This window comes from Ambystoma mexicanum, chromosome 2p, assembly GCF_040938575.1.
Source record: "Ambystoma mexicanum isolate Mex_15411 chromosome 2p, UKY_AmexF1_1, whole genome shotgun sequence".
Lineage (NCBI taxonomy): Eukaryota > Metazoa > Chordata > Amphibia > Caudata > Ambystomatidae > Ambystoma > Ambystoma mexicanum.
Genome location: NC_090923.1, coordinates 1089113021 through 1089257199, shown reverse-complemented (window position 1 = coordinate 1089257199; position 144179 = coordinate 1089113021).

The window sequence follows — 144179 nt, the reverse complement described above, 5'->3', positions numbered from 1 at the left end:
TTCCGCATCTGTTCTTTCAACAATCCATTCATCCTCTCAATTAACCCTGAAGCCTCAGGGTGATAGAGGACATGAAAGATTCATTTGATTCCTTTTTCTTGACAATAGTCTAAAACCAATTTTCCCTTAAAGTGGGACCCATTGTCGCTCTGAATTTGTATGGGAACACCATAATACACAGCCGCTTGATCCAACAGTTTAATTGTGTTCAATTGGGTGGCTCTTTTGCTGGTAACACCATCATGTAACCTGAATACGTGTCCATAATGGTATACGCATATTGACATCCCTGGCTAATAGGCTATTTTGATATAATCAATCTGCCATATTTGTCCGGGCAATTTACCTCTTTTCAAAGTGCCATGAAATATATGGGGGATAGATCTATCACATCTCTGATGCCTCTGATGTTGACACATGGGACATTGTAAAATCATTGTCTTCACAATCTCTTGTGGGATGCTAATTCCCCTATGTTGCGCCCACCTGATAGTAGCTTTTTCTCCGAGATGTCCACTCTTCTGGTGGGCCCATTTAGCAATCCCTTCCAAATCATCCTCCTCAGCCCTTTTGTCCATTACCGAAATTTTGGCATGCTCGTTCTGCAATGGAATTGACCCATCGTTCAAAAGAGGTGGTTGCACTATGTGCGTCTACATGATACACAGTTACTGTAGTATGCATAAGCATCTCAGCAATGTCTTGCCATAGTTCCTTGCACCTTACTTCTTTAGCATGAATCTTCCATCCATTCTTTTGCCATGTAGGCAACCATAACACCAATCGATTTTCCACAGACCATGAGTCCGTATAAATGTGACAACACCCAGGAGTCTCTTGTTTCATAGCCTGATAAACAGCATACAGTTCTGCGAATTGACTATTCTTCCCTTTTCCAGAAGTGGTTAACACATTTTTTGATTTGGGATTGTACGCCACTGCTTTCCAGTGTTGCTCAATGCCCACATATTTGACTGAACCATCAGTAAACCAGGCATGCTCCACTTGCTCATTCGATAATTTTTCATAGGGGATTCCCCATTTAATCGGAGATTCGCCAATAGTCATTCCTTTCTATGGCTGCAAATCTAGTAGCGGAACTCCCGTCACCTGCTTGTTTAATTTTGCCACTCCACCCTTTCCCGTCACAATCTTGAATGTACCTTTCCATTTAATGATACTGGCCTCTTGTGCATGCCCTATTCTATGTGTTTTAGGAGCTCAGTACCCACTGCATAACCAGTATTTCCGGTCGGATCAATACAACGTGACCCACCGTCATTTGTTCCATATCCACAAGTGCCCAATAACATGTTATCAATTGTTTCTCAAATGGAGTATATCTGTCCCAGCCTCAGGCAACTTCCGACTCCAAAATCCTAGGGGCACGCGCTTCCTGTCCTGTTTTTGCCACAAACTCCAGTTGGCGTAACATCCTGTACGGACACATTGAGTTCCCCCTCTCCTTTCCTCAAGGGCCATAAATCAAGTACTTTCTGAAATGATGTCTTTGGCTAGTTGCAACGCTCTATCTTGCTCCTCGCCCCACTCGAAATTGAATTGCTTGCGAGTCACTTTGTAAAGGGGCGCAAGAATCTGCGCCAAATGTGGTATATGTTGTCTCCAGAATCCAAACAGCCCAATAAACTGCTGGGCTTGTTCCTTAGTCCTCAAAATAGGAAACTCGAGGCTCTTTTGTTTAGCTTTTGTACCATTTCTCAAAGTCCATTGTGCCATTGTATACCCAGAAAAATCACTGTGTCTGCAGAACCCTGGTTTTAGTGTCATTAATCTCCCACCCCTCCTTCCTTAGTCCTTCCCTGATAAGATCTAGGTGCACTAGGTACATTGTGTTTGCTCCCGAGCTGGTGTGTGCCGCTACCTCAGAGACCCACTTGACCATCTTGGCCCAAATTGTGATTTTGCTGTAAAAAGTAAGTTTGCAGGCTGTGTGCCCGCATCTTCCTGATTGATCATCCCTTCCTGCTTCCAACCCTCCTCCCGCCTCCCCGCCCGCCCATCCTGCCCGATTGGCTCTCGCCCCATGTTGCTTGGGTCTAGTGACCCGCGTGTGTTGTTGGGCTTCCTTTTGCTCCCGAGCTAGTGTGTGCCGCTACCTCCGAGACCCGCTTGACCATCTTGGCCCAAATTGTGATTTTGTTGTAAAAAGTAAGTTTGCAGGCCCCGTGTGCCCACATCTTCCCGATTGATCCTCCCTTCCTACTTCCAACCCTCCTCCCGCTTTCCGGCCTGCCCATCCTCCCCGATTGGCTCTCGGCCCATGATGCTTGGGTCTAGCGACCCGCGTGTGTTGTTGGGCTTCCTTTTGCTCCCAAGCTGGTGTGTGCCACTACCTCCGAGACCCGCTTGACCATCTTGGGCCAAATTGTGATTTTGCTGTAAAAATGAGGTTTGCAGGCCTTGTGTGCCCGCATCTTCCCGATTGATCCTCCCTTCCTGCTTCCAACCTTCCTCCTGCCTCCCGGCCTTCCCATCCTCCCCGATTGCCTCTCGGCCCATGTTGCTTGGGTCTAGTGACCCGCGTGTGGTGTTGGGCTTCCTTTTGCTCCCGAGCTGGTGTGTGCCGCTACCTCCGAGACCCGCTTGACCATCTTGGCCCAAATTGTGATTTTGCTGTAAAAAGTACGTTTGCAGGCCCTGTGTGCCAGCATCTTCCCGATTGATCCTCCCTTCCTACTTCCAACCCTCCTCCCGCTTTCCGGCCCGCCCATCCTCCCCGATTGGCATCTTCCCGATTGATCCTCCCTTCCTGCTTCCAACCCTCTCCCGCCTCTCGCCTCTCGGCCCGTCCACCCTCCCCAATTGGCTCTTGGCCCATGTTGCTTGGGTCTAGCGACCCACGTGTTTTGTTGGGCTTCCTTTTGCTCCCAAGCTGATTTGTGCCGCTTCCACTGAGACCCGCTTGAGCATCTTGGCACAAATTGTGATTCTGCTGTAAAAAGTAAGTTTGCAGGCCCTGTGTGTCTGCATCTTCCTGATTGATCCTCCCTTCCTGCTTCCTCCCGACCCGCCCACCAACCCTAATCAGCTCTCCACCAAGGTCTTTACTCACCCTCCCAGGGCAGCCCTCTGCCCGGCAGCCCCTGAATTTTAGGGCCTGAGGCAAAGGGCGGCTCCTACAGAGGCGGCCCCAGATTGTGTCTGCAGGTGTCAGCAGCGGAAGCCAGTAGCCAGCCGTCAACCAGCAACAACCAATAATGCAAGTATAGCCAAGGTGACTCCAACCTTTCAAAATATCGATTACTTAATCATAAGTCTACGACACACCGAATAACCATTGCAGACCGACCCACGTTAAAATAGTACATGTCATAGACTCCTTGAACTTCCGCCTCTTAGCCTGCCACAATTCTAGACTGTGCGCTGAAAGATTACTGTGTTGGATTCTGCCCCCTTAGCCTCTATCAAATCCAGATGGTGCGCTCAAAGATGTCTGTGTTGTATTCTGCCTCTTAGACTGTGTCACATCTAGATAGTGCGCTCAATGATTAGTGTGTAGTATTCTGCATCTTAAGACTGTGGCACACCTAGATAGTGCATTCAAAGATTACTGCGTTGTATTCTGCCTCTTAAGACTGTGTTGCATCTATATAGTGCCACAAAGATCACTGTGTTGTATTCTGCCTCTTAGGACTGTGTCACATCTAGATAGTGTGCTCAGAAGTCAATGTGTTGTATTCTGCCCCCCCTAGCCTCTATCAAATCTAGATTGTGTGTTCAAAGATTACTGTATTGTATTCTGCCCTTAAGACTGTGCCACACCTAGATAGTGTGCTCAAAGACTACTCTATTGGATTCTACCCCCTTAGCCTCTATCAAATCCAGATAGTGCGCTCAAAGATCACTGTGTTGTTTCTGGCTCCTAAGAGTGTCGCATCTAGATAGTGCGCTCAAAGATTACTGTGTTGTATTCTTCCTCTTAAGACTGTGTTGCATCTAGATAGTGCGCTATACTATTACTGTGTTGTATTCCGCCCACTTAACCTGTCTCAAATCTAGATTGTGTGCTCAAAGACTACTGTGTTGCCTATCCCACATCTTGATAGTTTACCCAAGAGATTACAGTGATTGGTTGCGCCTGGCTCACTGACTTCAAATTGTTGCGCCTAGTTAGGGGAGAGAGACAAAGGCGGTAATGGTTAACGGCCACCGTTAATGGTAACGGTGCCCGTTAACCATTACCGCCTTACTACGAGGTCCCTTAGCGGGTTGGTGCTTTAACGCCTGCTTTTTGCAGGCGTTAAAAACCAACCCGCTAAGGGACCTCGGAGCTAATTACAGCACCGCAAAATTGCGGTGCCGTAATTAGCGCCTTCCCCATTCCCATAGAGCCCTATGGGGCAGAAATGGGAATGGGGAAGGGCAATGGCGGAAGGTGGATTTACCGCCCCTCCAACCTTGGAATGGGGCGGTAAATCCCCTTTCCGCCAAGGCGGTGCCGGTATTTTACCGGCATGAGCCATGGCGCTAATAGCGCCATGGCTCACCGCCTTCCGTGTAATGAGGCCCATAGTTAACATTGTGCTGTATTCTGCCTATTGCGCCTTGGTAACTACTGTGTTGTACTCTGCCAGTCCAAATCGCTTAGAAACTGTTCCTAGCATCTCTTGCATCTAGTTAGTGTGCCCAAAAAATTACTGTGCTGTATTCCGCCTGTTTAAAACGCTTTTAATTGTTCAAACTTGCCTATCTCTCATCTGATCTGTAGAACTAGGGCCCACTTACCACCACTAGCTCTCCACTCCCAGCTTCCCATCTCCAGATGGAGATCCCATCTCACAAGATTCCTCCTCTCGCATCCGTCCCGACTCCTGGATTCCCCCTCCCCTCCTCACTCATACCCCACTGTACCTGGCCTGCATTCTCTAGCACCCACCTTCTCAATCCCCCACTCTATTCCCCCACTGAACTCAACCGTTGAAATCCACAAGCGCATTTCACGGCAGCCTAACACCACTCGCCCACTCTAGTGCCACCACCCTGCTTCCAACTCTAAAATCAGAGGTGCCCTCTGGCGCGCCAACCACCTCCCTCCACAGAAACCTCTTCCTGTACCCTTCCCACCCAAACCCCCAGCACCCCATCCTCCCCCTGACCGCTTTTGAGAACTCCCTAATATCCCACGCCATGACACCTCACCCACTATCAAACTCCCTCTTCTTCTTCCACTCCTCCTGTGCAACCCCCTTCGAACAACCCTCCCTCTCTTTCACCCATCCTCAGCCACAAGACCCTCTGCAAAACTGACTAGACGAGATCACATATGTGAACAAGTTGATGTTAAATTTAAATGGAACTTTGTGATCCCTAGCTGTGATTTTTTGGTGAAGAAGGGACAGAGATCACCCGTTGTGTGTTGATTTTAAAGAATGAATGGCACCAATAGAAATGCTGATTCAAAAGCCATGTCTGGCAGTTATTAGCCTAGAGGTGACTGTGGTGTATTTCTTCTTTTACACACAGGTTCACACGATTTTTCCAGCCCCATGGCACATTAAGAAGGTGGTAAAGTATAACTCCACCCTCTCTGAGGTTCTGGTATGTGGTAGGTACTGATTAGACCTATCCTGATCTAGAGAACCAGAAGACTGTCCTGATGAAAGTGGCCATAGTGAGGTTTACGCCACTGAAATCGGTAGACGGTGACTGCTACACTATAGAGGCATTAATTTGACCTACTGTATGTGAGCAATCTTTTTACTTCACCCCACCCAACGCTCTAATACTAACATCTTCAAAACGTTGAGTGGAGTGCATATTGTCTTCACATCATTTTGTTATACAAATTTGGTTTGTTTGTGTTTTGTGTCTTTTAAATCACAGTGCACTTGGTTACAGGCAATCCCTAGGCCATTAAAGTCGTGAATATCCTAGTGGATGGCTGTACCCAAGACCATTGAGGCACTGTTTGTTTTACTGTCTGGCTATTTGTCTCTTCCAATACACACACATAGTGGAAGAGAGTGGTTGATGGGCATTATTTGAACAAGGCTAGATGTTTTACAATTGATAGAAGAAAGTAGTTTACCTTCTTATCCTATCCTCTGTTTGATAGGCGTTACACCAGCGCTCCCTAGGCTGAGGTGTGGATAGGAGGAAGGGATAGTTAGAATCTCACCCTATCCTTTCTGTCCTTCTCCACAGCCTTGTTTCTTTAGAACAATCCTTGCCCTCAACCACAGTAGTTTCTTTCCGAAAATAGTCTGTTCTATCTCCTGTCTCTCAGAAATTGGACACATTAGGCTATAACTAAATCATACCACAGATGTGTTCTGCCCCATTTTTTGTGTTACAGAGTATCTAGAGTTAGGGCAGTACCCTATCAACTTACTCCTTGCCCCCCCTTTTCAGGTTAGCATCTTTTGAAAGGCATGCAACAAAATCCAGCCCCTCCTACCTGAAGCTGAACACTCTTTTCCTTTTTCCACCGGCACCTGTTGCAGGCAGCCCACCACTTGGGTCTGACTCCCCTCTCCTATACCTGTATCCCAGGTCTCGCTCAGACCTGCATCACATGCCTAAGTCTGTGCGACTTTGTCATACGGACTCTTCGTCCACCTTGGAATAGTCACTTCAGGACAGTCTCTGCCTGCTGAGCTTCCTTTTTTCCTAAATAGGGAACTCATTTACCAAAAAGGGTATTTCACGTCCCTATCGTCAATACCTTACAACACACCTTTCTTCCCTCAAACTGTTGCTTTTCTGAGTCCAAAACTATGCAGTCTCAAATTGCCAGGGTTCCTTGGCATCAATACCAGCACAAACAAACTGCTCACAGCACCAAAATGTTTTGCTTTCGGCGGGACCTCGAATCTACGTCCCCCTAGAGCCTAACAAAATGAGTTATTGTACACAGATAAGAAAGAAATCACACTTACACCAATAGTCATAAGAAAAACAAATGGCTCGTTACAGGCCTTTTATTCACACCTTATACATACACACATAACTAACACATGCCATATAGTTATTTATACATAAACATAAAGAAAAGGCATCACTGTTAGAACAGTTGCAGAAGACACCTCCATCTCGGCTTCCTCAACACTGCTTAGTCCCAGATCTGGTAGGCAGAGAGATCACTTGTGCTAACAGGGTCTGGAGCGGAGCGTCCTCCCTCTCAGCAAGACTGCATCACCCGGGGGTCCAAATTCTAACTGCCTTTCCAAGAGGAATACCTCTTCTCTTTATGGGGAGGCCCCACCCCTCTTGGTTATGACTGCCATCCACAAGTATAAAGAGCACAGAGTGGAAAAATCCAGCTTCAAATGGAAAAACCCTGCTTCCCTTCCTTGCCTTCAGTCCCAGTACCCCTTATCACTGCACCTGCAGAGCACTCCGACTCCCTTTCTGGCTCGTCTTTCAGCAGACAATACACCAACTATTCTCCACAGTTAGTTTATTTGATATCATTATGTCACCTTGCTTCTGCTGCAGAAATGCACTTTTACTGAGCCCACGAAAATGTAGGCTTTCATAGCAGTAATCGAAGTGAATGTCTAAAATGGCTGCCACTGGCGCCATGTTGTTTTTAGCTCTTTCTTGCACATAAGCACTACACCAGCCCATGAGCAACAATTCAAGGTGTTGAGAACAGCCCCAGAGGTGCTGCCTGTGCTAATAAGATTACCATCTCCAATCCTCTAGGCCTTGAGACAGAACATTTAGCTTTCAACCTAGTATTACTTTTGTATCGTCTGTCCTAAACTGGATGGGAACATCGGACAGCACGGCAGTGCAGTACGCATCCTTATTGGATAGGCTTATTAAGGCACTACAACTCCCAGTGGCCATAGCGGTCATTAAATGCACAGTGCACACTAAGCTAACAGATTTTATCTCTTGCAGGAACAAAGCCACAGATGAATTAGCCAAAACGGTTGCACATTCTCCAGATATTTAGAGTTTTGATACTGATAATATTAAAGAAAAGGTAGTCACAACCATGTCAGTAAAAGAATGGTTTAATAAATTATCGATAACCCAACTAATGGAGATTCAAGGGAGTGCACCGCAGGAAGAGCAGGAATTGTGGAAACGGAGGGGACCATTATGGCGACAAGACAGCACTGGAAAGCCGGTGATGCCAGTAGCATTATTGAAGGTCGCTCTTCAACAGGTGAATTGCCCAGCGCACGTAACTAGGGAGTGTCTTGCTGCCACGATTGCGGAAGACTGGTTCATTCGGAATTTGTTGGAACATGTGCACTATTTAATGTAAACTGCATCATGTGTCAAAAGTTTACAGCTGGGCATACGCTGAGGACAATTAGAGGGTTATAACCATGACCGAATGGTCCATTTCAACATTTACATATCGACTATGTCAATATGCTGCAGGTGTGGATATAGGTATCTATTACTGGTGGTGTTTCCCTTCTCTGGGTTGATCGAGACAGGTCTGTGTACACACCCTGATTCCACTTGTTCAGTGAAGTTTTTAGTGAGTGACGTTTTCCCGAGATGGTGGGTGTGTGAAGTGTTAATGTGTTAAAGCAGGCGTTAAAGCACCAACCCGCTAACGGACCTCGTAGTAGGCGGTAATGATTAACGGTCACCGTTACCCATTACCGCCATCCGTGTAATGAGGCCCTTAGTCTATGGATGAGTGAAATCCAAGATGGGATGGGAAGAAGGACTGATAGCCTCTGCAGCTCACCTACTGAATCCAGAATATGTACAAGAGATACATAGTGTCAACAATGGGTGTTTGAAGTCATGGACTAAGCATGCCAAACTGCTGACATGGGTAGAAGATGAATCAGGCCCATGGCTGTAATCCCATTGGCTAATGCGACATTGTGCTTCTGAAGACATGGAAAGAATCATGTGTGAGACAACAAGGACTGCAGAACTACAGTTGCGGCTTTCATGATGGGAGAAGGTACAGCTGTCCTGATGGATCGATATTGGGCTTGTGGATCTAGGGCCTACATGAAGCTGCCCAAGGACTGGTGTGGAATATGCTCCTTGGTGCTCATCCATGTTCCAGTATTAGTGATTCCTCAGAGTGACCTGAACATTGGAGAATTTCCAAAGGCAGATGCCCATTTGAGAAAGAGAAGATCACTTGAGTTTCTAAATCGGACCAGAAGAGAGAAATACTTCTCTGCTAAATCAATAGAAGCATATGATGCCATTCCTTATGAACACAGGTTGTTCAGCAAGACTGCTTCAATATTTATGACTCTCTTCATGTCTGGAATCCAAACGATGGCCAATGCCAAGTAGTTGCAGATTACGAGATGGTAGCTCCTGCAGACAATCAATGACACCTTAAAGGGATTCAATGCTATCAAGGAAGAGCTGAGGGCCCTACGACTAATGACCCTGCAGAACAAATATGTCCTTGACATGATCACAGCAATGGCAGGAGGAGTTTGAGCCAAAATCGGGCTTTCTTGTTGCACATTCATAGCTTCTCATGCTGACGATAATGGGACCTTGACAGAGGCCATAACGTTGTTAACAAACCTGCATAACAAAATGGAAGACGAGACAGAGGACATTACGGATGACAGTTGGTTTGCTTCTATATTTTCGTGATTTCTGCAGTGGTTGGCAAACATATTCAAGATTCTGAGACCAATATTGGTGATGGTAATGTTTGAATTCTGTGTTATCGAGATAATAATTGCCTAATGCAGAAGACAGCAAAGAAAGCAGTAGGAATAAAGATCATGATCCATGTCGAATCTGGATTTGGACCCAAGGAATTGATGGATAAAGATGTCAGTAAATGCACAGAGACCAGCATTGTAGCACCCGAAGAAACACAGTTCCTGCATGAAGAGAATCATAAGAAATACGTGGGACGATGGGTCTATTGTAATCAAATGGACAGTGTAACTACATGATATGGAGTGTAGATGAGCATGTTAATTCAGCTGACACCCTAAGGGGGGTGATGAAGATCTGGACTGTGAAGAAGCACTTCTTCAAGAGAAAATATCAAGATGTGAAAACCATTGAAGAGTTGGTCGAGGACTGAACCAGAGGAGGGTATGTAGAGGAGCAGCTGCATGCCTCTGCAGAAAACCAGCACCACTACCTCTTAGATGTTGAAAGTCTGAGACTGTGCCATGTTTGACATCAGCAGTTGTGCCAATACCGCAGCGAATCTTTGAAAAAAAAGTATCCACTGAGGAAACTCTATCGAATGTATCCCCGAAGAGACGGCAATCTAAGGGAGGAACTCCTTGAAGGAATATGAAAAGGAGCAAAAAGGAGAAGCTAGTTACGTCACAAGTGATAAGCATGACACCCTGAGAAGACTGGCCAAAGAGAATGCATAGACCTTACAGGATCTCATGATGAAGTTAAGAAAGGAGTAAACTTTCATATGCGGAGAGCAGATTGCACATTTGTAAAGTGCTACAGAAAATTAACTGTTGAATAATTGTACAGATGTTGAAACGTAAGTAGACCAAGTCATCATAGAAGCTGGCTATATGTAGTGAATAGACTGCAGGCAAAGCCACCATTGTATAGAAGCTGGACATGTGTGTCATGAATTTTTATTCTCACAGACAAGGATGTTTTGCAAGGCCAAGCTCAAAGCGAATCTTCATGGCAGAAGGCATGGGTGATGAGAGATTTTGGGCTAATTGGGTGGGGAGGTACAGTCAAGTCCACCTCCTTTCACCTGGGTCCGAGCTAAAGTGCTGCTAAGTAAACCGAATGTTCCAGACATGGCACAAGCCTGCCAACCAATTGTAGAGGGCCGTATAACAAAGGGCCTTATAGTTTAAGAACCATTGATAAACCGTGTACTTAATAGTGTTGGAGATGACATGTTTTAGAGGTAGGCATAAGTTGTCCACCTGACAGTATGGCAACCAATCACAATCCTAGTCCTTATAGAAAGTATACTTAGATATTCCCCTTGAACCAATTATAATCGCTTGTAGGTTTTTCTTATTTGCCACGTAGGATGACGTCACCTCTGACGTATTTTTAGTATAAAGTCAATGTTTAGTGAGAAAATTGACGAGAGCTGAGCAAACGTCCGTTGATGTCCGTTGTAACCTCCCTGTTTTAGATAATTGTTAATAAAACAGCAACCTTTGCCATCTTCCTGAGTTGGTTCAATTATTTGGACTCAGAGTTATTCTGTGAACAAATCCATTGCATGCAATTTACTAAAGAACCATGAGTTCAGTGGAATTCGCAGTTTTCATAATAGGCATGGCATGTGAGCAGTCTCCCCTGCCCTAAAACTGTACAGGGCCCAAGCCTGGGCAACAACTATGCATGTAGCTGAACTTTAGGGTCATTGTGCATATGCCCAGCTTAATGTGTCTGATATAACATTCCTGATGGTTCTACTCATGCAACCAAATGGTGCCCCAAAGGCTAGTCTTCGTTGGGAATGTGACCTTAAACCTATTTCGGAGGCTTCAGCAAATAAGCCTTTGAGATATGTGAGACAGGCATGGTATCAAGAAAGCCCCAGGGGGTCATTACGAGGTTGGAAGTAGCCATGCCGCTATTAGCGCCATGGCTACCCCCTTACCGCATACCGGGTCCGGGGTCCCTGTATGGGGAATTACCGGGCTATTCCAACCTTGGAGGACCCGGTATTTCCCCATTCAGGGATCCCATTCCCATTTGAGCCCCCATAGGGCTCAATGGGAATGGGGACCATGCTAACAACGGGGGCATTAATAACGGGTCCGTTGTTAGCATGCTGGTCCTTTAGCGGCTCCCACTAAGGGCGCCTGGTAAAACCAGCCACCCTTAGCGGGACCCGCTAAAGGACGTCGTAATGCAACGGTAAGGGGTTAACGGCTCCGGCACCTTTACCGGCGCCGTTAACCCCTTACCCCCAACCTCGTAATGACCCCCACAGACTCAAAAGTAACAGTTTGAAAACCTTTATTATCAAACTTTGTGGGGTTGGTGTAATGTCTACCTGGCCCAAACTCTAAGGGGATTGTTGCCTCAACTGATGCTTCTAAGGGCCATCGATGTCCGTAAGTACAAAACCAAAGTTCGTCTGTGTCCAAACCTATGTTTGCCCTCACTCTTAAACCAAATTTGATAGGGGGTCTTCTTAAAGGCAAAATGGTGGCTGAAAAGGAAATGTAAACCACAGCTGGTTTCAGGTAGTCTTACTGATAGGTGTAGTTCTGCCAGTTCAAAAATAGTTCAACTCAAAAGGGTTGTCCTCAGACCTTCCACGTTGGGCTCTTGCAGCAAGTCAATGAAGTTCACAATGTCTCTGGGTCTCTTGGGGTTCCCTTCCCCAAGCTGCGATCCTTCCCGTTCCAAACAAAAAGACACAGTTCCTGTTAGGCCTCTCAGGGTTCCCTTCCCCAAGTCTAGGCCTCTCATCACAAAGTTCAACAATGTCTTTTGTGGGCCTCTTAGGGTTCCCTTCCCTAATCCTAGGCCCCTCTAGTTTCAAACAAATGTTCACGTTGTCAGGATGCACCGTTTTAACTCACAGTTCTTTCCATGGGGGAAAGACTTTCAAAAACGCCAGGCTTTGGCTCTTCCCCTTCTTGACCACTCCGACTTCAGACCCCTCTCTTTGTATCTTTCTTCTGGCCTCTTTCCCCCTGTGCCCTTTCCACTCTGGTCTTTCCTCTCTTTCACCCTTCTTTCCTTTTTGCTGTGCGCACCTGCACTCTCTTCTCACTTTACTGTGCCTGTTGCTCACTCCTCGAGCCTTTATCATGCCCCTGGCACACTTTGCTACTCTGTTCCTTTGGTTGTGCACTTCCTTTATCTTTGTCATGCCTCTTGCACTTTCCCTATTCAGCCTTTGGGTCGCTCGTAACCTCTTTTCCTGCTTTGGGGCCACTTGCACCCTCTTTCCGGCTTTCAGGTCACACGCACCCTCTCTTGGCTTTCTCTCGCTTTCTCACTTTGTCTGTTGGGTTGCTCGCACCCTTTCCCCACATATTCTTTAATGTTCACTTTCCTCTTATTTCTCTTTACTTCTGTGCCGTTAGTGCATCTTTCTTTATGCATTTCTTTCTCTTGCTTTCTGCTTTCTTTACATTCTCTCTTTCTTTCTGCTGTCTTTACCTTTGTATTGCTTACAAATCTTGTCTGCTTCCACTCCCGCTGCAGCCACTCGCACGCTGCAGCCACTCGCACGAGTTTCTAGCTTCCCTTTCGCGAAACTCACTAGGAAGCGCTTTGTCTTTGAGCAGTCTCCTCGGGATAAACTGGGTCGAGGTCAGGGTCTCACCCCCTGCCCCTCAGTCACCCTTGGGACCAGCACATGTCCCAAGGAAACAAGCATTTCTCTGACCTTGGCCAGCACATCACACTCTGCCTTACTACGGCTCTCTGGATACATGGATCCCGAGCCACGCTGCATCCCATCAGACATACCAGGCCAGCGTCTCGGCACGCCACTATCCTCCAGACTCTTTGGCTTCTCCCACTGAAGCTTACTGCTCCTTGGCTCTCCAGATCCGTGTAGTAAGTCCAGCTCGCTCATACTCTTGGGCAGAACCACAACCTTTATACTGGTGTAAAGAGTCAAGTGAAGTCAGGTGTGAATAGTCAGAATAAAGTGCCTGACCTTGCCTGACTTTATTAGTGGGACAGTTCAAAGGTGTTGCATGGCCGGCCTCACTTTGTATTCCTATCTTGTTTCTATGGGTAATCCCCATTGCTCCTGATCGCCTCTGCTTCTTCTCAGTACTGACTGGCAATTGGGACGGGGGACGGGGTGTGATTGAAAATACCCCATTAATGCTGAGGGAGAGTGGGTTGGTGTACAATTGGGAAGGGGGAATACCATGGCTCGCCCTTGGGTATCCTCCTCTCAATCCCCGTGAGCCTCCACTCAGGTGATCCTCCCTCGCTTGTCTACCCCCAGAGTCGGTATCCAAAAGCAATGGCCCTTCCCTGGCCACCTGAATGGAAGATCCCGGGGGAGTAGGTGAGAGAATACCATCAAGTTTCTCACACATACAGGACCAGACTATGGAGCGCACCAGGAATTGCAAAATACAGAGAAGCGCTAACAAGTCTTCAGAAAGTCACTGGCTCAGGTTATCTCCCTAGGTTTTGGTTTATTCGCAAAGGGTTGGAGGACCTGGACCTGACTGATTTTTGGTCAGTACTGCAGGTTTATTACCCAGCTCCAGGGAACTGGTTAAAATGAAGCACAATGAGGCAAGAAGTAGGAATATGAAAAGGGCATTTGCCGGATTGTCGACGGGATCTCTGTATTTAATGTTGAAGAAGGAAGAGGGTTTTGAACCCTACTTACATTGCGTGGCATCTGGTTATGCCTGAGCCCTATACCCCCAACTGCGTACCAATACCCTGAAGGTGGCTACTTTTATGACAAAATGGTCTATTCCCCCGGACACCCAATCTAAAGTCTGTGGCAACTCAGAGGAATCAATCAGACATCTATTATTTTGCTGGTATACTTGGGCTTGAGGGAATGCTATCTGTTACCACTTCTACGTTCGAGGGGAATTAGACAGACTGCTGCAGTTGTGGCATTCTGTAAAAGTATCATCAATTTGAATGCATTTTATTTTATCTCAAAGTTTCTTCACTTGGTTTGGTTAAGAAGATCAAAGTTTGTAAACTAACCTATGATAAATCTTCCCGGTAACGTCTAATGTGTTTTCCATTCATTTCAATGTGGCTGCATCTTCCATTTTGATTTACATGGCCACTTATGTTAGTTGCGTTCAGCGTCAGCAACCAGTTTATATGTATTGTTGTGCGACTTGCTGTTACAGCATAGCAAAAGTGTATATGTCCTCAATCTAAATGGGTCATAAGCAGGTTATTTGTGTCTATGCAATAGTTTAACCTAAGTGTCTGCGTAGCTTTGTGCAGGGATGCATATGTGCTTCATGTCTAATCATCAATGTTGCAGTTCTGTGTCATGATGCCTACCCCCGGGGACCCAGACCACGTCCAGCAACCCCAGAAGCAGGCATCAAGTTATCCTAAGCAAGCCCAACAACCCCTGCTAGGGGCTATTTGGGTCCAGTCCTGGCGTCTTTGGCGCCAGGCTCATATGGAGAGTCAGTCCTGGCACCATAGGCTTGGAAGGGCCTACTTTACTTAGGGACTATTTTTTACTCGGGCAGGGCTGGGGAGGAATACTTACCTGGGACTACTTTGGAGGCTATTTAAACCACGCCCGAAGAGCAGCACATGCTTCGCGGTATTCTGCATCCAGCCTCGAGTTTGGAGCTCCTAGAAGAAGGGGGGAAAGAAGGAGAAAAGGTTAGAACAAGAGCAATACCTTGAATCCTTACCTGAATTCCCGATCCATCGTGCCTTCGAGCTGGAAGAAAGAAGTTATTTTATGCACGTTGCCTCGCCTGCTGCAGCGCCGTGCTGAACTCACCGGCCTTCGCAGCATCTTCACATTCCACCGCATCCTCCTGCATGTTCCCGCCGCACTCCGGCACCTAAGGAGAAGACAAGAACAGCAAGGTGAGCTAAGGGAATACACAGAGGAATATTAGTTACCCCCCCCATAGACTTACCTGATTTTACCACCGGGGGTACTATTCCTCTTCACGGGTCGGCGCAGCTTCCACTGCATCTTCGCCGAACCCCGGCCCCTAAGGGGAAACAAAAGGACAGCAAGGTGAAACAAAGGGACTAACAAGGGGAAGCCTCCTCACCACAATAGACTTACCTGATTTTACCGCCGGAGGTATTATTCCCCAAGACTTCATACTTTCTCTCAGCGCCTGAATAAGGGAGAAAGCAACAGGTCACATATTGACTTTATTTTATCGAACTGTGTTGGAAAATACAAATCCTTACCAGAATACTACCGGTTGCCACGAGGAACTCTTTATTCGGGTCAAGCTGCAACCTGCAAGGAATCGGACAAGAGTGAAAGTCAGGCATTCGAACTCTTACGAACTTTATACTTATGGCGTCTTGCCGGGAATCTCGGAGTCAATATTGTTCTGGAACTCACCAATTCCTTCCAGCCAGTGAAGCAACTGGTTATCAACGCACCCCTGCGCTCAATGCAGGATGGAGAGCTCATCTTTTCAAACCATCAGGTGAGACTATAAGAGGGGACATCAAAGGCGATCTGTGGGGAGAACAGCGGGGGTGGGGGAATTTACGCTCAACTCCACGGGTGGTTAATTCCCTTTCTCCATTTGCAGAAGAATATTCCTACGGGCCAAGCAAACAAAGCTAGGTGGGCCATTCCAGTCTGTCATCTCGGCCCTACGCGTCACATTGGTGGAGACCGCAGCTGTCCAGTTCCGATCGACGCCTCTGTGGGAGCCAGGTGAGCGTAACATTCTGGTCTCGACGTCACTGGCTCTTACACAATCATAGTCAGTCCAATTGCTACATCGACTGCAAGGTTATCTTCTCTACAACATCATCAGGATAGGGTCTATATGGTCCACTAACACAAATGGGCTAAATGCTAGATATGACTCCCTAACACAGATGGGCTAAATGTGAGATATGGCTCCCTTACACAAATGGGCAAAGTGCGAGATATGGCTCTCTAACAAAGATGGGCTAAATGTGAAATATTTTTCACTAACACAGATGGACTGAATGCGAGATATTGCTCACTAACACAGATGAGCTAAGGGCATGATATGGCTTCCTAACACAGATGGGATAAATATGAGATATTGCTCACTAAAATAGATGGGCTAAGTGCAAGCTATTGCTCCCTAACACAGGTGGGCTAAATGCGAGACATGGCTCACTAGCACTGATGGGCTAATTGTGAGATATGGCTCCCTAACACAGATGGGCTAAATGTGAGATATTGATCACTAACACAGATGGGCCAAGTGTGAGATATGATGGACTGACAGAAATGATCTATGTTCTAGTAGGTAATAAGAGTAGTGCGACTTTACTGGAGTACAGTAAGGCTGTACTCCCTGCCCAGACCACACTTAACTTTTCTGTTGCTGCTGGTTGACTGTGGTGCCTTCTCAGGCGAACACATGCAGATACAGAGTGGATCTGCTTACCCAGGAGCTGCCCTATACCTTAGGGCCCTTGGCCCTTATGGTTGTGTGAGTGAATAACATTTCTCACATCTGCGGTACAGCGGTGATGGGGAGGAGGGAGCCAGCAACGAATTACACCTTTTATTTCTGTGACGTTGAGACGAGGGAAGTACCGGTTTAATGAGGGCCATGTTCTTATCGCTCTATAAAGTGCGTGCGGTTTGTTGTGCTGTAGAGGTATGGTTGTGTTTAGTTCTAAGTTTGAGAGGTGTATGCAAAAGGGTGAGTTTTTAGTAGGGTTACTGAGTGGCAGTACCATTCCTATCCCCGCTGTTCTGACTAAATGCAGCCCATATCCCTTCCCCTGTTGTACATTTTAGTGTGTAGCAATTACCACCCCCACAGGTTTCTCCAGGGGTGATGTGTTCCCTATTCCCGCGGTCCGTCTGTGCCAGATATGGTCCACTAACACAAATGGGCTAAATGCGAGATATGACTCCCTTACACAGATGGGCAAAGTGCGAGATATGGCTCTCTAACAAAGATGGGCTAAATGTGAAATATTTTTCACTAACACAGATGGACTGAATGCGAGATATTGCTCACTAACACAGATGAGCTAAGGGCATGATATGGCTTCCTAACACAGATGGGATAAATATGAGATATTGCTCACTAAAATAGATGGGCTAAGTGCAAGCTATTGCTCCCTAACACAGGTGGGCTAAATGCGAGACATGGCTCACTAGCACTGATGGGCTAAGTGTGAGATATGGCTCCCTAACACAGATGGGCTAAATGTGAGATATTGATCACTAACACAGATGGGCTAAGTGTGAGATATAATGGACTGACAGAAATGATCTATGTTCTAGTAGGTAATAAGAGTAGTGCGACTTTACTGGAGTACAGTAAGGCTGTACTCCCTGCCCAGACCACACTTAACTTTTCTGTTGCTGCTGGTTGACTGTGGTGCCTTCTCAGGCGAACACATGCAGATACAGAGTGGATCTGCTTACCCAGGAGCTGCCCTGTACCTTAGGGCCCTTAGCCAAGGGCTGCCTGGGCAGAGGCCGCCCTGGGAGATTATCCTAAAAGGGGGCTCAACCAATCACAGGGCAACGGGCGGGCTGGCCGGTGGGAGGCAGGGGAATGAAGACCAGGAAGCCGGTTCACAGGGGAGCTGCACGAACAGTGTGGAGAGCACCCGAAAATGCAAAAAAGAAAGTAAATATCATAGTGCAACTTAAAAGGGGGTCACTGCTGCAGGTATGGCAAGGATTTACCACTGGGCTGCACGCAGACAGTAAAGTGAGTTTATGGTTTGGATACGGGGGCAAGACCCACGTGGATGATTTCCCTGGCCTTCTCGGGCCAATCACAGAGCCATGGGCCGGCTGGGAGGTGGGTGGGAAGGGGGAGAAACCAAGAAGCTGGTCGAGAGGGGAGCTGAACAAATGGTGCGGAGAGCACTTGAGAATGCAAAATAGAAAGGAAAGATCACAGCTCAACTTAGAAGAGGGTCACTGCTGCAGGCACGGTAAGGACTTACCACTGGGCTGCATGCAGACGGCAAAGTGCGCTCGTAGTTTGGATAAGGGGGCAAAACCCTCATGGTGTTTTTTCCAGGCCTAGTTGGGCCTATCACAGGGCGGTGGGCGGGCTGGGAGGCAGGCAGCAGGGGGGGCAGAAAGCTGGTCAAAGGGGGAGCTTGACAAATGGTGTAGAGGGCACCTGCAAATGCAACATAGTACGTAAAGATGACAGCTCAGCTTAAAAGGGGGCCGCTGCTGCAGGCACGGCCAGACCTATATGTGAAAAAAGGTCAACTGTATATTTATAGAAATATAGAAATGTACAAAGTTGCCTGCTTGTTTGAAAGCAGAAACAGTACATATTCTATTCATACTTAGGCAAAACAATTGGCTGGCTGCATGTTTTAATTAATGAAACAAGCAATAAATATTTATTAGTTATGCAACCAACCCACAGCAGACTTTAGACACCTTCAGTTTTTGCAGTGGCACTTGTGAATTGGGCATCCAGGCCTGCCTTCTTTTTTGTCACTTACAGTTCTGCAGTGATAAATGAAAAGCAAAACAACGAGTACCAGAATACAGTGAAACACTCAACACAGGATGCACTGCTCACACCTGACTGGCATCTCTGCTTCACATCCACCATATATATTTGGAAAGAAGATGACTATAGGCCAGTGTTTGCTTTTTAGCCAATGCCAATTTGCATTTGAATTGCGGCACACACATCTGGAAAAGCTATACTACACATCCCAGAATTCAAATCGCTGTTCAATGAACAGCCAGGGCTGGATGAGAGTTGTCAGCCATGTTACGGGACCACTTCTCAACACATAAAGCTTTGTTGAAACGTAGTTCCCTCTCTCTATATCACTCTACGTAACCAATTCCAAATAAGATCTATATCATTCTTGTCCATCAACTTTCAAGCATGCTACTTGATGATCTGCATTTCCATTTGGAAAATTAAACTGCACTATTGTGTAAGGGAGCAAAATATGTGTTACATTGCTGTATGAATAGTGAAGTGAAACAGCAAAGATAACATTGAGAGATGTAATAACAGGCTTCTGTGAAAGGCTAGGAGTGACTGGGAAAAGTCAGTTGGAAGTCAGTGTACCAGGCATTGCCTCTTTTCTCATGTGACAAAATGAATATGATTCTGTGGGAAAATATTATCTGGCTGGATTTGATGACTGGCCTTTGCCTCTAAAAGGTTGGTAGAGATTGGGAAGAGTCGCTTAATGTTAGGCATGCTTAAATCAGTTTTTAAATTTTCTTGCTCCTATATACCTATTTAGGTTGGGCAATATTGGCAACATGCCCTAAACATTACAACAGACCATTCCCTTATTGGTGTGCATTTTTAAAATTGTAGTGGGGCAATTATTGACTAGAGAACATGTCTTACGGACTTGCCTTCACAATAAGATGGTACTCACGAGTCTTCGGGTTAAACAGTTCAGTTCTGAAGAGGTAAGGAGCGTCCAGAACGTAGAATACAGAAGGAAAGTCGAAAGGAAAGGAAAGCCGAGAACGGCAGAAAGGATGAAGAAGGCAAGCTTGATAAACGGCAGAAAGCAAAAGCTATCTGAGTGTACTCCATCTTGAATGGAAGACTAGACCTGCAATACTAGTTGGTGGTAATGTTGTTGAGCCGGCGCCATCTTGGATTCCACTAAACATGTCGAGGATGATCCATCTTCCACTGTTTCCATAGGCTTCTAGGTGTCCTTCTGACAGTATGCCCTCCCCGTGGGGTGGAAGGACTGGGTTTCCAGGGATGAAACCTATGGAATCTGCGCACCAAGGTAGGGGCATGAACAGCGGATGCTGGTTCCCAGGTTCGATCGGAAGGTCCATATCCCTTCCAATCGACGAGATATTGTAAGGTTGCCCGATGATACCTGGAATCAGCTATGGCTGACACCTCATATTCAGGTCCTTCGGGTGTGTCAATAGGAGGAGGAGTGACCGCTCCTTGTCTGAGGAATCTGTCAGGCACATGAGTCTTCAATTGAGAGACATGGAATACATTATGTATTCGAGACCATGATGGAGGTAATTGAATTCGGTAAGCTACCTTCCCGATGGCCTTGAGAACCTGAAAAGGACCAAAGAATTTGGGGGATAATTTGGAAGGTATCAATCTTTTTGGAAGGAATCAAGATGATAACCACACAAGATCCCCCTGATGATAAATTGGTTCCTGGGATCGTCTCTTGTTCGCTTGAATCTTGGTTCTTTGTTGGGTGTCTTTCAGGATAGTAAGGGCAAGATTATGACCGGCTTGGATGTTGGCCACCAGCTCTTCTACTGCAGGAGAATTTGTTGCCCGGGGTGATGCAGTGGGTATCACTGATGGATGGAACCCATAGGTACAGTAGAAGGGAGACATCTTAATAGCCGAGTGCCGAGAATTGTTGTAAGCAATTTCCTCATAGGGTAGTAGCTCATTCCAGTTATCTTGAGTTGCGGAGCTAAAGCATGTGAGATATTGTTCCAGTGATTGGTTTAATCTTTCGGTCTGTCCATTAGCTTTTGGGTGATAGTCAGAGGTAAGATCCTGTTGTACACCTAATGAATGGCATACATTTTTCCAAAACGCCGAAATGTATTGTGACCCCCTGTCAGAGATAATACTTTTAGGTAACCCTTGCAAACGAAAAATAGTCTGTAGAAAGCAGGATGCCATTTGGGCAGCAGTTGGGAGTTTTACCATGGGAATGAAATGGGCCATTTTTGTCAAGGAATCATTGGTTACCATTATGGTGGTGTTTAGATTAAAAGGAGGTAAATCCACTATAAAATCAGTAGAAAGCCTTTCTCAAGGTTGATTTGGTAATGGAGGTTGAACCAGCTTCCCTACTGGTAACTTTCTCGGTGTCTTTTCCTGAAGACATACAGTACAATACGAAACGTAATCTTTTACATCTCCAGATATCGAAGGCCACCAAAAATGGCGACTGATCAGTTCCTGGGTGTTAGTTATACCTTGATGACCAGCAATTTTGTGGTCATGGCACATGTGCAAGACCTGTTTCCTAAGAGCATTAGTTGGTACATATAGTTCTGTGTTATGGTAATACAATCCTTGTTCTTCCTGGAGTTGATACTTTTGAATATCAATATCGTTGATCTTTGGTACTTGTATTCGGACATCTTGAAGAAAGGTGGAGACCACAAAAATGAAAGTGGCGTGAGGTAATATTTTCTCCGGAATGCAACCTTCTTCAGGTTGGAGACTTCGTGATAAGGCATCAGCCAACTGGTTGTTGGTTCATGGGATGTGTGTGATAACAAAGTTGAAGGACGACTGTTTTGACATTCAAAATTCTGGAGTACCTTCAAATTTCTGTGATCGGTTCTGATGGTGATAGGATATATTGCTCCGATCAAAAGATGCCTCCACTCTTGGCAGGCTTTCTTGATAGCTAATAATTCTTTCTCAAGAACAGTATAGTTTTGTTCTGAAGGAGCTAAGGTCTTTGACATATAGGCAATTGGATGTTCTCTGCCGGTTAAGGAAGTCTGTTTAAGTACTCCCCCTATAGCCGAATGTGAAGCATCAGTTTCAAGAATGAATGGTTTAGTTTGATCCGGTAATCTTAAGATGGGCGCTGTAGAGAAGGCTATCTTAAGTTTGTCAAAGGCTTGTTGTGTGTCTGTAGTCCAGATAAACTTTTTACCTTTTTGTAACAAAGTGGTCAAGGGTTTGAAGACTTTAGAAAGGTTAGGGATATGTTTTCTATAAAAGTTTGAAAATCCCACAAATCTTTGTATCTCCTTTACCCCTTGTGGTGCCTTCCACTGCAAAATGGCTTGTACTTTTCTAGGGTCCATGGAAGCTCCTTCGGCTGAAAGGATGAATCCCAAATAGGGAATACTGTTTTGATGAAAAGAACACTTCTCCAACTTGGCAAACAGATGGTTGTTTTGTAGACGGCGTAGTACTTCGGAGACGTGGTTGATATGTTCTTGCAGATTGTTGGAGAAAATTAGAATGTCGTCTAAATAGACGATCAATGAGTGAAGTAGTAAGTCTGAAAACAAGTGGCCCACGGACCTCTGGAAAACGGAAGGGGCATTTGCTAACCTGAAGGGCATCACGCGATATTCGTAGTACCCAAAGGGTGTGCGAAAGGCGGTTTTCCATTCATCTCCACTTTTAATCCGAATTAAATGATAGGCTTCTCTTAAAGCCAGTTTCATAAAGATGGAAGCACCCCTTACTTCGAGAATGTCTTGGATAAGTGGTAAGGGGTATCGGTCTTTGTAAGTGACTTTGTTTAACCCTATATAATCAATGCAGGGCCTGAGTTCTTTGCAATCCTTTTTGTTATCAAAAACAAGGATGCTCCTGCTGAGCTTTTGGACTCTGTTATCAGCCCATTCCGCAAATTGGTTTGTAGGTATTCCCGTAATGCTTCCTTGTCTGGATTTGACAAAGTATACATTCGTCCAAAAGGGATCTGAGCATCAGGTAACAAATCAATGGCACAGTCATCCCTTCTGTGGGGAGGCAATTCTTTAAATTCTTCGTTAGAGAAGACCTGTTGGTACTTATGATAGCAGTCCAGTAACAGATTTAAGTTTAATACAACAGAGGAAGGACTTTGAGAAGTTACATGTGAATTTGAGGTTTATACTCCTGTGGCACGGTGTGGTAAACATGAGGAAATACAGTATTCCGATCCCAAGAACATTGTTCCAGCCTTCCAATTGATATAGGGATTATGTTTAGTCAACCACGGTTCCCTAGGATCACGGGGTAGTGTGCGGCTTTGATAAGGTCAAACACTACCTCTTCTTCGTGAGTAGATATCTTCATCGTAAGGACTGAAGTGTTTTCTTTTATAGGTCCTAAAGACAAAGGGGTTCTGTCTACTCCTTCATCTGGCACAACCGTGGTCTTAGATAAATGAGGTATCTTGTTTTTATATGCCCAATCGGTGTCCATAAAAAGACCCGCTGCACAACAATCTACCAGAGCCTGTACTTTATCAATTGTAATGTCCTGGAATTGGATGGTTATCGGTAATACCACCATCTGTGGTGAATTAGCTACACAATCTAGGGAACTCTGCAAAATGGACCCGTTCACGGTTCCCTTTATGAATGGGTGGAGGCGTTCCTCGAGCGCTGTGGAGGGACCAGGTTACAGTCTTTTAGTACATGCTTGTCGGATCCACAATACATGCACAATCCCAAAGTACGTCTCTGTCATCATGATGCCTACCCCCGGGGAACCAGACCAGGTCCAGCAACCCTGGAAGCAGGCATCAAGATATTTTGAGCAAGCCCAAAAACCCCTGCTAGGGGCTGTTTGGGTGCGGTCCTGGCACCTATGGTGCCAGGCTTATATGGAGAGTCAGTCCTGGCCCATAGGCGCCAGTCTCATAGAGTAGAATTTACCGGATGCAGACCATGCTGCAAGCTTACCTGATGCAGACCATGCTGCAGAGCTCCAAGCCAAATGAGGCTTGGAAGGGACTATTTTACCTAGGGACTATTTTTTACTCGGCTGGGGCTGGGGAGGAATACTTACCTGGGACTACTTTGGAGGCTATTTAAACCACGCCCGAAGAGCAGCACACGCTTCGTGTTATTCTGCATCCAGCAGCGTAACCTTCACCGTGTCTGCAAGCCTGCATCCAGTCTTCTGCCAAGCCCGCCTCGAGTCTGCAGCCCCTAGAAAAAGGGAGGAACAGAAGGAGAAGAGGTTAGAATAAGAGCAAAACCTTCGATCCTTACCTGAATTCCGGATCCACCGCGCCTTCGAACTGGAAGAAAGAAACATTTTAAGTGCGCCGCCTCGCCTGCTGCAGCGCCGTGCTGAGCTCACCGGCCTTCGCAGCATTCTTACGATCCAATGCATCCTTCTGCATGTTCCCGCCGCACTCTGGCACCTAAGGGGAACACAAGAACAGCAAAGGTGAGCCAAGGTAACAAACAGAGGCAATAGTAACTACCCCCATAGACTTACCTGATTACCGCCGGGGTACTATCCCTCTTCACGGGTCGCGCAGTCTCCATTGCATCCTTGCCGTACCCCGGCCCCTAAGGGGAACAAAAGGACAACAAGGTCAGACGAAGGGACAAACAAGGGAAACTCTTCTCACCACAATAGACTTACCTAATTTTATCGCCGGAGGCATTATTCCTCGAACTTCATATTTTCTCTCCACACCTGAATAAGGGAGCAAGCCACAGGTTACATTCTGGCCTTATTTTATTGAACTGTGTAGGATAAGTCAAATCCTTACCTGAACTTCGTCAGCTACCAGGAGGAACTCTTCGCTGGGGTCAAGCTGCAAACTGCAAGGAATCGGACAAGAGTGAAAGTCAGACATGGGAACTCTTATGAACTACATACTTTTCCGAGTCAATATTGTTCTGGAACTCACCAATTCCTTCGAGCCAGTGAAGCAACTGGTTATCAACACGCCCCTGCGCTCAATGCAGGATGGAGAGCTCATCTTTTCAAACCATCAGGTGAGTCTATAAGAGGGGACATCAAAGGTGATCTGTGGGGAGAACAGCGGGGGTGGGGGGATTTACGCTCAATCCCACGGGTGGTTAATTCCCTTTCTCCATTTACAGAAGAATATTCCTACGGGCCAAGCAAACGAAGCTAGGTGACCAATCCAGTCCGTCATCTCGGCCCTACGCGTCACATTGGTGGAGATCACAACTGTCCAGTTCAGATCGACGCCTCTGTGGGAGCCAGGTGAGCATAACAGTCTCCTATTCCTTTCTTCTGGGGTAAGAGGTCCTTGAGTTATACCTATTTGCATAGGTTCGTCCTCAGTTGTGCGGGACGTCTTCACTGTTTCATTTCTTAAGGTTGGCGGAATTCCTTTTGCCCTTCCCTTTCTCTTTTCTAAGTTTCTTTCTTGAATTCTATAATCCATTTGTAGGACAAGGGTAATCATTTCAGCAAGGTTGTGCGGACGGGGAACTCGAGATAGTTCATCCTTCAAGTCATCATTCACATTTCTTCGGAATATGGTTAGGAGGGCGTCGTCTGATCAGGCCGTCTCGGAAGCCAACTGCTTAAATTGAGTAATGAAGGCCAGTAGTTCCATAGTTCCTTGTTTCAAGTCAAGAATGTTTTCTTGGGCTGTAACCACTAATTCTCTACGTCCAAACATGGCCTGTAGACTATTTGTAAAGCCGGCTAGAGAGTCCAGGAGTTGGTTGTTTGTGGTCACAAGTGGAGTAGCCCAAGCCAGTGCACTCCCCGATAGGTTAGAAATCATAAAGCTAACCTTAGATCAGTCTGTAGGGAAAAAAGCCGGTTTTAGAGTGAATTGCACTGTACAAGAGTCAAAAAATTCTTTAAGTCTTTTAGGGTTGCCTTCATACTTCCCCATAGGTAAAGGTCCTGGAGGTAATTCTGTCCTCGAGTTTACCATTTGTCGGAGCATGGTGTTTTCATTCCGCAGAGTCTGCACTTCAGTATTAAGGTTTTGGACCGCAGCCACCAGTTGTTGGATTTGTTGATCCATGAATTCTTTTGAGGAGTTGCTATCTCTTACGACTTGCCTTCACAATAAGATGGTACTCACGAGTCTTCGGGTTAAACAGTTCAGTTCTGAAGAGGTAAGGAGCGTCCCGGACGTAGAATACAGAAGGAAAGTCGAAAGGGAAGGAAAGCCGAGAACAGCAGAAAGGATGAAGAAGGCAAGCCTGATAAACGTCAGAAAGCAAAAGCTAAAGGGGATAAGTCAGACACGGGAAAGTTTCAGAAAGGGAGGCAACAAGAAATGTAGTCGGGTACCGACAAACGTACAGGGGAAGAATCAGAAGGATCGAGTGAAATAATGCAATAAAGGGAGAATAGAGGGCAATGCTAAATGTAGGAACAGAGTAGCAACACAGTTACCTGTCTGATCTCCAGTGATTAAGTATGAATGCATGGGTTAAACCTGAGTGTCCTCCATCTTGAATGGAAGACTAGACCTGCAATACTAGTTGGTGGTAATGTTGTTGAGCAGGCGCCATCTTGGATTCCACTGAACATGTCGAGGATGATGCATCTTCCACTGTTTCCATAGGCTTTTAGGTGTCCTTCTGACAGCATGTGCAGGCTCTGGCCCCCTGTCTTCCTCAGAAGAAACGAAATTCTAAGATAAAAAAGGACACATTTGATGGATAATTATTTTGCGCCACACAAGTAGGGAACAGACAAGGCATTTTAGTGTGTTTTAAAATAGAATAGATTTGGTGACAGGAAGGCAGGTACACAAGATAGGGACTCACTACACAAGTAGGGCAGAACAACTGTAGGCAGATAAGGTTGCTGACACCCATACAGAGAAATATGATGTGACATGCATGCACCAGGAACTCGGTAGATAGCAAAATAAATGCAAAACAAATGTGTCCTGCAGAGAAAGATAACGTGACAATCAGTTGCCATTTTAAACCTGCAACAGCACATCAGAGAATTAAACACTGCAGCTTTAAGAGAGGACCAAGCTAAGCACTCTATTTGAACAAATACATTTAATTCAGGAAAATGCTGTGGCCATCTAGATGGTAGCTGCCTCAAAATAATGCAAAGGCTCAAGACTATGTAGGGGAGGGTTAAATAGAGGAACAAGATACCATTGTGTGCATCCAACTGTCAAGGTAAATCAAGTTATGATAACACGGTAGACTATTTGAAGCCTTTGGGATGAACTGAACATCCCCGAAAATTTCATAAGTAGTTGGCAGATTAATGCCTCAGCGTTCGGCCAGGCATGACAGAGAAACGCGGATACTGCTAAAAAACAAATAATTAACGCACACATGTTGAAAGCAGAATGATTCATAATAACAGAATTCATAAATGTGTCAAGAACAGGATGGCGTGATTACTGTTGTACAGGTTCTTGAGACTCAGCGACATAATGGTGGAGATAACATTGGCTGTTTTATTTAATTAAGAACAAAGGCGATACGTTTGCCCTCTCCTCCCATCTACAATAAAACATGTCATCATGCCGCCAGTTCACAGAGGGTGTGACCGCATGTTAACAGATAAACACATGTCTTTTTTCACCGCAGAAATAATTTAGAGCCTACCAATAATATTCAAGCGTGATGATGTAGCACATTTTAATGGGATGGTTAATGGGTGGGATCTTAGATAAAGGGTTGTCCAATCATTATTGTTGACATATAAAATGTCATATGTAGCTGAGTAGAGGGAGCCAATGACCAGGAGCGATAGGTTTTCATAACTATGACATCAAAATGGCTATAAAAACTGTTGTTTCCTGTTGAGATGTGGAGAGAAATCTTGAGTGAGAGATTGGCTGTTAATTTTGTTTTTCCCCCAGTTTTACATTGCAATTAAAGCTTGGTTACCTTGCATTTGGCATGCTACAATCCACTCTGTGTTTTCTCTTTATTGGAAAATACCAGTTAGAGGGCTGTTGGGTTTTTGACCTCTGTTTCATCTGGTAGCAGAGTTCGGTTGGGGCTGTGGACTTTGGGGCGCCCCCCCAGCCACCGTCTTTTTGGACAGCAGATCAGGAGAACAGATTTATTTTGGTTGTGTACAACTTGACAAGAGCACAGCAGGGAGAGGCTTTGGAGAGGAATCCTGCCTGGTCTTCCACCAACCGCTGGAAGTAACAGGGGGAGCTGGCAAATGGAGAGGACTTGAGGCCCGCAACCCTCAAAGTTCCACAGAAAGTGAGTATTCTATGTGCATGGTAACAGTTGGGTGGGGAATTTATTGTATGATATTTAAGAAACTGAAGTTGATTAATGTTGATGTTAATGTTAATGTTAATGTTAAAGGATATTTGTACCGCGCACTATCACCACCGGAGTGGTCCCCTGGCGCTCTCGCGGCTCTGAAAGAGGGAGGGAAAGGTGGGTTAGTGGGTGGAGGCTGGAAAAGTGCAAGATTGCAGTGATGTGCTGTTGGCAGCCTCAGCCCGGTGGTTCCGTCGGCTGGGCCTGGGGTGTTTGCGGCCGGTAGTCGTCGTGTGCTGATGTGCGAGTCTATGTGTGTTTATTGTTTTGTTGTTGCAGTGTAGTGAAGTTCATGTGGTTTGTTGTGCTGGAGGTTTGTGGTTGTGTTTGGTTTGGAGTTTGAGAGGTGTATGCAGAGAAGGAAATTGTTAGTGGTATTGGTTAGTTGGTATCTATATCCTGGATTGACCGGTTGGGCTCGTGTAATCTTACACGACGGGGTGCTTGCGCACCCAGTGCCTTAGAAGGTACGTGCCCATTTTGCATTCAGGGCCGCTTGAGCATTTAGCTGTCCCCTCCGTCCGCTCCCTCAATAACTTTGCATGCTCCATACCCCCACCCACATGACCAGTGCACCTGCTAGTGTCCATACTTCCGATTGTGTTGTGATTGGTGGTATCTCGTCTGTTCCACAACCCCGTGGTACCTAGTTGTAGCTGTACGAGCGGTGGGGGATGGTAAGGATTGGCTGGGGTTGTTGCCTCCATCTCCCTGGGTCTCGTAGGTGGACCCCTGTGTCCAGCGTCAGCCCTACTGGTGCTCAGAGTACTTCTGTCGGTTGTAGGGGCTTGTCAATGTCCTTTCCTGTTAGGTCATTTGTCTTATTGTTGTTTCGGTTTTGGTCTTTGGTGTTGAAAAACCAGGTTTTTAGTAGTTTCCTGAATTTAAGGTGATCTTTGGTGTTCCTTATTACTTTTGGGATGTTGTTCCAGGTTTTTGCGGCTAAGTGGTAGAAGGCGGTGCCTCTGAGTTTTTTCTTGATGTAAGGTTTTTGTTCCAGTCGGATTTCGTTGGTTGTCCTGAATGGTCTCATTGGCTTGTAGATTGTTATTTTCTTTTGTAGGAATTCTGCTCCTTGTCCGCAGATTGCCCTGTGCGTTATGCACATTGTTTTGAAGGTGTTACGGTGTTTTGCTGGGAGCCAGTGTAGTGTTTTGAGGGCCAGGGTGATGTGGTCTCTTCTGGATAGTTTGAGGAGTAGTCTGGCTTCTGTGTTTTGGATCCGTTGTAGCTTCTTCAGTAGGTATTCCGGTATACCGAGGTAGAGGCTAATTGCATAGTCGATTCTTGACATGATGAGGCCGACGATAGTGAGTGTTTTGTGTGTGAAGGAGAGGAAAGGTAGTATTTTTTTTGCCGTGTTGAGGAGGAAGAAGCATTTCTTGACTGTTGCATTTATTTGCGGTTCTAAGGTTAGGGTGTTGTCCATCAGGACTCCCAGATTTTTTACTACCTTAGATGGTGATGGTGCAGTTCCCATTTCTGTTGGCCACGGGATGGCGGTTTCTTTCTCTTGGTCTTTGGATATGATCATGATTTCTGTTTTTCTTGGGTTGATTTTCAGGTTGTTGGCATTCATCCAGTTGAAGACTTCTTTTAGACAGTCGGTTAAGTTTGAATGGTCGGCTTGGGTGTCTTCCATCTTGTAGATGATTTGAGTGTCGTCTGCGTAGTTGTAGCATTTGATGTTGTGTTTCTTGAAGATTCTGATAACCGGGGTTTGGTATATGTTGAAGTACAGTGGAGATAGTGAGGATCCTTGAGGTACTCCACAGTCGTTGACTCGTGGGGTGGATTTGAAGGGTTTGATCCAAACGGTTTCAGTTCTGTCTGCTAGGAATGATTTAGTCCAGCGTAGTGCTGTGTCTGTTATGCCTATGTCTTCTAGTCTTTTGGTTAGGGTGTCATGGCTAACTGTGTCGAAGGCTGCGGAGAGGTCGAGCAGAATAAGGGCTGATGTTGTGTTGGAGTCTGCGTTTGTTTTTAGGTCATCCCAGATGGATAGTAGTGCTGTTTCTGTACCTCTTGTGGGTCTGAAGCCGACTTGAGCTCGGTCTAGCAGGTGGTGTTCTTCAAAGTATTCTTGGGTTAGTTTGTATACGTAGGTTTCGAGGAGTTTGGCCGGGTAGGGGATGTTGGAGATTGGTCTGTAGTTGGAGAGATCATCTACGTCCCCGCTTGTGTTTTTCAGAAGTGGTTTGATGTAAGCAGATTTGAAGCTCCTTGGTACGGTTCCTGTTGACAGTGATAGATTTAGAAGGTTTCTGAAGTATTCTGCTGGCGTTCCTTGTGTGAGGATTGATTTGTAAATGTCCGGGGGACAGGGATCCATCGGTGAGCCCGCTTTCTTGCTGTGTTTTACCAGCATTGCGACTGCCTCTGCTGATATTTCCGGGAAGTTATTGAGTTTGTGCTGCGATTCTAAGTTAGGTTCGTTTGGTACCATGTCGCTGCTGGTTGGCCTCTGTTGGATGGTTTGTCGGATGTCATTGATTTTTTTTTTGAAGTGGTCTGCAAGGTTGTTGCATAGTTTCTCGGAGGTGGTTGGGGTGTTGTCACAGCCTGGTGGGTTTCTCATTTCTTTAATGATGCAGAACATTTCTTTTTGTGTGTTGGTGGCATTTGTGATTCTGTCATCATAATGCCTTCTCTTTGCCTTTTGAATTTCCTTCTTGTATGCGCAAATTTGCTTCTGGAACCGTGTTTTTTTGTCTGGGTTGTAATCTTTCCTCCATTCTATTTCCATCTTTTTATTAAGGATAACCCTAGACAAGGTCTTGGAAGACTGTGCAGTAAGGCCCCTAAGGGCCCAACCTTCTTTTGAGGGTAGAGATAAAGAGAAGAGAGATAAGGGTATCCCGGGGCAAAAGAAAGAAACCAGAAGACAGCTGTATTTTATTGTGTTGTATTGTGTTTTAATTGATTCAATTGTTGATTCCCGGCATTGTGTTGTGTTGTGAGACAGGTCCTGTAGACGTGGGCTTTTCTTTGTGTGTTGTGGTAGTAGCAGATAGTATTGTTTGGAAAAAGGGGAACAAGGTTGATGGTGTAAGTATGAACATTTAGATTGTGAACAGATTTTGTTGTTGTGATCCAGAGGTTGGATTTCGATATTGGGGCGTGTCCCTAGACAATGAAAACAGATTTAATAGCTGGTGTATATTTGAAGTGGGAGGAGGTGTGAGTAAGGGAAAAGTGTGAGAGAATTGTGAAGACTATGGCCCTCATTCCAACCCAGGCGTTAAGGGTTTAACAGCGCCATCGGTGCCGTTAACCCTTAACGCCTGATTTCCACCTTAACGCCTGCTTTTAGCAGGCGTTAAGTACCAAAGCGCTAAGCGTCCTTGGCGCTAATTACGGCACCGTAATTTACGGTGCCGTAATTAGCGCCTTCCCCACTCCCATTATGCCCTATGGGGCAAAAATGGGAATGGGGAAGGTTAAATGGGGATTGGGGATTTACCGCCCCACTCACCTTGGAATGGGGCGGTAAATCCGCCATCCACCATGGTGTAAACAGAGTTTACACCATGGTGGTAAAGTAGGGAACTTACCACCTGGGTTGGAATGAGGGCCTATATCTGTTCTAATTATTGGTAAACTGACCACTTTTTGTATTGTTTATTCTGTGAAAGTGCCAAGCTGGGCGCTGCTTAAAAGTTGCCACCATGTTAGATACCCCAATAATTCACCTATGCAAAGTCTTCCCTAGATATAGTACCAACATCATTTACAGGCCGATTCATGTCATTCCTCACAAAAGTGTCGCACGCGGCTGGCGCACAGCGTGCCCGTTCGAATGTCTGCGCCAGGCGCGTGCGATAAAATCAATTTCCGCGCACAGCGTATTCATGGATTCTCGCCTCCAAAAGCAGACGTGGCGCAGAGTGGCGCAGCGACCTTGCAGCAGCGCCAGTTACGCCCCCAAGAACGCCCTCGCTCAAGGAAAAGCCATCAAGATCGCAAAACCATCACAAAGGGCTGCGCCAACCCTGTACCAGTTTACCGGACTGGCAAACAGCAAACACAAAGAGCGGGGAACGCGTATTACGGGTTTCGGGAACACGCGTGCGCGAGAAGTTTCACACGCGATCTGGCCTGGGGGAGCGTGTGCGTGTATTTCAGGGGTGCGCGAGAAATTCCACACGCGAATGGCCTGGGCGCGTGTATTTCGGGGGTGCGCGAGAAGTTCCACACGCGAATGGCCTGGGCGCGTGTATCTCAGGGGTGCGCGAGAAGTTCCACACGCGATTGGCCTGGGCGCGTGTAGTTCAGAGGTGCGCGAGAAGTTCCACACGCGATCGGGCCTGGGGGAGCGTGTGCATGTATTTCAGGGGTGCGCGAGAAGTTCCACATGCGATCGGGCCTGGGAGAGCGTGTGCGTGTATTTCAGAGGTGCGCGAGAAGTTCCACACGCGAATGGCCTGGGCGCGTGTAGTTCAGAGGTGCGCGAGAAGTTCCACATGCGATCGGGCCTGGGGGAGCATGTGCGTGTATTACAGAGGTGCGCGAGATGTTCCACACGCGATTGGCCTCGGCGCGTGTATTTCAGAGGTGCGCAAGAAGTTCCACACGCGATCGGGCCTGGGGGAGCGTGTGCGTGTATTTCAGGGGTGCGCAAGAAGTTCCACACGCGATTGGCCTGGGCGCGTGTATTTCAGAGGTGCGCGAGAAGTTCCACATGCGATCGGGCCTGGGGGAGCGTGTGCGTGTATTTCAGGGGTGCGTGAGAAGTTCCACACGCGATTGGCCTGGGCGCATGTAGTTCAGAGGTACGCGAGAAGTTTCACACGCAATCGGGCCTGGGGGAGCGGGGTACGTGTATTTCAGGGGCTCGCGGGTGGTTTTACACGCGATCGGGCCTGGGGGAGCGGGGTACGTGTATTTCAGGGGTGTGTGAGAAGTTCCACACGCGATTGGGCTGGGTGCGGGTATTCCAGGGTTGCGCGGGAAGTTTTACACGCTCGCCTACAACACGTATTCATGGAATCGAACGTGCCCAATCAGGAAACACGTACGCCAGCAGGAAGTAGGCGTACGTCCACCCGCACAGCATTAAAGTGCACGCAAACAACAAACAAGCTCAGACGCCAGGATGAACATACCGTTCCTAGCAGCAGTGGCTGTGGGATAACGCAGGAGGAGGAGGAGGATAGTCTGGGCCAGAATTTTTACACCCATAACCAGCCTTTTTGGGATGCCTGATGACCATGTGTATGGGAGGTACAGGTTTCCACCTCACATAATACTCGACCTGGTCAGTGAGTGGGAGGATGACCTCACATCAACCACCCTGTGCTCCCAAGCACTCAGCCCCCCGGAGAAGGTCCTCAATGTACTGCACTTCTTGGCCACTAGATCATTTCAGCGGACAAGTGCCATAGTGGGGGGGGGTGTCACAGGCCACGCAGTCACGCTGCCTACACCAGGTCTTAGTCATAATCACTACATGCCCATCAGTCCGCAGGCACATATACCTGCCCAGAACACCTGCAGAAAGGCAGGCTGTCGCCCAGGATTTCTACAGGGTGGCATAATTCCCCAAAGTGCTAGGTGCCATTGATTGCACCCATGTGGCTCTACGTCCCCCCAGGGCAACTGAGCACATCTATAGAAACCGCAAGCACTGGCATTCCATCAACGCCCAGGTAGTATGTGATGCCAAGGGAATCATCACCTCAGTATATGCCAACTATCCAGGCTCCAACCACGACATTTTCATCTACAGAATGTCTACCCTAAACCGGGACATAGAAGCTGGGCGACATGGCAATACATGGCTGCTCGGTGAGTATAAATGCCACTGTGCATGCATGCATGTCAGATACTGAGTAATGTCACAACCCCACTAATGATACCCATCACCACCTCCCCAGGGGACAGTGCCTACCCTCTCAGCACCCACATGATGACGCCAATTCGGAACCCCACCACGCCACCCCAGGTAAGATACAACACAGCCCACATTGCAACCCGGGGCATCGTGGAGCGCACATTCGGAGTGCTCAAGTCACGCTTCCACTCTCTTGACCGTTCTGGCGGGCAGCTGTTATACGCTCCCCCAGTAGTGTGCAGGATCATAGTGGCAGCATGCGTCCTGCACAACGTTGCAACACGCCAGGGCCTGGCCGTAGACATGGTGGTGCCCCCACATCCCCAACCACATGCATGCCCACTGCGCATGGGAGGGGAAAGGGCACGGGGTGAGGCAGCCCGTACGCAGCTGGTGGCTAATTACTTCACATAAAATCACACCCCTGTGGAGTGCACACAGCCCTGGCACATGCCAGCTGACAATCAATGATGATTGTAACTGACAATTATGATGTGTCAATGGACAGTCAACTGTCACAACCATACCAGCCTGAGATTGTACATCTGGAAGTGTTCCATTGTGTGCTTCCCTACCTACACAAACACCACCAATGCTGCGTTCAAAAGACACACTTCTATGCTGCTAAAATCATTACCCCCTTGCAAGACACAACATGACAACAGTGCCATGTCACCCAACCCCTCCCCAGCACCGCCACCCAACACACCATGGCATGACATGCCATGTGAGAGCAAACAAAATCATCCCCCGAAACATGACACGTGTCACAAAGTACAGTGTCCCTAATGGAAACTGGCCACACACAATATGCCCACATAAATGTAGAAACAATAACACACATGACCAAATACTTACCACAATACAATCGACATAGCATAAACATGACAGTACTAAGGCAAAGGATACGTAGTCTTACAACATGAGAATGCCAGCACATCCACCACCTCCAACTGTACAGTGTTGTTGCCACACACATCTGGAAGTCCACTGCTCACAACGTGAGCTCCATCTCCAAAGTGGACGGCCTTGTGAAGACATGAGGAATGAACCTGCAAATTAGGAGGGAGACATGGATGCACAAGCACACATCAATACACCATGCAGTGCACAATACAACAACAATATGCACTAGGAATGTATACACAGCATTGACTACAGACTGCCCACACATGTCGTGGGAGTCCAACATCACTGTGTAAGTCACTGTCACTTGGGCACACCCTTTGCAAGCCCATGGAAACGGGAAGCAGGAGGGGTGTGTGTCTCACGAACCCAAGCATCTAACCCAAACTCAGGACAAGCCTGCATGTGCCCAGCCGGAATACAGTGGATGCCCACGGGAGCCACACAAGGCAACACACTGCAACAAAAAATCAAAAATCAAAAAGGGCCATGTGTGGGCCGGGGGGTGGGAGAGGCCACCCAGGAGGTCCGAGGACAGGGTGCCCACCAACAGCCACCTGCGTGAATGTTGGGAAAAAAAAACACCTCCATGGGCTCATGGCCTGCACGGCTACTAAATTGTGGGAGATTCACTGCTGGATTCGCTCTCCTCAACCTCTGCTGCTGCTGCCACAGGAGGTGGTGGTGCTATGGGAGGCAGCCCACGCAAAGCCCTAGTTTGGTCCTCCATGGCAGCAAGCATGCGGGTGTGGAAGGCCTCGTTCTGGAGGGATATGGTGCGGAGATCCCCATGCAACACCCGACGTGTTGCCCGGACCTCCGCCCGAGTTGCCCGGGCCTCCACCCGAGTTGCCTGCATCTCTGCTGAGAGCGTACGGGTGACGCGCTCCAGCAGCTGTTCCATCCTGGTGACAGTGGAAGCCTCAAGGTCTACAAGAGTCTGCCTGAGGTGCCGGACCTCTCTTCTCAGGGCTTCCCTCTGTCCCTGGGCATCTAGAGAAATTGATTCCCTCAGATTGTCCAGGGCCGCCTGTCTGTCCCTGTTGGACGCCAACATGACCTCCCTGACTGATTGGCAAATGGGGTCTGTTGCCTGCTGTAGTAGCTCCATCTGCCTTTCTGGGGGGACAATGGAAGTGGCCACCCTCTCCATGGCTTGAGCAATCATTTCTGATGATGCTGCCTGTTGGTTGGCCATACCGTAAATGTATTGCTCCCATGCGGTATTGCCCGGTGGCGGACGGCCACCGCGTTGGCGGGCACCACACCTGTCTGGGGCAAGGCGAACTGCGCCTTGCTGTGTCGGCACTGCCTTTCCCCTCTGAACTGCTGGCCCAGGAACAGGATCAGATGTTGCGGAGTGCGGCCCTGCATCCGTAACCACCACAGGCGCACCTACCAACACTGACATCCCCATAGTGGGCTCTACCCCTGGTGCAGGTGGGTCGGACAGAACAGTATCCCTTCCATGAACACATACCTCCAAATCCACATAGGTCTCATCCGAATCAACACCTGAAAAGAGTTCTGGGGAGGTGCAGCCAGGGACACCCCTGGACAGTATGGCCTGCAGCAAGAGAGGGTTCTCCCCCACCACCAAACCAAGTCCCCCACTGGTGCCTGGTCGTGCTTCAGATCCCTCCTGGGCCTGCACCATCTCCTCTCCCTCAACAGCATCAGGTGCGTCATCCTCTGCAAAAACATGAAAGACAAAAAATGGAAACAGGCATTAGCACCATGGCACGCTATTAGGCCAGACAAGCTACAGTACCAGTACTTGATTTACACATGTCCCACATGACTATAACCCTCCCATGCATGCACTGTCCATGAGTTGGAAGGGGAGGAAAATGTCAGACACTGATGACACCAAGATGGGAGAGCAACACATTAGCTGCATGCTGGCTAGCAATGCCATCACACATTGGCCTGTGAGTGGCATGTCCAATACACATACATGACACATGCCATCACACAGATGGCATGTACCATAGGCATGTCATATATGTGACAATAGGGCAGAGTGATGCGCAGTAGAACCAGGTGAATTTCTACAATCAGCCTGTATGAACACAGCTAAATACGGAACAATGTTGTAGCAAGATGCCACTTCAAGGGCAACTGGCGCGATGTAGTGCAAAATGCCTACTGTGGGCAGAAGGGATACTATAATACCCAAATCCCGGGGCGCCGAATGCATTGGATGAAGCACATGGGTGGCCCAAAACACTCAGGCACACACACCCTGACCTGGCACTCAACCAGAACCCCTCCCACAAACAACATACACATGGATCACACACACATGCATGTGCACTCACCGGACAATGCCTCGTAATCTGGCAGTTCTCCCACACCTTGGATCTGCTCCTCTGCGACGTAGGTCCCAGCAACATGCTCATGTAGAGTGAGTTCAATGTCCTCTTGTGGAGACCCACCTCCAGTCACCAGAGTTGCGGCATGACTTGAGGCCAGCTTTTTCTTTGCCCTACGCTTAAGGTCGTTCCAGCGCTTGTAGCACTCAACAGCTGTGCGCCTCATAAACCCAAGGGCACTTATGCTGTCCGCGATGGACTGCCAGTGTGCCTGACGTCGAGCAGGTGTAATCCTACACCCTGAAGTGACCAACATTTCGGCGTCATGTTCGGACACATACTGCACAAGTGCATCCAGTTCGGCATCATTGAAGCTAGGCTTCCTTGGCGTGCCGGACCGTGTAGCCGTGTCAGGGTCATCAGCCTGTACTGGACGAGCACTCTTCCTCTTTCTTTTTGTGGGTGGTGGGGATCCGGAGTGCCCTACGCCGCTCTGGACACTAGAGGCAGGAGCACCGGTGGACTGTGTAGTAGTAGTGTGCGATGGCACACTGACCACATGACTTTCTGCAGGCATTAGCTGAAGTGTGATGATGGCAGGGGGAACCTCAGTCTGATGTACCGGGACCAACACTATCCTGGCTGGGAGAGTCAGAGCTGGGATGGACGGAGCTGCAGCTGCCCCTGCAGCCTCCCCACCCCGCCTACTCGGGGCAGCAGATGACATGGCTGCCCCTGTACCACGTGGCCTGGTGACACTGGCTTGCGCCGCCACCCGTGGCCTAGACTTGGCGACCTGGAAGTCAGCCTGGGAGTCACCCTGTGCTAGGTCAGGTGCCACAACGGGCCGGTCCAACAAGGGCTGAGCAGGGATGGTGTCAGCCACGTTTCCCTCAACCATGGGGGGGCGGGGGATGTGTGTCCCTGACTGGTCCTCCACACGTGGGGGGCTAGGGGTAGTCTGCAAATCCTGGCCACGTCCCCTACCGCGCCCACCACACCCACCTCTTGAGGCTCGGCCACCTTTGCCACCCTTACCACTTGCTCGCCTCCCAGCCATGGCACTGATGGTGTTGTGCGTATGGGAGTTGCAGTGGACAATTGTCCTGGGCAATTGGGGGCCAAAGGGGTAGGGTGCTAGATGGAATTCGTACCCAAGTACTCTAGCAAGGCTGTATGGAACCCCTGGGGAAAGATGACGGGTCACGCAATGCACAGGCACCCCTAAAACAGAAAATGACGTGCACGCGACCCCTCGTAGACCACGTGCGTGGGAAAAGGAACCTGCACTACGCTGTGGTACCCAGAAACACAAAAATGAACGTATGCGTGTCACACGCAGCCTACAATGACCTCTGAAGGGGTACGCTACACACGGGGCTAGCACAGTTGGTAAATACGTGCGCGACTCACCGTCTGCCTGGGAAAAGAGCGTGAAAAATACACTCGTGTGCGCGTTGGCAACACCCCCGCCAAAAGATTTGTACACTGTCTGAGGAGACAGGACAAAAGGAGAAGTCAACGCTGTTTGAGGAAACAGGTCGAAGAGAAAATCAGAAAAATACTGACAGAGGTAACAGGGAGTATGAACTAGAAACGCTGTGAAGTAAATCGCGTGTGAACCGACAAGAAGTACAGATTTCACCCACTCGCTCTCCATGAGAAGCACGTACAAGGAAATGACGTACTATACGTACCTTTTAAACCGCACCACACGTCCAACGTCACTTCCGCGTATACGCACTGAGGCACTATCCTCCAATTACGCGGGCTGACACTCGGACGTGCAGTTTTTGGTCTTGTAACATTCACCCGGGTACAGGGAAACGCCCGCGCGTGTCACGTCACAGACGCGCCTGCGCTGTCAGGGCCTTTGGTCCAATGGAATTGTGTACACAGGCCAATCGCGCGTGGAACTTCTCGCGCACCCCTGAAATACACGCGCCCATGCCAATCGCGTGTGAAACTTCTCGCTCACCTCTGAAATACACGCACACGCTCCCCCAGGCCCGATCGCGTGTGGAACTTCTCGCGCACTTCTGAAATACATGCACACGCTCCCCCAGGCCCGATCGCGTGTGGGACTTCTCGCGCACCTCTGAGATACACGCACACGCTCGCCCAGGCCCGATCGCGTGTGGAACTTCTCGCGCACCTCTGAAATACACGCGCCCAGGCCAATCGCGTGTGGAACTTCTTGCGCACCCCTGAAATACACGCGCCCAGGCCAATCGCGTGTGGAACTTCTCGCGCACCCCTGAAATACACACGCCCAGGCCAATCGCGTGTGAAACTTCTTGCGCACCTCTGAAATACACGCACACGCTCCCCGAGGCCCGATCGCGTGTGGAACTTCTCGCGCACTTCTGAAATACATGCACACGCTCCCCCAGGCCCGATCGCGTATGGGACTTCTCGCGCACCTCTGAGATACACGCACAGGCCCGATCGCGTGTGGAACTTCTCGCGCACCACTGAAATACACGCGCCCAGGCCAATCGCGTGTGGAACTTCTTGCGCACCCCTGAAATACACGCGCCCAGGCCAATCGCGTGTGAAACTTCTCGCGCACCTCTGAAATACACGCACACGCTCCCCCAGGCCCGATCGCATGTGGAACTTCTCGCGCCCCTCTGAAATACACGCTCCCAGGCCAATCGCGTGTGGAACTTCTCGCGCACCCCTGAAATACACACGCCCAGGCCAATCGCGTGTGGAATTTCTTGCGCACCCCTGAAATACACGCGCCCAGGCCAATCGCGTGTGAAACTTCTCGCGCACCTCTGAAATACACACACACGCTCCCCCAGGCCCGATCACGTGTGGAACTTCTCGCGCACCTCTGAAATACACGCGCCCAGGCCAATCGCGTGTGAAACTTCTTGCGCACCCCTGAAATACACGCGCCCAGGCCAATCGCGTGTGAAACTTCTTGCGCACCTCTGAAATACACGCACACGCTCCCCCTGGCACGATCGCATGTGGAACTTCTCGCGCACCTCTGAAGTACACGCGCCCAGCCCAATCGCGTGTGGAACTTCTCACGCACCCCTGAAATACACACGCCCAGGCCAATCGCGTGTGGAACTTCTCACACACTCCTGAAATACACGCGCCCAGGCCAATCGCGTGTGAAACTTCTCGCGCACCTCTGAAATACACGCACACGCTCCCCCAGGCCCGAACGCGTGTGGAACTTCTCGCGCACCTCTGAAATACACGCGCCCAGGCCAATCGCATGTGGAACTTTTTGCGCACCCCTGAAATACACGCGCCCAGGCCAACCGCGTGTGGAACTTCTCGCGCACCTCTGAGATACACGCACACGCTCCCCCAGGCCCGATCGCGTGTGGGACTTTTTGCACACCTTTGAGATACACGCACACGCTCCCCCAGGCCCGATCGCGTGTGGGACTTCTCGCGCACCTCTGAGATACACGCACACGCTCCCCCAGGCCCGATCGCGTGTGGAACTTCTCGCGCATGTAGAACTTTGGCGCACATTTTTTTCCTGCGCAGGGACGCTACCGCCTGCTTTCGTGTGGCGGACATGTATGGGCCTGTGCGCGTCTTTGGCCGTGCGCTGTTTTTCCCTATTTGATTCCATGAATACGTGTTGTAGGCGAACGTGTGGGTGTTCTGCGCACTTGCCTCCTGTACTTCCCACGTGACGCCCACATTTTCACGAGTTGTTCCCCATTCTGCGTGTAACGCCCCGTGTTACGCCTACTTTTGTTATGTGTGCCGCGCTATGTGCGAATTCGTTGTGGCCTTATCGCACGGCGTTCGATGACCTGTGCGCCAGCGTGCGCCAGCGTGCGCCACGCACTTTTTCAGCGCACATCCCACATTTTGCGCGTGCACGGACTTCCATGAATAGATTTGCGATGTTTTCTGTGCGATAATCGCACTTGCACTGCGATTTTCGCTATTTCACTGCGAATCGCACCTTTTCGCACGCGTGCGCCGTTTTTTCAGCGCACATTAATTCCATGAATCGGCCTGTTAGTATCATGCTGAGTGGGTGAAAGGGACTGCTGGAAAAAAAGTACATGTTGTGGCCACAAGAGGGCACTCAGTGTAAAGATGTACTGCAACATATGTGCACATACTTACACGCCATACGCAAGGGCAGGAAGCTTAAAAACAGACTAGGTATATTAGGGCATTGTGCTGTGTTGTGAGACAGGTCCTGTAGAGGTAGGTTTTTCTTTGTGCGTTGTGAGAGTAGCAGATATTATTGTTTGGTAAAGGTTGATGGGGTATGAACATTTAGATTGTGAGCCGATTTTGTTGTTGTGACCCAGAGGTAGGATTTGGATATTGGGGTGTGGCCTTAGACAATGAAAACGGATTTAATAGGTGGTTTATATTTGAAGTGGGGAGGAGGTGTAAGAGAAAAGTGTAAGAGAATTGTGAAGACTATTTCTGTTCTAATTATTAGTATACTGACCACGATTTGTATTGTTTATTCTATGTAAGTGCCAAGCTGCGCGCTGTTGTCACCATGTCAGATACCCCAAAAATTCACCTATGCAAAGTGTTCCCTAGATATAGTACCCAAATCATTAAGTATCATGCTGAGTAGGTGAAAGGGACTGCTGGAAAAATATACATGTTGTGGCCACAAGAGGGCACTCACTGTAAATATGCACTGCAACATATGTGGGCATACTTACACGCCATACACAAGGGCAGGAAGCTTAAGAACAGGCTAGGTATATTAGGGCTCTGGAAGGCCTTTGAGGAAGAGACAGAGGGGCCCAAGAAGGAATAGATGCTTAATATGTGTCAGGGGTAGCGTGAGCAACCCACAGCGCCGCCTCCTCCTCCCTCTGAGGAGAGTGCTTACACACAGCCAACAGCCTGCCATCACCAGCTGAGACAGGCATCCACACACAATTCATAGTACCGCCTCCGTATGAGGAGAGCACAGCAGCCCTGACCATCCCAGGAATATACCCGGTACAAGCAGCAGCTGTATGATATAGTAATCCCAGGTATGAATTCCCTGATGAGGAAAGTGATGATAGTAGGAGAAATTGGTAGAAGGAAAGATGCCATTAGTGTAAATGGAGAAAGAAACATGGCGCAGTGTTAAGGGATGAGGAAGAGTGTAGAGGGCTACATAACTTAGAAAAGCAGCTAAAGGCAACTAAGGAAGAGCTCTGGAGAGTGAGAGGCATGCAGATAGATGGTCACAGGGTGATAAGCATACCCATAGGTAACAGAGAGAGCAGAGAGACTATGATGGACCCAGAGAAATGGGTAGGAGGAACAATATTGTTGAAACTCGATGGAAAAGGAACAGAAAATAATTATTTGAAGGTAGTGGAGTATGAAGAAATTAAGGAAGCAGCCAGGGAGGAAGTCAGGAGGGGAACACAGGAAGCGATAGAGCAAAAAGAACAAAGGGAGAAAGAGAGGAAATGTGGAGAAGCAGCAGAGAAGATGCAGAGAGAGGAACAGGAAAGACAAAGGAACAGGCAAGTAGGAGGAAGGGATGAGTATGTAAAGAGGCTAAATGAGAAGAACAGGAGAATGGCAAGAGAAAAGGAAGAAATTAAAAACATGGGGAAGGAGATGAGCCAAAAGATGAGCAGGAATATGAGGGCAGTGATGTCGGAAGAAGGGAGTGGGACAATAACCTCAGAGACCATGGGCAGAGATGTGTTGCCAGAGACAATGAGTGGAAGATATGTAAGGGAGCATGTTAAGGGAGTGAGATTTGATCTCATAATTTAGGAGAAAGTGACACAGAGACAGATTGGTTAGACCTTGGTGATGAAGAGGGGTGAGAGGAGGCGGCGCAAGCCCCACAAATGGATACCACAGGACCAGGCGTAGGAGAGATAGCAGATTTGCTGGGTTAAAACATAAGCCTATATCCACCCTCACATCAGTACTCCCCATAAATGAAGACCATAAATCACCATATTTCTTAAGAAACTTGCCAGTACACCAGAAACACTGTGTAGCTGAGACATTGACAAGAACTTGTGCAGAATCACCTTTGTGCAAGAAAGGGGTAACACAATTCTCACTGCTCCACAAGAGATTAGGGCAACCCCACTATACTCCATGGATTCAGACAGACAAAAATAACTTGATGGATAAGCTGCCATCACTGACAGCAGGGGGGCCGGCGGATCGACAAGCAAGAGCGGGAGACAGCTGGGCTATGATTAGCTATAGCTGACCTGAAAAGCCTATTTGCATCCATATTGGGTGACCAGGCAGACGACATGTGGAAGCGAGCAGGCTATTTTGCAGTGAAAGACCATAACACCGCTAAATATGACAGGTCACCATTTAATAATTGTAGAGCTAATGTAGAGCTAATGTATGGAAGGCACTGCGGGTGCTATTTCCAGATCAATCTGACATGAGCGCCATAATGACTAGGAAGATGAGGCATTCTGAGGACCCCGCTGCCTATATTCAAGACATTAAAGAACATACCAGTGTTTTTATCATATTAAATGTCAGGGCCTACCTGAAAAAGTACAGAGACAGTTAAAAAAGATTGTGGGGATTGAAATGAGACCAAAGCCAGAGATACAATTGACTATTGTCCATCACTGTAGGTTAAAGCAGGAGAAGGATCAAAAGAAAATAGAGGAAAGGCAAAAAGAAGAGGGAAAATTGGTGCAGAAGAAATGATCCAAAATGGCGGTAGAAGGAGTGGTATTGATGAGACAGGGAATAATGGACAGGGACATGTCAATGCACAGCAGGGCATATGTAGTTATTTTGCAGGAAGAGGGGAGAGTAGTTTTTACCCCAGAGGAGGAAGAGGATTTGTTCACAGAGGGAGAGGGTTTTGGTTTGGTGGGAGATATCCCCGCTTCGGAAGACGTGGGGGAACTGGAGCAGTATGTTGGACATGTGGGAAAGTAGGACACATTTCACAAGTGTGTAGAAGTAGAGGAGCAATGCAGCAAGGTGCACTGCAGTATGGGCCAAGAGGGGGGTGACATATACAGAACCATATGGTGCACCACAGCAAGACTATTGGTATTATGATTTGACACAATATTCACCAGATCAGACACAAGCACAGCATGTGCAGCAACCCCAAGGGCCACAGATAGCGCCACAACAATCACAGAAGACATGGACACAGCAACCACAGAGTGCAGTGCAATCACAACAAGCAGTGACACAGTGGGATACCTATATTCTGCCATATACACAGACACCACAGGTAGGAGGAGTGACACGATTGGGGGAACCCTTTTACAGGGACAGGACTGACCATGTATCCCCAATAGGACAGCCAACAGAATAGCTTGATGTGCCCTATCCTATCAATAACCACAGACCCTGAACAGGAACTGAGGGTGGAGGTATCTATAGGCGACCAGACTCTTTCCTTCTTAGTTGACACTGGGACAACAAAGTCTTATGTCAGAGAGGGCAGATTTCCGATGTCAGGAATATTCATGGACACGCAAAGCTTTTCTGGGGCTACAAATACGGTTCTTTTCACTGACAGTTTGCCTGTGACAGTAGGAGATCAGACGGTAGCTATCCCATTCCTGTATTCCAGGAAGACACCTGTTAGCATATTGGGAAGAGATCTTATGGCCAAAATCAATATGTCAATATCATTCACCGAGGATGGCATAATATGCTCTACACCAGACATATATTTCCAGATAGCAAAGGAATACATACAAGCCTTTCATGGGCAGAAAGTACAGAGGGGAGTACCAGTGGAACCTGAAGTCGTTTTCTATGTAGTACAAGTGATGTTAGTATGGCTTCTTCGCATTGAATGATAGTTATTGAGACTACCCACAGACTTTTATTCAGAACACAGATACCTACAGATGTAACTGAAAGGGAACTAGTTACAATTGAGCTACAGATGGCTGTAGTGAGGGAGGAAAGAGTGATTTTACATGACAATAATGAGGAAGTGGTGAGTTGGCGCACAGTAATAGCACTTGACACATCACACAGACTGACCAAGTTGACAGATGATGAATTGTTTAACTACAGTGACTCTGATGATGAGGTATTGTTTGAGATAAATATACCATGTCAAATGGGAAAAGAGTATACAGAGGTGCCACAACAAATAATGCTAGCTAAAAACGTACCATCATTTATGGAAGAAGATTTGGCAAAGGTACCCAGCACACAATGCACAACTAGTCCATATGATGTGGGGTTGTTAAAAGGGATTGGAGCAGTAACAATAAAATTAAAGAAAGGGACAATTCTACTTCGAGTGAAAAAGTACCCAATGTCCAAAGAAGCAGATGAGGGTATTTATAAAACAAATTGAAAATGGATGAGGAGCCTTTTTAGGGGGGGTACCTTTGTAGACCTCAGCACCCTTGTTTCAGCTGGAAAATAGCTCCTTTTCAGGGTTGCATGAGAAGGTAACAACAGAGTCTTTGGCTCCTCAACTCCCTTCAATTGAAGAATACTGTAAGTGGTTATGTTAACAGATTACCCATGCGTCCACGTTTTACTGAAAAAAGGAGACCAATGGCCCCTTTCTCAGTGTTCCAATGTGTATTTTAATAGATGTTGCAATTGCCCTCTGTGATTACACGTGTTTCGATGGAAAACCAGTCTTTCTCAAATCAGGGCTAGTTATTGTGAACAGTTGTTAGTGATAGTACCCATTTTTCATATAAAGTAACAAACCATTTAAGTGAGGTGATTACATTTAGATTACACATGATTGACAAACAAATTTGAAAAGCAATTTTGCACCATAGGCAAGTTTGTACGTTCAATAATCATATCATTCATACAATAATCATATCATTTAGTAACCCCGAAGAATTACGGTGAAAGAATAATAAAGTAGAAAGAATGGCCGTTGAGGGAGGGGTGAAGGGTAGGAATGTTAGGGGATGGTAAAAAACGTCAAAGTAAAAACAAAAAATGAAATAAAAGAATAAAAGAACAGAAAAACACATTGCATTAATGTTTTTGTTAATATTCAGGTTTTTGTATTTTATGGAATGTATGGTAATGATAACTAATCTGCTTTCGCTTACCCAAGTACTGGTTGTCTTTGTATGTGTAACTCTAAGTCTTTGTTGCAAGTCTCAGGTTAAATCCCAACCTAATCAAGGAAAAAAACACACATTTGTGCTCAAGGCTACAGCAAGGTAACCTATGCTTGTGTGATAAAAATGTGTATGTTCCGAATTACAGTGGATTGTAGCTATTCTAATTGTCCGCTACTCCTATTTACATGTACCCTTTTTTTGTCAACTTGTGTTTAAACATATCAAAACTACTCATTCACCCTGCGGTTGGGTAGTATATATCAAATCTAAACTACTGTTTGTTTCTAAATTAGTCGTGTACACATGATGTTACAAGATACATTGAAGTGCATATGTCAATTCAAGGCTTACAGTTTGGCTCTGTATTTCTTGAGCACCTGCGACTAGTTCACGCATTTGTAACTTAAACTTCTATTATTCCCCCTATATGTAGCGGGTATCCATGGTTTCTGTGACATAACACTAGTTGTTAGCTAATGGTTTCGTTTTTGAAGTGATTAATAAATGCCTGCATCTCTCAGTGCCGTGGCAGTATGGGCAGAATTGCATGAGTAAACACGTGGACCTATGCTCTTAGTGTCTATATGGGACCTAATTCAATCAGCTTACCTCCGTTTCTCTTTGACGTGCAGAAATGTCCTCATACAACGCAAGCCCCGACCGGGCTCCATTTTGTTGTTACGTTGCCTAGCAGCATAGTCCTACCACACTTGCTCGTCTGGCGGCCATGTTTTGGGCTAGTTTGTGTGTTATGTAATGAAACAAACGTTAATTTGTGAAATGAAATCCCAAATATGGTCTAAATGTGAAATAATACATGTCATTTTTTTCAGAACGGTAAGGGTTGGATAATAAATGTATTTAGAACCATTCCAGGTACACGTTATTTTGTGAAAATATGTCACAAAAGCAGTCTAATTATAAAGTAAAATAAAATATGTGGTTTTGTTCACACCAATATGGGTCGGTTGCTGAAAGTATTTGGAATCAATTTCAGGCTTGTCCGCTCTTATTAAGATCCTTCACCTTTGTAGTGGGAGATCACGTGTGCTTGAGCCTACCATCATGTTTAATAGGCATTGGGTTTAGTGTTGCGCGCACTCTCCTCATCGCTGTTGTTGCTGATGGTGATGTTGGAATGTCATAAGGACCGTGTTCTTGTATACTTATTTACCCTATTGGGATTAAGTTACACCAAACTCATGAATTGCCATTGTCACATATTACCGAATACTATCCATTACCATTATTTGTTACGAAAATTGTTTCCCACTTGGTATACGTTTGTTAATCGGCATTCCATATTACATAATATACATATTATTGTGGTTTAGGACTCCCTCATTTCAATGTTCTTAATGCTAATGTTAACATATAGTGATAACACTCTTTATTACTACCATATTAATGTTAAAGTGCGTTGAATACCATACATTGCCATTTTTCCAAGAACCTGAGTTTTTCATTGGATAAGCTATTTCTCACTATTAGGAACAGCACCCTCTGTGCCGCTCGTTACAGAAACAAAGCCATTTCATTGTCTGAAATTCAGACCTCTCTCCACTGAGCGAAATTTGCAGATCAGTTTGGCTTCTTCTTGTCTTCGTCTCAGTTCCTGGTCTCCCCCTCTCGGTCCCAGTGTCACTTTTTTGAGGTGATCCCAGTGTCACTTTTTTGACGTGATCTCCCACTACAAAGGTGAAGGATCTTAATAAGAGCGGACACGCCTGAAATTGATTCAAAATACTTTCAGCAACCGACCCGTATTGGTGTGAACAAAACCACATATTTTATTTTACTTTATAATTAGACAGTTTTTGTGACGTATTTTCACAAAATAACGTGTACCTGGAATGGTTCTAAATACATTTATTAAACAACCCTTACCGTTCTGAACAATATTACATGTATTATTTCACATTTAGACCATATTTGGGATTTAATTTCACAAATTAACGTTTGTTTCATTACTTAACACACAAACTAGCCCAAAACATGGCTGCCAGACGAGCAAGTGTGGTAGGACTATGCTGCTAGGCAACGTAAGCAACGCAACAACAAAATGGAGTCCGGTCGGGGCTCGCGTTGTACGAGGACATTTCTGCACGTCAAAGAGAAACAGAGGTAAACTGATTGAATTAGCTCCCCATATAGACACTAAGAGCATAGATCCACGTGTTTACTCGTGCAATTCTGCCCATACCGCCATGGCACTGAGAGATGCAGGCATTTATTGATCACTTCAAAAACGAAACCATTAGCAAACAACTAGTGTTATGTCACAGAAACCATGGATACCTGCTACGTATAGGGAGAATAATAGAAGTTTAAGTTACAAATGCGTGAACTAGTCGCAGGTGCTCAAGAAATACAGAGCCAAACTGTAACCCTTGAATTGACACATGCACTTCAATGTATCTTGTAACATCATGTGTACACGACTAATTTTGAAACAAACAGTAGTTTAGATTTGATATATACTACCCAACCGCAGGGTGAATGACTAGTTTTGATATGTTTAAACACAAGTTGACAAAAAAAGGATACATGTGAATAGGAGTAGCGGACAATTAGAATAGCTACAATCCACTGTAATTCGGAACATACACATGTTTATCACACAAGCATAGTTTACCTTGCTGTAGCCTTAAGTACTCATGTGTGGTTTTTTCCTTGATTAGGTTGGGATTTAACCCGAGACTTGCAACAAAGACTTACAGGGTAATTCATAGAATTTCACAGAAAAGTGTCGCAAGCGGCTGGCGCAGAGTGTCCGCGTGCGATTGTGTGCGCCAGGCACGTGCGCTAAAACCGATTTCCGCGCACAGCGTATTCATGGATTTCATGCTCCCAAACCAGCCGTGGCGCAGAGTATCGCTGCGAGCCTGCAGCAGCACCAGTAACGCCCCCAAGAACGCCCTCGCGCAAGGAAAAGCCATCAAAATCGCTAAATCATCGCAAGGGGCTGCGCTAACCCTGGACCAGTGTACAGGGCTGCCAAACAAGGAACGCAAAGCGGGCAACCTTCATATCAGGAGTACGCGGGAAGTTTTACACGCGATTAGCCAGGGTACGTGTATTACAGGGGTACGCGGGAAGTTCAACACGCGATTGTCTAGGGAACGTGTATTACAGGGGTACGCGTGAAGTCTTACATGCGATTAGCCAGGGCACGTGTAATACAGGGGTCCGCGGGAATTATCACACGCGATTTGGCAGGGTACGTGAATTACAGGGGTGCGTGGGAATTATCACACGCCATTTTGCTGGGTACGTGTATTACAGGGGTGCGTGGGAATTATCACACGCGATTAGGCTGGGTGGGTCCTCACAGGTGTTCCCTGTACACCCTCCACGGCCCCTGCAGGCAGCCCACAAAACAGGGACTACCCTGCACACCTGCTCATGTCCCCCTGCACCCCCACCCCCCAGCCACCAGGGGCAGCCTCCACCAGGCCCCCACCCATGTCTCCCACCACCCCCACCCACCAGCAGTGCAGGGGCAGCCTCCACCAGGCCCCCACTCATGTCTCCACCACCCCCACCCCCCAGCAGTGCAGGGGCAGCCTCCACCAGGCCCCCACCCATGTCTACCACCACCCCCACCCCCCAGCCACCAGGGGCAGCCTCCACCAGGCCCACACCCATGTCTCCCACCACCCCCACCCACCAGCCACCAGGGGCAGCCTCCACCAGGCCCCCACTCATGTCTCCCACCACCCCCACCCCCCAGCCACCAGGGGCACCCTCCACCAGGCCCCCACTCATGTCTCCCACCACCCCCACCCCCTAGCCACCAGGGGCACCCTCCACCAGGCCCCCACTCATGCCCAACTCATGTCTCCCACCACCCCCACCCCCCAGCACTGTGGGGCACCCTCCACCAGGCCCCCACCCATGTCTCCCACCACCCCCACCCCCCAGCCACCAGGGGCACCCTCCACCAGGCCCCCACCCATGTCTCCCACCACCCCCACCCACCAGCAGTGCAGGGGCAGCCTCCACCAGGCCCCCACTCATGTCTCCCACCACCCCCAACCCCCAGCAGTGCAGGGGCAGCCTCCACCAGGCCCCCACTCATGTCTCCCACCACCCCCACCCCCCAGCCACCGGGGGCACCCTCCACCAGGCCCCCACTCATGCCCAACTCATGTCTCCCACCACCCCCACCCCCCAGCCACCAGGGGCAGCCTCCACCAGGCCCCCACCCATGTCTCCCACCACCCCCACCCACCAGCCACCAGGGGCAGCCTCCACCAGGCCCCCACTCATGTCTCCCACCACCCCCACCCACCAGCAGTGCAGGGGCAGCCTCCACCAGGCCCCCACCCATGTCTCCCACCACCCCCACCCACCAGCAGTGCAGGGGCAGCCTCCACCAGGCCCCCACTCATGTCTCCCACCACCCCCACCCCCCAGCAGTGCAGGGGCACCCTCCACCAGGCCCCCACCAACCTGGATGACTCCGTGCCATCTTCCCCCGTTGGGCCCTGTGGGGTCCCAGCTGCCCCTTCTGCTGCCGAGGAGTCCAACTCCGACCTCCGCCTCTTGGACCTCCCCTCGCCAGCTGCGGCCTGGGAGGTGGCACCAGACTCCTCACTCCCCGACGAGATCACAACTTGGGAGGGGATCCGGGCCTTGCGTCTCCGGCTGATGGTGCGACCCCTGCCGCTGTGCTCCACAGCACCTTCTCCGCCCTCTTCATCAGTTGACGCTGCAGACAGGGAGAAAGAAAACACAGGCATCAGGGCACTGTAAAATGGACTCATACACACATGACAGTTATACATGAGTGGCATTGTTAAACCTCACACATGGCATCACAATCCCCAACACACATGTCATTTCAACTTGCACACATGAGCCATACCACAGCCATAATGCAACAGCCAGCACCATCCATTCACATACAACAGCATGGGCAGCCAAAGGTCATCCACACATCACATGCAACATAGGGAGTACACTACACATGCACACACAACACCAAACTTGCATGCATGTGTACACCTCCGCCAACTGTCGCAGTGTCTCGATTGACATCCATGTCACACCTGACAATCATACCTCCACATCCTGTGCCATGCAAGGCCACACACACAAGCACCATCCATGTGTCACACATGAGACCCCTCGCATGTGTCACCCTCACAGCCCTGTACACACCCCCTACTTGGCCACATAAAAATACATGTTCAACCTGCACACTCCTGGCATACCACCACACGCACAGCTTACAATCAGAATGCATGTACACTTACCGCTCAACTCCAGACGAGTCTGCTTCTCAAGGACCTGGATGTGGAGCGCTGGGGATATGCGTTCCAGGACACTCATCTGATCTTCCGACAAGTGGCCCCGCCCGCCCCTTAGCATCTGCTGCCATCATGAGGCGCCGGGCCTTGTTGAGGGTCCTGGACCTGAAGTCCTCCCAGCGCTTCCTGACACGTTCGTAGTCGCGGACTGCCACCTCCTCCGCGTTGATGGCAGTCACAATGTCCATCCAGATCCGAGTCCGTCCTTCCTTGTCGGCGCGCAACCTTCCGAAGAGGGCATCATACTGCCCCAGGACATGCTCCACCAGGACACCAACTTCCCTGGCACTGAAGCTGGTGCCCCTCTGCCTCCTTGGCCGGGGGTTGCCACTGGTGCCAGATGTTGTAGTGCCCGACATGGCAACCCCAGAGGCAGGAGTGGGTGGGCAACTGGGTCCTGGGGCTGGGCTGTGGGGCGACGGAAAAGCAGTCGGGAGCCTTTGGTTCCAGCAGGGGTGGTCACAGCAACAGCACCCCTGGCTGATGTGCAGGCAGCAAATGGCAGGGCACGTGGGCAGCAGGCAGTCAGGCAGCAGCAGATGGCAGGTGGGAGCGTGCTCAGGGCTCTGGGGGGCAGTAATTTGGCCTCCTGGGCAGGAGCGTGGTCTTTCGTGTGTGTACGCGTGGACAGCTTGATACGGAGTGATTTTGCACGTGAAAATCCCATACGTCTGCGTGTAAATCGATGAAAGGCCCTTAGCGCGTAAACGCATCACCAGCGTATGCGCGTCTATGAAGTCACGTGCACGCGTAGGAATAAGTTGCGTGACACGTCCGAGTCTCAAAGCGTGTTATTGGTGGAAATAGCCCTACACGCAGAAGTTACAAAGCGTGTAATTGGTGAAAATGGACCTACACGCAGAAGTGTCAAAGCGTGTAATTGGTGAAAATGGACCTACACGCAGAAGTGTCAAAGCGTGTAATTGGTGAAAATGGACCTACACGCAGAAGTGTCAAAGCGTGTAATTGGTGGGAATGGGCCTAGCACGTACACGCCGCGTAAGTGATGCTGTACGTGTGGGCCTGCATATAAGGTACGTGTAGAACACCAATTCCTTGTACATGCTTTTCGTGGAGAGCGAGTGGGTGAATTCTGTACTTCTTGTCGTTTCACACGCGATTTACTTCACGGCGTTTCCAGTTCGTACTCCCTGTTACCTCTGACAGCTTTTTCTCTTTTTTCTCTTGTACTGGTTTACCTGGGCCTGTTCCCTCAAACAGTGTTCCCTTCTACTGTTGTCCTGTCTCCTCAGACAGCGTACATATCTTCTTTTGGCGGGGGTGTTGCCAACCAAATGCGCTCATTTTTCACGCTCTTTTACCTGGCAGACGGTGAGTCACGCACGTATCTAACATCTGTGCTTGCCCCGTGTGTAGCCTACCCCTTCAGAGGTCATTCTAGGCTGCGTGTGACACGCATACGTTCATTCTTGTGTTACTGGGTGCCACAGCGTAGTGCAGGTTTTTCTTTCTGCACACGTGGTCTAGGAGCGGTTGCGTGCACGTCATCTCCCTTTTTTGGGCCTCCTGTGCGTTGCGTGACCCGTCATCTTTCCCCAGGGGTTACATTCAGCCTTGCTAGAGCACTAGGGTACAATTACCATCTGGTACCCAACCCCTTTGACCCCCAATTGCCCAGGACAATAGTCTACAGCCACTCCAATACGCACATTAATATCAGTGCCATGGCTGGGAGGCGAGGATTCCGTAAGGGTGGCAAAGGTGGAAGAGCCACAAGTGGTGGCCGTGGTGGATCCGGTAGGGGACGTGGTCGTAACTTGCAGGGTGAGCCTGTCCCCCCATGTGTGGAGGACCAGTCAAGGGCACCCATAATCCCCCTCCACCCCCCCTCCCGTTGAGGCTGATGTGGCTGACACCATCCATGCTCAGCCGTTGTTGGACCAGCCCATTGTGGCACCAGACCTGGCTGACTCCATGGCTGACTTCCAGGTCAGCAGGGCTACGACACGTGCGCTGGTGCACTTTGATGCCATCATGCCACGTGGATCTGGGGCAGCAAGGTCATCTGCTGCCCCAAGTAGGCAGGGCGGAGAGGCTGCAGGGGCAGCTGCGGCTCCATCCACCCCAGCTCTCACACATCCAGCCAGGACAGTGTCGGTCCTAGTCCATCCTGCTAACATTCCCCCTGACACCATTACACTTGAGCCAATGCCTGCACCAACTCCCATGCTGAGTGTGCAATCCCACACACCTGATACAGAGCCCACCAGGGCTCCTGCCCCTAGTGTCCAGAGCGGCACAGGACACTCAGGATCACCACCACCTTCCAAGCGGAAGAGGAAGAGTGCTCCTCCGGCACAGGCTGATGCCCCAGACACGGCTACACAGTCCGGCCCGTCGAGGAAGCCCAGCTTCACGGATGACGAACTGAATGCACTTGTCGAGTATGTGTCCGGACATGATAACGAGATGGTCATTGTTGCAGGATCCAAGACCACACCTGCACAACGGCACACTGGCAGACCGTTGCGGACATCGTAAGTGCCCTTGGAATCGTGAGGCGCACAGCCAATGATTGCTATAAGCGCTGGAATGACCTAAAGCGCAGGGCAAAGAAGAAGCTGGCCTCAAGTCATGCCGCAACTCTAGTGACTGGAGGTGGGTCTCCAGTATTAGACATGGAACTCACTCCACATGAGTCAGTCGCTGGGACCTACGTCACGGAGGAACAGATCCAAGGCGTGGGAGATCTGCCTGATTACGAGGCATTGTCCGGTGAGTGCACATGCATGTGTGTGTCATCCATGTGCATGGTGTGTGTGTGAGGGCATCTGTTTGTGTGCCAGGTGAGAGTGTGTGCGCCTGAGTCGTATGGGTCAGCCATGTGCTTCATGCAATACATCCTGCGCAGCTGCATATGGCCATTGCAGTATCCCTTCTGCCAACAGTAGACATCTAGCCCAACAGCACCCCAGTTGCCCTTGAAGTGTCACCTTGCCACAAAATTGTTGCTTATTTTTCTATGTTCATTCAGACAGATTGTTTGCATTCCACCACTTATACTAGGCATTCCTCAGTCCTCTAGTCACATGTCTGGCATGGCTATGGTAAAGTGGAGTGACTTTGTTACCTGGATATCATATGTTCACACATGTCCCTGTGCAATTGGACCATATTGGACTGGCAGCTCCAGGTGAAAAATCAGACCTGTTTGAATTAGAAAAGCTATTGCATGCGTTAACTGGACTGAATGAATAAGTGCTGCCCTCCTCTCCATCTTCACTCAATAGCAATGGTACATGCCATCTGTGTGATGGCATGTGTGTGTCACCTGGCAATCACAGGCCAATGTGTGGTGCCACTGCCAGGCAGCATGCAGAAAATGTGTTCTTCTTCCATCTTTGTGTCATCAGTGTGTGCCATTTGCCTGCCCTTCATACGCAGTGAGGGTGCATGCATGGGAGGGTCTTAGTCATGTGGGACATGTGTCAATCAAGTACTGGTTCTCTTGCTTCTCAGCCCTCATTGTGTGCCATGGTGCTAATGGCTGTTTCCATTTCTTTGTTATTATGTCTTTGCAGGGGAAGACGCACCTGATACTGCTGGGGTTGTGAGAATGGTGCAGAGCCAGGAGGGGTCCGAGGGCCGACCATCCACCAGTGAGGGACGTGGTGTGCTGGTGGGTGAGAACCCACAAGTGCTGCAGGTCGTGCTCTCAAGGGGTGTCTCTGGCTGCACCTCCCCCGAGCTGTACTCAGCTGTTGATTCGGATGATGAGACCTACGTGCCGTCGCAGGTGAGTGTTCCAGGGAGGGATTCTGTTCTGTCCCACCCACCTGCACCAGGGTCAGTACCCTCAATGGGGATGTCAGTGTTGGCAGCTAGGCCTTTGGTGGTTACGGATGCAGGGTCACACTCCGCGACATCTGATCCTGTTCCTGGGCCAGCAGATCAGAGGGGGAATGCAGTCCTGCAGCCTCAGGCAGTGCCGGCACAGCAAGGCGCAGTCCGCCTTGCCCCAGACAGGTGTGGTGCCCGCCGACGTGGTGGCCGTACGCCACCTGGCAATACCGCATGGGAGCAATCCATTTACGGTATGGCTACCCAACAGGCAGCATCATCCGAGATGATGGCTCAGGCCATGGATAGGGTGGCCACTTCCATTGTCCCCCCTGAAAGGCTGATGGAGCGACTAGAGCAGGCAACCGACTCCATCTGCCAGTCACACAGGGAGGACATGTTGGCGTCCAACAGGGACAGGCGGGCGGCACTGGCGACGCTGCAGGAGGCCATCTCCATAGAGTCCCAGGGCCACAGGGAAGCCCTGAGGCAGGAGCTACATCAACTCAGGACGACTCTTGTTGAGCTTGAGGCTTCAACACACCAAAGGACAGAACAGCAGCTGGAGCGTCTCACCCGTACGCTTTCAGCTGAGATGCAAGCAAAGAGGGCGGAGGTCCGGGCATCCCGTGAGTTGTTGCATGGGGACCTCCGCACCCTCATCCTCCAGAACGAGACCTACCACACCCGCATGCTTGCAGCCATGGAGGAACAGAGTAGGGCCTTGCGTGGGCTGCCTCCCATAGTGCAACCACCTCCGGATGCAGCTGCACAGGGTGATAATAGCGACAGCAGTGATACTCCCACAATAGGGTAGCCGTGTGGGCCATGAGCCCATGGAGGTGTTTTTTTTTCCCAGGATCCACACAGGTGGGTTTTGGTGTGCACCTTGTCCTCGGACCTCCTGGGTGGCCTCCCCAATCCCCCCGGGCCCATTAATGGCCATTTTTTATTTTTTTTTATTTTTATTTTTATTTTTATTTATTTTTTTATATTTTTCCCAATTTTTTTGGGACAATTTGTTGGCTTCCGTGGTTCCTGTGGGCATACGCTGCATTGTGGCTGGGCACATGCAGGCTTGTCATGTATTAGGTTCAGATGCCTGGGTTTGAGTCACACACACCCCTCCTGCTTCCCGTTTCCATGGGCTTGCAAAGGGTGTGCCCAAGTGACATTGAAGTACATGGTGACATTGGACTCCCACTACATGTGTGGGTAGTCTAGTCAATACTGTGTATACATTCCTAGTGCATATTGCTGTTGTGTTGTACACTGCATGTTGCATTGATGTGTAACTCATCATCTGTGTCTGCCTCCCAATTTGCAGGTCCCTTCCTCATGTCTACACAAGGCCCTCTAGTCTGGAGATGGGGTCCTTGTTGGCAGCAGTGCACCTACAACTCTACATGGCGCCAACACTGTACAGTTGGAAGTGGTGGGAGTGCAGGCATTTCCAGGTGGTGAGACTACTAATTTATTACATTAGTGAAGTCATGTCAATGGTAGTACCTGCTCAAGTTTGTTGTTGGTCCTGCATTACAGTGAGCATTTCAGGTGTAGCAAGTTTCAATTGGGGACACTGTACATTGCGACACTTGTCATGTTGTGGGGATTACTTTGTTTAGCTGCACATAGCATGACATGGCACGGTGTGTTGTGTGGCGGTGCTGGGGATGGGTTGGGTGACATGGCACTGTCCTCTTGTTGCATTTAGCAAGTGGGTATTCATTTTAGCTGCTTGAATGTGTTTCTTCACAAAACTGCATTGGTGGTGTGTGTGGGTAGGGATGCACACATTGTAACACTTCCAGGTGAACAATCTCAGGCTGATATGCTTTTCACGGTTGAATCTCCAGACATTCAGAATCAGTGTCAGGTTGAGTCATCATTGATTGCCAGATGGAATGTGCCAGGCCAGTGTGCAGTCCACAGGGGTGTGATTACTATGTGAAGTAATTAGCCACTAGCTGTGTACGGGCTGCCTCCCCCGTGCCCTTTCGCCTCCCATGCGCAGCGGCTGTGCATGTGGTTGGGGATGTGGGGCCACCACCATGTCCACGGCCAGGCCCCGGCGTGTTGCAACGTTGTGCAGGACACATGCTACCACTATGATCCTGCACACTACTGGGGGAGCGTATAACAGCTGCCCGCCAGAACGGTCAAGGGAGCGAAAGCGTGACTTTAGCACTCCGAATGTGCGCTCCACTATGCCCCGGGTTGTAATGTGGGCTGTGTTATATCTTACCTCGGGTGGCGTGGTGGGGTTCCGAATTGGCGTCATCATGTGGGGGCTGAGAGGGTAGGCACTGTCCCCTGTGGAGGTGGTGATTGGTATCATTGGTGGGGTTGTGACCTTGCTCAGTATCCAACAATCATGCATGTGCAGTGGCATACATACTCACCAAGCAGCCATGTATCGCCATGCCGCCCAGCTTCTAGGTCCCGGCATAGGGTGGACATTCGGTAAATGAAGCTGTCGTGGGTGGACCCGGGATAGTTGGCATATACTGAGGTGATGATTCCCTTGGCATTACATACTACCTGCACGTTGATGGAATGCCAGTGCTTGCGGTTCCTATAGATGTGCTCAGATGCCCTGGGGGGACGTAGAGCCACATGGGTGCAGTCGATGGCACCTAGCACTTTGGGGAATCGTGCCACACCGTAAAAATCCAGGCCGGCAGCATGCCTTTCTGCAGGTGTTCTGGGCAGGTATATGTGCCTGCGGACTGATGGGCGTGCAGTGATGATGTTCAAGACCTGGTGTAGGCAGCGTGACTGGGTGGCCTGTGACACCCCACCCACTATGGCACTTGTCCGCTGAAATGATCCAGTGGCTAAGAAGTGCAGTACATTGAGGACCTTCTCCAGGGGGCTGAGTGCTTGGGAGCACAGGGTGGGTGATGTGAGGTCATCCTCCCACTCACTCACCAGGTCCAGTATTATGTGTGGTGGAAACCTGTACCTTCCATACACCTGGTCATCAGGCATCCCGAAAAGGCTGGTTCTGGGTGTGAATATTCTGGCCCTGACTATCCTCCTCCTCCTCCTTTGGTAGCCCACTGCCACTGCTGCTAGGAACGGTATGTTCATCCTGGCGTCTGAGCTTGTTATTGTTAAAGTGCGCAAATTCATGCTTTGCGCGTGTTCTAGGCGAGCGTGTGACCCGCGCACACCTGGTTCCCAGTCCAATAGCGTGTGAAATTCCCACGCACCACGGGATACAGGTGCGCTGACGTACTTGCGTGTGTAAGTGCCCGCGCACCCCTGAAATACACGTACATAGGCCAATCGCGTGTACGCGCACTTTTGTCCAATTACACGCGATGACACTCTGACGTGCAGTATTTATACGTGTGCTCCGTCATCACGTGCTGAGTGGGGAACACCCGTGCGGGTCACGTCACATACGCGCTTACGCGCTAAGGGACTCTGGACCAATAGAATCGCGTATGCGTGCTGACGCGCTTACGCGCTAAGGGCCTTTCCTCGGATTTCACGCTGACGTGCCGGATTTTCACGTGCCAAATCACTCCGTATCAAGCTGGCCACGCGAAAACACACGGAAGACCACGCTCCTGCCCAGAAGGCCGAGTTACTGCCCCCCAGTGCCCCGAGCAGCCTCCCACGTGCCATCTGCTGCTGCCTGCCTGCCTGCCTGCCGCCACCATGCCCTGCCATTTGGTGCCTGCACATCAGCCATCTGCAGGGGTCCAGTTGCTGTGTCCACCCCTGCTGGAACTGAAGACTCCCGACTGGGATTACATCGCTCCACACCCCAGCCCCAGGACCCAGTTGCCCACCCACACCTGCCTCTGGGGTTGCCATGTCGGGCACTTCCACATCTGGCACCAGTGGCAACCCCAGGCCAGAGGGTCAGAGGGGCACCAGCTTCACTGCCACCGAAGTTGGTGTCCTGGTGGAGCATGTCCTGGGGCAGTATGATGCCCTCTTTGGATCGTCCCGCGCCAGCAAGGAAGGACGGGAGAGGATCTGGGCCGACTGTGTGGTTGCCATCAACGCGGAGGGGGTGGCAACCCGCAACATCCAGAAGATCAAGAAGCGCTGGGAGGACTTGAGGTCCAGGACCCTTGTGAAGGCCCGGCGCCTCGTGGAGGGGGGCCGGGGCCGCATGAGTTCCATCTAGATGAGGGTCCTGGAACGTGTACGCCCAGCGCTCCACGCCCAGATCCTTGAGAGGGAGGCCCGTCTGGAGTTGAGCGGTAAGTGTCCAAGCATTACTGTGTGAGACAGGGCATGTTGCTGTGTGCTGGGTCTATGATACTTTCCTGTATGTGTGCCATAGGCCATGTATGCATGTATGTGTGCAGGGACATCATGGTAATGCATGTGCAACCAGTGATGTGTGACCCACATGGTTGTTGCATGTGTTCAAATGCCGCATGGGGAGCCCTATGCAGATTTTGAACATGAGAGCATGCCAGTCTCTGCGCCGGGACATGGGTGGGGGTGAGGGATGGGTGCTGATGCCAGGTACATATGTGGTAGCCATGTCTGTGTGCCTGACCTGCGTGTCTGTGACTTGTGCATGCCATGGATGCATGACACATGTGTGTGACAATGCACAGATTCAGTGGAGCAGCCAAATTACCCTTGTATCCGCTGTGTTTGTTGTGTTTGGGGCCAGATGGATGTGACTGAGGTGAAGTGTGTGCATGTGATAGGCATGAGCCATGATGCATGTGAGTTACATATCATTGAATGTTTCAAGAGTCCATTGGACATGCATGGAAATGTCCATGGCATGCACCATGCCTGTTACTGTGTGTGTTTTGCCTGGACTGACCCATGTGTTGTGGAGGGACATGATGGAAGTGTACTTTGACAGTGGTGCTCATCTGCTATTGCTTCCTGTCTAGGGGACCATTGTACAGTACCCTGATGCTTGTGTTCTTTGTCTCCCTCTACGCAGCGGCTAGTGAAGAAGAGGGCGGAGACGGCGCTGTGGAGCAAGGCGGCGGGGATGCCCCCACGGCTGCAGCGGAAGTGGTGGGTGAGCCCCCACAGGGGCCGGCTACGGTGGGAGACGGTGAGGAGCCATCCAGGTTGGTGGTTTGCACAGAGGAGGAGGAGGCCGCCACTGGGGCACACATGGGGCCTGGTGGGGGCATCCCTGCTGGTGCAAGTGGTGCAGTCCAGGGCCAGGGGCAGGAGGCAGCACAGGTCACCCTGGAGGGGCCTGTGCATGTCGCTGTCCCTGACCCTGTGAGTGCACCACCATGCACCAGCAGGGATGCCCCGTCCCAGGCCCGTCCGCAGGTAGAGGGGATGTCCATGTCACCTGACTCCCCTCCACCTGCGGACGTGGGAACCCCTGGCCATGTGGAGAAGGTCCTGATTGGGGTCGCGATGCGCACGGCTGTGATTCGTGATGCCGTGCGTGCTTCCCGGGAGGAGCACGCACGTCATCACGAAGTGCACCGTGCCGACGTGGCCCAATTGGGATCGGCCATGTTCGGGGGTTTCCTGCATGTGTTGGCCAATCTGGCGGCCCTCTCCTCCTCTGTGCAGGCTATACACCAGTCGTTCTCCTTGCCGTCTTCCGGCCCAGATGCCACCAGGGCCCCCTGTGGACCTGCCCCGACCAATGCAGCCAGCTCGGTGGGGATCCCATCCCTGCCACAGTTGGGAGTCGGAGGTCCAGCAGGGGTGGACAACACAGCAACTGGACCCCAGCAGATGGAAGATGTGACAGCATCATCGGGCAGTGCACGTGCACGACGGCGTCGGTGGTTTCCATCAGCCTGGATGCCGTCGTGCTGGCAGAGGCAGTGGCGTCGGAGGCAGCAGCGGGCTCGACGTGGGAGGCATCATGGCTCGGGGCCATCAAGATCAGAGGGGCAGGCATCGGCCGAGGGCAGGGCAACCCTGGGATGGTGGTGTCTTCCGTGTGGGAGCAGTTGGTCCAGCGGATAGGTGCGGAGCGGCAGCGGGCGGAAGAGGAGCGGCTCGCCATGGTCAGGGCGGAGTTCTCCATGCGTCGGGCGTTGAGGCGGGCTGAGTGCCTCGAGGAAGCTCGCAGGGAGTTTGAGCTGAACATGGGGTTATCCCTGCGAGAACTCGGGGCCAGGACAGAGTCCCGCCTCCAGGACATCGGCATGGAGTTCGATGATGCCCTGGCCAGCAACATCACCAAGTGAGCCGCAGGACTTGCCCGCTGCCTTTGTATATAGTTATTTAGTTAGTTAGTGTTAGGTTTCCTTTATTTATTTTTATTATTTTGGACCGCTTGGACAATGGCCACTTTTTTGTATATATTTTTTTCATTAGGTAGTAGTAGGTTTCATTTATGGTGTTGGGCTCATGGACCCTTGAACATTCCTGTATATAGTTTGCTTTTTGAAGATACATTTTTTTTTATTTGTTATTGTGTTCACCATGAGGAAATGGTTTTTCATTATTTTCCTTCTACATGATATTGCTTTGGACAACATTTGTTTTTGTATTCCTTTGTTTTTTTTATTTTTACTTTTGTTCTCGGACATGGACCATTTATTTTGTTATCCACATTGTTGTATGTTTGATTTGTTTACTTATTTTTCATCTTTAATACATTTTTTATTTTTACTTTCACTTGTGTTATTTTCTCATTGGTTTCATACATGTCATGATATGGGTTTTGACATTCACTTGCACCCATTGTGTATGTGTGTGTGACGGACATGTGTTCATTTACATACTTGCCATTGGGGTTGTATCATGTAATTGCATTCACTATGTGGGTGGATGCAATCCTTGCCTGGGTGTTTGTGCTGGGTATGCTGCCCATTACTGCCATGATTGAGTATCGTCAGGACCTGGGGGCAGGGGGACATGTGTGGGTGCCTGGTGGAGGCTGCCCCTGGTGGCTGGGGGGTGGGGGTGGTGGGTGACATGGGTGGGGGCCTGGTGGAGGCTGCCCCTGGTGGCTGGGGGGTGGGGGTGGAGGGAGTCATGGGTGGGGGCCTGGTGGAGGGTGCCCCACAGTGCTGGGGGGTGGGGGTGGTGGGTGACATGGGTGGGGGCCTGGTGGAGGCTGCCCCTGGTGGCTGGGGGGTGGGGGTGGTGGGAGTCATGGGTGGGGGCCTGGTGGAGGGTGCCCCACAGTGCTGGGGGGTGGGGGTGGTGGGTGACATGGGTGGGGGCCTGGTGGAGGCTGCCCCTGGTGGCTGGGAGGTGGGGGTGGGGGTAGACATGAGTGGGTGCCTGGTGGAGGCTGCCACTGGTGGCTGGGGGGTGGGGGTGGTGGGAGACATGGGTGGGGGCCTGGTGGAGGGTGCCCCTGCACTGCTGGGGGGTGGGGGTGGTGGGAGACATGGGTTGGACATGGGTGGGGGCCTGCTGGCAGGTGCCCCACAGTGCTTGGGGGTGGGGGTGGTGGGTGACATGGGTGGGGGCCTGGTGGAGGCTGCCCATGGTGGCTGGGGGGTGGGGGTGGGGGTAGACATGAGTGGGTGCCTGGTGGAGGCTGCCCCTGGTGGCTGGGGGGTGGGGGTGGTGGGAGACATGGGTGGGGGCCTGGTGGAGGCTGCCCCTGCACTGCTGGGGGGTGGGGGTGGTGGGTGACATGGGTGGGGGCCTGGTGGAGGGTGCCCCTGCACTGCTGGGGGGTGGGGGTGGTGGGAGACATGGGTGGGGGCCTGGTGGAGGGTGCCCCACAGTGCTGAGGGGTGGGGGAGGTGGGAGACATGGGTGGGGGCCTGGTGGAGGGTGCCCCTGCACTGCTGGGGGGTGGGGGTGGTGGGAGACATGTGTGGGGGCCTGGTGGAGGGTGCCCCTGGTGGCTGGTGGGTGGGGGTGGTGGGAGTCATGGGTGGGGGCCTGGTGGAGGGTGCCCCACTGTGCTGGGGGGTGGGGGTGGTGGGAGACATGGGTGGGGGCCTGGTGGAGGGTGCCCCTGCACTGCTGGGGGGTGGGGGTGGTGGGAGACATGGGTTGGACATGGGTGGGGGCCTGCTGGCAGGTGCCCCACAGTGCTGGGGGGTGGGGGTGGTGGGAGACATGGGTGGGGGCCTGGTGGAGGGTGCCCCTGCACTGCTGGGGGGTGGGGGTGGTGGGAGACATGTGTGGGGGCCTGGTGGAGGGCGCCCCTGGTGGCTGGTGGATGGGGGTGGTGGGAGTCATGGGTGGGGGCCTGGTGGAGGGTGCCCCACAGTGCTGGGGGTGGGGGTGGTGGGTGACATGGGTGGGGGCCTGGTGGAGGCTGCCCCTGGTGGCTGGGGGGTGGGGGTGGTGGGAGTCATGGGTGGGGGCCTGGTGGAGGGTGCCCCACAGTGCTGGGGGGTGGGGGTGGTGGGAGACATGGGTGGGGGCCTGGTGGAGGGTGCCCCTGCACTGCTGGGGGGTGGGGGTGGTGGGAGACATGGGTTGGACATGGGTGGGGGCCTGCTGGCAGGTGCCCCACAGTGCTGGGGGGTGGGGGTGGTGGGAGACATGGGTGGGGGCCTGGTGGAGGGTGCCCCTGCACTGCTGGGGGGTGGGGGTGGTGGGAGACATGTGTGGGGGCCTGGTGGAGGGCGCCCCTGGTGGCTGGTGGGTGGGGGTGGTGGGAGTCATGGGTGGGGGCCTGGTGGAGGGTGCCCCACAGTGCTGGGGGTGGGGGTGGTGGGTGACATGGGTGGGGGCCTGGTGGAGGCTGCCCCTGGTGGCTGGGGGGTGGGGGTGGTGGGAGTCATGGGTGGGGGCCTGGTGGAGGGTGCCCCACAGTGCTGGGGGGTGGGGGTGGTGGGTGACATGGGTGGGGGCCTGGTGGAGGCTGCCCCTGGTGGCTGGGGGGTGGGGGTGGGGGTAGACATGAGTGGGTGCCTGGTGGAGGCTACCCCTGGTGGCTGGGGGGTGGGGGTGGTGGGTGACATGGGTGGGGGCCTGGTGGAGGGTGCCCCTGGTGGCTGGTGGGTGGGGGTGGTGGGAGTCATGGGTGGGGGCCTGGTGGAGGGTGCCCCACAGTGCTGGGGGGTGGGGTGGTGGGAGACATGGGTGGGGGCCTGGTGGAGGGTGCCCCTACACTGCTGGGGGGTGGGGGGTGGGAGACATGAGCAGGTGTGCAGGGTAGTCCCCTGTGGTGTGTGCTGCCTGCAGGGGCCGTGGAGGGTGTACAGGTAATGCCTGGGAGCACACAGCCAAATCGCGTGTGGAACTTCCCGCGCACCCCTGCAATCCACGTACCCGGCCAAATCGCGTGTGGAACTTCCCGCGCACCCCTGCAATCCACGTACCCTGACTAATCGCGTGTGGAACTTCACGCGCACCCCTGCAATCCACGTACCCGGCCAAATCACGTGTGGTACTTCCCGCGCACCCCTGCAATCCACGTACCCTGACTAATCGTGTGTGGAACTTCACGCGCACCCCTGCAATCCATGTACACGGCCAAATCGTGTGTGGAACTTCCCGCGCACCCCTGCAATCCACGTACCCTGACTAATCGCGTGTGGAACTTCCCGCGCACCCCTGAAATCCACGTACCCGGCCAAATCGCGTGTGGAACTTCCCGCGCACCCCTGCAATCCACGTACCCTGACTAATCGCGTGTGGAACTTCCCGCGCACCCCTGAAATCCACGTACCCGGCCAAATCGCGTGTGGAACTTCCCGCGCACCCCTGAAATCCACGTACCCTGACTAATCGCGTGTGGAACTTCCCGCGCACCCCTGCAATCCACGTACCCTGACTAATCGCGTGTGGAACTTCCCGCGCACCCCTGAAATCCACGTACCCGGCCAAATCGCGTGTGGAACTTCCCACGCACCCCTGAAATCCACGTACCCTGCCTAATCGCGTGTGGAACTTCCCGCGCACCCCTGAAATCCACGTACCCGCCATATCGCGTGTGGAACTTCCCGCGCACCCCTGAAATCCACGTACCCTGCCTAATCGCGTGTGGAACTTCCCGCGCACCCCTGAAATCAACGTACCCGGCCATATCGCGTGTGGAACTTCCCGCGCACCCCTGAAATCCACGTACCCTGACAAATCGCGTGTGGTACTTCCCGCGCACCCCTGTAATCCACCCGGCCAATTCGCGTGTGAGACTTCCCGCGCACCCCGGTATACACGCACACGTTTTTTTTCTGTCAGCGCGTGTCTGTGTTTGTGGGTACCCCTTTGCACGTCATTTGTCCTGGAGGGCCACAGTATTGGCCATTCATCATGGCTGTATATAGGTGCTATTTGTTGGCGCACCTTTTGGCGCACATTTCTTCCAGGCGCAGAGACGCTACCACCTGCTTTCTTGTGGCGGTCGTGTTTGTGCCTGTGCGCTGGTTTGAGCGTGCGCTTTTTTGCCCTATTCTATTCCATGAATACGTGTTGTAGGCGAGCGGGTGGGAGTTCCGCGCACTTGTACCCTGTGCTTCCCCCGTGACGCCCACATTTTGGCAAGTTGTCCCCCATTCCGAGTGTTACGCCCCGTGTTACGCCTACTTTTGTTGCGTGCGCCGCGCTATGTGCGATTTTCGCTGTGGCCTGTGCGATTTTCGCTGTAACCTGGCGCACGCCGTTAGATGGCCTGTGCGCCAACGTGCGCCGCGCACTTTCTTATCGCACATCCGATGGTCTTCTCGCGCACGGCCTTCCATGAATCGATGTGCGCTGCTTTTCGTGCGATTTTCGCACTGCGATTTTCGCTATTCCACTGCGATTCGCACGTTTTTGGCCACTTGCGCCGCGCTAATAATTCCATGAATCGGCTTGCATGAGTTACACATACAAGCAACCAATACTTGGGTAAACAAAAGCAGATTAGTTGTCATTACCATACATTCCATAAAATGCAAAAACCTGAATATTAACAAAAACATTAATGCAATGTGTTTTTCTGTTCTTTTATTTCATTTTTTGTTTTTATTTTGATGTTTTTTTTACCATTCCCCTAACATTCATACCCTTCACCCCTCCCTCAACGGCCATTCTTTTTACTTTATTATTCTTTCACCGTAATTCTTCAGGGTTACTAAATGATATGATTATTGTATGAATGATATGATTATTGAACGTACAAACTTGGCTATGGTGCAAAATTGCTTTTCAGATTTGTTTGTCAATCATTGTGTATCCCAAATGTAATCACCTCACTTAAATGGTTTGTTACTTTATCTGAAAAATGGGTACTGTTACTAACAACCGATCACCATAACTAGCCCAGATTTGAGAAAGACAGGTTTTCCGTCGAAACATGTGTAATCACAGATGGCAATTGCAACATCTATTAAAATACACATTGGAACACTGAGAAAGGGGCCATGGGTCTTCTTTTTTCGGTAAAACGTGGGCGCATGGGTAATCTGTTAATGTAACCACATATTTATAAAGCAATACATTTCCTCATTAAGCAGGGAGTGATAGTGCTATCTGAATATCCTTGCAACACTGCTGTTTACATAGTGAAAAAATCTCTCAGGGAGGGTCGTGGAGATTTATTTATTTAACATTTATAAAGCACACAAAACTCTCGGGCATCACGGGTTAGCAAGATTGCGTGACACGCTGCATAAGGACTACCTGTATTATGCACACGCGGACAGTTGACCAAAGCACTGAGACTGTGTTTGTAAATGAGTTACATGACTATTTGATGTCCATGACTAAATACCACTCTCTTTAATTTCTTGACAGGACAGGGAAAGGCGAGGAGGTATCGCTAAAGGCACACAAAAAGACGAAACAGAACATACATCTATAACAGACTCTTTTTTCTACTTTTCTATCTTTACATTTTTATTGGACTATTTTTTATTTTCCACATTTTTATATTTTTATGTTTTTTATCAGAACTATTTTTATATTTTTAAGTGAACTACATAATAGTGGAAGTAGTTTGACAATCACCAATCAAATCTTTTATTATTGTTGTTATACGTGGTTGTAAAATGTTTTGAAAAGGGTATATACAGCTCGCCTCACTTACCAATGAAAAATAATAACCTACCATTGCCCGGTAGTATGTAAACTGTACACATGTTTTCATATCCTTATGTTCCTGATATCTTCATAATACCCCGATCAATACGCCACAGGACACATCTACAAACAATTGACATTATGGCTATTGTGGTCCTTCTGTTTTCCTTTCTTTTTTGTTGTTTTTATTTCTTATATTATCTCACACTGCATTTGACTGATTATGATAAGATAAATGTGTCTCTATGGCATACTGTTACCGAAGAAATTAAAAAACAAGTAGATTTCCAGTTAGAGCACGAAATGGTATTCTGCCTAGTTGTGGAGACAGTAGGGGCTAGGAGAAGTATTGTAGATGATGAATATTAATTACATGAGAAGGTATTTTGATAATTCCATAAATATTGAACGAAACTCATGGTAATGGTCAGTGGAGAAGGTGGGAAGAGAGAGATCAGGGGAAAGCTGCTTTATTTGCTTACTTATCCCATATGCCATGACAGCCTCTTGAGTATTTATACCTCAAGAAGTACCTGAGTACAGAGCACACTGCTTGGTACATCACGCAGTATGCAAGTCCAGAGATCAATTTCAGGGGCAATCGGCCATGATATAAAAATGAAAAGTAAGGTGCTCAAGTACATACTATCAGGTCCAAAAAGAGGAGATGTTGAAGTAGTGGATCAATAAATATGAAGGTGTATATATGCCCAGTTTAATTTGATACCTCATTGTGCCGACAGACCACCATTGCAAATAAGGGGAAAGTATATTCCTCAGGAGGATGGGTTGATGGAATAATGGGATGCAAAGCAGAGGTAGTATGGACTGCACCAATAGAAGTGATAACAAAAATGCATACATATAGTGTGCCGTGAGGACCAGAAAGAAACTGCCACATTTTTAAGATGGGTGGAAGATGAAGCAGGACCACTACCCATAACCAAACTACAAGCACCAACATTATGCTTTAGAAGTAATGGTTCAGTAAAGCTTGATAAAAATGAAGGGTGCAAAAGCATTATGGATTTACCAGGTATGAAAGTTGGCACAGATGTACTGGGCCTACGGTACGAGAGCTTATATGCAGCTTCCACCCAACTGGTATGGCATATGTGCAATAGTGCTACTAAATACACAAGCATCAGTAATGCCACAAAGTGAGGTTGACATTGGATGTTTCCTTCAATGGCACACAACAGGAAGAAAAGATCCCCATGCTTAAAACACAAAAAATAACTCACTATTTTTCAAAAGAAGCCAATGCTGCATTCAATGAAATCCCAGAGAGTCATAAGTTCTTTGGTAAAACAACAACATTCTTCGCATCCTTTCTAATGCCTGGCCTGCAAGCAGCAGCACATACACATTGGATCCAGATAACTAGGTGGGAACTGTTACAAACTATTAATGCCACAATAAAAGGCTTCGATGCCATCAATGAGGAGTTAAGAGCAATCAGATTGTTGACCCTACAGAACAGGTATGTTCTGGACATCCTCACAGCCATGGAGTGTGTGCGCAAATATAGGGCCAAGTTGCTGTACATATATATACCCGGACATGATGAGGAGAATGGGACCTTGACAGAGGCCATATACTCCTTGAAAGAGCTGCACAATAAAATAGAGGAGGAAGTGGATGACATTGAGGACGATAGCGGGTTCAATTGTCTATTCTTCTGAATGACTACCTGGCTGACAGATGCATTCAAATTCCTGTTGGCAATTTTGGTACTGGTCCTAATGGCTTTTTGCATCTTGAGCATAGCAATAAACCAATGTAAAAAGACTGGCAAGAATGTACTCCAAATGACAGTAATGGTTAATGTGGCTGACACTGTACATCAGTACACTCAAACTGATGATGAAGTTTATTGTGCCATGTACCCATTGGGTCAGGGAGCTAGACAACCTGGAGCATTGTTTACATGCCCAATAGATACCCATAACTATAATGAGCACTGGATGAAATATAACGACAATGGTGAGTGTTCGCTTATGACATGCAGTCCAGCAGAATACATGGCACAAGGAGGTATCCTGGGGTGGTTCACCAGAGTGGCTGTCCATGGATGGCTATAACATGATGAGAGAAAATGAAGGAGTGGTGATGATTCAACCAGAGGGGGGAATGTATTGGAGTAATTATTGACTAGAGAGCATGTTCAGGCTCTGCCTCCCTGCCTTCCTCAGAAGAAACAAAACTATAAGATAAGAAAGGACACATTTGAAACTGCACTTTAAATTCTCCTGGAAATGCAGCTGGCACAAAGGATAGTTATTTTGTGCCACACAAGTAGGGTACCGACAAGGCATTAGCTTGCACAATAGCATGTTTTTAAAATAGAATAGATTATGTGACAGGAAGGTCTGTACACAAGATAGGGACTCACTACACAAGTAGGGCAGAAAAACTATAGGCAGATAAGGTTGCTGATACCCATAGGGAGAAATATAATGTGACATGCATGCACCAGGAACTCAGTAGATAGCAAAATAAATATGTCCTGCAGATGAAAATAACATTACAAGCAGTTGCCATTTTAAACCTTCACCAGCACAGCAGAGAATTAAACAATGCAGCTTTAAGGGAAGACCCAGCTAGGCATGCCTCAAATGAATGTGAAGGCCCAAGACTCTGTAGGAGAGGGTTACATGACGGAATAAGATACCATTGTGTGCATCCAACTGTTAAGGTAAATCAAGTTTCGATAACACGGCAGACTATTTGAAGTCTATGGGACGAACTGAGCATCCTAGGAAATTTCATAAGTAGTTGGCAGATTAATGTCTCAGCGATTGGCTAGGCATGACAGAGAAACGCGTGTCAAGAACAGGATGGCGCAGTTACCTTTGCATGTCCTTGAGACTTAGTGACATCATGGTGGAGATACCATGGGCAGTTTTATTTAATTAAGAACAAAGGTGATATGCTTGCCCTCTCCTTCCATCTACAATAAAACATGTCATCATGCCGCCAGTTCACAGAGAGTGTGACCTCATGTTAACCGATAAACACATGTTGACACCGGTGATGGCTAGTACACCCTCCACACCTGAATCTTCCTCCGGGGATTGTTCCTCTTCGTCTGACAGAGTCTTGGTTCCCTTCATCTTCAAATTCTTCCTCTCCTTGAAGAGACGGCCGACCCCGGGAGGTAGCCACTATGTCCGCTGAGGGAACAGACTAGACAACGGGCCAACCTTACCGGGTATCGCCAAAGGGAAAAATCCAGAGGCATAAAAAAAATTATCTTCATGGAAGATGGCGTCCTTGGATCCGGTGTTGTGTGGTCTGGGTCTAAAGTACCAAAGAGAAGTTAAGTAAAGAGACCAGGGAAGAGTTCTGAAAGGGAAGATTCTTTGCAAGTCAAGAGAGAGCTGAATCAGGGATTTTGGGCAGCTGTATGACAGAGGGACAAGAGAATTGTGAGTGGACACAGGATCCCCTTGAAAACAGATCCTCTAAAAAGCTGGGAAGAATAAAAATGAATGTAGAGGTGCCGCATTGTGGAAAGGCAAGGAGCGGCTGTGCTGTGCAGGATAATGAGGGCGGTAGTTATGCCAGATTGGGAACGAGTCTGTAACAGTAGGATGTGGCAGTGCTCCCAAGGGGCAACACTTTCCAAAGTGTAGCGCTTCTGAAAGTCTTATGAAGATAAGCCATGCGCGGTAAGACCACGGGAAGCACGCAATGTGCCAGCAAACTGTCTCCGGCTGCCGAGAGTCAGAGGGAGGAGGGGCTGTGGGGGAGCCATTACATCAGGGAGCCACAGGAAACCAAATGAACGTACAAATCATGTCAGAGCCGTGAAAAGGCTGAAAGAGATAAAAACAGAGGGACCATGAACACTGAAAACCTGGGAAAGGGAAAGCCTGAAGAGAGGTGGAGACCAGAGTGTCTCGAGGGGTCAGACAGCAAAAGGCAGAACAGCAAGCAGAAAACTGGCGTGTGCGAACCGAGAGGGGAAACAAAGTAACAAGGTTACAACGCGCTGTGAAGGGGGCAGAGCTTGCTCTTAAGCTTGCTTGCAGGAAATGTCAGAACCTGTCGATGGAAGCTTTGGCATTACTGGAAGAGTAACGCCACATAGATCCTCCAGGCTACGGACTAGCCCTCACCCAATATGGCTGCCATCATTATAAGAGCAAGCCCCATCCACCACCCGGCGTGTTGTATCTGTGTTTTTTCCGCCCGATACGTGCGCTCCTTGCTAACCTCGCTTAGCAGCCTTTTGTGCCTTTTCAGTCCCTGGCTTCCAGCCTAGCTCGCCCTTGTCTCCCTTTGTCAGTTCCTTCCTGTGTTCGCTTTCGCTCTCAATCGGCACCCTGCCGTTCCTTTTTCTCTTGCACCTTTTCTAAGACCCCTTGGTGTCCTCGCCTCTCCTACTAGCGGCTTAGTCTCCGCCTTCCTCCCTAGTTTTGTTCGTGGTACATGCCTTTATTGGTAAGTGGGAACTGTCGTCTGTGCTTTTCTTTCTTTTTCCCGTCCTTCGTAGAGGTTCACTCACTGCACTCTGCACGGCTCCAGTTCAGCCGATCTCCCACTCTGCCTACGTCTGACTAGAGTCCTGAGTCTTCAGGTCCTCTTGTCCCGCTCTTCTGTTCATGGCAGCTACTGGGCTTACCGGAGTCTCCACCCCTACCAGAATCTTCACTCATACCAGAATCTTCACTCATACCTGGAATTTGTTATACTGATCCTGCTTACCTGAAGATCTTCTTGTCATCATTGTTAAGAAGCAGGACCGTATCAAGGACTACGCCACAGGGTTTTTTGCTGCTGTTCGGCTTTTTCCCTGTCAACGGGGGCTTGGCTCCTCGGGGCACCCTCAGATAGGTTCCACTTCCTGTCAAGGGGGCCTCCGAGGGAGCTAGGCCTTATTTACACAACAGGAAGTCCAAGGAGAAACAAACCAAGGAGCCTTCCAAAGCCTTACGGAAGCAGTATTCATCCTCCAAGGACAACCAGATGGAAGCCACAGGTGAGGAGTAGGGGGAGGAGCGAGCTCAGCCTGACAGAAAAAGACTAGAACGGCCAGGCACGTCTTCTACCTCCTCCACAAATTCCTGTTGTGCATCACGGTGACACATTTTCTATTTCACTGCAGAAGTAATTCGGAGCCTACCAATAATATTCAACCATGATGTTATAGCCCATTTTTATGGGATGGTTTATGGGTGGGATCGTAGATAAAGGATTGTCCAATCATTATTGTTGGACATATAGAATTATATATGTAGCTTAGTAGAGGGAGCCAATGACCGGGTGTGATAGGTTTTCATAACTATAACATCAAAATGGCTATAAAAACTACTGTTTCCTGTTGAGATGTGGAGAAAAATCGTGAGTGAGAGCTTGGCTGTTAATCTTGTTTTTCCCCCAGTTTTACATTGCAATTAAAGCTGGGTTAACTTCCATTTGGCATGCCACAATCCACTCTGTGTTGTCTCTTTATTGGCAAATACCAGTTAGAGGGTTATTTGGTTTTTTGCCTCAGTTTCAAAATGGTTAAAGCTCAATCTCGGTTTTTCTTCCTGTGACTTTGTTTTAGAATTTTGGTTTGGAGGGTTTATCTGCCCTCTGCAGTGATTTATGTGAAACCTGCAGCTAGATCTCTGCTGCAGATTCTCAATGCACTGAGCTATTCCAAGGATTCACTGGCTTTCAAATAAAAAATAAAGCTTCTAGGAATGTTTTGCAGCATTTTCAGAAATGAAATGATCAGTGTCATCTGTTAATCTGGCAAGATGGGCAAATGGGCTAATGCACATCTTGTTACAATCAGGACGCCTTAACACACACCTGCCTAACCTTCGAGATTTGCACTGAGGCTTTGGGTTTTCGAGGCCTCCCAGGGAGAGGGGGAGACCTCTGTTATTTCTGGTATGCATAGCCAACCCATTAGGGGCGGGAGAGTAAAGCTTGGATCTCCTAATGGGAATCAAACCTGTGACCTGTACAGTCTCCTCAGGAAAATGCATCTCACTGAGCTATCTCGCAATTGCAAACTATAATGAGGTTTGTGTCCCTTGACTGGATGCCCTGGCCCTGACCCTTATACACATTTCGGGAGGTAGAGAATTTCCAGACTTAGGGGCTCATTACAAGTTTGCCAGTCCAGTAAGAAAGTGCTGGTTATAACGGTTACCAGCACTTTTACCGGACCGGCAAACTACAGGTTTGCCATTAGGGATGGAGGATGTACCTACAGCTCAAAGCTGGAGGTAAATCGACCCCTACCAGCAATAAACTACTGGTATTACCAGCACAGTAATACTCTTGCTGGTGATACCGGCAAAATCCCCCATGGAGTCCCATAGTTGAAACAGGCACTTGTAATCTGCCGGTAACACCAGCAGACAAGTGCCAGTAACAGTATTACCGTTTGCAGGTCGGTATCCCAGCAAACCTATAATGACCCTCTATAGTATGCAGCGTGAGGAGGACATTATATTTTAGACTGTGTAATCACCCAGACCTCACATGCTTTGTTACTATAATAAATTACATACGACTTAACTTTGCATTATGGTAGTTGTAATCTTTCAATCAACAGGGAGGGAAAGGAAAGCTACATCTCTACTCTTTGTTTAGCATATTTCTAAATGGGTTCGTCAAGTTGGGTTATTGTGATGCATGCACTTTTCGAATAATCTCTTTAAATCAGAGTATTCTTGAAATCAACACATTGAGCACATTTCTACCAACTAGAACTGAGAAAATACGAAGCCACGTCCCTAATTGGTGGACTGGTCTTTTACACTAGCTTCATCATTTAACTGAGGTGTGTGATCCTAGGCACATCCTGTTATCCTTCTGTGCCTTATCAGTGGCACTTCTAATGTGAACTACATAAGCCCTGTCTTTGTATCAAATAGAGGAATATTTAATATACATATGTAGTTTTGCCCAGATGAAATGATTGGGGAAGAAAGCGTGCAATTGTTGCTTTTTTTTCTAGGTAGCTAAAACGTTGGCATGAGATACATGTACACAAACACACACACAAACACACACATACATGTTTATATTATACACCCTTTGTTACCCTGAGATGAGGCAATGGCAGCACTTTGAACACTTAACTAAGCATGCGCCCGAAAGAGCAGAAATCTCACCTGTAGACAAATATGGCTTGACAATCACTGGATCAAATTTTGTTAGACGTAGCACAGCTATACATCACTGAAAGTCACAAGCTGTATGGCATAATATTTGGTGAAATGTGATTATCAGGCTTTTATACATTTTTTTATTTTCATAATGTAAGTTGCTTTTCTTAAAAAACGGATATTGGTATGTTAAAAAAATTACTGCAAGCGTAATATTTTTTCTCTCCCACTGCTATTGTACCACAGGGGTGTGTCAAGGGGTGTGGCTTTTAAAAATCTGGCCTGGGTTTTTGCTTTGACATAGGTGACTACCTTATGGCCATTTGGATGTTGGTGCAACATATAAAACAATACATACATTCAAGCACAGCCACACATGCAGTGGATGGGCGTTTGCCAGGTACAGGTGCAACGTATTCATGTGCACTAATGAAAAGGACGCAGGGTGCCGTGGAAAGTTTCAATAACCGGGGTACTGTTCCATCAGATAGCATCCTGTGTCAGCCAACTTTGATAAGGCATGCTTGTAACTGAAATTTCAGTTCCCAATGAAGCGGCGGCCATCTTGGAGCTCCATCACCGCACATTGATAGATGTATTGATGGCATTCCGTACAAGGTCCCCCTAGGGAAGAGACTGCTGAAACCAGAGGGTCCTGAAGAGGGGAGTGGTGTTGAAATGGCCCAAGACAGAAACCATCAGAGGAGTGTATGGGGAGGCACAGCTGCTGCTGCGGCATGAAGTTCCTCTACCTTACCTACCTTGCGTCTCCCAGGATCTTGCCAGGCAATGGAAGCCGGATCAGGGGAGTTGGCACTAGGTAAAGTTTAGATTGGGGTATGAAAAAACAACTGCAATGTGGAAGATATACCTGGCAGAGTTGGGTTAAAACCCACTGCGGATCTAGGCACCAAGACTTTAAGGGCCCCTGCCAGTGTGGTTTCTATTATAATGGTATTTTTTTAAAAACAATGGTGTCATACTGAAAACATTTTTTTAAATGATGGAACACGTTTTTCATGGGTTTTTGTTTTCAGTTTTTTATATGCTAGTTATTTTTATCTTTCACATGCATGCATTCATTTGAAAGCCATGTTTTTCTCCCAAGCCTTCTTTCTCAGGGGATACCCTGAGCACCATCTGAGTGTCCGTCCTGCAAAAAAAAGCTCCATGTACCTACAACAGACAGGACACTGCCTGCACCCCGCCAATAAATCTACATGCCATCTGGAGCACTGTGTTGGATTCAAGAGACTCGTGCTTCCCATATTACTGAGTCTACCCTGGGTTTCTGCAGCCAACTGCAAAAAACCAAAGGGTAACTCCCTTACCATCCTTAACTTGTCTCATAGGTTTCTGCCTCAACTTGGTCTAACCTCTGCCTCACACTCCATCCTTCCCATCTCCCTCCCCCTCTGCACCCACACTCCTCAAACACAATGCTCCCATTCTCCCAGGATCACCAACCTCATATATCCCCCTTGCCTTCCGCACAAACCCTGCTCCTCTACCCACCCCCTATTACTCTTTCACTTGGCCGCTGGAATTCACACTCCTTTTGCAACAAGTATTCCAACATCACAGACGTCGACTCTTATCACCCTAAAATGTCACTTCTTGCTATCAGAGAAACCTTGATCTCACCTCATGACTCTGGTACACTAGCAGCTCTCCACGCTGACCGTGATACCTTCTCCCAATCTCCCCAAACTGTTGTGAAGGGTGGTGGTGGTGTGGGGTTTCTTATCAGTAAGGTCCTAAACACTGTCTCCTTCCCCTCTGGCATCACCTCATCCTCTTTTGAATATGTCACTATTCAACTACTCCCTCCTACTGCTCTCCCTCTTTATCATCCCCTGGTCCTCTTAACATCTTCTTCCCTAACTTCAACCTCCTCCTTGAGCTATGCCAGGGGACTTTAACCCCCCCAAACCCACCAGAGCAATCTGCCTTGAACTTGATTTCCTCCTATCTGACCACTCCTTAGCCTCCCTCCATGAGTAGCCTACCCACTCTGCTGGGAATGCACTTGACTGTGTATTTCTCGCCACTTCACCCTCTGACCACTCCATTGTTCACTTTAACATGTCAGCCCCTCATATGTTTGGGATATTTCTTCTCTGTGAAAGATAGTGAGCTAAAGACTCTGGGTAAGTCACTAGTAACCAGGACTAATGTCTGGCAGAGGGACTCCCAGGACCCCCTTGTTAATTTGCATATTTAAGTAACTTTGGGTCTCATTCTAAGTTACTAGGGGAATCCAGACGTGGACCCCTTGCTCACTATTCTTAGAGAGGCACAGATCCACCCTACTGATGAGGTCCAACCAGACCGAAACACGTGTCTGGGGTTTCTGTTGGTACTCTTGTTCAGAGGAGAATTGCCTAGCATTTTGGTGCTGGACTGCCCCAGGGCAGGACAAAGACTAATTTGTTTGGGATATTTCTTCTCTGTGAAAGATAGTGAGCTAAAGACTCTGGGTAAGTCACTCGTAACCAGGACTAATGTCTGGCAGAGGGACTCCCAGGACCCCCTTGTTAATTTGCCTATTTAAGTAACTTTGGGTCTCACTCTAAGTTACTAGGGGAATCCAGACGTGGACCCTTTGCTCACTATTCTTAGAGAGGCACAGATCCACCCTACTAATGAGGTCCAACCAGACCAAAACACGTGTCTGGGGTTTCTGTTGGTACTCTTGTTCAGAGGAGAATTGCCTAGCATTTCGGTGCTGGACTGCCCCAGGGCAGGACAAAGACTGATATGTTTGGGATATTTCTTCTCTGTGAAAGATAGTGAGCTAAAGACTCTGGGTAAGTCACTCGTAACCAGGACTAATGTCTGGCAGAGGGACTCCCAGGACCCCCTTGTTAATTTGCATATTTAAGTAACTTTGGGTCTCACTCTAAGTTACTAGGGGAATCCAGACGTGGACCCCTTGCTCACCATTCTTAGAGAGGCACAGATCCACCCTACTGATGAGGTCCAACCAGACCGAAACATGTGTCTGGGGTTTCTGTTGGTACTCTTGTTCAGAGGAGAATTGCCTAGCATTTCGGTGCTGGACTGCCCCAGGGCAGGACAAAGACTGATATGTTTGGGATATTTCTTCTCTGTGAAAGATAGTGAGCTAAAGACTCTGGGTAAGTCACTCGTAACCAGGACTAACTGGCAGAGGGACTCCCAGGACCCCCTTGTTAATTTGCATATTTAAGTAACTTTGGGTCTCACTCTAAGTTACTAGGGGAATCCAGACGTGGACCCCTTGCTCACTATTCTTAGAGAGGCACAGATCAACCCTACTGATGAGGTCCAACCAGACCGAAACACGTGTCTGGGGTTTCTGTTGGTACTCTTGTTCAGAGGAGAATTGCCTAGCATTTCGGTGCTGGACTGCCCCAGGGCAGGACAAAGACTGATATGTTTGGGATATTTCTTCTCTGTGAAAGATAGTGAGCTAAAGACTCTGGGTAAGTCACTCGTAACCAGGACTAATGTCTGGCAGAGGGACTCCCAGGACCCCCTTGTTAATTTGCAGCCCCTCAACCTTCACCTCCTCCTCTCCTCAATCACTAAGAAGAAATTCAGGCAGGACTCTCTTGCCCTTTACCTTAATGATGTGAGGACCTGTCCCCTGTCTCTCTCCCTTATTCATGCTGCTCCCAGTGACCATGTTTTTTTTGGCTTTCACTATGTACTTATGACTCCATTCACACCCTCCTGTCCTCAGCCCTGCATCACCCCTGAGATTCAGATACTCAAAACAAGCATGCACCATACCCTAAAACACTAGTGCAAATCATGGACCCCCGGCACCTATTGCCAGCCTACAACATATCCCTTGCTGCCTTTACTTATGCACCTCACTCTGCCAATTCTTTTTACTTTACAAACCTAATCTCCTCCCTTCGTAATCACCCCAGCAAACTTTCATGTACCCTTCAAGCTTTGCTCACACCGCAATCAGCTCCTCTCTTTCTGCTTTTTTAAATTGCATATAATAGTTGCATTGAGGAGGAACCAAGGGTCCAGTCTTATTCACTGTACACACCTCTATATCTCTGCCGTCGGAAGACTTACCTCCTTCTTTGCCTTTCACTGTCACGTCTTTGCTAATAACACTCAATGACTTTTCTCACTACATTACCGCTAACATTTCTAAAATTTGAACAAGTCTGATGGCCCTCCCCTCAATCCCTCCCCCATCCTCTGTCCACCACCTCTCTCCCTACCGATTCTACTCTCAACTTCTTCTCCCATCCTCTCCTACCGAATTAGCACCCATCCTTCACAGTGCGACCCCATCTCGCTCACCTATCGACCCGTTTGCTTCCCAACTGGTCAACAACATTGTCTCAATCACCTGACTTAAGCTGTCTGAGCTCTTTAACCTCTTTCTTTGCTGAACTCTTCCCTGCCTTTTTCAAATCTGTCCCTGTCCTACCCGTATTTAAAAGCCTCGGCTGACCCAAATGTCCCGGCAAACTATCACCTAGTTTCCCTACTTCCCCATTATTCAGAGTTCCTTGAGTGGGTGGTCTTTAACAGAATCACTGAGCACCTTCGGGAAAATGGCTTTGGAGATTATACTTTAATTGGGCTTCCATAGTAAATACTCCATTGAGACTACACTCATGCATGTCTCCAACCTTTCCTCCAATGCTCACCACCCCAAACTCTCTTCTATGTCCATCCTTTTGGACCTCTCTGATGCTTTTTTCACTGTCACCCTCTCCTCTCCTCCTCACTCTCTAGGACCTTGGTTTTCACAAATCTGTTCTCGCATGGATCTCCTAATTTCTGCAAAGTCGATCCATTAGCATCTTCTTGAACTCACAAACCTCTGACACCATCCCACTCCCTGTTGGTTTTCCCAATTATCAGTCCTTAGACCTTTGCTCTTAACCTCTATATCTCTGCCGTCGGAAGACTTACCTCCTTCTTTGCCTTTCACTGTCACGTCTTTGCTAATAACAATCAAATCTTGTTTTCCATTGCCACCGTCACCCCGGACACTTTGGAACAGATGGCCAACCGTCTCACTGCAATTCATTGTGGGATGATTATACGCTGCCTTATGCTGAACACTTTCAGAATGTAAATCATCTTTTTTCTCGGGTTCCAATACCCCCCTCTTCTATGCAGGGATGACATTTGGGGGTCACCAGGGATCGCAACTGCGACACCTGAGGTCTCCCTTGCCACCCCTGTGATCTCCACTGCAATCCCTAAAAAAAAAAAGTAATTTTTTTATTTTTATTTTATTGAAGCTCCTGTGACTCTTTGTTTCTGGAGTGGTTGGCTTTCCTGTTCAGGCCCCTATAAAAAAAAACAGGGGGTTCCACAAGGGTAACACAGGGAAGTGACCATAAAGAAGAAAGAATAGGAGCAACAAATAATGTGTCTTTCTGGAATTCTTTACAATAATTGCTAGACTCCTTAAAGGTTTATTTCAGGCACACTTCGGGAGGTCAGTCACTGATTTAGTCTGTTCTTAAAGACCTCAAATTCACAATTCTGACAAAAACTTCCAAGAAGCATTTAGAGTAGAATAAGCATCCAATTCGGACTATGTATTTTGCTTTTCGCAAGTTGCAATTTTAGCATGCTTCTTTCTGCTATTGTCTCTGTTATGATCATCACAAGGCATTCCATCTCGGTGTCCTCGGGCACTTGACATTCCTTGTGCCTAAAAGCTTGTGTACAGTGTAGAAATGCTTGACCATAGCACTTAAAGTGGACCTTGATTTAATTGTGCCACAATAAATGCTTTGTTGTAATGTTTCTGTTTTATCTGGCATGCTGTTCAGGACATTTGTTTTCATGTATGAGGTAACGAGTGCCCTGAGTACTGGATACCGTGTGAGTGTGCTGCTTTCTCTGTACAACTTTAATCCTTTAATACACACCTATGAACCCTCCCAATGGTATGCATTTTGCCAACCTCTGAAGCCTGTAAGGTAGATCCATGCAGGCTTGACATGTGGCCAACTTTGCACCAGACCTGCAGATGAACTGGCCTGCTGTTAAATCTCAGTTACAAGTTTAATGGTATCCACTACAGAGTGTAATTTCCTTTCTGACTTTAAGAACATTCAGACATGTCATTGCTCATTTTACTATAGCCGGTAAGAAAGCTATAGCTGGTAACATAGCTTAGTGGGTAGAGTGATTGCTGCTGCGATGTGAGTGATCTGCAGGTTTGAATCCTAGTGAGAACAACTCAGCCTTTCGTCCTTCCGAGGTTGATAAATGAGTACCAACACAGGTTGGGTGATATTGTATGTACATTTGTTCTGCATAAACTAAAGTGCTTAAGCATAAGTGCTAAATAATAACACATCATTTTTTGGCCTTGGATGTATGCTTACATTCACAGTAATTTGGTAATATGGGCCTACACACACAGATGTTGACGATACATATGGTGATCCATTTTTGTACGCAAGGCATATCGCATTACAGTGATATTGTACCCATATTTTTTCGCAGTGTACTTAGGAACAATTCTATGTAATTCCACTTCCAGTTTTGTCAAGGGGTGAAAGGTTGTGTTCCATCGCTTCCCGTGATGACTCTTCAGTGTGGGGTCAAATGACATAACTTCCTGTGATGTCATCAGAGGTCAAGGGTTGTGTGATATCACTTTCGCTACCCCTGGCATTTTGGTGAAATGACGTCCCTGCTCCTATGTCCTTCCTGCATGGCCTTCTTGCTCCGTTGCCCAAGGCCTGCAACCTTGGGGTTATGTTTAATAGCAGCCTCTGACTGCAACAATTCATCACTGCCATTTGCCTCTACAGCTTGTATGAACCTTCTTAACATCTGGAAAATGTGTGCATTTCCCACTAACCACTTTGGGAAAGCTCTAATCTTCATTCTCATGCTTAGCAACCTTGACTACTTCTCGAGCCGACTCATTGGCCTTCCACTCTACTCCTTCCTCTCTCTAGACACATTTCTTAACTTTGCTAACCACATTCTCCACAATCTACCTAGTCCCACCCACCTCTTCTGACCAAGATTGCTGGTTGCCGCTCCATGCACAACGGCTCCCTTTTCAAGTTCCTACTCCAAGTCTCTAAAGCTATCCATGGTCTTGCTCCTCAGCACGTGTGATTGTATCTCTGTATACTCATCGTCTCGTTCCATCTGCAGCGATTTGCAATCATCCTCACTGTCCCATACCCTTCCTGTGCCTCCTCTCACTTCCGCTCTTTCTCCTTTCTTGCCCCGCTGCACTGGAACCCGCTGTCCATCACAGTCAAAGCCAGCCCACCTTTGGATCTCTTCAAAGTTCGGCTTTAACTCCACTTACTTGCTAAAGAGGGAGCCCCCCTCCTGCCCTCTCCCCCATCCTCCTTATAATGTGATCCTGTACATTTATACAGCACTCCTCTTTGGTTTGAAGCACTTTCCCTGCTTAGGTTAATGTTACCTTTGTAAGTCACCTGCTTCTCATATATTTGTGTTCTGCTTGTTTTGTCCCTGGTTTATGTCCCCCACTTTTTTATTACAGCCTCATAAACTGGCTCATCGCTTGTTCTCACCTTTGTGCTATTGTACATCCACCCCTTGAGGGGATGCCTCCCCCATATGTAAATGTATTATTGTAAGTCATTTCTGATCGCAATTGACATCCCTGTTCTTCAAATAAATATAATAAAAATACAATTAGAGCTCAAAGTAATAAACCTTTGCACATTTTCCTTAGACTGTATTAGCTGTTTACACTGTAGGACCTTAACAGTTGCAATAGAAACCATTTACAACCACCATTTTTTGCTGTTTTATAGTGTCTCAGCAACATTCCAGTCCGCACAGGTTTTCTTTCATAACAGAACACCTGCCTGTGTACAAAATGGGGGTATGGACTGCAACCCTTCTGGGCACCCTCAAACCTTGCCCCTACCCTCAGATACATACCTAATGTTCCTGTTGGATCATTCAACCCTGCAACGTGGCCTCCTATACTGCCTACACTCTCAGAAGGAAACAAAACTACAACAGCTTTTACAAAGAAGATGGCCAGAGACAATGTATAACCCCTGAACCTGCATGGGAATGTGTGGTTAGGCAAAACAAACAACTATTTACATGACAGACCAAATTCGGGTGGCCCGAAGAGAGTCAAATCTCCAGCTGTCAGTCGCTTCATCATCCAGTGCCAGGAGTGCACCCGCTTCCCAATCCCTTTTGTTGGGGTCTTCAGATGATCGAGATGGAGGTAGCATTGTGGACCTCCCCAGGGTGGTGCAACGGAGGTACTCGCATCTGCTGTCACACTTTTGAAGAGCACTGGGCCCAAGTAGTAAGAGACTGTGGTACACAATGAAATGAGCCCATCCTATCCCATTATCAGGCCATGTAGCTGCCAAAGCAGCCTGGAACTATTATTAAGTAGGTGTAGCACACATAAAACCACCTAAGGATGAGTGGCAGAAGATCTGTGGCAAGATGTGCTTGGCGGGGTGAAATGGCAGTCGCACCATAATCTCTCAAATAGCAAACACACGTGCTAGGTTCCTGATAGGGGTCTTGATTTGAGAAAGTTGACAATAGGTCTCTGGAGCAACAAATGAGTTCAGTCTCTCAATTGCAATGCGTTGCACGTCTCAAATGCACTACAATTGCAGTGTGGGCCTTTACCGCCCAGCCGCTGCAATGGGAAACATGCAATGCTAGATGGAGGATTGGGGTGATCATGAAAAGCTCATAGTGCTTCCATGCAAGCACTCTGAGCTAGGAGGTGTGCAAGGGAGAAGGGGGCAGCAGACATAGGAAAACATGTAAGTGAATTTGGGGGAGGGTTGCTCCAGAGAAGAAAGGAACGGAGGCTGAAGGGGGCTCGCAGGGAAAGATGAAATTGGGCAGGGTCTTCCTTTTCTTGGCTTAAAGGTGACAGAAAACAAGCAGGGAGCTAATAGGTGGACCCTCATCAGGATGTGCAGGCCAAGGGCAGCAATTCACCTGTGCAGGCAGTCAAGAAGGTGCAGCGAAGGTATTGGCATGGGTAATGACGACCGGCCCAGTAAATGCTGCATAACAAAGACTGCCACAAAACACATGGAAGTCTGTAATTATACCCACTACAGAAACAGTCTTGCAACTTCGGGTATACATGGGGTTCCCAACCACCCCTAAAACAATGGGTCCATCCAGACTGAAGACTCTCTCAAAGTATGGTGCATTCTGTCACAAAGTCAAGTGGACTCACAAAGGACACGACCCGAGGTTTCGTTTCACAAAGTGTATTTGGGTTTATAGACAAAGTTGAGCCAACTCAAAGGGGGGGGGGCAGAATGACAAAGTTATCCCTTTTTTTAAAAACGGGTTCTCCAGGTCTCTCCCAAGTGCCACTTAGTCCTCTTTTCTATTGTGTCTCCATTAGTTGATGTCTTGGGGGGGCCAGTGCATGTATAGGGTCACAAAGATGTCTCAGGCACTACTGCTACAGCACTTGAGCAGGTTTCACAGCATCTCAGTGAGGTGAGGTAGACATGATGGGTGTTTGGGTGAGTAGTGTAGGGGGATACCTTTCGTCAAACATTTATTTTGACAGGTGGCAATGCCCCTTTTCCCATGCCTAATCCTGCCCCCTTTTGATATAGAGTGGATTGAATCCCAACATTTTTGATTTAACATTTTTGAACCCCAACAATTTTGATGTCAAAGGCATAAGAGCCCTGTGAGGGGCTATAAATAGATGCTATAGTGATCCCTATCCATTGGAGGCCCCCCGAGATTTTAAGCGGCCGCCCAACATTTTTTATAAAATGTCATATGAATTGGCTATAAGATGTGATAACAATGGGATAAGAACACCGGTGCGGGCCATAACTAGATGCTATAGTGATCACCTATCTATCCGATGCCCCTCCGAGATTTTAAGTGACCCCTAAAATGCTGATATACATTTTTATAGTAAATGGCAATACAATGGATATCAAAGGGATGAGAGCCCCAGGAGGGTTCTATGTGCATTCATCGCCATTTTCTTACTGCATTTTTTGCCGAAAATATTTGCCCGAAAAAAACTCGGCAAATGTTTTATTTTTTATTTGGAGGGTCCCTCCCAAGCCCCTCAGTCCAATTATTTATTCCATATTCTCCACCCGCCCTACCCCTTATATGCCCTTACCGCCCCCCTTCAATCTTTTTTCGGGCAAACAATTCTGGCAAAAAATGGGCAATGAATGAATGTCGGACCCCCAGGCGGGGCTATAAATAGATGCTATAAGGATCCCCTATGCATCGGAGGGCCTCCCGAGATTTGAAGGGACAATCACCAAAGTTCTTATATAAAATGTAATAGGAATTGGATATAATGTGAGATCAATGGACCAAGGGCCCCAGGGTGGGTTCTAAAAGAGGCTCTAGGCATTCGCACTACACTTGTGGGGCCCCTTGACATTTTTATCTAATCCCAACATTTTCGTATATAAACTTTTATAAGTGCGATATAAATGTATTAGACCTCATGAATTAATTGAAACAACCTATACATTTGAGGCCCCCAAGCGTTTTGATCTCAACATGCTATAAAATTAATAAGACCATTGTGTATCTGTAGAGGGCGCCACAAATGAAAACAAACATTGAACTTTTATATGAAACACTGTTGGCTGTAACACACCTTGTTTTGTTTCTGCGCCATCATGTAACGCTTGTGCTTCTTACCCGCAACTCGAAATCAATTCCCAGCCGACACGCATGTGTGATCTTGCGCAAATCAGCACATCTGTAGGGCTGCCATTCCGGGCGCGTATGTGATCCAGTGCAAATCCTAGCAGCTCCATGCTGCGCTCATGTGTGATCCTGTGAAAATCAGCAGAGCTGTAGGGATGCCATGCCACACTCATTTGTGATCCTGCACAAATCCTAGCGACACCATTCAATGCGCTTGTGTGATCCTGGGCAAATCCTAGCTGCTTTATAAAGAGCGTGTGTGTGATCCTGCACAAATTCACATGATTCCCTTCTGCTCTCTATGCTCTATGAACTTGTGACAAATGCAGAGAGAGCATCGTTTTGTCCCTAAAACACATTATTAAATGCAAGCCCAGAAATTGCTGTCAATCGAGTTTACTTTTCAAAGCAACACCTATAGCCAAGACTGTTTGAATTCTGTGTCGAGTCTTCATGCAGCGCGTGTCTTAACATCAGACAGTGCAATTGTGAAATGCCTGGTCAGGACATCACAGCTCAGTGCAAGTCCGGGCCACCTTCTCTTACCTCACCACACACTTCGGCCAGGTTTCTGAGCTGCATGCCGTGAAAATGTCATTATGTGCGAAAAAAACAAAGGGTTTGATGTTATTGTTTTGCGGTGTGTTGTGAAAACTGCATCCGGGAGACTTCGCAGACAAGCCGGGCTATTTTGACGTCTTATCTTGAAGCACCCACACTGATCCTATCTGGGATCTAGCGATGTCCTTAAAAGCCCCACTGCTCCTCAGATAGATGCCCAAAGTTTTTGGAACTCAACGAAGGGCAGCATTGTGCATCCTGGAAGCCCGGGCTCACAGCCAGGGCCGGACGGTCTGGAAAACACAAGAAGCCGCATTCCGGAGTTTCTTGGCAGCGCAAGGAAGGCCGCATCAGTTTCAACAGACTTCAGACTTCTTAAACATCTGACCATGAGCAGATAGGCAAGACAGAATTTAAATTGATCAATTTATGCCCAGACGTTAATGGGCTGGCTGTGTTATTATGTTTCCAGCATTTTGGCCAGAAGTCACAAGTTGGGGAAACTTGTTCAGAGTTTCAGCGTTGTGGCTATGCATAGATAAGAAATATTGCATAACAGCAGGGGTGGACTGGCCTTTAGGGAACTCTGGAGATTTCCTGGTGGGCCTCTGCACCCTGGGCCTCTTTTCTGTGGTATTTCCAAATTTTCTCTTAGGAAAAGCATTGGGCTTGCTGAAAATGTGTCATATGGGGCCACTTTGAACTTTATTTCCAGGGCCTCTTTTGGTCCCCAGTAATTATTTCCAGGGCCTCTTTTGGTCCCCAGTAATTATTTCCAGGGCCTCTTTTGGTCCCCAGTAATTATTTCCAGGGCCTCTTTTAGTTCCCAGTCCAGCCCTGCATAACAGGCCTTTGAAGTTGCTGTGCGCAGGACTGTGTTTACACGATGCATTGAGAGGGCTCTCTAACTGAATTTAATAATAATTTGCTTTAAATCTATGCACAAGTTGTTCTGATGCTGTCACTAAAAATGTCACATTTCAGGTTTCTGTAACCAGGGCATTTGTCTGCGCTCCCTGCGTAAATCACAGTTTAGGCTTTTTGCTTGTTGACAGAAGACGGAGCACTTCTCTGGGGGGGGGGGGGGGGAGCTGTTGCGAAAAGGCAAGATGAGCCAGAATGAATGACAAGCCACACAAGATACAGATCTCCCTCTGTTTCGCTCTGAAGGTGTTTTGTGCAGACTGTCATGCTGATGAACACAAATGGATTTTGGAAGTAAGTCTTCTCCAGACATCCACTGTAGCCTGCATTTTACCATTAGGATGTAGCCAGGAATTATAGCGTGTGTGTAAAATACTTTGAACTCAGGCGCTCACTTAAACATTGTTCAGCCGACTGGGCCTGTATTTTGAAAAATAAAATGTTGCAATGACTCGTAGACATGTGTTAGCATGTTGAATCAGACCACACAAAAGTGTTGTGTACACAATTACACAAGAGTACACAAGGTGCTCATGAGGAAGAAGCTATGGGGCGAGAACAGGTACATTTAAACAAGTAACACATTACTGTTAACAGTCAGTGATAAGAACTTCAGGGTGAAGGTAATTTTGTGCATGTGTGTTTCTGTGTGCATGAGTGTGTGTGTGTGTGTGTGCATGTGTGTTTCTGTGTGCATGTGTGTTTCTGTGTTTGTGTGTGCATGGATGTTTCTGTGTTTGTATGTGCATGTGTGTTTCTGTGTGTATATGTGCATGTGTATTTCTGTGTGCATGTGTGTGTCTGTGTTTCTGTGTGCATGTGTGTTTCTGTGTGCATGCGTGTGTGTGTGTGTGTGCATGTGTGTTTCTGTGTGCATGTCTGTTTCTGTGTTTGTGTGTGCATTGTGTTTGTGTGCGCATGCGTGTTTCTGTGTGTATATGTGCATGTGTGTTTCTGTGTTTCTGTGTGCATGGGTGTTTTTGTGTGTGCGTGTGTGCATGTGTGTTTCTGTGTGTGTGTGTGTGAATATCTCTTTTTGTTTCTATGTTTGTGTGCACGGGTGTTTCTGTGCGCATTGGTGTTTGTGTGCATTTGTGTTTCTGTGTCTTTGCACTGTATACAAAAATATTGTGCCTGTAAAATACCTCCATTTTGTTTAAATTGATAGTGCTACTGCAGGATAGGCTGAATTATACGCTGTATTGAGAGCTCTCTTTAACTGAATGGCAACGATGCTGTTCAGATCTTATCACTAGAAATGTTGCATTTCAGGTTTCTTAAACCTGGGCCTTGTTTTCGTGATGGGCTTGTAGCACGATCACAAGAAGATTACATTACCCCTTCTCGCAGGAGTTGACTTTAAGTGTGGTGTTTGTTTAAGGTTTGGAGACTGAAACCAGGCTGCTCAGAAAGGTGGGCTGAGCCAGCGTGAATGAATGACAAGGCGCGCGAGGTAAAGAATCTTTGTGCGGCCAGGCCGTGTTAAAAGTTAGGTATTTGCAGCTGAATTATTTTGAAACCAAGGGGCCGTTCCCTAACGTGGAATTTGTAATTGCTAACTCAGCAGGTTGAGTGCTGTTGGGGAGCAGTAACATGGAGTTACTTTGAAATCCGGTATGATTTTTTAAATGCTGTGATAGTGCGCTATAAAATGCGTGTACCAGCATTCTTTAGTAAGCACATGTTCCGGTGGATCTTGCGTTGTAAAGGTGCCCCGGTGCGCTCGGAGAGCGCCGCCTGTGCACATATTTATGAGCATGCTCGGCCGAAACACACTAGATTTTCCAAACAGAAACGCGGTATAGCGGTCACCTGTGCATTCATTGCCTTTACATTTGATTCTGTTGGCCTAACGCAGTCATCTCTCAAAGACGCTCATTAATCACAGACTGATTTTGACCCATTTTGACACTGACGTTGTGACGTATAAAAAAATGCCGGGCTTTTTTTAACTCAAAATGTTGGCAGGTCATACATGATGAGATTCAGTATTTGAACAAGATCACACATTTTGGGTAAGCACTATAGCTGGGATTCTTTCACACAAACCACTTGAAATAAAGAATGATCTTTTAAAAACTGCATTCACTGTGTTTAAAGACCCGCGGGAAATAATAGCGAAGTATCCATTAATTTTGGAAAATATATTTGAATAGTGCAACTAAGTGATTGGCGTTGTATAAAAGATGTCAACTTCTGATTCTATATTCTTGTGTTTTTATTTAGAAAACCCCACGCAGGCATCAGACTGTGGAGGAATGGAACTAGAATTGCCCATTGATGTGGCTGATGGGTCCTCCCAATGATCGAGGATGAATCTGTGTAGCAAGGATATGAGGAATGTGTCACTGTTTACCAGGGTCTTCAAGCCTCACAGGATTAGGGTTCCCACCGACAATGGGGAGTGGCTTTTGGGGTCCTTCAAGGGGCATCAGCAATCAGCATTGTGGGAATGCCTCGGAAGAGGGTAGGATTTTTGGACTCCGCCGCTATCCGCAAGCCTGAGGTATAGCGGGGCTGATGGCGCCCATTACTTTGTCATTGCAAGGGGGTATACAGCGGAGGAGCTATGGCTACCAATGCGGCAGGTTCCCTGCCAGTCTTCTCCCTGGGAACCTGATCGACTAGTTTAATTCCTAACATGCAGATGGCTTCACATTGAACACATGCCATTCATGGCCCTTTTTTCACAAAATACAATATGCAGGTTATTTTCTCACACGACACCTTTGACCAGTTCTGTCCAGTGTCTGGTCTCGGAGCACTACATAGGATTTATGCGCATACTGTGCAAAATATTTTACCCCTCCCTCCTCCACATTTCCAAGTGATTTTGACCATGACTTTTTGGGTGGAAATGGATGTTATACTTGACCTAGGTGGGGTAGTCGGCGTTGTCCGTTTCCATGTGCCCTGGAGGATGTTGCTCTTGTCCTCATGTCAGCAAGTCTTGCTTCAGTTTGCTCTGGCGTCTCATGTGCCCTGGAGGAAGTTGCTCTTGTCCTCATGTCAGCAAGTCTTGCTTCAGTTTGCTCTGGCATCTCGTTTGCCCTGGGGGATGTTGCTCTTGTCCTCATGTCAGCAAGTCTTGCTTCAGTTTGCTCTGGCGTCTCATGTGCCCTGGAGGAAGTTGCTCTTGTTCTCTGGACGGCAAGTCTTGCTTCAGTTTGCTCTGGCATCTCGTTTGCCCTGGGGGATGTTGCTCTTGTCCTCATGTCAGCAAGTCTTGCTTCAGTTTGCTCTGGCGTCTCATGTGTCCTGGAGGAAGTTGCTCTTGTTCTCTGGACGGCAAGTCTTGCTTCAGTTTGCTCTGGCATCTCATTTGCCCTGGGGGATGTTGCGCTTGTCCTCATGTCAGCAAGTCTTGCTTCAGTTTGCTCTGGCGTCTCATGTGCCCTGGAGGAAGTTGCTCTTGTCCTCATGTCAGCAAGTCTTGCTTCAGTTTGCTCTGGCGTCTCATTTGCCCTGGGGAATGTTGCTCTTGTCCTCATGTCAGCAAGTCTTGCTTCAGTTTGCTCTGGCGTCTCATGTGCCCTGGAGGAAGTTGCTCTTGTCCTCATGTCAGCAAGTCTTGCTTCAGTTTGCTCTGGCGTCTCATGTGCCCTGGAGGAAGTTGCTCTTGTCCTCATGTCAGCAAGTCTTGCTTCAGTTTGCTCTGGCGTCTCATGTGCCCTGGAGGATGTTGCTCTTGTCCTCATGTCAGCAAGTCTTGCTACAGTTTGCTCTGGCGTCTCATGTGCCCTGGAGGATGTTGCTCTTGTCCTCATGTCAGCAAGTCTTGCTTCAGTTTGCTCTGGCGTCTCATGTGCCCTGGAGGAAGTTGCTCTTGTCCTCATGTCAGCAAGTCTTGCTTCAGTTTGCTCTGGCGTCTCATTTGCCCTGGAGGAAGTTGCTCTTGTCCTCATGTCAGCAAGTCTTGCTTCAGTTTGCTCTGGCGTCTCATGTGCCCTGGAGGAAGTTGCTCTTGTCCTCATGTCAGCAAGTCTTGCTTCAGTTTGCTCTGGCATCTCATTTGCCCTGGAGGAAGTTGCTCTTGTCCTCATGTCAGCAAGTCTTGCTTCAGTTTGCTCTAGCGTCTCATGTGTCCTGGAGGAAGTTGCTCTTGTTCTCTGGACGGCAAGTCTTGCTTCAGTTTGCTCTGGCATCTCATTTGCCCTGGGGGATGTTGCTCTTGTCCTCATGTCAGCAAGTCTTGCTTCAGTTTGCTCTGGCATCTCATGTGTCCTGGAGGAAGTTGCTCTTGTACTCTGGACGGCAAGTCTTGCTTCAGTTTGCTCTGGCATCTCATTTGCCCTGGGGGATGTTGCTCTTGTCCTCATGTCAGCAAGTCTTGCTTTAGTTTGCTCTGGCGTCTCATGTGCCTTGGGGGATGTTGCTCTTGTCCTCATGTCAGCAAGTCTTGCTTCAGTTTGCTCTGGCATCTCATTTGCCCTGGAGGAAGTTGCTCTTGTCCTCTGGACGGCAAGTCGTGCTGCTGTTTGCTGTTGTGTTTCAGAAGCTCTTGATATTGATTTTTGCTTTGCATCAGATGGAGCTTTTCCAAGTGATGTTTTTTTTTTGTGCGGCATGTTTCAGACACTTAATGGCTTCACCACATTTGAGAAAATGTCCTAGAAAGATTAATTGATCGTGCTTTATTCGTGTGAATGAACTTAAGTAGACTGTAACCTTGCCATTTCCCATATTTGGAGTGGTGTGACAAAAAACTATTTCACATTTTTTTGTATTAGCTTGAAAAATGCTTTAATAAACAGTTTTGAACTGTATCCTGTAGTAATACATTTTAAAGAAATAACCAACATATTGATCATTTTGCTTCAGACACTTTTCCAAATGTTGCCTCTTTCTAGTACTTACTGTAGTGAATTGGGGCGAGCATCAGTAAATGAGGGTGTCTAAGGAGTACATTTTTTGCATCAAAACATAGACCACAATCTTGCCCCAGACAAAAGAGGAATCCATGCAAAATTTGGAAGACGTGGAATCAACGGTGTGGATTTGTATAGCTGGACAAACATACACACACACATACATACATTCAGCTTTATATATAAAGACGACACTTTTTCTTTTGTCATTTAACATTACACATGTCATAAAAAACATAATTAGGATCTGTGGTATGGAGAAACCTTTTTTGTTTTTTGAAAGACTTGATACACATTTCTTTTTTAATACAAGTGTGGAAGAACACATATTACATTTATTTGTATGCTTCTGAATTCCACAAGCCCAGGGAAATGTATGATACCTCCAATGATATTTATAACATTAACAACAATTTTAATGGCAGTGACTAAATGTATGAAATCACAAATATGCTTCACAAATATTTATTTGACAAAAAAATGTATTGCATTTTAAATGTTCTCTATATTACATTTTTGAATGCTACATTAAATGTCTCTGTTTAAAATCGTACTGATGGTTTCCTTAAGAATTATTTCTTCATGAACACACACTTCCTTCCTGTTTTCTGCACGTCACTACATATGGGACCTCTGAGTCTGTGTAAATATCCCCAAACAAAACGTAGAACTCTTTCTGATAAACTGGATAGATATGGTAATGGATCAATATGCTACAAGGTCACCGCAACCATCCCTCCCTCCAACCAATGCAATTTATTTGCACAGCTCTTGTGCACCATGAATAGTTATTTTATGACTTCCGTGCCTGGTCATTACTTTTATATACATATACACATACACACACACATACACATATACACACACATTCAATTTACACACACATACACACACACACACACACACACACGCACGCACACCCTTTCTGACTGCACATTCCATGGCCCTCAGGTTCCTGTTATTGGGCCACTGTTTCTCCTATTATTTGATGACCCCTTAGCATCTCTTTCCATCCTGGCCTTCCAGTTCCATAAACTCTGACAGAGGTCTCTCCCCCCACAATATCCTCATGGGGAGGCCCATGTGAATGCCAGTTACTTCACCACCTTCCCTCGAGCTCTGTGACTTACAAGTGAATGATGGTCTTGTTGTGTCATATTGCAAAAGACTAATGCTCGTTGTCAGTTCTCACTTCCAGCTAATTCAAGAAGCTCTGCCTCGATCACCTGAAACACTGTGCCACAGCCTCCTGCCGGGAGATTGGGTGGTCCTGAAAGTACATCATCGAAAATAATCTCTGCATCCTCGATGGAAGATCCTTGACAATCCACACCACAGTCCACGCCAGCCAGTGTGTGAAAGCAGCACAGCGATAATAAACAGTAAGAAGACCAGAACAAAGACAACCTGTTGTCTGCCATCAGCAGAGACACAGCAAAGCTGCAATCTGCAGGGGTACAGGACACAGAGACCCCTCTTCAGTGACCCACTGAGTTCCCAGCAGCTAAAACACCGGTGACTCTGCATCCAGCACTCCTCGACAATGAAGTTCCGCTACCTGTCCCAAGGTACCATTTGAGGAGTGTGGCCATCATCACACCTGACATCAGCAGATGAACCATCGCTCTCAAAGGTTTTTGCTACCCTTGTGTCTCCTGCGGATGTCCCATCGCTTCCAAAAGTATTCATCACCAAGCAGCTGGAGTGTAGGTGCATATGTGCCCCAGCTGAGGGGGCCTGCACCGCAGCTGATTTCTTCCAGCTCTACGCATCTATCATCATCATCATCATCCTGGCAGAGATCCTGAAATTTTGCATCATCATCTCTCGTGTCTACCGGGTCCTGTAACTACTGACACTGTTTGGAACTTTTGGGCATAAGGCCCCGATCTGCGTAGGGTTGGACCACTAATGCTAAGAATATTGCTGCTATTACCTTAGTAAATGTGAAGTATTTGCACCATGTTGCTGTTCATTACTATGGTATTGATTCTGCCAAACCCTACATCAACCATCTTACACCCAGACACTAACACCTTTCTCAATTTCTCTTGGGCCTATGTGGACCTAATAAATGCCTCTGATTGCAAGATATGTTCCCACACTCCTATGTACGCCAGTGGGGGGAATGCCCTTCATCCTCGTCCCTTTCAATCTTGCTCAATGGTGTTATACCTTTCTGATGAATTACTGTTCTTGTCCCAATATGACCAACCCGTGTCCCTGTGGATTCTTCAACCACAACAACGTCAATGCATTACCTCCGATGAGACTGACCACATTTGTTCCAAATGCTCTGATCGTTTTCCCTGCTTTCAAACACTTTGGCCTCACAGGGCTCTTCCATTCTGCATTGTAATATGATAGTTGTTGTTATGATTGCAGCTTTTGCAATGATAGTTTTTCTTGTTTGCTGCCTTCTGTCATAATAAGCTAGACAGGTGTCTGACTGGCTTACCTAGGCCAGACTGCTGCCACTTGAAATAGTTTGAAATCTCAGACATTTCAAATGTCCAACACTGATTGGGCAGAATTTTTGAATTAGGTCCCCAATCTGTCTCCAGGAACAACTTCATTTCAGTAACAATCCCTAGGCCCATCCGCCCCATCCATATGCTTCCAGTGTATCTGGGCGTCTTTGATTAATGCCATGCCCCAATCCTGCTCCTTGCGGTCTCTGCCATGTCTCAGGGATGACCAAACAGGGGTTGATGAGGCATGATTGTTATACTATGCTGTGCAGGAGTGTTATGCTATGTTATGCAGGATTGTTATGCTATGCTATGTTTTGCTATGCTACATTAGGTTCGCCCATATAGTTAGGCCTCACAGCCTCCATGTCATCTCCCTGCCTCTCTCTGCATGCTGCTCCCAAGACAGGCCCAAATCCCGCCTAGGGCAGGGGACATGTCAGACCCTCTCTTCTTCTCAGATTAGTCTTCTGCTGACTCTCTGCAAGTTTAACAGTCATTCCATAAAGGGGAGATAACAGAAGGGGTTCTGAGAGTGCTGCTTATTCATAACACAACACAATGTTCCTACAGGGCTGCGCCACAAGGTCACAAGTAAGATGTCGACGGTTCTTGTCAAATGTCACTGCAATATTGTAAGTAACACCCCCATTGTGAAAGTACTGAAACATATTAGTGTTTGCCTATGATATGCTATATAAACCGGTACTCTGGGGTAGGGGCGCTAGAGAGAGAGAGAGCTCTGCGTGCGAAACTGCCAGAACACTTGCATGCTGTGTTCCCTGCTGACCCCTCTGTATTCTGTGCATTTGCATTCTAACACAGGAAGCATGATTTACAATCAGTCTGTGTCTCTCTCCTTATTTGCTTATATGTCTTACTGTCTGCAAGCTGAGGCCGGCCCTTGGGTATAGGGCAGCTCTTGGCCACGACAATGAAAACTCAATGTATTGTAATTTGAAGGTTTAAGAGTATTGCCAGTATTGAGGCGGACCACACTGGCATCCTACATTTGGCCTGCAGAGCTGGCCAAAAGCTACTTTAATATCTTACATTAAGATTGTTATTCATGATTTATTTATTTTTTGCTCACTTTATGCATCGAACAATCTTCACTGCCACGTTTCCTCCTTTCTCTTACAACATTTTCCCTGCACACTGATGTTGACCTGGCCACAGATTTTGCATCTTTTCGTCTTTCCCATCAGTCTTTGTTCTACCAATAGCTGAATCTATGTTTATCCAATTACCAGTTTGAAAAACACACTCCTTATGCGGTTAATCCTAATTAGCACCCTAGTGAGTGCGAGCAACCAATAGGGTGCTCAGATCACAAGCTTTTCCGGCCGATGCATGCCTGTGCTCTGAGCAAGCAGGCGGCTGCATCCAACCTCTTCCCTCAAATACCAGGTCCTCTTGCAGCACTTTCCTTCCACTACCTCTCCTTCTGCATCAAACTGCCCCTTAAATTTATAATTTAAGCCACTTTTAACTCATCTCCTCGATACCTCCCAGGGAAGGTCGCTCCGCTTTCGAAGCGTCGAGTGACCACCGTGTCCCTGCAACGTTTGTGCAAGTAAGTGCCTTCAACTCCGTTTAGTGCTCCTGCTGATCCCGGCCCACACTCACACTAGCCAGTGTAGGGAAGACGCCAGACTTTGCTACCGTATGTCCCTAGCGGATGTCAAGGAGAAAAAAAAGGATCTCTTACTGCATTGAGTTCCAAAGGTGAACTGTCACGGCGGATACACGCCTTGGTGAACTGGTGCAACAATTCTTGTAAGGATCGAGCTAGGAGGAGTACATTTTCGTACAGAAGCATGGCAGCGTTACCTGGCATATCGGGCCCGCCCATTTTCATGGCCACTCCAGGTGCGGCGAAGATTGCTTGGCCCCAGTGGCGAAAAGGTTTTATGCACTATATGAGGGCAGCTGGCGGAACAGCATATTCTAGTGAAAGAAAAGTGGCATTGTTATTACAGTTCCTAGGTTATGAGGGACAGAGGATTTTCGAGACACTTCCTCAGTTGGTAGGTGATGGAAGCGGAGATGACTTGAATGAATTTGAATCGGCACTGCTCAAATTAGATAAGCATTTCAACCCCAAAAGAAGTACAATCTTGGAGCGGTATAACTTCCGCATGCGGATTCAGGCTCACGGGGAATCCGTCGAAGAATATGTCACCGCTCTCCGTCACCTTGCACTGACGTGCAAATTTCAAGAAAGTTTCGATGAGCATATCCGCGATCAATTCATGACGCATTGCCACTCGAACAAAATACGTGAGGAACTGTGGCTGAAGGACGAGCCAAATCTGGATGAGGTGTTGGACTTGGCCAAGCGGGTGGAGCACTCACTGGCATGTGTTGCCAAGCTCTCCAAGACTGAAGGAAGTGAGTCAAAGGAAAACAGGCAGGAGGTGCTGAGTGTGGGTGAAGGAAAGAACAAAAGGAAAGGAAGAAACAAGCAGAAGGAGAGGAACAACGCAGAAGAGAAGAGAAACCAAGTGTCGGCTCAGAGAAGCGAAAAGAGAGAGGAAAAAAGGGGCGAGAGATTGTGTTATCGATGTGCCAGTGCGACGCATTTTGCGTCCTCTGTAGTGTGCCCAGGGCGAAGGGCGGTATGCAATAAATGCAAGAGGAGAGGACATATTTCCACGTGTTGCAAGAACTATCAATTTGGCCAGACGGGGCAAAGGAAGATCCTGTTTGTGGAGGATGAGGATGATGGGGAATCGTCAGAAGAAGACACTGCGTTGGCATTGACAAATGTTATTGTGAACACAGTTAATGTTGTAGCCAGTGGTGGAAACACGGATGATTGTGAGCGGCCCTATGCCGTGGTGGCAGTGAATGGGTGTGAGGTGTCAATGATGGCAGATTCAGGATCAAAAGTTACGTTAGTATCCAGGAGTGTTTTTGAAGACGAGTTGAAGGGGAAGGTGTCAGCGTTGTCTGAACCTGACATAAATCCGGGAGGCTACAACCAAGATAAGATTGATTTACTAGGATATGTGTGGAGTAGATTTGAATTTAAAGGTCGCAGTTTTGATGGGAAAGTCTATGTGACAAAAAAAGGACAATCCTTATTGGGATGGAGAGAGCAGAAGAATTTAGGAATCAGACTAGATCCCAACCACCCCGAGCAAGTTTTGCAAGTGTCAGAGGCATCCACGATGTCCTGCAAATACGCGAGGGAGTTTGGTAAAGTATTTGATGAAATCTTGGGAAGAATAAAGGGTTTTCAGCATCAAATATTGCTAAAAAGCGGGAGTGTGCCCACCGTAGCCAAACTCAGACCGGTGCCATTTGCTTTGCGGAATAGTGTTAAACAAGAATTGCAAAAAATATTAAAGACAGGAGTGATTGAGAGAGCTGGGGGTGTTCAGTGGGTTTCCCCAGTCGTAGTAGTGAAGAAAAACTCAGGGGACATAAGATTGTGTGTGGATATGCGTGAGTTGAATAAGTGCGTGTTAGTGGACAGGCACCCGCTACCCAACATGGGTGAGTTGCTGACCATGATTGGTGGGGGGAAGTATTTCTCCAAATTAGATATGACGTCGGCCTATCATCAGGTGGAGTTAGAGGAGACATGCAGAAAGGTCACAGCGTTTGTGACGCATGAGGGAGTGTTCCAGTTTAGGAGGATGCCCTTTGGGTTGGCATCTGCCTCCTCTGTATTTCAGAAAATAATGGATCGCCTTCTGAGAGGAGTGAAGGGGGTATTCTGTTTTCAAGATGATGTATTGGTGAGTGGAGCGACTTTGGAGGAGCATGATGGGAGTCTGTACCAAGTGTTAAAGATACTTAAGGATAGGGGTATCACGCTGAGAGAAGAGAAGTGCAAGTTTGCCGTGCCAAATGTGGACTATTTGGGACATGAAGTATCGGGGGACGGGATTAGACCCAAAGAGGAGATGGTAGATGCCATAAGGAGAGTGGAGAGACCTTGTAATAAGAGTGAATTGAGGTCTTTTCTCGGAATGACGGAATTTTATCAAAAATTTGTGGTAAATTACGCTGACAAAGTGCAAGAGATGAGAAAAGTTCTGAGGAAAGGTGTTGATTTTGAGTGGAATAGTCAATGTGACTTGGAATTTAAAAGAATAAAGGAAGATATAAACTTAGCTCGTCCTTTAGGATGTTTTGACACAAGAAGACTGTCTATCATTACAGTAGATGCCAGTGAGTATGGACTCGGGGCGGTATATCTCAGAAGCAGGATGATGGGTCTGAAGAGGTGATAGCACATGCATCGAGAGGTCTCAAGGGAGCAGAGATGAGATATTCGGTTATTGAAAAGGAGGCATTGGCGTGCTTCTGGGCTGTAGAACGATTCAGGAATTTTGTGTGGGGAGTAGAATTTGTAATCCGCACAGATCACAAACCTCTAAAGGCCATATTCGAAAGCAAGGGCCTAGATAAAGTTTCCCGTAGAGTGGCAGGTTGGGTCACCAGTATGCAGACACATTGTTTTAGAATGGAGGTCATTCCAGGAAAGGATAACATATTCGCGGATAATTTGTCGAGGGTGAGAGTTGCAGATTCTGGTGTTGTGGACTGTGAAGAAATGGATTTAGTATTTATCAATACCGACGGTATTGTGTCCAAACAGGAGTGGCTGGATGAGGTGAGGAAGGATGAGACCATGAGCAAGGTAATTCCTTATGTGGTGTCTACGGCATGGCCGATTAAAGCGAACCTGGCAGAGGGGGTGAAGCCGTTTTGGGAAGTGAAGGACGAGTTGTCTGTCATGGATGGGATTTTATTCAGGTGGGGAAGAGCGGTAGTCCCGATAGGGTTGAGGAAAAAGGTGATAGAGTTAGCGCATTGTGGTCACATAGGTGTTACAAAAACCAAAGGGGTGTTGAGACAGGAATATTGGTGGCCTGGTTTTGATAGAGAGATTGAAAATTACTTAGCTAATTGTCAATTTTGCATCAAGAGTGGAAAGGGAGTTGTGGCCAAGAAGCAAACGTTAGTGGATGTGGGCCTCCCGTCAAGGATATGGAGTGAGATAGCTATGGATATTCTAGGTCCGGTGGAGTTAGGTTACGGTCGAGGAAAATTTATTGTTCTGGTCGTAGACCTGTTTTCTAGATGGGTGCATTTTAAAATTGTGAGAAATATCACTGGAGAGAGTATGATAAAGACATTGCAGGAGATTTTTGCCAATGAAGGCCTACCGGAAAGTATATTGACGGACAATGGTCCCCAGTTCATAAGTGGTAACTTTACCAGTTATCTAAGGAAGTGTGGAGTTGACCACAAGAGAACTTCATTGTACCATCCCGAATCCAACGGGGTAGTTGAGAGAATGAATAGGTGTGTGATGGAGAGTATTCGGATGGGTGAAGAGTGTGGTCAGGATAAGATAGCCATGATACAGAGTAGAATATGGGCTTTGAGGATGGCACCTCATGCGACAACAGGTCTGTGCCCGTTCGAGCTTATGAGGGGCAGGAAGCCTTATTCCGTGGCATGTCCGCCATGGCTGGGTAGGAGTAGAGAAACGGATCTGGTCGTTGATGAAGTAAGAAAGTCACTGGTGAAGAAGAAATCCGAATGGGTCATGCGCGAAAATCGCAAGAGAGGGAAGAAAGAATTGCACGTGGACTGTGGAGATTGGGTCAGGATAAGGAAGGGAGTTGTCAAGAGGAAAGGAGAATCTCTGTATTCGGATCCTGTCAGGGTCGTGGCAGTCATGAAAGGGGCTGTACGTGTGACGGGAGGGCAAGTGTGGAATAAGGATAGAATTGCCACGTTGAGGCGAGCCCATGTATAGATGAGTGGAACGCCATGGGACTGTTTGCTGCTGTGTTGTTGTTAGTTTGTGTGTTTCGTTTGTTGGGGAATGGGTGCGAGTGATTTTCAATTTGAATTAAAGGTTTAAGCTCATGGGATAAGTTAAAAAAAAAAGGGGAGATGTGTTGTGATGTCTTAAGGGAAGCACTGAAAGCTCCCTGCTCTCCCTATATGATGATGTCTTAACCCTGTGTGATGTCATGGAATGTTCTGGTTGCATCTTACAGATAATGTTCTAAGTGGGTCAGTTGGAGGAAAGTGCTGAAGGAGAGGAGCCTCTGATCGTTGGGGGTCTTCTTCCCTTATATGTAACCTAAATAAATACTGTTACATGTCTTACCTGACTGCGCCAGCCTCTTCATAACAGTATTGACCCCCAAATTCCACTTTTCGGTGAATATATGGTTAACAAATCAATGTCTATGTATTGGGTGTACAGCAATGTATTCTGATGTACCAGGAGTGAGCAAAAGCCCTGAACACTTGGGCATGAACCTTCCTTTTCGAGGCTGCAGAAGCTATATTTCACTGCAGATTAAGACTTGCGGGGTGTGTGCTTGGGGAGTATGTACATCGCTGGAGGATTTGAGCTCTTATTGTCCCGGCCATCGCAACAGTCTCATACTGTACTGTTTTTGCATCACATCAGATCAGAGTCGATATGGACCAGATTCTTTCACTTTGATGGTCCTCATACCCTATCAATGCATTCTCAAGTGCTCTTAACAGACCTTGCCCCACACACTGAAAGGAACATTCGCAGACCCTCCTCGGTGTTTTTGTTTCTTACCTGATATCAGTGTTTCATTGCACCAAGCAATTAATATACCTATAATTACTACATGTGTTTTCGCTAGTTTCAAAACCTGTAAAAAATAGAACCCCTTTTTGCACTCTAAGGCCCACTCTAGTAATTACAGAATACTGCTGCAGTGGGGGTCTATAGCAGTGGTCGAAGTGTACGAAAAGAAGTAGTGGAGCTATGTTCCCTGCTGCCCTGCTCTCGCTCCCCACAAACTCCATCACCACGCGCCCTCCCACACACACTACGCAAACCCGGACACTTTTACCTGCTGTTTAAGGGAACGTTCAGTGCAGTGCACGGAACGTGCAAGTTTCAACTTCTTCCTACGCTCACTTCGACCACTGGTCTATAGAATTACCTGTTAAGAAAGCTAGATTAATTTATTTGTCCAAAGATTGAAGACCTTGCTGAAATGGCACCTTACAAAAAACTTCGGAATGTCTCGGGAGGATAGCTCAGGGGTCTCGGGAGGATAGCTCCGGGGCAACGTGCTCTTCTTGGACGCAAGCGCGTTATAAATGACCAATCATATCATATCATATCATATCACATATCCATAGGAACTATTGTGGTAGGTGCCGCAGAAATGTAAAAGCTTGAAAATAATACATTTTACAGGCTATCGGGCAACTATCTCATCAGAGATTTAGGCAGTGCTGCTGAGACTTTCAATCTACTCTACCTATACAAGGTACTAAAACACTCTCAAATTAGGGTCACACAGTCCTAGTTACCGTATTTCAGGAGGGGGTGACTTTGCACAGTGGACATTTCAGATGGCCTTTTTCAGAATTACTCCAGCAGGCCACCAGCGGTTGAGCCCGTTCGGATGGGGAACCGACACTGTTAGCATGAGTGAATCTCTCTGATTATCACAAAGCTCCTGGTAGTAGTGAAATGCCATCAACGAAATTGTCTGGCATTGATTGAGTAAGGATTTTCATCCTAACTGATAGTTGCATCTGGCCTTGAGCACCTGCCACTCACTCAGTATCGTATTATTTATCAGTTCACGTCCCTGATTCAACAAGGCTTTCCCCCAAACAGGACGCGGCAGAATCTACCTAACCATGCATTGGTTTGACGTAGTGAGCCCTTGTGCCACTTGGACCTGTTAGTTGTAGTCTGCTCTCTGCTTGCTACAGGCTAAGCTGAGGAAACCTGGTTGCAGTTACTTCCCCAGTGAAGTTGAGAGATGAACTGATGATTATCTTGCCTCCCTTCCTAGCCCTGTGGCAACTAAAGGAAACCCATCTATCCATTCCCGTGAACCATAGATTTCACAACCCTTCTCATCAGAGTTGACTTGCTAGTTTACCACCGGCAGTGCAGGAACCACTTACTATTGTCGTCAGATTGTTGTTTTACATCCGTTTCCTGTGTTGGAGCTGCACGTTTCCAGCTCCCTGGACTTGAGCAATTAGATGGCACCTACTTTGGCCATCGGGTATTATGCATACAGATGTTGGCACTCCAAAAACCTCTCTCATTGTATCTGGTGGGAGGGAAATGCATGGTGTTGGATTGACTCCTGAGATATTCTGACACTCCCCACAATGATGCACTGTCTCAGAATATAAGACTGCAAATTCGGCAGCTGATATATCTGTGTTCACCCTTTTTTAACACTCGACATCCAGGATAATGTCACCCCCCCCCCCCAGAATGCAAGATGGATTTGTATGGATTAGAGCCCTCTGTAGAAAATACTAAAGATTCCTATTGAAATGGTCCGGGTGATTGATGCGTTCCTTTTGTACTTCACTTCCGCACACTGTGGCAGTCATTAATTTCCAGCTGGGATAATACGCATCTGAGACAGCCATGATTGCCCTTGTGTGCGCAAGGTGCAGCAAGATTGCTTCTCCCTCAGAAAGTTGGGGGATGTCCTTGCCTATAAGAGACAAATGAGTTCCCCCGCGTCCTTTTTACCTTTCTGTATCGAATTGCTTGTTCACATATAACCTTTTCCTCTCTGTATTGGAGATATCTTTTTTTAATAAATACATATTTTTTCAGTTCATAAAACGGCCTGGCTCTTTATTACTGGTCCTATTTATTATGTATGATCACGCATGACACTTGTTGATTTAAAAAAAAGTTCTTTTATTCATACGTGTAACAATAGGTTTTGGTGAGGTCAACAACTCGACATGGGCTACAGAAAAATTTTCTATGTTTTTAATCACTCTGTGCAAGTTAAGACACACATTAGAACTATCACTCTGTTGTTTCAAATGTATTTTTTATTTTCTCCATTTACGCTACAGGCTCTCAACCCCTCTGTAAAAACCAACACCCCTTTGTCATAATATATTTTCGACAGCTGCATGCCTAGACATGTAAGCCCCATGCCCCTTGAACATAGAGACATAACTAGGTTTTATAAACAATTGATTTTTATTAGCATTTAAAACAACAATTTTGATTCACGTTGAATAATTTGGATTTATCAGATGCTGCACCGTGATCAATCGGGCTACAGATTCTGCAGTATGCATAATTACTTCATAGACACACTTCCTTTCACCGCGTCGATAATCAAACATGCACAATAGTGAGGCGGCTGATAGAAATTCCTAAAGTTTCCTATCAAACAACCAATGTCCTTTAACAGCTAGAAAATTATGTTGCATGTTGTACACCGGCCGCTTCGTTGACGGGCCCACAGGCGGTCTTAAATCGTCAAAACCCCCCTCGGTGATGCCTTTGCCAGTAGGTGTCCATTAGCAGGTGGTTGTTGGTAGAACATATGTTTGCGATACATAAAACATTGTTACATTCACATCTGCATAGCGGTGCCAGTCTTTCCAGATAACTCAACACCTCTGATGTCATAGTCCACAGATCCTCTTTAAGTAAATCCAACAATAATGGTTGTACACAGCCAATTGTAGGGTTCACATTAAATAGTTTGGGGTATCAGCCACTGCACAAAGATCAATCGGGCTACAGATTCTGTTGTACGCGCGATTACTTCATAGACACACCGCCTTCCACTGTGTCGATAAATAAACATGTCGACATTCAATTAGGCGTTTATTTTTTACTTTCTGCAAGCAAGCATAAATACATGTCAAATATCTGCAGTCTCAATGTTTGCGGGTGAATTTTCTTTATATTGAATTAGATATACGTTATCCCCTCCCACTTTTCCCGACGATGTTTCTAACACCCATCGGACACAAACGTCTAAACCGTTTCATTTTCAAAAGGGGGTTATTCAGCGATTCTATAGCCCACAATGTTTTAGACACGCATCGTTCTGTCCCTTTCTCAATCCTTAACTCTGTTAGTGGCTATACCAGCCGCATCAATCCTACAAGACGTTTAGGGGCCACCACGTTACATATTTTACATAGCGAAATAAGATATTTGCTAACAGTCGTGAGCAACCTGTTTGAGATCATCAATTTTATGTCCGTAGCACCATCTGTAAAAGTGGTATTTTAACCACGCTCCCGCCATTAAGGCTGTAAAACCCTGTATAGCCTGGATATCAGCGCGGGTGAGAGTCTCCATGTCCGTATCATTCTCCATTAGCGAGACACATTCCTTACACAGGCTGTTAGCCCGATCCCCCCGGTTTTCTTTTGGTTTTAACAGCAAATGCAATAAATAATGACATTGGGCCTCATTCTAAGTGTGCCAGTCCAGAAACAACGGTGCCAGTAAGCTTACGGGCACTGTTGTTTCAGGACCAGCCCACTACAACTCTGCCGGGCGCGTGCCTTCCTTCCCGGCAGGTCAGACCTGCCGGGCGGGATGGCACCCACCTGCAGAGTTTTCAGGGAAGCACCAGCACCGTTAACAACAGTGCCGCTGCTTCGGTGTCCCCACTCCCATAGAGTCCTGTTGGACTCTATGGGAATGGAGATTAATGAAATTATCGCCACCTGACTTCCCGGCCACCGGACTTGGAATAGCCTGGTGGCACCGGGAAGTCAGGCGCCGATAATTCTTTACAGGTCCAGCGGCAACCCACCGGTAGCACTGGCAGGGTAACCGCTGGACCTGTAATGATGCCCATTGTCTTTAACGTTATTGGTCTCCTTTAGCAAAATACATTCCTTATATAGGCTTTTAGCATGATCCCCAGGTTTTCAAGTTGATTTGAGCAGCAAACAACGTACATATTGATTGTCTCTGCGGTAGCTTGGCTCTCCTCACTCCCACAGACTGACCCCTGTTTCCCCAGAGTCCCAGAGTGGCAGAGTCACTCTCCGGTGTCATAGCCGCATCCTCCTGCAAAACCATGAATTCATAATCCTTCTCTTCAGATTTCACAACTGCCGCTGATGGTCGTCTTGGCATCATGACCAGCGGTTGCTCAAGAACCACATCATCCTCATCCCAGAACTCCTCGGCTTCATAACCATCCATCAAATCCTGAGCATCTTCCATCACATCATACACTGTAGGGCAGTCAGAGGTGTAACTATTGTTGGAATCGCCGAAGATTCTGGGGGTTGTTTTCCTCTCGTCGTAACTTGAGCGGTTCATAATTGCCATTCCCTTCACCCTGAATACCACTGAAAAGTCAGAAGAACGTGTGTGTTTTCCAGGCCTACCACAAAAGCTATATATCTGGGTTATAACCCCCTCCCCTGGCGCTGTCAAAGCCTTGGAACTGCTTTTTAGATCAAAATTATATCCAATTGCTATAAAATGTATATACAAATTATTAGGGTCCTTATCGAACATTCTTGGGATTATTAGCATTTCATATACAATTTATATTAATTGTATATCAATCCTTATCGAACATTCTTGGGATTATTAGCATTTCATATACAATTTAAATTAATTGTATATCAAAATTATAGCTGTAAATATAGATAGACCCCGCTAGTGGAGCGGTGTCACTCTCTGGTGTCATAACCATGCCACTCTGCACAACATTAGATACATATACCTTGTCTGCGAAGCTCATTTTGCTTGCAGATGATCGGCCGCCCTCTACGGCCAGGGGCTGCTCCAGAAATGTATATCAAATGTATACCAGATTGATATAAAAATGATATAATTTTAATATAAAATGTGCATACAAAATATTGGGGCTCTGATCAAAAATATTAGGGGTTTTATCAAATTGATACAGCATTGATATCAAACATTTTGGGGGTCTTATCAAATTTATATCAAAAATGTTGAGGTTCAATCCACTCGATATCAAAATGGGGCAGAATTAGGCATGGGAAAAGGGGTGTGGCCACCTGTCAAAATAAAGATTTGACAAAAGGTTCCCTCAATACTACTTAGGTGCTTGTTGGAGCCCTATTTCACCTCCATGCCTTACAGTTCTGGACTTGCAACCCCTGCATCCCGTTCTTGCCCACCGCATCGAGCAGATGCTCAATTGTACCTCTGTACCCCATTCTAGACCTTGCCTCTAGTGCTCGAGCTCACTGTAGGCTAACTTCCTTGACATGTGCTTGTTCCTCCCTCCACTATGACTCAACAAAAAATTGATTTATGTTACCTCAATTTTTGTCTGGCCCTGGATCTCATAGGAATTTCCCATTGTCATTCTCTCTCCTCATTCTCCTCAGCTACCCCATCATCCTCCTACAATCTTCACCACTTTCCCTTCTTCTGGCAACCTTTTAATATCTTTACCCCTCACCTCCACCAGCAACGCAAAATTCTCCTGCACCTCTAACTCGTCCTGCACCTCCAACTTCTTCCACTTTACCAAGTCCTCCACTCCTGTTCTTACTGTTCCGCTCCTCCCAACTCCCACCCTAGACTATTAGACTCCTAGGCTTTTATGGGGGCTGCTTCCTTAGCCTTGGGCTGGCATTTGCGTAGGTGATCTTTCTGGTTCAGGGAATGGTTAACTTGCGTGAGTGTCCTGTGCACAGGCGTGCTTGCACTCACTTTCCAGCCTCTTTTCCCTTGTGGACAGATCCTTCAAATGGCTGGTCTGTCTTCTGGGAATTTGCCAGCTCGCTAATGCTACCCTGTATGCTCTGTCAAGTTCAAAGAGTGGAGCCAGAGGCACCAGCCAGCATCTATTCCCTGCTACGCGCCTCTCCCATACTGGAGCAATGAGACTATCGTGAACGAATTGCAACCTGGTAAGCTGGGCAGACACAAGTCGGGTATGTAGGCTATGGCCTAAAGGGCAAGGCTCCCACTCATTTCTCCAGGTCCCAACCTGCCACACAGCAGTGTGGGAAGGGATAAGGTACTGCTGCTGTTCGTGAGTTAAAGAAATGCTGCTCACAGCGAGCACACACACAAACACACATAACACAAACAAGCAACTGTTGCGCCTTACAAAAATAAACAAACATAACAGGCTCAAGCATAATCTCGCAGGGAACAGCAGATGGTACAGCAGGAAAAGAACCCCAGTGATCCTCATCAAGCCCAAGGCTTTGTCTGCTGGCCGGTTTGCTCTATTGGATAAAATACAATATTCAAACTTATGTCTGTACCTTCCATTGGATAGAAATGGAGCTTGGAAACAGGATTAAACACACATCTTTTTGGGCAGTATTTTCCAGCTTTTACTGAAGGATGTTAGCTGTTCATTCTGCAATTTGCAAGTCTGCACGGTAGCTGCACATCCATATTAAGCGCTCTTTCACCATGGAGCCCTCTGCATTCTGGTACATGTAGTCCTACATTTATAACATGTACAGGAATGCAAAGTGGCAGGCACTGCAGATACCAGGACTAATAGAACATGCTTTAAGTGCTCTGTTTCATTCAACTTTTAAGGAACAGGAGTATGCATGAAGTCTTGCTGGTAGAGGCAAAGTGGATAGCATTGTATCTGCATTACTAGCTTTAGCTGGCTCAGAATGTTCCTATTCAGCAGGTGCGTTGCATGCATTTTAATGTCCTGGGGCAAAAAAGAGAAATCAAGCATATGTTAACATTGTGTCAGGGCTATCTATTTCATTGTACGCAGTTGATGAACTGAATAGCATTTACTTGGATAATATTAACATGTATTATTTAAAATGTTGTAAATCTCCTGGAACAACCTTTGATGCAGTGACGTTTACTTCATTGCCTGTGACAATTTCTCATAGTATGTGCAGACCTTAATGATTTACGCTACAGGGGGTGGACTGGAACTCCCCAGCCTGCGTTCCTGTCACCAATCTAATATTTCAAGACAAAAAATTGAATCACACAGTAAATCCCTTTTCTTTTTTTTCAAACTGCCTAGTTTATTTACATAATGTTGGCTTGTTATGCAAATCCAGCTTTCTTTTTGTGTAATTTCAAATCTTTTGTCACATTACACACAACAATCTGCACACCCTTTTCAAACAATGGATACAGATATGTGCCATCATCACACTGTTTTTTTGTTGTGTGTCTTTAAAGTACTTTTGTAACATTCAGATTGTTTTGGGGCTTACATCGCATTGCATTCAGAATCAATGGAAAGGGGCAGTTGGTTTAATTGGATCTTTTAGCTATTTAGGTAAAAGTATACAATAGCATGTAACAGTTCAAAGATTGCCTAAACGCTGCTTTACTCATGTAGGTAAGCGTTACCCTATACGGTCTGCGTCCTTCCATACGTCTGACCTAGCCGGCAGTCCACACAAACCGCATTAACCACCAAACACTAAGAGACCCACCAGCACTCGGCCATTCCTGCGATCTATTAACCACCTGTGCCACCACAAACATAGGAGACCCATTAGTAATGTGACACACCATGGAGACAGACTATTGGTTAATTTAGATGGGGTACCGACCTTCGCACCCACTGAAACTGGAAGACTGCATTTCAGAACACTGAATCGTATTCCACAACTTACCAGAACCCCCACTGTTTCATTTTTTCTTGTCCTGAAGAAGGCTGTGGCAGTCAAACACCACAGGCCCCTTATATACGGGTCGACAGATAAACACCATGTTCTCACATATTAGATTACTTGTTTTTCAGATTGATTCTGGAGTATGTACATTCACCCATGATTAATTATGCATCTCGTGTGTTATGCTCTTAATGTTTTGACACGTTTGTGCAATTACTACACAATTACTTGTTCGTCCTCTGGGCCAACTAGTGGCTTTTTTGATTTGTTGTGCACTTTTTGTATATTTATATTCATATACTTTTACGATAAAACAACTCACACCATGAGTGTTTCATTTTTTAGTTCAGTCGGGCCGGGAGGTTTCCTCAGGGGTAAGGCATTTGAGTAACATTGTTTCGAATGCCTATCCCGCGCTTCAAGACTCGTCCCTGCTATTAAGTGTGTTACAAAAGATTAATTAATTAATTGGCTACTCATATACGCACCTCATCAACAGCACACTGACCCTGAACCAATCCAACCTCCAACAGACCACTGTCACAATAGATAACCAGGGAATAGGTAGTACCATGCTCAGTTCCACACCCAAAGGAAAGGTTCAGACATACCTATCACTCCGTACAATACTCACTAGGATACAGCGGGATCTGCGCCGCACCATCACAAACCACAGCAAGATGGCCGATAAGGAATCCGCAACAACCCCACCCACAGGGATACAGCTCAAACTGAACCAGAAGTATCAGAATCAGGATACAGACGCCACTAACCCAATCTTCAAATCTATGCATACTCAACCCACATAAAACTCACACAACCATTTCGCATGCACTTTACCACGCCGCTTCAACAACATATGAACAGCACCTACAGAACACAGGGTCTTGCCCGATCCGATACTTGCACCAAAGCCCAGCACTCAATGTATACCGAGCTGAAGCCGCCAACAGCACACCACCTCTCCCACTCTCCTACTCCCGCTCCACCTGACTAACCCTACCCATCCTCGTTCAGAGTGCTTGGGGACCAATTCCATTGCTGACGGTGCGCCATATAAGTACTTTTAACATAACATAACATAATATAACATTATAGGGACCTCCTTTGTTAATATAGTTCAAAGAATGGCCTTACCGATGAGGGAGGCTGAGCTTACCCTGGAGCAGCAATAAGTTAACCTGGGCTGCGGCCCGCCCTGGGGGTCTAACAAAGAAGGGGGTGGAAGCCCACAAAAAAAGGGTCCCAAACCCAGGAAAACAGGGACTCCGGGTGAGCGGCTGCAGTTGGAAAGAGGGCAGCCAGCCAAAAGAGGGCTGCCCCTATCCAGGTACATAAGGGGATCGCTCCCTCAGGATACCCCTTATCTCCACTTTTCTCTCTTTTTCCCTAGATCAAGCATGACGGCCCAGACGTCTGAGACTCCCTACGTCCAGGACACTGAGGAAGAGATGCAAGAAATGGAACTAGTCTGTTACAAGTGGAAGACTTATGGAAACGCATCACCAGCTGCATCCCACTAAATAAAGTTGGCTGAACCATCTGTTGCAGGCGTGAGCACCAGCAACAGGTATGCTGCTCTACAGCATGAACAACTGAGCACGTAATGTGGCGATGCGGCGGATGAGCATACGTCCCTCCCACTCAAGAAGATACGGATCCCACCCGTGTTTCTGAAGAGCCTGAAGACACGCAAGGACCTGGTCGACTTGATCCGAGACCTGTGCGCTGAATCAGCCTTCACGACCAAGCCTCATGGTGAGCATGTGAAGATATCGCTCACCCTGTGGCGCACCTGCTTGGATGGGATGTGATGAGGAAATCTCAGATCGCATGGCGACATGGAAGGTGCGGTAGCTTGTAATTCTCTTCACTAGGTAGTTCGGCAATCCCAGGCGAATCATCTTGTGCAGAAGTCCCTTGTGCCAGACTCGGTCGAATGCTTTGGCGACATCCAAGAAGACAATTCCTGTGGACTTCTTGATGTTGAATCCACAGCTGATGGGTCATTGCATGCTCCTTTTGAAATCCAAACTGCTCCTTTGCTAGTAGATTTCTTTAGGAGACAAAGTCGCTGATTCGGGCGAGGAGGACCTTCTACAGGAGCTTCGATAATCCAGAGAGCAGGCTGATGGGGTGGTAGTTTGCAGGATGCCTCCATGGTTTTGCCGGCCTTCGGCAAAACAAAGACCCTTGCTTCCTTCGAGGATCTCAGGAAGTGCTGGAGCCTCATGCATGCATTGAAGATCTCTGTGAGGTGTTCCATTGATGCCGGCGGGAGATTCTTGATTGCCAGATTGGTTATTCCGTGGCTCCCTGGTTCCTTGCCATTTCCCAGCTTCTCTGCAAGTCCTGCTACCTCAGAGCTTGTGCACTCCTTGATATCTTCTGTCCCCATCCCGGTTCGGTCTTCTGCGAGGTGCTTCTCAACTTCTTCCTCCACTCAATCTGAGAGCATACTTGCCTTGTTCGGGGTAAACAAAGCCTCTAGTGTCTCGGCAAGAACCTCTGTCTTGTCCTTGTTGCTGTAGGCAAGGTGGGTTTGTCCCTGGATTGGTAGGATTGGCTCCTTCTTCCCAGTGAGGTGACGAGTCATTTTCCATGCTGAGTTGTCTGCCTCATTCAGCTTGGCAGTTGCTGCCTCCAACTTCGAATTTGCTCCCGCAGGAGTCTTGTGAGCATCTTGTGAGCATGTTGTACTTCTGCAGGAGATCAGGCGTGTGGAACTTCTGCCACTGGTGTCGAGCCGGGTTCTTGTCTGCGATTGACTGTTGGATGCCTTTCGGTAGGTCGTAGATTGAACATCGGTTTGTCTTCTGCTTCGGAACGCTGCTCTTGATTGCCTGCTGCACTGCTATTGTGAAGTCTTTCACAGCCCTGTCAATGTCTTCCTTTGTGCTCAACTGGTTTGGTGTGACCTTGCTGTTCAGCTATTCCTTGTAGCGGCTCTAGTCAGCACTTGTACTTCTCGGCCTGCTGCTAGGGTTCCACCTCATCTCCCACAGTGATTGCTACTGGACTGTGGTCCGATGTCAGCTCCGCCAGAGTTTCCAGCTCAACAGAGTGTTGCATGTTCTTCAGTAGCACCATGTCCAGCACATCTGGGTTGTGACTTGCTACACCTGGGTAGTGCGGGGGCTCAGTTAGCCCTGTTACCACACAGTCATTCTTCAGGGAATACACCAGCAGTGTCCGTCCCCTATGGTTGGTAGTCCTGGAGTTCCAGCATCGATGTTTGGCTTTGAGGTCTCGTCTGATGATTGTTGGAACAGTGGAATCCAGCAAAGCATCCAGGTCTCCAAGGTCCAGCTTTGCTTTCGGAGAGCAGTAAGTTGCAATCAACTGGCATGGTTCTGTCACAGTCTTGACTTGCACTCCAGTGGCATCAATGCTTCTGAGGGGCGGGTGTGCATTCTCATGGTGGTCGATTGTCGTCTTCACTATCACTGCTACCCCCCCTTTGGCTCCTGCAGGTCGGTCAGTCCGGTTCAGCTTCTGACCTCCATGCAGGTGGGTCTCTGACAGCAAAGCAGCACTCATCTTTCTTGTTTCCATATCCTTCTGGATGCCATTGGCATTCCACATCACGATGGCGTAGCTGGGTTTAAATGCCATGTTGATTTGTTTCTTCACCCGGGAATAGGCTCAGGATGAGCCTTGCCACCATCGTCATGGTGGGGTCGATGTTCAGCTCTGCAACAAAAGCTGAGATCTGCACAATGAGGGTCTTCCAGTTGATGGAGTTTGCTGTTCCCTCTTCCTGCGCTGGGGTGGCAGCTCACGACGGGTTGTGTGGCGGATTTAGGACTTCGGTGTAGCTCAGCCCGGATGTGGTGGGTGTCTTCTGGGTCTTCGCTGGGCCTTGGGCTGGTGGCAGGCGAGGTGGGTTGTTCCTCTGGGTGGGCAGTTTGTTTTGAGTCCTGGCGATGTGCGGTCCTTTGGTGTGGTTTGTGGTATACACTGCTCCTCTGCGAGTCATTTGCAGTGGTTACTGGGTTCTGTTTTGCTCTGGTCAGGGCTGGGCATCCGCGGTAGCTGGCATGGTGAGGCCCCTTGCAGTTGGCGCAGGTTGCTGGCTCTGTTTGGTCTCGGGGGAATTGTTGCAATGCGTGACTCTCCCCACATCGCACGCAGCATGGCTCCTTGTGGGAGAAGGCAGATGTGTGGCCGATGCGCTGGCAGTTGAAGCACATGATTGGTCCTTGTCTGCCCTTCGGTGCTTCTGTGGTGACTGCACAGCTGCATAGCCATGTGATCTTTGTCAGGTCAGTGGGTTTTCCATCGCTGGGTGGTGCCAGGGTGGCAGCAAACAGAGGGAATTCCTGCTCTTGTCTGCTGGTGAGGTCAGCTGTACAATGCTCTTCACGGGGAGGCACTGTTCTGCAAGTTCCGCTGAGATGTCTCCAATGCTGGTGTTTGCCGGGAGGCCATGGATCACAAACCTCTGCGACCTCACTCGCTCCAGTGGGAAGGTGTAATACTGCAGGCCCTGTTTGATGAAAGTGTCCATCACGCACAGGGTTGTGCTCAATAAACTGACACGTGTTTCGGCCATCGGTCGTTCTCAAGGCTTGTGATTGCATCGTTGTCCTGCTCCAAATCTTACTGAGAAGGGTGTCTGTAAGATTACCCTCCGTTGTACCTTGTAAGTTCCTATTTATTCAATAGTAGTTATAATTCACTAGATAAGGTGCGATTTCTTATTGTAGTTAATCAGCATTCGTTGTCCTTTTCCAAATCTTACTCAGAAGGGTGCCCCAAAGGGTGAGTCCTAACAGGACACCCATGGAAACCCGTACAAGGAGATAATTTATGAATTGATGCTGAATAACTACAATAACAAATCACACCTTAACTAAGGAATTATAACTACTATTGAATAAATAGGAACTTACAAGTTACAATGGAGGGTAATCTTACAGGACAAGCACGCAATCACAAGGCTTGAGAACGACGGATGGTCAACCCACGTGTCGGCTTATTGAGCGCAATCAATAACATTATAACATAAATCTATATTCTTACCATAAGATAAGTGCACTAGCCTAGTAAATAACCAATTTTTCTGTTTCTAAGTTTAGAGATAAGGGGGTGAGTCTCTGGTCTATTTGGCTCCGCAGCTATCAAATGAACAACAAATAAAAACAAACTTTGTTTACCTAAGCGCAACTGTCACCCAGGCAACCCTCAATTTCTGGTTTATATATAAGACAGATGTCTGATAAGGATAAAGAAAATAAGGAAAAGGACCTGGTGAAGAAGGAAGAAACCATCTATAACTGGCTTGCTGGGTTCAGGATGCTCGCATCCATCATTGTTGGAAAATACCCTGGAGACACAGGGCACTATGGGCATATGAGCAATATATACATGATGCATATTTGACTTATGGAGGGGATGCGTGGCTCAAATACGATATGGGGTTCAGGCTGAAAATGCAGATTTGGCCAGCGATGGCATGGGACAAGGTTGATGTCACAGGTGTCAGAAAAGATGGTGGCTGCAAAAGAGTTTGGGGGAAGAACACAGTCTGAGAAGCCCTTTCACCAGAAGGAAAGGTCGGGTTTTAACGGCAGGTGAAAGGGATCCTTTCATGGGCGCTTGTCACTGAATAATAGGTCTAGCTATCAACAGAAGGAGCAAGCAAAGTGCTGGAAATTTGAACAAGAGGCCTAACCATTCGTCAAGGCATGTAGGTTTAAACATGCTTGTGCCAAGTGTGCAGAATCACACAGCACAGCCACCTGCAGCACGTACGCATGGGCAGAGCGATACAGGAGGATTTTAAAATGTGGGACAGTTTCTTGGACAGTTTTAATGACTGCTCATGTGGAGGGAACAGTGGGCAAGCAGCAACAGCATAAGGCTCTTCACTGATGCTTCTGGCAAGCACAGGTTTGGAGAAGATGTTGGGTACTGATTGGTGTGCCCGGCCGTGGCCAGAGGAGTGGCATGCAGGGAATCACACTGGACATCACACTACTGGAACTGTTCCCCATCATTGTAGTGTTTCACTAGTGGAAGGACCAGCTCAGGAATAAATGTGTGATGTTGTGGTCTGACAACCTAGCGGTAGATCAGGTGATAAAAGGGCACACATAAGTGGAGTTATGGTGTTGCGCTTACTCAGGGAATTAACAGCAAGCCTCCTCAGACTAACCGTGGAGGTGTGAGCCAGGCACATCCCTGGCATGAAGAACATAGCGGCTGATGCTCTCTCTTGGTTACAGTGGCAAGAATGCAGGGAGACAATGCCAGATGCCAGACGCCAGCGAGAGGATGACCCCATTCAAAGAGCAGCTGTGGAAAACAATTGGCAGCATTTGACCTCCCTCGTCGATAAAGCCCTGGCTCCAAACAAGGCAAAGAGGTACAGGGCATGCTGGGAAATGTATGTGAATTTTAGGAAAGGACTGGAAGGGAACCAAGGAGGTGCACCAGTGAGGTCATTCATCAGTTGGGCCAGGCAATGTTGCAAGTCCCGAGCATTGGTGGCATACAATTTAGCAGCAATTCCCCATTACTACAACATGGGGGGGATGCTTGACCCCATTATGTGAGGATAGCGATGACATTTTGATCCAAACAAGTGGGGAAGAAAGAGGGCGTGAGGTGCCCAGTAGACGTGACAAAACTGCAGGACATGCTTACGGCACTGATCAGGATGTGCAAGGACAGCTTCTAAACTTTTGGGGCTCTTACGGTTAGTGAACTGGTAACCGGGCAACACAAAAGGGGGAGTGTTTAGCTTCCTAAGGATGGAAGACTTAATAGTTTCAAGGGAAACAGTGCCCCCGCATCTACGGTGATCCAAAACTCACCAGGATTGTAAAGGGAGGTCAATAATCTGCACTGCATCAAGGACAGCCTGTGCTGCCCGGTGTGCCGCCTAATGTGATACTTAACAAGGAGACCCTACAGCAGCGGCGGGGCACCTCTATTATTGCACGCGGATGGCTTGTCTATGTGCAGGTTTCAGTTTAAAGGGGTACTGGATCTGGCACTCAAAGAAATAGGGACATCAGAGGGGGTCTTCGGCACGCATTCTTATAGGATCAGTGCTGCCACATCAGCAACGGAGCTGCCATAGAGCCGGAAGGCATCAAGAGAATTTTGGGTTGGAAGTCGAACTGCTATAAGAAGTATGTGAGGCTGGACAAAGTTTGATCATTATCCTCTTCCCTCCCCTGTACCCTCACAACATACAGGACCAAGAAGGAGTAAAAGATCAGTGTGGGTGGTTGGCCACTCGTTCATGACACAAGCCAAAGCGAGGTGGACAACGCAAAGGGAGAAAATGACAGCACGGACGTAGAAAGTCCAGTGGTTGGGAAAACCGGGTATGAGATGGGCACAACTGGAGGAACATCTTTACTTTGTTGCAGAGGGACCGCAAACCGGAGGTCCTGATAGTACACCTGGGTGGCAATGTCTTAACGAGCGTGGGGAGGGGGTTGCTTTTGAGAAACATGATGGGAACCTTACAATGACTGCGGGGGGCCACGTTGGGGGACAGAGATCATGTGGTCCGAAATAATACCAAGATTGGTATGGAGTGGGGGGTGTCACACCAAGCAGTCGAGAAATCCAGGAAAAAGCTGAATAAAGCATTGGCAAGGTTCTGCAAGGGCATGGGATTCACGCAGATTCGTCACAGGCTCATTAATTTACAGACACCAGAATACTATGTTGATGATGGGGTTCACCATTTCCGAGAGGGGCATGGATCTTTTTCAGTGGAACGTTACCACATAATTGATGGAGTTATGATAGTCTCAGGTGGGGGGCCAAAGATGGGCCTGGACCCTTCTGTGGCGTGGTGGTATGCAATCAACCAATTGGACTTAAAAGACTATGAAGCAAGCTTGGTAATAATCAGGAGGGGGTTTCACCCCTCCAGTGGTCAGCCTCTCTCTGAGGCCCAGCGACAAGGGGGCTTTTGAAAGCAATAGAGCTTAGCTTCCACCCATTATTAATGGAGCTCTTCCAGCAAAGGATCTCCTGCAAGGGCAGGTGGACCAATGACACTTTCAGTTAAGGGAGTTTTGGCCTAATAAAAAATGATTTAAGGCTTATGCCACGGGTGTTGTAATCATGCATGAGTATGGGGGAATTGGACCAAGAAGTGCCCAAGTGCCAAGGTTAGGACCTAGTCCACACATACATGCTAAAGAAAACACCCTGATTAAATAAATATATCTTCTTTAGTTGTGCAGCTCCCTGTCCTATCACCACTTGTATATTGTGCAGGCCTGCCCTGCCAGGAAATCCCGTCTACACCCTGGGCTGCACATTCACACTTCCCAGGCACCGCATTTCCCACTGTGCATCTCAAAAGGAAGTGCGGATTGATGGATATCAGGTCCATACCCTCTCTTGGGTTCTAGCACATCCTATTCCTTTTCAAATCTGCCAGCAGCAGGCAAACACAGGAGCTGGCCCCTGAAATGATTTTACAGGTACGGTACGGCAGCAGTGACATACTTCAGAGCGGGTTGAGACGGAGGATGGCAGCCCCTTTAACAGTAGAGTGCCTGGACAGCTCCCTCTTAGAATCTGGATTTCCTCTCCCATGCACCTTTCCAGCCATACCCTTGACCAAATGTATACACCCATGCCATGAGTTGCACTGCTGGCCCTTTTATTTACCTGGATGGATCATGTAGGCATTTCCCTGAACATCTCAAGCCCCTAAAATCTCACTATAAACACATGCTACACTGCAACTACCTCTCTATCCAGAACCTGGACACGAATACACTTATTTGCCATTTCTAATGCCCCCTTGGATCTTGAGATATCTGTCATGTTGACAAAGCCCATGGAATCGGTTGTTTACTCCAGAGCTGCTCTAAAACAGAAAAAAGCAGAAATCTAAAAATAACATCAGCAAATATGGTTTTCTGAAGAACTAGCCACACATTTAAAAAATCTAAAGAACTATGAGCGAACTTTACATTGCTCCTATAACTCAGTTGACAGGAACAACTGTCAGCTACGTGTTTATAATATGATCACTTGGAGCCCAAAAACTTCTGTGAAAAATAAATTGTTTCATCTACCTATCCACCAAATACTTGCAAAGTGTTAGCCTTGGAGTGCGGGGTCTCAATTGTTTACCCCCTTGGGAATTGGTGGAAGACATAGCCCATTTCATTATTGAGAAAATAGTCAAGAGACAAGCTGATCTTGCAGGCTGAAGCACAGACAATTCATCTAATGTTGACAACGATCTTAGGCCTGGACACAGTTCAATACAAAAGTCTTGTGCATTTGAGAAATCGACTGTTGTGTATGGCTTGCCTGGGCAAGAAGGGATGTTGTGATGTCATGTGGAGTGTATGGGTGAAGGTTCTAGCCTGTTGAGTTGGTTAGCCCTCTGCCTGGGTGATGGGCCGCCAGTGTTATTGTCCTATATCTATCTTAATATATAACCGATGTAACTACTTGTAATGGTACCTAAGAAGCATGTAATAAACCTACAAGTGTACCTATGAAGGATGGAGGCTGCATCCCATCCTCGTCGCCAATGAAAGGATGCAGCCTCCATCCTTCTTAGGTACACTTGTAGATTTATTACCCCCAGTCAGAGTCGGGGCGTGACTGTCGTTGAAATCACACATGGTAAAACAAGGTATGTGTGCTGGGTGGTAGGGCCCTCAGTTGTGGTGTGGGTGTGACTGTGGTAGAGGTCATGCAGGGTCAAATATGTGCTTTGTTTTTAGTGGTTTTCGCACCACAACTATTTTGGTTTCTTGCACACAGATAGCTGTTCTTAGCTGTACTGTGTGTTCATTTACAACTATTTCCATCTTCATCAGGGTCCAGTGTTGTTCCAGTGGCCTTGGTTGTTGGCTCTGGTGTGCCTGGCCAGCGCATCGAGTGTGTGTGAGTGGAAGAGTGGAAGTGCACATCTTGTGCGCACGCCCTGGTGATATGAGTCGGTGTGAATGGGTTGTGTAGGTGTAAATGGAGGTGTGTCCTGCAGTGTTTTGTGTGCGTTGTGCTAATGCAAAGAGAGGGAGATGTGTTAAGCAGCGCTTGGTTGTGTGTGTTGTGCTAATGCAAAGGGGGGAGATGTGTTGTGTATGGCTTGCCTGGGCAAGAAGGGATGTTGTGATGTCATGTGGAGTGTATGGATGAAGGTTCTAGCCTGGTCAGTTGGTTAGCCCTCTGCCTGGGTGATGGGCGGCCAGTGTTATTGTGCTATATATATCTTAAATGTAACCTATGTAACTACTTGTAATGGTACCTAAGAAGCATGTAATAAACCTACAAGTGTACCTAAGAAGGATGGAGGCTGTATCCTTTCATTGACTTTGTTATGTTATGTTATTGTGATTTATACTGCGCAGTCCTGCCTTTTTCATGGTAGCCAAGTACTCTGGCAGATCTGAAAAGGAAGGGGGTTGGGAAGGGTTAGTGGGATTGAGAGGGAAAAGTGCAAGAGAGCTTTGAGGTGCTGTTAGTAGCTTCAGTTCAGAAAAACCGCCCACGCTGTGCTGGTTTGTTTTTAGTTGGTTGACATTGTGTGGGGTTTGGTACAGGGTGGTATATGGGTGGTTTATGTGGGTTTGGTTTAGTTTCCTGTTGGGTGTTGTGGAGTGTCAGTAGAGTGTATGTAGTTTCTGCTGGTTTTTTGGTGGCAGAGGTATGTGTCTGATTTGTTCACTGTTGGAGTGTGGATATGCAGAATATAAGAGAGTTTTTAGTAGGGTTAGTCTGGGGTCGTCTGGGTCCTTTCTGCACGTTGGGTTGAGTCGACGGGTTAATTATTTTTTGAGAGGTGTTTTGCGGTCCGATGCGTTCTTTCTAGGGGTGGTCCTGTTTCGGGGCTACCAGGTTTCCGGTGTTTTATTGTTTTGCAATCTTTTCGTGAAGTTTAGAAAGCAGTTATGTCATCCAATTGTTCTGGTTCCACATTTGACCCATTTCCTCAAGACACTTCAAAGCTATAGCCCTCTTCTTTTCAGAACAAATAATGTTTGTATTCAATTCCTCATTGGAACTAGGAAAGCTCCAATGCGGTGCAAACAATCAATGGTTAAACCATTATAAAAAAATGTCTAGTCTATACCCTGAGGATCACAGAAACATTAAAGGAATAGTGTGCTCAAAAATATTATTGTCCCGAGCTTTCGGGCATGTGTTTTTAAGCATACGTTGATTGATCGTACAAACATTTCCTAGTTACCTTACCGTAGTTTTCCTCAATTTTACACATGCAAAATCAGGCAGCAGGGCGCGCCCATCTTGTGCTATTCTTATCCGTTGCCACATCGCCCTAAGGTGAACTGCCCTGGCGGCACTAAATCATATCCCTCGCTCTTGAGGCTGACATCACTAGATGCGTACGGCCCATTTCACAATGCCAATGCACATCTCTTGTCAACGTTCTCTGTGCTCCAGCTAATGACATGTCTCCATGGAAATGGCAGGACACCTCTTTCCTCAATAAGTATAAACAGACTGCTTCTCATCGGACAACATCAGATTTGCTTTTCCAATCATTTCACTGTCTTTTTTGTGTATCCTGTGGCTCATTTCTGCTCTGTTCAGCTATCTTTGTTGCTCATAGCCTGTGCGAGCAGATACTAGTACTATCATTACTATCTATTTTAATTTTGTCACATAATGGCAACAATATAGCCCTACCAGTACGAGCCAGAGTATTCCGAGGTGGAATTACTTGAAAGAGAAAGATGCGGAAACGATGGGGCTTCGGACGACAGTTGGGAGGACGAATCACCAGATCAAGAGCCGGAGCCTAGTCGCATGTACGACGTCTCCACCTGGTGTACCTGCAATCATGCCAACTGAGGAGGAGAACTTCTGCTGCCGAGAAAACTCTGGATGCTTGTCCTACATATCCGAAGACGAGACACGTTCTCAATGCGTTACCGAGCTGCAGGACTTCAGGGCAGCCTGCCTCACACGGTCCGTGTTGAGGATTATGATGGTGCTAATGCATGAACTTCGCGCAACAGTTCGCCCTTGCAATCCAAGTAGTGAGAAAGTGTACTCTAGATGTGATGTCACTTAGGCCAGTAACATTTCATGTTTGTCTCCTATATTGTCGTAACTTTGATCGATCACTGCCAAATGAATGTAGTCTTGCAATTCCATACATCACTCGTGATTTTGTGGAAATCATATTGGTCATTTTATGTGTCTTTCGCGTACAACCAAGAAACAATATTTCTCTGTGTCCCAAATGTAATGGAATGCATAGTTGTTCACTTTTGTAATGTGTCTACACTTTAAAGCCCAAGTTGATTCATCCGTAAAGTAACATTTGTACTGGCAACAATGCCATAGGATACAAGATTGCATTTTCAACTAAGGTTTGATACACTTATCTTGTTCATTTAAATACAGTTTGTATCTTTCTTTCCACAGGTGGTACAGGCTGGTGGCCTATCGTGCGTTTACATGGATGCTTCATAGGAAGCTTGGACACCGCGTTCGACGAGTAATACCCGCCTGTGTCGCTGGTGCCATTTTTTTAATGAATGGTTGTTTCAATTTTTCAGTGAATCAAGGACACGCTCAGTTGTCTTGGCAAAGCTGACTGGGTGCGAACGGCCGAGGTGCCAAACACCATGTACACTTCAGATGTATCTTACGCGCAGGGGCCATTGTTCACATGGTCTCCCCAGACCCAGTGTCCCCAGGCAGGCACCACTGAAGCAGACAGCGCACCCCGATATTTAGCTGACCAAGTGTTTTTGTCTCCCAGTTTTAGACACTTGTGAAGACAAAATTCTATTAGACAGTTCACAAGTGGTTTCACCCAGGCTGTAGAACCGAGCTGGTCAGACTGACCCATGTTTGACAGCTTTGTGGAGAAGGGAATGGCGGTGCTGCAGGCACTCTTATCCTTTTGGATATTTCTGTGGTTCTCCCTGTTTTCATAGGCTGCTTTTTTAAAGTCTGAACTTTGTGCAGATTTGCTTGTCATGAATTCAACCCGTTTCTTTTTTATGGAATCATCCCCTATCCCAGCTCCTCCACGCTCTCCCCACGCTCGCCCCACTACTTCTCGTCTCCCACCTACACATATACATGTTTTTATAGGCAATTGGTCAAATTCAAACACAACTGCATGAACACAGTGCAGACTTTTTTGATCTAATACCAATGTCTCCTTCCCCTGACTTTTGCCCACAAGGCGCTGGCCCTCATCATGGTTGGTTCCTTTTGGGCTGATTTTTCAAAACACCATTTATCTAGGGCTACCAACAACATCTTTCCCTTGTCTTCAATACAGAATCTTGATGAAGTTACTTAATTTGATCACATGCAATTGCTCTGGTCTCTTTATATGGGTTTCTGGTGTCAACGTGCCTTGTTCTGAAATCATTCTGTTTTGGTCCATACGGCCCCTTTGGACAAAAAGCTAGCAATCCTGTCCACTAAATACTCTTTGTGAGCAGGAGTGTTCTGTGTGTCCTGTGTGGACACTTTGTCTCAGCACTGGGAACTGGTCCAGTGCTGCAGGAGTCTGGCCCTGAATTGTGAGAAGGAGGATGCGGCGACTATACAAATACTCCGTGAGCACGAGTGTTCTATGTATTCTCGTGTTGCCTCTTGTGTGCCTTGGCTGCTAAGGATCCTTGCATTTCACACTCGATTAGGCTTTACTAACATGCCGGCAGAGCTGCTCAGTAAGTCACGGGTCGCTGACCCTCCTTCTACGAGTTACTTACAGAATTAATTATTGTTAGGCTTAAATCCTAATATAGAGCAGGCACTGCTCTCTAATAGCACGGCTTTATATGTTTCTTTGAATTGGAACACAAGGAAATCGGACTCCAAGGAAAAGCAGTTGGAAAGTGTAAACAATGGTCACAGGCTTTATGCTCCTGGGGTTCTTGCCGTACCTGTTCGAGGTGTTACATATGCGAAGGTATTGTGCTCCGAAGAGCAAGTAGGAAATGTTTTATCTTCTCCCCAAGAGGGTCAGTTTACTCTTGATGCAGAGTCTGTGGAGCGCACAGATACTGCTTTGGGCAAATAGGGGGCTGGCTCACCAATATGTTCCCCATCCCTGGATATAGTTAGTTAATTCTGGATGAATCCTTAATCAGCTGTGTAATGTGATGGATGTCACAAACAAACATGCCTAACATGGCTACTACTGTGCTGGCGGCAAAGCTTACAGTCCCGCTGATGCCCCCTGGGGTAGAGCGGGAGGAATTTACTTCACCCCGCTTTGATGACAAACATTTCTTTATGTCCAAAAATATTCACTTGAGGAGGCAATTGGAAATGTTGCCAAAGGTTGACTCTCTGGGGTCCGCCTCTAACTCAGCACTGCGTCTGGTCTTGGAATCAATCCGAAGATTGTATGATAACATCAAAGACACTGTTGCTGGGATTGCGGACAAACTTAACATGATGCATGAGGACTTTCACAAAGTTTTTGATTTGTTGGGCTCGAGGTGTTCGGCTCAGTCTGCCTGTGGGGACACGTAGGGATTCCAATATTGGAGGTAACGGATTTACATCCTGGGCAACAGGTTTATTCCGCTCCCTTGGAATCGGGTGCCAATTCATCTTTTGATGGTGCCAAGTCACAGCCAGGACAAGGAGTCCAAGAAAACCTGGTTTTGACAGTGATTAGTCAAACTCTGAACAGCCCCACACCTCTATTGGAATGTCCTCCGAGATTGAGAGTCTCCCAGAACTATTTCAGCCATCGAACTCAGAAAGTTATAACATTGCTGAGAACAAACCGTCTCGGGAGAATGTGGTTCTCAACACCAACAAACAGATCTGAAAGAGGAAGAACGTCCAGCAGAACAAAAAAAGAAATTCCAAAAACATGCCAGAGACAAATTGAATAGGCAACAATCCTCTTTAAAATGGTTACAATGTTTGCCGGGGGAGCATGAAATCATTGACCTCAACTTTCAGTTTGTGGAGGTGAGGAGGAAGAGGAGGTCTTTCGTGCAACAGGGTGCATTTGGCAGAACTGGGGGGCCCTCGAGGGGCCAATAAGAGAACCCAGGCTCTCTCCACTTCCATTATTACAAAAAAGGTACTAACACCTAACGGTTCTACCTCTACGCGCGACAGAGGCACAGATCCATGTTTTGCTTCTTCGGTGGAGTCCACTTTGACAGCCTTGATAACCTCTTCCCCAGTTTACAACTCTGCCCAGGGGCTCCGATTCAGGAGCACCCCAAAAACCGACAGTCAAAAATCACCTCGTTTCTATTACCCAGCAACAAAAGTAACTCTCAAACGATTGTCTCTGACCTCTCCATAGGTAAAGTGGTCCAGTGATCACTAATAAAACTGCCCACTCCCCGACTATGGCTAGTTTGCCTATCGCAATATTTCAACAGGCAAACCCTGAGAAGTTGGGAAGTGTGGTGGGGTGCGAGAGATATGAACAGGGGGAAAAGCACTTTAATTTGGAAAGATATCTCTCAAAGATTGTGGGTTGGTCTTATGTTTGTCAAACTAAAGATAAAACCCAGAATAACAGGTCAAAACCATTGGAAACCTTTAAGGAAATACTGCTACTCACATATCTTACATCTGGGGACATAGACCTGATCACATTACCATTGGTAAATAATCACTGTATGGTGTGCTACTTCCATTCGGTGATGGTGGCAAATATGGTGTGGGAGCAGAGGGAAAACCTACACACCTGGGCTTTGATTTGGTTACCACTGAGTCATCTCAAGTGGTGAAGTTATTTTCTATCCCAGAGTTACAAGGGTCGAAGATGACGGGGTGGATGTACAGACAGCTAACCATGAAGCTCCTGCAAGTGGTTTAACTGTACCTCATTCTTTCAACTTTATGCAGGCTGGGCATAACTGGTCGTGCGTCGAGTCCGCTTTAAAAGCCTTTGCAGGACTTAGACAAGATCGTAAGGCAACCCTAGCCATTCCAGCCTGGATGTTATATCTTGGAACGTGTGTGGGCGGGTTAATCTGAATTGCTTTTTAAGGGCGTCATTGTTTGTCAGGGGAATCAACGTCTTTATGCTTCAGGAAACCATGTCTACTACGCATTTGGAATTGCACGGGCTTTGCACCTTCTCTAGTCTTGCCACTCGAGGCAACATGATTCAACCGAGTGGCGGCCTGGTTACTGCGATTGATTCCAATCTGGATGCAACTTTGGACCAGGTTCATTCATCATAAGGGGTGTTGGCTATTAGCCTTATCACAAAGTGTGTGAATTCTGGCATTTTATTGGTCAATATATTTTGGAATCCTGCCGGGTCACAGTAGAGAACTTCCAGTCCAATCTATAGGACCTTTTTGGGGATTGGTTGGCAAGTGGGCAGCATTATTCAATAGTTCTTGGGGGTGATTTCAACTCAAACTGTGCAAGGGGGCTGAATGGAACGCTGCTAATTATATTCCTCATACCTTTCATATTAATCTTAGTAGGGGTTTTGTCTGGGACCACTTCTTGACCAATAGGAAACTTTCTAGAGTACACGGGGAGGATCACCAAGACTCCCCCTCATACACTGAGCATAGGGGACACTGTTCTACGAGGATCAATTACATTTTTATATCGGGTGATCTAAGGGAAAATATGGTCCTATGAACAGTCACGATCCAGGTCTGCGGGATCATCTCATTCTCTTTTTTACTTTACGTTTAACTCTCTGCGTTTATGAGTTGGAACCTGCCTTCTCTTGGCTGTCTTTGGATAGGGGTGGTCTAAGCCTAAAATGGAATAACAGATTGGGTCTTAAATTCACCCAATTACTGACTGAGGCGGTCATGAAAAAAGGTATGTTGGCTCATTCTTACCGCCCTGTCCGGGTGAGAGCAGCGGACCTGTATTGTATTATCAATGCATGTCTGAAAACCATCAATCTCAAGTACTCTGGCTCAAGTACAAAGGGGTTAACACACAAATTTGATCCCAGAATTGTGGCCATGAATAAGGTCCATTCATAAGGGAGTTGTGGCTCTTAAGAGGCAAGGGCTTCAAGGGATCGACTACCTGAATTATAAGAAAAAGATCTGTAAAATCCATAAGAATTTGATGAAATCTCTTAAAATGATTCTTTTTCTGATAGACAACCAACATATTTTGTCTAACCTTTGTAAATGTAATGGAGGGCAATTTTTGGCCACGATTAATCATAGGTTGGGGATGGTTGGGGCTTCTTTGGACTCTTCTGTTCCAGAACCTGCATGTGTGGAATTTTATCAGAAAAGTATCTCTTACTGGAGGGTTTCAGAGATACGTTTGATCCAACGGAGGGCCCAGTGATCTATGAGAAGTGCCCCTAGACGGACTATGATATTCTCTGGGCCATTAGCCAACTCAATCCATTACGAGTCTCAGGACCGGATGGAATTCCGCCCTTTGATCTAAAGAATGCCCATCTTCTGTGGTCCTCAAGCTTGAAAACTCTTTTTGACTCCATCTTTGAGACTCATTTAACACCTACAACGTGGTCACACTCTGTTATTATAACCATCTTTAAAAGAGGTGACCCCCTCAAACCCTCCAACTATAGACCTATTGCCTTAATAGATTCTATCAGTAAGGTCTTTGCAATTCTGCTTTTAAGAGATTTAAATTCTGCTGTTCTTTTCTAGATCACAGGTGGTTTTAAGGAAGAACATGGGGACTGCTTTGAATGCTACAGTTCTGGCTCACTTACATTATGATGCCAAACACAACACCAAGAGAACGGTATACATAGCATCCCTTGACATGACAAATGTGTTTGATTGCGTCATTCGAAATAAGTTGTCGACGAAATTGCACAGTCTTAATATCTCTCCGAAACTGGTGCAGCTCGTGGCATTATTACACAAGAATACTACCATGAAAGTGCACCTTACTTGAGAGGCCTCAGTATCCAGAACATTACCTACAGCTTTTGGCTTAAAGCAGGGATGCATTGACATTAGGTCTGCAATACAAACTGTGTTTGTTTTCTACTTATGCTTCTTTTATTAATCTACAGGCCAACGTGGCTAAATCAAAGATTGTTATTTTTTCTAAATCTTCAAAGCCAAAAAGTATGTGTTGGGTACTGGGTTCGGTGAAATTGGAGAGGGTTCACAGTCTGAGGTACTTGGGCTATAATTTGTCTAAAACTGCTTCGATTGTTATGTGGAAGGCATTTTTAAAAGGAAAAACTTCAACCGCTCACTTCCCATATGAAATGTCTTTTCTTTTGAGTGTGTAAATTCTCAATTTTACCGATTTATCCAATATTATTCAATGAAAATTGAGCCAGTGCTGTTTTACGGTCTTGACATGTCTCTAATTGATCTGGGGAGGCACTTGACTGTTATGCAGTGGAAACTATCGAAGGACGTCCTGGGCCTTTCTTTATCTATCCCCAATTCGATTAATTTGCCACAAGCTGTGCCTTATCTCTCTACAGGCTCCGTTTGCTTGAAGACAACTATCGAAGTACGCTAAATTCCTCCACCTCCAGATAATTCTCTGTACTTGGATTTGAGATTAATGTTAAAAGATGCCTCAATCTGTTCGATTGACGTATACAAAAAGAAGATACAAGATCTGTTTATGGAAATAGGATCTTCGGAGGAGGAATTAATTAATCGATTAGGCTTGGGGACAAAATGTGAATGTTTGAGACAGGACCAGATGGCTACCATTGACTCTATTAACACTTATTCTTCCTATATAGAATATGCAAACTTTGCACGAAAAAGAGAATCTCTCCCTTTGTACTTTACTCGTTTCCCGTGCAACAAGGTACATGCTCTTTACATGTAATTTAGATTAAATCAGCTGGCCACAAGAGAACTGGCTAAGCACTGGGAACCGAACTCTGCACTAGGCACTTTAACGAATTGCCGGTTTTGCACAACTAAAGACGTACAGGAAACTCTTCGCCACTTGGTTATGGACTGTCCCCACTTTATTTCTTCTAGAGTGCAGTGTTTTAAAAAAGAACTTGAATGTTTTAAATCTGAATTTTCTATGAATTTGTTCTGGTCCAGACTAATGTGGGGAGGACAATGTCTCGTTCATCATTACACTTTATCATTTTTTATATGATCTTTTAGTTGAATTGACATGATTTTATGGTTGTGTATTCTACTGTTATGAATTGTTTTGTGTAAGGTTTACTGAAAATCATATTGCAGTAAAAAATACAAAATAAATCTATTATCAACCCAACAAGCCTTCATGCTCACAAGGGGTTGGCCAGTTAGTTATCCCTTATTATGAAAAAGAATGGATCGGTGGAAGACATTTCTCGGTATTAGCGGCACAAAAAAAGGACCATAGAAAAGCAACTGGAACAGGAGAGAGTGTCTACTTTGGTGCTAAGCATCCCCAGCATATTCCACACTCTCTGATACTTGACTGTTGCAGAAAAACAAAGGCCAATGAAACATTTCCTTCAATGATGCTCTCCACCTCCTGTTTGAAGCACGGACCCTGAGGCAGACAAGAAACCACCTGCTCAATAATGCGGCCATTTCTGAAAGACTTGCCCACTGACTGCACACCGCACTGGAAGACCTCTGCCACAACTCCTGCACGATGTGTGTCAAGTGGCATGGGTTGCGCATGGGCCCGCAAGGAAGACCAAACACACAATTGCTTTGGACATGTTAAGGCCATAATGCAATGGGAACAAAAAACGTTCACAGTAAACGATTTACTTCAACAATTTAACAATTCTTTATTGCTGCTATTTACATGACATGGCATGTGTGAGCGATACCAGTAAGTTAGATACCCTGCACCAAGTGCCTCCATATCCCGCTCTGGGGCCCCTACTGGCCCAAAGCCATCCAGTGTGTGCCAGTCTGACCACCCCCTATGGGCAAAGATCAGTCCGATCAGTCTGCCTCAAATTGCCTCAAACTGCAATTGCCCCTACTTCAGTGGTGTTCAATACCCCAAAAAACACGGTGGGTGGGTTTCAAAATCCTCTAGTGGGTGTGGTGACAGTGGAGCGCAAGGATGGCGGAGCCACAGTGGGACGACGCAAGAGACCAACCTCTCTCCCTAGGTGGCCGTATATCCATCTGTTTCCTCCGCAGTGCCGCCGCCTGCCCCACCGAAAAGCATGCCAAATATAACTGCCACTGGCACCTGGATTTACTGGCTGGCCCAAGCCACACTGATGAATGCCATGAACCTCTGCACCAACAACATTGTTCCTTGCTGTGACAAGTGGACCCTTGGATGCCAACTGGGCCAATTCATTGTTTAGCTTGCGGCCAAAAATGTTCAGTGGGTGAATCATCAAACCGTTACCCCATACCTTTTGCCGTGTGCTCTGAGATAAAGCAACAATAGCACCAGGACAACACTTCCCCAACCCATGAGAACATGGAGACCAGACTTTCTGTCAGGACCCTGAGCCCTAAGGTGGCAAAATCATTGCCTCTGATATTCAGAATCACCATATCCAGCTGCGGGAGGTGTGGCCTGCCTCTTTCCTTGATCAAGGTCGCCCTCAGCTGCTGCACACCCAGGCCCCACTGCCAATCCACTACACAAATACATCCTCATTGAAATCAATGTCTCAGAGGCTATGCTCCTTCACCAACTGGAAGGCTTTCCCGATGAATGAATGGTCCACAATCCATACCACGTGCTACGGCAACATGCTCTGAGAGATAAAGGAAAACACAATTGAGAAGCAGACTTTAACAATAACCGCCATCATTCCAAAAACATAAGCAACGCTGGTGTGGATACTCCCTGCCCCCACTCCCTCTCCTAGCCCATCATTCAGAATTCAAACCCCACCACTATATAGGATGGAGGCATATATAACGACTAAACGCTATGGATTTCCACTGCCTCAACCTCATAATCTGGCCATCACACATGCCCAAGCCAACTGCTGTGGTGGCAGGCACAATCCTGAAGGAGTGGGAAGAGTAGCCCATCCATCAAGTCCATCCTTTGGCAGAGCGGGCTGAAACCCTCTCTTGAACTGAAATTGGAAGAGGCTGGAGCCATCTACAAATAGCCATAGTAGGCCCTGTACATCTGCACCCTGAGAAACTCTGCCATAGCCTGAACTGGACAAAACGCTGGATCCCGCCAAAACACAGAGCAATCGGTGACACTTTTCCTACCTGGGGAGTTCTGGATCTCTCTACCCACAAATACAACACTGTGACCCCAGTTATCTCCACCTTCCTTCTAGAGAGACTGCCAGTTATGTCAGCATAGAAGTCAGTAGTGAATGCTGCCCTGAATTCGTACACATCTTGGCAAACCTCAGACAGGGCGTTTACTATTTCCACCAGTTTCCCTTGATTCAGAGGTCTCCTAGAATTGCCCACCACACCATGCAACCTGCTCTACCCAGCCAAAGCCCCCTGTACCAGAAAATCCCATGCCCCAAACACCTACCTGCCTTGCCCTCAAACAACCACACTGCAGAAACATGTTTCTTTGCATAGAACACATAAACGCCCTGTGAATGCAAGTACCCCAAATAAAGCAACAATACCTCCCACTAGCAGCAAGAGAGATACCACCTGGACATGCAAAACCCAGAAAATTCCCTGACGGCCCCCTCAAAGGTTGTCTTGGCTTTCAATGCCAAAGACGTGACAATTAGGTTTGGAAATTCCAGGCACCAAGCTTCCACAATGTCATGAATTCTGCCTTCTGCTCCTTGGTCTTCAGGTTCCAAGTCCAGAACACCTGCATCTTGTAATGAGCAGAGAATCAGCAGCGTTATTGTGTATCCCTACTACATGTTTCATACTGACCCTCATATTACACAACTGGCACGACAATACCAATCTCTTCAGCAAATGCTAGACCATGGGGCAAGACGCCCTCTGGTTATTTATGGCCTGAACCACAGACATACTATTGGACCAACAGACCACAATCCTGCCCTGAAGTTCCTATTGCGGCACAACAAGGGCCACCAGTATGGGGAGCATGTTGGCTACCGACTGTAAATCCGTTACGCATGTCATCGTGCTCCTCTCTGACCGTCCGCATGATTATACTTCTGAATTACTGCAAAGTGTGGTTATTGAAGGTGTGTCTGCCCTTCTGGAGGATGCTTTTTCCTCCTTCCCTTCTCCAGCTAACAACACTACTAAGACAGATGATTCCTACTTTCAATATAAAAAGGACAATTACTACCATCGTCGCGTTCCCCTGATTAATATGAGCTCTTTATCAACTATTGTTGGCTCCGCTCTCCTCCTAGATGATCCTGTAAAGAAACTAAGCTGCTCAGGACCCATAAAAGTCTGTGAACAAATACGGGCTGAGTCTTTTTCTGCTATTAGCATCACCACTAGCCAGAAACCGCCCACCCCTGATGTTGAGTCCTCTGGTTTAGAACAAGACAATAATATCTCCCACGTTGACATACCAGCGGGTCGACTTGATACCATCTTTGAAGAAAGATCTAGAAAAATACTAACATGTATGTTATTGAACCATAGGTCGCAGATTAAACACTCAACCGAGGTAGCCAACTTCATTCTTGATCACAATATTGATATCTGTGCCTTCCTCAGGGTTATAACATTTTAAGAGCAGACCGACTCTCAGGAAATGGAAAGGGAGTTGCCCTAATTTTCCATTCCACCATTAACATCTGTCAAATTAACGGCATAAGTATCCGCAATTGTGAAGCTCTGCAAGCTAAACTGGCGATTGATAATGCCACTCTCAATTTCTTTGTGATTTATCGCCCACCAAACAATATGCCTGAGTTTTTAACCCAATTCTGCAATCTTATCTTTCTTCAATTAAACCTCAATCTAAAATGGTTATCCTTGGGGATCTGAATGTGGGTATTGACGATCCTCTAGACTTTCACATAGTGATAGACAATGCTGAAGCTAATCCTTGACCATGGTCTGATCACTGCCTTATACAATTCCAGGTTCCCTGGATAATGCCACAAAAGAAAACAAGAGACCCCCCATCAAAAGTGTCTTGTCATAATCTGCATAAACTCAACCCGTCCTCTACGCTGCCCTTCTTTGCCGCCATCCTGGATAATCTTATGAACTATGATTCAGCTGCTAAATTGGCCGCGGCATGATATGATGTCCCTAGCCGTTAACAGTCTTGCCCCATTGAAACAAAGATTGGTAAAAACGCAACCTTTTAAAATATAGTACTCTTCTGAAATTCATAAATTAAAATGTCCGAAAAATAGGGCGTTAGGAGATGGAGGAAGACCTTGTCTACTGAAGACAAAATAAATTATACATGTGCAGCTGAGGCACACACAACTGCCATCTGCACAGCAAAACAATACTCCTACTACAAAACAATCAAGGGGGCAGCTTCTGACACTAAGGAACTGTTTAAGATCCTGAATGAGCTGGAAGATCCTTGCCCTCTCGTACGTACATCCAGAAGGCGATGCTGCAAAATTTGGAAAATCAAAGGTGACATCACGACTAATCTGAGTACCCTAAATGGCAGTACCCCCACTGGCAATAACAGAAGACCGGTTGCCCTTCTGCCTCAGTTCAAGTTTAGGGAGGTGGCTGAAGCAGATATTCTGGACATCCTTGAGAGAATAAACTGACAAACTCTAGAGGTGATATCTGCTCGGGCTCCATTGGTAAATCATATGCTGTGCTATCCGCCCCTCCTATCACCAAATTGGCCAATTCCGCTTTCCTAGAGAGCCATGTTCCAGCAGATATTAAACCAGCTTGGATTTCTTCCCTTTTGAAAAAATCTACTTTGGATCCAAACCTGGCGGGCAACTACGGCCCTATTACAAATTATTAGTCAATTTTTACTGAAGATTCTTGATAAGGTCGCCCACTGCCAAATCCAAGACTTCCTAAGTCTCCACCATAGCTTAGGTCCAAACAATCAGGCTTTAGAAGCGCTCACAGTGCTGAATCCACCTTACTGGATCTTAAAACGAACCTTGTGCAATACTGTGACAAAGGAAAAACTGCTCTATTGATGCTTTTGGACCCAACTGCAGCAGTCGATCTAGTGGACCATTCCATTTTGGTAGCTAGACTACAAGACTACGCCTCTTTCTCTTTTGAGGCCTCTAGCTGGGTTAATTCCTTGTTGACGAACCGAATGGGCAGAGTTCATCATGAAGACGCTATGGCTGATGGTTATGTGCTAGCCTCTGGTGTACCGCATGTGTCTTGTGTGTCCTCTTCTCTGTTTAATGTTTTCACCCTTCTTCTTTTTGAGCTGCTAGACTCAGAGGGCATAATGCACGTAAACTATGCCGATGACACACAGTGCCTCATACCACTCACTGGCAATCATATTGTGGATACTGTAACAAGAAACACTGTTTACAACAACATCCACATATGGATGTTGCACAATAGATTGGCATTTAACAACGGCAAAAACAAGATTACGATTGCCGGCACTGCACCCAAATTACACAAATTGGATACAGCCTATATATCTTTCCAGGTCGCAGATTGTACGCTGGTGACTCTGCCTAAAGTCAAGACTATTGAAGTAGTCATTGATCAGGAGCTCAGTATCAAAGCGCACATCAGCAGCCTTGTATCATGCACCTCCTATCATGTCAAACTCCTTGCTCAACTGAGACCGTTTCGTGACTCATCCAGTTCTGCCACTCTGGCCCTCGCCATTATTGGAGCCTGCCTTGATTATTGCTCCAGTCTTCTGCAAGGTGACGGCAGAGGAGAACTCAACTGCCTTTAGGTCGTGCAAAACAACGCTGTTCATGTGGTCATGTGACTTCAAAAAACTGATCATGTTTCGGTGGCAAGGAGATCCCTAATCTGGCTACCAATCGGAAAATGGATTACGTTTCGGATCTTGTGTATCACTCTTGCCTGCCTCTATGGGAAAAGCCCAACCTATCTTTTGAATCAGCTTTCCTCAGTCCCCATCAGGTGAACACTGAGGTCTAACCACTCTTGGCTCCTGCAAATTCCAAAAGGCCAAATTGTCTCTTATATCAGAAGGGTGTTTTCCCATGGCAGCTCTGTGCCTTTAGAATGCTCTACCCCCTTACCTTAGATCCTGCCCATCCCTAGCAACCTTCAAGCATACCCCTTAACGCCAGGGTTGTAATGAGGCCCAAAATCTCGGAGAGGTGGGACCGGAAAATAGATCCACCACTCTCTCCAAGCCAACCTCATTTGACACCTTGTTCTGTGCCACTGCAGGTTTCCTCGGAGCTGAGCCCTGATTCCTGGCATCACAGGCATGGGGACTGCTGGTATGTGTAAGCTGCTCTTGAAATCCTCTAGCAGGATTAAACCATCCCTTACTCTTGGATACATGCAATGTAACAATAGGGCCACCTTGACTGTGGTGGGTAGCCCCCTGAACCCGTGCTCGAGGACAAACCTGTGCTCTTGTATCATTTTTGCTCTTTTTTCCTTAGCTCGCTTGAGACATTGGACTTCAGGGTTTGTCCTGAGCCCACAAAAGGAGCAAACATGTTTGAATTTGCAAGTCGCCCTAGAGAAGGACTTCTTATTAATGGCCCAATAGGCACCCTGCTTATCAAGCCCACGGATGCCACTCTAAAAGTATTGTCCCTGCCTAGTGAAACCCTGCCCAGAAATGCACACAATGGCTTGCTTAATGGCCGTTCAAATCAACAAAATGTCCACTGCTTTCTACCTCAGTCAAGATCAACACTCCAAGTCGGTGGACGACGGAGTCATGGCTGGAAGAAGGAAGAGACCAATCTTTCCCACTGCGTAGCCTTATATCCACCCGTTCCTACTACAGCATTGTCCCCCCACTGAAAAGCCCACTAAATATATTCCCATCCCCTCCCCCCACCACAGTACACTAGCTCGGTCCCTCTGCGTCATCAAGACAGCCCCCGAAGGTGCGGCAGACCGGGGCAGGGAGGGCAAAGCAAGGGGCTGCCGCCCCATACCCTTTCTGCCGGCCTGGTCCCTCTCCCTCAATATGGCTGCGTCGGTAGTTTGCTAGGCCTGCTGACAGCTCAACTGATTAACCCACTCAACTCTCTGGCTCCTGTCACGGGCTGGGGAGTAAAATAACACTAAGCCCGCACAAGATGAAGTTTAACACCTTTATGTATGCAGTAGGAAGAGCTGGATGAATGTCTGTGGGAATTTAGGGGAATAGAAGGCCTTCTGATTTGGCTTTATTAACAGTGAATAGGGGCAGATGGAACGAAACTTGAGTGCAGGGAAGATTTCTTTAATCTGTGGACTGACAGGGTTTTACTTCCCTGCGGATATGGGCTGGGAGACCTCCTACAGCATCTCTGGGCCTGCAAACCAAAACACAAGTGAGAACACTTGGGCTGGCAGTGATAAGATGGAGATATAAAAAAACAGGTGCTTCAGAATATTATAATAGGACCTAGTGTCCAAGTCTAATTCCACAGTCTAATCAAAGCACAGTTTGGGGTTACCCATCCATGCTTGGGTCTCTTGCGGTTGCTTGCAGTCTGATTGGTTTTAAAGTGCTCCAGCAACGTATTTCTTCTGCTCCTCTTCTTTCTTTGTGGCACAGATATTGTTATCCTCTGTCCCTGGTTTGCCTTCCTGGGCACCTTGGATGTGTGATCTTTGTCATGAGTTCTAGCCCCATGCCAGGGGGCTTGGCAGACTGAATTGATTCTCACCCACCCAAGCAAGCCCTCCTGGACTGAAGCCCACAATAGACTCAGACCTTCAATGTCTCTGGGTGTGAGCTCACAACAGGCGTGGGTTCTTATTTTCTCGTGCTCTATTGCCCTCCCAGGCTCTGGGATATGCTTCCCAGATGCACAGAATGCTGGCAATTCACTTTCTCTCAAGCTCTAGCTTTCATCAGAGCCTGGGCTATAACCCCCAGCAGCCTCTTGTTAACTCCTACTCCTTACAACCTGATGTCTGTCAGAGTGTGAGATATAACCCTCAACAGGTTTTCTGTTTTTCTCTAGGGCTCTGTCGCTCTTGCAGGGTCTGCTTCTCTCCCTGGGTCCATCCCGCTTCCCTATAGGCCTGCACACACACACACATTTCCCTGAATGGGAGTAAACAACAGAAATCCCAAATGTATTTTGAAATCAGAGATTCCGAATTTCCACCCTGTATATGTACTTTGGTGGTAAGAGCTTGAGTCAGCTGGTGATGCTCGGACCAATATGTATTGCGGCGGAACATCCCAGGATCGGCAAAGGAAGGCAAGATGACCAAAAAACTGACCCATTTTCATGAACCAATGCTTGGGGAGGGAGGATTTGGGACTAGTTGATAGACCCCTCTTTAGCAGAGTCTGGACCTCCCACTTCATCAGTCTCTCTGTCATTTCTTTCTCTCCCAAGGGATAGGGTGCCCTTCTCACCATATAAGCAGGATGCCCCCCCCTGGGATCTGCAGCTTTCCCAGACCTGTGACTCCACTGATTCTTCTCTGTTCCCGGGACCTTCACCTGCCTCTGTTCTCACTGCTCTGCGAATTTAAAGCCTGCCAAGCCATTACAGAAAGCAAAAGACAGTATGCAAATCAGGCATGGGCCCACCTCAAAAGGGCAGTCCAGCCAGAACTGCTAGGGTCACATCCCTCCTGCACAAGAACACATGCAATCCCGGGCATGATTCCGCCTCTTTGGGTGTCATCAGTGATGCGCAGCTTGGGCCTCTAGGAATAGCAGGTTTAGGAGATATGTCTGGGATTGGCAGTCCCATTCAGGGCGATAAATGCAAAACTGAAGGTTGATGGCTGGAAGGTTATGAATGAATCTTAACCACTGCCAATTACTCTGTCCAACGTTGGCATGGCAGGTTTTAACAGTGGTCTGGAAGATGGCCCAGATCAATTCAGATGTTTTGAATCATTTCAAGATCTTCCAGCCATCACTATTCTGTGAGTCAGGGCTGGAGTCTTGAGGGGGCCAACCCCCAGCTTGCCCCCAGTTCACCAGATCGGGAGTCCCTTATTCCTGGCTTTGGATCTCTGTGTAACTGAATGCACACAAATGTTCTTATTACTTCCTCTCTCTATCCCTAAGTTCCAGGGGCTTGGTATACCATTTCTTTGGTTGGCACTCTCCATAGGGCTCACTCTATCTGAAGGGGGGTTGTTGGGAGGAAAAGACTCTGAAGAATCGTCAGTGTGCCGCCTCCAGGTGTGGCATTGCAACATAGTTGGTTTACTCCGGCTGCCAGATCCTCCTGTTTCCCTTGAACTGACTCCCAGAATGTGACATCATCCCACTCCTCCAAAGAGGGCAGCCCTGAGCGTTGTGTGTTGATGGTGACTGAGACAGGCTTGCATCTATGTTAGTTCTGATCTTCTCAATTTTTTCTGTAAAAAGAAGCCTCCGTATTTTGAGCTTTGATTGCATTAGCCAATATGTTGAATATCTTGAAGATCTCCACTTGTCAAGATCTTGTCTTACCTTTATATTGGAGGACGTGGTCTTGTGTAGAAAAGTGCGATCCAGAGGTTCAAAACTGATTTTGCAGCTCTGCCCAGGGGGCACAGAGCCAGGATGTGGGAAAAAACCTGCTTGCAGTGAATTGCAGAGTAGTCCTTATGCGTGTTGACGAGAAGCTCAATGTAAGGAGCAGCTGTAGTAGCAAGGAATTAAGTAAGATTAGAGAAAGAATGTCTCGGTGAGGACTCCACAAGGAAATCAGAGGAAATGGTAACAAGGAGCAAAGGGAACAGAAGCAGGAGTGAGCCGAAGCAAGGGCCAGGAGAGAAAATGAAAAAAAACAGCATGTTCCGATACTTGAAATACTGCAACGCACATCTTATCGGGAAAGCCGCAGTGAAATAGTGTTGCGGTCCCTTCTGGGTTGCCGGAACAGATGAAGTCATGACACCGCCTTGTGCGACGACACAATGCGACCCTCCATGATGAAGTGGGAAGAGACGCCAGCATCTCAATAGAAACCATGCTGCTAAACCGGGGCTGCAGCAGTGCGCCATGACATCATGCCTCTGTCCAGATCGGGATCCACCAGGTTTCCAAGGAAATGGCAGATGAAATGCCGAAGGAGCATACTGGCGTGAATGTTATCAGCATGTTCCCAAGTCCTTTCACTCAAAGGGTAGCCTCTCCAGTTGACCAAATATTGTAGACAATCACGATAGAAACATGAATCACAGATACCATCTATCTTATACCCGAGGGATGAATCACATAGGAGAGGCGGAGGAGGTTGTCTGGCCTTATATAGGTCAGGGTCAGTGTTGTATGGTTTCAATAAAGAAGAGTGAAATACTGGAAGAATCTGTTTCCAGCTTACTGGTGACTGTAATTTAAACGCGACAGAATTTATGACTTTCACAATCTTGAAGGGTTTTTAATACTGAGAAGAACATTTGGAAGATCTTAAACGAGACGGTAGAGGGCGGGATGACACCAGACTTGATCGCCTATTTTGAGGTACGGTACATCAGAGCGCTTCTTGTCAGCACACTTTTTTGTCGAAGATTGTGCTTTCTGTAGATTGGTCAAGGCATCTTTATGTGTCTGTCGTAGGGACTGGATCGTTTCTTCCACTGTGGGCACATTGGCACTGTGTTTGTTGGGTAAGGGCAGCCAGCGAGGATGATATCCATAGGTATAGAAGAATGGGCTCATGCCCAAAGTAGACTGGAAGATATTATTGTACGAAAATTCAGCTTTGGGAAGCAACATAGTCCAGTTGTCACATGCTGAAGAGGCAAAGCATCAGAGATATTGTTTTATGGATTGATTTGTTCTTCCTGTCAAGCCATTGGTCTCTGGTTGGTACTCAGAGGAGAGGGACCGTTGAAGACCCACCGATTTAAAAAAGGCAGACGCATACTGCAGATCGCGGCACAAGATCATTTTGGTTGGTATGCCATGCAGGCGGAAGATATCCGACATAAATACTTTGCTCATTTCAGAGGTGGTCGGCACCTTCTTAAAGGGGGTGAGATGTGCTAGTTTGGAAAAGGCACTGACTGTGACCATTATCATGGTTATTCCATTGGAAGGGGGTAGATCCACTATGAAGTCTGTGGAAAAGGTGTTCTACGGGGATGTGGCAAGATCGGGCTGCATGAGTTTTCATATGGGTTTGCCATGATGATACTTAGATTGCACACAGACTGAGCAGAAAGTAACAAACCGTTCCATGTCTTTCTCCAAAGTTGGCCACCAAAAATACCTTTTCATCAGTTCTTTAGTGGATCGTATTCCTCGATTAGAGTTGTGAAATAACTGAAGGCTTTCTTGCTGCAATGCAGTGGTAGGGAGATACAAACGAGTTCCGTAAAGCAGAAATCCTGTGTTTTTGTTGAGCTTCTTCTTATGGCCGACAGAGTTTTCAGGAACTTGTTTAATGACATCCTTGAGACGCTGAAGAAAGGTGTCGACACCATGCGATTTTCAGAAGCAGACCGCAAACTTCTGTATAAAGCATCAGACACTATGTTTTGGGAGCCGAGAATGTACGTAAAAATCAGTCTTAATGATGAAAGAAATGGGCCCATCTGGCCTGATGGCTGTTCCGACACTTGAAATCCTGAAAATATTGTACATTCCAATGATCGGTATAGACCACTGTTGGACACTGAGCATCCAAAAGGAGATGACGTCATTCCTGGCAAGCCGACTTGTGTAAATAATTATTTTTCGAGGACAGAGTTATTTCCTTCCGCTGGAGACTCATCATAAGTTGGACGGAGCAGTAAAAATGCAGCGGTGATGCTATTACCTCTGCATTACCGCTCCGTCCAACTATGAGTTGGGCAGCAAGTTGGAGATTTACCTCCGGCTCTAAGCTGGAGGTGAATATAGCCACTTTTTGCCAATTTTTGGCGGAATTACCACAGCGCTATTAGCGCTGCTGTAATAGCACCGAAAATGTCCCATTGTGTCCAATGGACCCAATATGAATGGGTACTTACCGCCCCCACCCCGCTCAACTCGGGATCCGGTGCTAATAGCACCGGAACAAGGTGCAGTAATGCTATTTGCATTGGGCAGTATCCCAGTGGATTTGCTGCCAGGATACCGCCCATTTGCGATGAGGCCCAAAGTCTTGGAATAATAGTAAAACGGATGTTCCATGCCATCTGTATGTGTTTGCTTAATAACAGCTCCAATAACGTGATCCAAAGCATCAGCTCCCAGAAAATATTCTATTCTTGGATCTGGTTGACAAAGAACAGGGGCAGTAGTAAACCGCTGTTTGAGGAGCCGAAAAGCTTCACAGATTCTTTGGACCACTGAAAACAAACGTTCTTCTTTAGTAAGGATGTTATGGGCAGTACGATCTGGGAAAAAGAAGGAACAATCTTCCGGGAAACATTTGCTAGCCCCTGAAAATGCTCTGCATTCTTTACAGATTGGGGTGCTTCCAATGCCAGACCAGCGTTGGTCTAACTGGGATCCATGGAGATACCTTTGTCCGACAAGACGTAACCTAAATAGGTTACTTCGTTCACCCCAAAGATGGATTTTTCCGGTTTGGCTTTGAACTGGTTAGACTGCAGTCGTCAAAGTACCTCTCGGACGTGGTTAAAATGTTCGTTTTTTTCTTGAGAGAAGATCCGAATATCGTCTAGGTCGACGACAACGGGGTGTAACAAGTCTGCAAAACGATGGTTGACGAACCTCTGAAAGTGACCGAAGGGGGTGCAAAAGGCGGTCTTCCAATTGTTGCCTTACCTTATCCTGATGAGCTGGTAAACCCCTCTGAGATCTAATTTGGTGAATATCTTCGATGACCTCACAGTCTCTAAGATATCAGGTATCAGGGGAAGGGGCTATTTATCCTTTTTGGTAATCGTATTCACTCCCCTGTAATCTATACAAGGCCGAAGCTCACTGGTGTCTTTCTTTTCCACTAAAAAAGACAAGCCCCTGCAGAGGACCTAGACTCAGTAATCAAGCCATTGGCAATATTCTCCTGTAGGTATATCCATAGTTCTTCTTTTTCTTTGGGCGACAAGATGAACAACCGGTTAAACGGTACCTCAGTATTCAATTGCATAGTCCTCAGGTCTGTGTGGTGGTAGCTTCTTGGTTGTATCGTTAATAAACACAAATTGGAAGGCCTGGTATTCCCTGGGCACCAAGAAATGAAATGAAGACGAAGAAGGGTTCTTTGAGGAAGGTACGAGAAATGGATAGCAGCCATGTTTGTTGAAAGACAAGAGGAAACACAGTGTTCTCAACCCAAATAGAGGCTATGTGCCTTCCATGCTATGTAAGGATTGTGCTCCTCTAACCAAGGCATACCCAGTATAATTAGTGGTTTGAATGAGATCGAAGGACAGAACATCATGACGGTGTTGTATGCTCATTTTCAATGGAACTGTGTTAATCGTGATCAGACCTTCTTCCAGAGGATGACCATCAACTCCTTGCACGGGTAAGGCAAACCCTTTCTGTATCACTGGGACGTGATGAGTACCATCCAAGTGATGGCCATATACATTCTGGCTGCCCCTGAATCCACCAGGCCGGTAGTCTCTATTTCTCTTTCCTTAAGATTGTTCACCACCACCACCACCTTAATTAAGTATGAGTAGAATCCAGTTTGTGAGTAAGTCCAGTAGTATACAAGGGAAATTGTTTTTTCTCCCGATCCTGTATCCCTTCAAAGGACAGGAGAAGGCGTTTTCCTGTCGTTCAGGAGGTGCAAAAGGACATGAGTGTAACAAATGCTCTGCAGACCCGCAGTACATACAAAGACTGTTGGTTCTGCAACAAGTCCTTTCTTCTGCTGTTAGTAGACCTCGGGCAGTACCTATTTGCATAGGCTCAGAAGTCTCAACTTCTCTCTCTGTTGGGGAAGGGCAGTTATGGGCCACAGGTCGTTTAAGGCTTGGCGAAGATATGCGTTGTCAGCTTTCACCTGCTACATGTCAACCCCTGGACAGTATCAACCAACTCTTGTAGATGGTCCATTTTCTCTTTACTCGCAGGGCATCGCAATCTGTCAAGATCACGTCTTACCTCTGTATTGGAGGATGTGGTCTTGTGTAGTATAATGTGTCCTGCGCCCTGGACAGCCACTGTTCAGAGTAGTCCTTATGCTTGTTGATGAGAAGCCCGGTGTAAGCAGCAGCTGCAGTAGCAAGAACAAAAGTAGATTGTAGAACGGTCTATGTGAGGTCAGGGACGTCATTTGGGGGTCGCCAGAGGTCGCAAGTGCGACCCCTGAGGTCTCCCTTGCGACCTCTGAGGTCTCCCTTGCGACCTCTGTGGTTTTCCATGTAACCCCATAAAAAAAAGGTTTTTTTTTCTTTTTTTTTTTTTTTGCAATGCAAGTTCCTGGGCTGTGGCCAGCACCATGTCTCTCTTTAATTCTGGAGTGGCTAGCTTTCTTGTTCAGGCCCCTTAAAAAAGAAGAAAAATAAGAAAATGAGGCCACAAGTCTAACACTTTCAGCACTGAACCTAAATAAGAAAGAATAGGAATGGCAAAAAATGTGTCTTTCTGGAATTCTATACAATAATTGCTAGCCTCATTAAAGGTTTATTTCAGGCACACTTCAGTCACTGATTTAGTCTGTTCTCAAACGCCTCAACTCAGCTTTTCATCCTTCTTTGGTCGATAAATGGGTACCAACACAAGTTGGGTGATAGTGGGTTTATATGTCTTCTATGTAAAGCGCTTAAGCGTAAGTGCTATATAATAACACATCATTATCATTTTGCCTTGAACGTCTGCTTGCAATCACAGTAATTTGGTAATATGGGCTTATACACACTGATCTTAACGATACATATGGCGATCCATTCAGGAATGAAATGTACATCACAGTGATATAGTGATATTGTAACCACATTTTTCCTAGTGTACAATGCTATGCGATGCCACTTCCTGGTTTGTCAACGGGTGAAAGGTTGTGTTCCATCGCTTCCCACAATATCACTTTGGGGAGGGGTCAAATGACATCACTTCCTGTGATGTCATCAGGGGGTCAAGGGTCATGTGATGTCACTTCCGCTACCCTGTGTGAGGTCCCCTGGAACGGATGATGTCATGATGCCGCGTGGCGCGATAACGCGACCCTCCATGATGGAGTGGGAAGCGTCGCCAGCGTCTCCATAGAGATCAGGCCACTGACCCGGGGCGTCATGACACCACTGATCTCTTGTTAGATGTCCCTTTTATTTCACCAGATTGCCTTCTGGTGGATTTTGACAGCCTCCCTTTTCTTTGATCCCTCTGAGTGACGCAGCCTGGGCTCGAGATGGAATAGATGATATGGGATTTGAACGTATTCATAATAGAAATGGATCGTACGTTTGATTAATGGAAATGGGGTCTCCTAATTCATTGCGTCTGCACAGATGTACCTGATGTGCTTGACATAATATTTGAACTCCCTGAAGACGAGACTGACTCATTTGACAAGCTAAAAGGAAGCCTAAATGCATATTTCATGCCAGAAAAGAAAGTTGATTGCGAGAGATCCATTTCCATTCTATTCCCATAGCGCCGCGGGGCATTTCCGTTTCTCTCCCTATACCATGCACAGAGTCTAGGGACAAGTCTGCTGCCCTGATGAGAAGGTGCCCAGGCCAAGCCCACCTGTTAGTGTACGAGGACTGGCCTCTCTGAATGCAGGCCAGTTGGTGTCTGGTAAATTGGAGCAATAAGACAAATAGGAACAAGGAAGAAAGAAACCCTGTCCAAGGGAACAAACGAGACACTAGAGCAGCATACAAGAAGAACAGTTTTGGCATTTGTGTAGGCAGGGGGTAGGCATTTGCCAGACACTGCCATAATGGTACTACCTGACTTAACGATGCCTACGGGTGGAAAAATGTGTGATTACATGTGCATATCATGTGTCTGACACATGCCTATCTAATACCTATACACAAGACAACACTGTTGGTTTTGTCTTGTCAAAGCTTGATTTTAACAGGACTTCACGGCAAGGCACAGCTATAAATTGTCTCAAGGCACACTTAGTTAAGAGATTTGTGTTACAACATTTGCACAAGTACAGCAGCAATTAAGCCATTAACTCTAAGCAGACTGCTTAGAAATAGCACTGAGAGGCCAAAGTTTGATGCTACCGCTTTTTAGAGACGGCACAAAGATATCCCAGGAGGATGTTTGGCCAGGGAGGGGCAGGTAGTGGATGAGAATGCCCATAGGGATTGGCAGTCAATGGGTGTGTAAATAACCAAACAACACCTACAAGCCATGTGTCCCTCCTCAAGGGTCATCTCCCTCTAGATCAGTGGTATTCAAACTGTGGGGCGCGACCCCCCATGGGTCCGCGGGTGCATCCCTGGGGGGACTTGAGAGCTCAGCATGAAGTATTTTAAAAAAAGATTTTATTTTTTTTTTTTTTTAGATTGGAAGAAATGGTTAGGGTTGGCTCACATGGTCGGGCTGAATCATGAAACTGTCTCAGGCAACAATGAGAAAGTGTCCCGCAGTTGTAAATGGATATTCATTCCTTTAGTCACAGACTGGGCCTCATTACAACTATGGTGGTACGGTAACAATGGTGCCGGTAAGCTACCGGCACCGTTGCTACCATACCACCATAGTAAGAGTTGTGCTTGCGGGTGCCTGACAGCCCACAAGGTCTGACCTGGCAGGCCGTGCGGCATCTGCGAGCACGGCTTGTCGGATGCACCAGGACCGTTATTAGCGGTGCCGGTGCATCCAAGCTCCCATTCCCTGTGGGGCTCAAATGGGAATGGGGATCTAGCGGTACCGGCACCCGCGAAAGGGCAATTATCAGGTCAGCCTAACTCGGCATGACCTGGTAATTGCCCATTTCCGGGTGCCGGAGCCGGATGCAACTCCGTCGGCAGCCGTGCCGGTTTTACCGGCACAGCTACCGCCAGGGTTGTAATGAGGCCCACTGTTTCAATAGTACCCAAGGGG